Source organism: Oncorhynchus kisutch, linkage group LG26 (assembly GCF_002021735.2).
Source record: "Oncorhynchus kisutch isolate 150728-3 linkage group LG26, Okis_V2, whole genome shotgun sequence".
Lineage (NCBI taxonomy): Eukaryota > Metazoa > Chordata > Actinopteri > Salmoniformes > Salmonidae > Oncorhynchus > Oncorhynchus kisutch.
The window spans coordinates 25328171-25472349 of record NC_034199.2 but is presented as its reverse complement, the minus strand read 5'-3'; the positions used below and the strand labels follow the sequence as shown (position 1 = coordinate 25472349).

Below are 144179 nucleotides of genomic sequence, written 5' to 3'. Positions count from 1 at the left end.
TGGGTTCTCCACGGCAACGGCAGAGTACTCTGTCTCAGAGATGTGGGGCTGCTCTATGAGCCTGGTCAGGCCTGTACGTGTGGAGTACTTAAAGATAAAGGCCTTCATCAGGTCATAGCGGTAGTTCCTGTTGAGGAAGTTGTAGAGGATGGGGTTGAAGCAGCAGTGGAGCAGGGACAGACACTGGGTGAGGTGCAGCGCCACGTAGAGGGCGTTCTCCAGCCCACAGCTCAGAGGAACCAGGCCCAGCAGGGAGAGGGCATCGGCCAGGAGCACTCCGTGGTAGGGCCCCCAACAGCCCAGGAATACCACGGTATAGGCCAGGATCACCCTGCGGCTCACACGACGCTCCTGCTCCATCGCCGAGGAGGAACAGGAGGTGGAGGAGAGGGCTTGGGCCAGGAGGGCATAGGCCAGAGCGATGACAGGGAAGGGTAGGACGAAACCAAGCAGGATGAAGCTCAGCTGAACTCCCACCATCCACTCCCTGGAGTGTTCCTCAGGGTACACCGGCCTGCACAGCACTACCTCCCCGTGTGATGACCTCACCGCCTGCAGGAAGTAGGTATCGGGCAGGGAGGCCACCAGAGCCAGGAGCCACACCCCTACGCACACGCTGCGGCGAATCAGCTTCCGGCGTCGTCCCCCATCCTCACTGTCGGCGGGCCGTGTCACGCTCAGGTAGCGGTCGACACTCATACAGGCCAGGAAGAAGATGGAGCTGAAGAGGTTAACAGAGAAGAGCAGGTGGGTGAGCTTACACGCCACCTCGCCGAAGGGCCAGTGGCCATGCTGCGCCAGGGAACTCACCCACACGGGCAGCGTGACGCACACACACAGGTCAGCCGCCGCCAGGTGGGCGATGTAGAGGTGGGTCTCATGGCGAGGGGAGGAGCTGGAGGTGGTGCGCTGGGAGCGGACATTGACCCAGAGGACGAGGCCGTTGGCGGCCAAACCGACCACGAAGATGAAGATGTAAAGGATGCACATGGAGTGGAGCAAGGCGCTGCGGTCGAATGCTGTTGGACACCCAACCATCTCCACACGCGTCCCGTTCTCCAGGAGGCCCGTGAGGTTCAGGTCCTCCCAAGTGTCCAGCAGCTCAACCAAATCAAAGCTGCTCATCCTTCTGCTGGGAACGATCGCACACACCTCACGGACCTGGGATCTGTAGAGACAAGAAGGCAGCAGCCCATCATTCCTGAGATCAGTTTGTCTGTTTGGAACTAAACATCAACATAAAGTGCCTTCAGAATGTATTCATACCCCTTGAATTGTTCCACATTTTGTTGTGTTACAGCCTGAATTCAAAATGGATTAAATAGATTAAATTGTTTTCAACCATACACACACACACACACACACACACACACACACAAAACCCCAAAATGAAAAAGCAAAAACATGTTTTTAGAAATATTTGCAAATGCATTGAAAATAAAATACAGAAATATCTAATTTACATAGAGACCAGTCAAATGTTGACACACCTACTCATTTAAGTTATTTTTCTACATTGTAGAATAATAGTGAAGACATCAAAACTATGAAATAACACATATAGAATCATGTAGTAACCAAAGAAGTGTTAAACAAATCAAAATATATTTTATATTTGAAATTCTTCAAAGTAGCCACCCTTTGCCCCGATGACAGCTTTGCACACTCTTGGCATTCTCTCAACCAGATTCACCTGGAATGCTTTTCCAACAGTCTTGAAGGAGTTCCCACATATGCTGAGCACCTTTTGACTGCTTTTCCTTCACTCTGCAGTCCAACTCATCCCAAACCATCTCAATTGGGTTGAGTTTGAGTGATTGTGGAGGCCAGGTCATCTGATGAAGCACTCCATCATTCTCCTTCTTGGTCAAATAGCCCTTATACATCCTGGAGGTGTGTTGGGTCATTGTCCTGTTGAAAAGCAAATTATAGTCCCACTAAGCGCCAACCAAATGGGATGGCGTATCGTTGCAGAATGCTGTGGTAGCCATGCTGGTTAAGTGTAGTGGTTCTAACCGCCGTGTTTTTGTGCGACGCAGAGTAAGTTGACAGATGATCTCCGCATGTGTGGTTCCCACCATGAAGCATGAACGAGGAGGTGTGATGGTGTGGAGGTGCTTTGCTGGTTAACACTTAACCAGCATGGCTACTACAGCATTCTGTAGCAATACACAATCCCATCTGGTTTGCCATTAGTGGGACTATCATTTGTTTTTCAACAGGACAATGACCCAACACACCTCCAGGCTGTGTAAGGGCTATTTGACCAAGAAGGAGAGTGATGGAGTGCTGGATCAGATGACCTGGCCTCCACAATCACCTGACCTTAACCAAATTGAGATGGTCTGGGATGAGTCGTACTGCAGAGTGAAGGAAAAGCAGCCAACAAGTGCTCAGCATATGTGGGAACTAATTCAAGACTGTTGGAAAGCATTCCAGGTGAAGCTGCTTGAGAGAATCCAAAGAATGTGCAAAGCTGTCATCAAGGTAAAGGGTGGCTACTTTGAAGAATCTCAAATATAAAATATATTTTGATTTGTTTAACACTTTTTCTGTTACTACATGATTCCATATGTGTCATTTCACAGTTTTGATGTCTTCACTATTATTCTACCATGTAGAAAATAGTAAAGATAAAGAAAACCCTTGAATGTGTAGGTGTGTCCAAACTTTTTACTCGTACTGTAAGTATTCACACCCCAGAGGCAATACATGTTAGAATCACCTTTGGCAGCTATTACAGCTGTGAGTCTTTCTGTGTAAGTCTCTAAGAGCTTTGAACACCTGGATTGTAGAATATTTGCACATTATTCTTTAAAAAATTCTTCAAGCTCTGTCAAGTTGGCTGTTGATTATTGCTAGACAGCCATTTGCAAGTCTTACCATAGATTTGCAAGCCGATTTAAGACAAAACTGTAACTAGGCCACTCAGGAACATTCAATGACGTCTTGGTAAGCACTCCAGTATACAGTATATTTTTCCTTGTGTTTCAGGTTATTGTCCTGCTGAAAGGTGAATTTGTCTGGGTCTCTGTTGAAAAGCCGACTGAACAAGGTTTCCCTCTCGGATCTTGCCTGTGCTTAGCTCTATTCCGTTTCTTTTTATCCCGTCCACCCCAAAAGAAACCTTGTCTTTGCCGATGACAAGCATACCCATAACGTGATGCAGACACCAGCATGCTTGAAAATATGAAAAGTGATACTCAGTGATGTGTTGTGTTGGATTTGCCTCAAACATAACACTTTGTTATCAGGACATAAGGTACATTTATTTGCCACGTGTTTTGCAGTTTTACTATAGAGCATTCTTGCAAACAACAAAAATGTTTCCATTCTGTTATTTAGGTTAGTATTGTTGAGTAACTGCAATGTTGTTGATCCATTCTCAGTTTTCACCTATCACAGCCATTAGACTCTAACTGTTTTAAAATGTCACCATTGACCTCATGGTGAAATCCCTGAGTGGTTTCCTTCCTCTCCCGCAACTGAGTTAGGAAGGACACCTGTATCTTTGTAGTGACTGGAAGTATTGATACACCATCCAAAGTGTAATTAATAACTTCACCATGTTCAAAGTGATATTGAATGTCTGCTTTATGTTTTTTACCCATAGGTGTCCTTCTTTGCGAGGCATTGGAAAACCTCCCTGGTCTTTGTGGTTGAATCTGTGCTTTAAATAAACCCCTCAATTGAGGGACCTTACAGATAATTGTATGTGTGGGATACAGAGCAGTCATTCAAAAATCTTGTGCAATACTATTATTAAAAACAGAGTGAGTCCATGCAACTTATTACGTGACTTGTTAAAGATAATGTTTTACTCCTGAACTTAATTAGGCTTGCCACAACATAGGGGTTGAATACTTATTGACTCAAGACATTAAGGCTTTTCATTTTTCATTAATTTGTCAAAAATAACTTTGATATTATGGGGTATTGTGTGTAGGCCTGTGCCACGAAATCTTAATTTAATCCATTTCAAATTAAAGTTGTAACACTCCAAAATGTTGTGTGAATTGGGGTGTGAATACTTTCTGAAGGCACTGTACATCCCAGTTAGCACATAATGTTCTGGGAACCGTAGGTTTCTTAGAGCGTGGTTTGCCTTTATTTCTTTTGCATACGACCTTCCCACAACATTCTGGGAACGGTGCAGGATTGATACCCAGGGAGAACATAACATTCTGAGAACTATGCGTTTCTTAGGTTGGAATTTTCGTACTTCAGCATAACGTTTCCTACAGGCTTCCTCGTGGTTCTATTTAAATTAATGCTCTCAAGTGGTTCCAATAATGACAAAAAACAACATTCTCTGTGGGAATGTTTTCTACAAGTTTCCTCATGGTTCAAATTAATGTCAAGTTCTCAGAACATTCAGAGAACATTAAGAAACAACGTTCTTCTGTGGGAATTTCAGCACTTCAGCAAAAGGTTTCCCGCAGGTTTCCTCACGGTCAAGTCATGTTCTCAGAATATTAAGAAAACTTTCCAAAAAAGCCACAAGAAACCATTAGTAACATTCAAAGAATATTATTTAAAAACATATATATATATATATATAACAGAAGTTGTCATCACGGGTCACTTTAATAATGGAACATTAATCACTTTAATAATGTTTACATACTGCTTTACTCATCTCATATGTGTATACTGTATTTGATTCTACTGTATTTTAGTCAATGCCACTCCGACATTGCTCATCCTAATATTTCTGTATTTCTTAATTCCATTATTTTACTTTTAGATTTGTCTGTATTGTTGTGAATTGTTAGATACTACTGCACTGCTGGAGTTAGGAGCACAAGCATTTTGCTACACCCGCAATAACATCTGCTAAATATGTGTATGTGACCAATAAAATTTGATTTGAGATCATAGGTTTGAATCTCGCTGATGACGTTCCACAATAAATAAATAAATTGTGTGCATGATTAATGCCTAAACAAATGAATTTCCATGTGTACTATATGTGCTTGGAGTTCAAAACAGTTAACCTAAGCTATCAGTATGATTGAAATATTTAGTGAAAGTTAAGTTAGTTATTCAAAAACCTTATTTAATAACCTTCAAATAACTTGTAATTTCCTTTAAAAGAAAGTTAATAAAACCTCCCAGAAAAACCTTCAGGGAGCCATAGTAAAATGTTCTCAGAACCTCACTGCAACGTTAAATGCATGTTCCCAGAAAAGGCTATATTTTCTCTTCCGTTTAAAAAAACGTTATGTTTTACCAGGAAACGTACGGCTTCGTTCCCAGAACCAATGGGAAACCAAAAACGTGCGTTCCCACAACTTCAAAGGAAACAAAATGTGCTAGCTGGAATGTCTCTGAATCTGTCTGTTTGGAACCAGGCATCAACATACATACAACATCACAGTAAATGTTTGAATTATATTTAGTGAGTGCTGCCCCGGGTTCCCTTGGCTTTTCATTAATGAGACCTCAACCAATCAGTCTATTTCTGGGGCAGAGTAAGATCAGAAAATCAATTGACTTCTACACAGAGCACTGCATTCTATGGTATTTAATTCTACAGAGAGCACTGTATTCTATGGTATGTTATGAGATCCAATAAGCATCCAAATAAAATGTACAAAGAAAGCTTTTTATGATATGCCACCTGATCCCAAATCATCTAAATGTAGTTAACTCTTTAAAAACTGCTTTATGAGTTCATAAAGACTGTTGTTTTGGGATGATTGAGGAATGACTAAAAACTCTGTATCTTTTTACGTCCAGTCAGAGGGCAGCACCAGCTACAGTATGTTTACATTTGTCCCAAAACAGATTAAATGTGAGGCAATAGGATCTGGGACACAAACATTGTGTAATTCCAAAATGTTCAGAGATCCAGCGTCAGTCGGAATGGTAAACCTGATGTCGCTTTAAATAATGTTTTCCATTGATGTGCATGCAAGAAAACATTTTCCCGTGTTCCACTGCTCCTCCAGAAATAAAGTGAGGGAAGGAGAGAGAAGACAGATTTGTTATAACCACAACATCATCTGAAAACATCTGAGGCTAATCATATACAGTATACAAACACACGCAAAGGGATCCTGCACACTCATGCATGCACATCATGGACACATATGGACACACACTGCTCTCTGTTTTATGTATACCAGGGTCACAACACAACCTCTGACCTCTCTGTACAGTATGTCTGATTGGTCATTTTACGCTCTAGCTTGATGTCTCTCTTCCCATGACAGACACAACATGACGATTGAGAGGTGAGGGGTTAAAGGTGAGAGGTCAGACATGAGCTATCAGTGATTTAATCCTCCTGTTCCTTAAGATTGACATGCATGTCCACAGACTGTGAGACATCAGAGCGGGGTTACCAAGGGGTTTAACTACTTTAGGAACGGTCCAGCCACAGTCAAAGACAGGTCGGCGACCACTGGGCAATACAGCAGGTTAAAGCGCATTGAAACGTGACCCGCTTAAGCAGCTGTACGTGTGAGCTCAGTGAGTGTGTGACCGCATGGCCCACGCCAAACTGTCTGTGATTCCACAGGAGACCATGTTGACAGTGGAGAAGGGAGGGCCTATCCGTGGCTGAATGTGTTGTTGCACATGTCTGTAGCAGTGGCCCATAGGCGTGTGTGTGTTATGACTGCCTCTAGTTTCAGCAGATTCTATCAGTGATCAAGAAGCTATTCAATTGATTGCTCTTTTCATTTTTATTTGGCCCTTCATACCTTCACCTCTGGCTTCTGTTTTAGAGGGATGGTGTAGTCTAACTCAGGCCCTCATACATAAGTGTCCCTGTAATTCACCTCTATTATATGGTAAACAGAAACACCTGAGGTGCCAGCTCACGTCACATCTCTCTGATCCATTATCCCCTTCACACTCAGCCCATCTGATAACACACACACACACACACAAAGAAACACACATGCACACACGCACAGCAGCAGAACACTGCACTGATAAGCAGTCCCTCTCCCCCTTTCTGTCTGTCTCTCTCTCTCCTCATCTCCCTCACTCTCATTATCTGCCCCTCAAACTCTCATTACAAGTAACTGCGGAATACTCAGATCACAAACCTATAGTTTCACCATACTCCAAATACCCAATAAGGCCGAGCTGGTTGCAACATAGAACATGAGCATTATATGTTCCCCCTTACTAGCTCTGATTGTGCTGATTTACTGAGGGAAAACGTATTCTATGACTGTGAATGTGGTTGTCCCACCTAGCTTAAGATGAATGCACTAACTGTAAATCGGTGCAGAAAAATAATCCTGCAGCAACAGGAAATGTGAATTATTATGTGGATTATAATTCATTTTTGAAGCGGTTGATACATTTTTCGTAAGGGAAAATCACATCTGAAATTTCAATGTGGAAATTACAAACATTAGAAGCCTTTTCAGACCTCAATTACACTACAAATGTGCATTTCCTGCTGAGCAGGAAAATTCTCGGCAACAAAATAGTTATCCAATTCTGTATTTTATGATCCCTGGTGATTCCCTATCTGGTTAAACATTAGCCAAGCAGCATGCAGGGCAGATGATGCATGCATTCCAATACTGGACAAATAGGGAGCAATGTTTTCATGTGTTAATCCAAAACCAGAGAATGCTGCAGGTGTGACAATAAAAGATCGGAGCTCTCTCTTGCTGGAAGCGCTCTCTCCTGTTGGTTTAGGCTTTTGTCTTGCAAAAGAAAAGGACTCAATGGAGAGGGGTCAAGGGAAGGCCCACAAACGTCCCTATAGCTGCCAGAACCCTATATGAGATGAGGAAGATAAACGTTTTCGTTTTGGTTATATATTTGAATATGGGGAACCTTCGTACCCAAGGGCATTTATTTGCACTTTTCTAGCGCATTTGCACTTTTATATGGTATTACATTATCCATGCGTCACAATGCTTATATTTAAAATATACAATTGAAATATAAGAAAATATGTATATGATAGGGAACGGATGAATTTACATAAGTGAAAAACAGACACTTATGTAGAGTTACAAAACCGAGTTGTTCTTTATATCCGTACATTGCCATTACGCGCGAGAGAGCACTGAAATAATCTGACGTGAAGCTCTTGTAGCCTATCTGAGAACACATTCAATTCCGTAAACCATGTTTAAATCTTCCCTGAAAACAAACCACATTCCTTATCAAATGCCAGGGGACTCCGTGTGTAACCTGGCGACGTTTATTGAACAGGCACTACTAATCCGCGCGCCACGCTGCGAAAGCCGATGGCCCTTTCTATGGATAGAACGACTTGAGGACATCAGAGGCAAGTAGTCACATTAGGATAATGTTTTAGCCACAACTCAACACGCAACAATGCACCATTAGCTGAAACGTAAAATTGACTGTCGCCTGTCCACGAAACCGAAATGTTAGGAGTGCAGCTGTTTGGCCCGCAACCTCTTGTTATGGAGATGCTCCTGTCAACTGGTTTACTTAGAAACTAAAATTAATGTAAAATACAATGTCTTACTTGTAATTGAGAAGAAAATGCTTTATGCGTGAGCTCTTCGATGAAATTGCACCGCTTCTCCTGGGCGAAGGGATGTCCTGTTATGCTTTGTCCAAGATAGGGAGAGGTGGTGGTTGTGAGCTCTCCGCTATGTGATTCGAATGAGTGGGTGAGTACCCAGTGTCTCTCTCCTCCCTGCTATAGTGAACCTGGCCTCGTGCCTCCCACTGCACTTGTTAAATAGGCCTAACCTATTGCGTAGTGATACGCCTCCCAAGGCAGGTCCCAAAACACATTCATTGAAGTTTCTGCCAAGAGCGAAACAAAAGCGTCTGATTTTCACTTTGTCCCACAAACAATTGCCCAATAGTCGAAACACGTTTGTGCTTCATACAAACAGGTGGATCTATTGTGTGCAGACTGCCAAAAACAGATGATAATACATATTTACTTAGTAGACAGTCATTATCTGCGATAGGTCTAATCAATAAACTACTATTTTGCACATACAGTTGAAGTCGGAAGTTTACATACACCTTAGCCAAATACATTTAAACTCAGTTTTTTTTACCATTTCTGACATTTAATCCCAGTAAAAATTTATTTCAGCTTTTATTTCTTTCATCACATTCCCAGTGGGTCAGAAGTTTACATACACTCAATTAGTATTTGGTAGCATTGCCTTTAAATTGTTTAACTTGGGTCAAACGTTTCAGGTAGCCTTCCACAAGCTTCCCATAATAGGTTGGGTGAGTTTTGGCCCATTCCTCCTGACAGAGCTGGTGTAACTGAGTCAGGTTTGTAGGCCTCCTTGCTCGCACACCCTTTTTCAGTTCTGACCACAAATTTTCTATAGGATTGAGGTCAGGACTTTGTGATGGACACTCAAATACCTTGACTTTGTTAAGCCATTTTGACACAACTTTGGAAGTATGCTTGGGGTCATTGTCCATTTGGAAGACCCATTTGCGACAAAGCTTTAACTTCCTGACTGATGTCTTGAGATGTTGCTTCAATATATCCACATAATTGTCCTTCCTCACAATGCCATCTATTTTGTGAAGTGCACCAGTCCCTCCTGCAGCAAAGCACTCCCACAACATGATGCTGCCACCCCCGTGCTTCACGGTAGGATGGTGGTCTTCAGCTTGCAAGCCTTCCCCTTTCCTCCAAACATAACAATGGTCATTATGGCCAAACAGTTCTATTTTTGTTTCATCAGACCAGAGGACATTTTGCCAAAAAGTACGATCTTTGTCCCCATGTGTCACGCCCTGACCTTAGAGCCTTTTTATTTCTCTATTAGGTTAGGTCAGGGTGTGATTTGTGTGGGCATTCTAGTTTTTCTATTCCTTTGTTGGCCGGGTATGGTTCCCAATCAGAGGCAGCTGTCTATCGTGGTCTCTGATTGGGGATCATAGTTAGGCAGACTTTTTTCAACCTTTAGTTTGTGGGATCTTGATTTTGTATTGTTGCTTGTTAGCCCAACAAAGCTGTACGTTTAGTTTTGTTACTCTTTCTTTTTTTGTGCCGGTTATCATAAATATAAAATTATTAACCTACCCCATGCTGCATCTCGGTCCGACCATCCTTCCAACAACGATCGTGACAGAAGATCCCACCACAAACGGACCAAGCAGTGTGGCCCGGAGGAGCAGACATCCTGAACATGGGAGGATATCTTGGATGGTAAGGGATCCTGGACGCGGGAGGAGATCCAGGCCGAAAGGGAACGCCTTCCATGGGAGCAGACGGAGGCAGCGAGGGAGGAACAATGACGACACAGGGGTTCGCGACCACGAAGGAAGCACGAGAGCCAGCCCCCAAAAATGTTTTGGCGGAGCCAGGTTTCAGACCACAGCCAACTACCACACTCGCTTTAAAACCTCTTTAGGCTAGGGGGTAGTATTTTGATGTTTGGATGAAAAACGTGACCAAAGTAAACTGCCTATTTCTCAGACCCAGAAGCTAGAATATGCATATAATTGGCAGATTAGGATAGAAAACACTCTAAAGTATCCAAAACGGTCAAAATATTGTCTGCGAGTATAACATATCTGATATAATAATCCATCCAGGAAGTGCTGTTTTTCTGAAACTACTCTTTTCCATTGCAAGCCTATCCTCCATTTAAAGGGGATATCAACCAGATTCCTTTCCCTATGGCTTCCACAAGGTGTGAACATTCTTTAGACATAGTTTCAGGCTTTTATTCTGAAAAATAAGCGAGAATGATCACATCGCGTTAGTGGATAGCCAGATGTCCTCAGATTTGTGCATGCGCGCGTGCCTGGAGCGAGACCTTTTCTTTCTCTCTTCTATTGAAAAGGCTACCGTCCGGTTAAAATATGAATGATTATTTATTGTAAAAATAAACAACAAGGATTGATTATACATTTCTACGAACTTTACGGACACTATTTAGAATTTTCGCCTGCCCGTCGTGACCGCACGAGCCTGTGGATTTCTGAACAAATTGCGCCAACCAAATGGAGGTTTTTGGATATAAAGAGAATCTTTATCGAACAAAACAAACATTGTGTAACTGGGAGTCTCGTGAGTGCAAACATACGAAGATCATCAAAGGTAAGTGATTAATTTAATTGCTTTTCTGACTTTTGTGACCAATCTACTTTGCTGCTACCTGTTTGTAATGTTTTGTCTGCTGAGGAGCTGTCCTCACATAATCGCATGTAACTGGGAGTCTCATGAGTGCAAACATACGAAGATCATCAAAGGTAAGTGATTCATTTTATTGCTTTTCTGACTTTCGTGACCAATCTACTTTGCTGCTAGCTGTTTGTAATGTTTTGTCTGCTGACATAATCCTCACATAATCGCATGGTTTGCTTTCACCGTAAAGCCTTTTTGAAATCTGACACGCCAGGTGGATTGATCCATGGCATTCCAGAGCCTCCACCGACGGTCTTCAGTACAGAGTCTCCAGCGACGGTCGGCAGTCCAGAGCCTCCAGCGACGGTCTGCGGTCCAGAGCCTCCAGCGACGGTCGGCAGTCCAGAGCCTCCAGCGACGGTCTGCGGTCCAGAGCCTCCAGCGACGGTCTGCGGTCCAAAGCCTCTAGTGACGGTCTGCGGTCCAGAGCCTCCAGCGACTGTCTGCTGTCCAGAGCCTCCAGCGACTGTCTGCTGTCCAGAGCCTCCAGCGACGGTCTGCTGTCCAGAGCCTCCAGCGACAGTCTGCTGTCCAGAGCCTCCAGCGACGGTCTGCGGTCCAGAGCCTCCAGCGACGGTCTGCGGTCCAGAGCCTCCAGCGACGGTCTGTTGTCCAGAGCCTCCAGCGACGGTCTGCGGTCCAGAGCCTCCAGCGACGGTCTGTGGTCCAGAGCCTCCAGCGAGAGTCTGCGGTCCAGAGCCTCCAGCAACGGTCTGCGGTCCAGAGCCTTCAGCGTCAGTCTGCAGCCTAGAGCCTCCAGCGAGGGTTCCCAGTCCAGAGCCTCCTGCGAGGGTTCCCAGTCCAGAACCTCCTGCGAGGGTTCCCAGTCCGGAGCCTCCGGCGACGATCTACGGTCCGGAGCCTCCAGCGACAGTCTGCTGTACAGAGCCTCCAGCGACGGTCTGCTGTACAGAGCCTCCAGCGACGGTCTGCTGTCCGGAGCCTCCAGCGGCAGTCTACGGTCCACAGGTACACCTCCAATTGACTCAAATTATGTAAATTAGCCTATCAATTATGTCAATTAGCCTATCAAAAGCTTCTAAAGCCATTACATCATTTTCTGGATTTTTCCAAGCTGTTTAAAGGCACAGTCAATTTAGTGTATGTAAACTTCTGACCCACTGGAATAAGTGAAATAATCTGTCTGTAAACAATTGTTGGAAAAATTACTTGTGTCATGCACAAAGTAGATGTCCTAACCAAAACTATAAGCTACAGACAATGAACACAATTGCCTTTTATTGATGGCAATTTGAAAGCGCAGACATAACGTGACGAGATCCTGAGGTCCATTATCGTGCCATTCATCCACCGCCATCACCTCATGTTTCAGCATGATAATGCCCGACACCATGTCGCAAGGATCTGTACACAATTCCTGGAAGATGAAAATGTCCCAGTTCTTCCATGGCCTATATCCAGCAACTTCGCACAGCCATTGAAGAGGAGTGGGACAACATTCCACAGGCCACAATCAACAGCCTGATCAAGTCTGTGCGAAGGAGATGTGTCGCGCTGCATGAGGCAATTGGTGGTCAAACTAGATACTGACTGGTTTTCTGATCCACGCCCATACCTTTTCTTTTAAAGTATCGATGACCAACAGATGCATATCTGCATTCCCAGTCATGTGAAATCCATAGATTAGGGCCTAATAAATGTATTTAAATGAACTGATTTCCTTAATTGAACCTTAACTCAACTGAAATTGTTGCATGTTGCATTTATATTTTTGTTCAGTATAAATAATACAGTATTTATAAAGTCAGGTGCCGTGTTCTTTTTTTGTTGGAATTTATATTGTTGTTCACCAGCATTCAGTCTCATTCTGAGCACCAGCGTATCCTCTTGGAACCGGCACAAAGCATTGTGGGAGCCGAATGTGTGCTCACCTGCTCCTCTGTCCCCCATAGAGCAGCGCTATCTGTCTAAACAACCAATCACAAAGCATTTAGGCCCCAGTCCATTGTAATAGCCCAGTTTGAGACATTGACTGTGAAGGGAACTGTGTCTTGAAAGGATGTCATCGTTCATTAGACAAATAAGACTGTCGGATATATATATATATATATTGACCATCTGATCAAATATGAACTTCTGTCATGAATCTTACAAACAGGCTGAGAAGATAGATGTCTGTAAACAAAGCTTATTATGCAGTATAAGTCTATGAAACAAAGTACAAAGGAATACTATCATCCACATTGACCACATCATCAATAAACCATCCATAAACCAAGCAGACCTAGATATTTAACACATGCTCTCATTACGATACAATTAGTCACAGATTTCAGTTACTCTCAGTACATGACTAGACTAATGATACCAATAAATAGTCAAAGCTACAACAACAACATTCACTATGATAATACGCCCTCTATTCAATGATCTCTCCTCTGAAATATGACTATTAGGTCACATGGCCACTGATCTCTAATCAGGGAGTACTCTGACCTCATAAAGGACCAATAGAGTGGATGCAGTAGTATTGTTTCTGTGCGGGTTGAAAGGGAGTCCCCAGTGCTCACGCATATCCATTGTCCTCGGTATCAGGAGCATCAGGGGGGATATAGGAAGTGTATTAGATAAGCATCCGTGGTCCTTAAACCGCTGCCAACCTCTGTTCTGTTCTACAGCAACCCTCATACAGAGTGTGAGAGAGGGAGAGAGAGAGAGAGAGAGAGAGGGAGAGAGAGAGAGGGAGCGAGAGAGAGAGAGAGAGAGAGACAGAGAGAGCGACCAGCGGCTGCCAGGCTGGATGTGTTTGTGTTTGTGTGTGTGTGTATCTGCACACGTCTGTGTGTGTGTGCGTTTGTGTGTGTGTGTGCGCATCCGTGTCTGTGCGTGCAGCTGCAGAGCTAAAATAACAATTCCCACAGTACTGTGTATTCAAAACATTCCAAGCAACAGGTGTATTAATACCTAAAGTCTAATGGACTAAACCGACCTCTGATATTAGAAGGGGAGGCCTACCATACACAAACAGCAATCAGGGACACAGAGAGTTCCTTTTCTCCTTTAGAAGACAAAAGCCATACTAATTTGTCACTGATTATTGGTTAAAGGTTAAACACAGCATATACAGTTGTAGACCTGTTCCTGTAAGGTTTCTTTACCAGTCTTTAATCTAGTACAGGAGGTGACTGTTATGAGTCCTGTGGGGGGGCTAGATTACTGTAATACGTATTTAATTATGTATCCTGGGAAACCAAAGCTGCTCTTTCTGTAATAATAACTGTGTGTGTGTGTGTGTGTGTGTGTGTGTGTGTGTGTGTGTGTGTGTGTGTGTGTGTGTGTGTGTGTGTGTGTGTGTGTGAGAGAGAGTGAGAGAGAGAGAGAGAGACAATCAGAGACAGAATAGGAGACAGAGACAAAGAGAAATAGAGTGTGGTGTCTCAGTCTGAGACTGATTTATAAGACATTCTTTCTGTTTGAGTTTACTTATACACAGATTAAATAGGAGCTGTTCTGATCTGTGGTCTCGTAGTTTAGTTATGTTCAACCGTGGACAGGGTGGTCACTGTAAACAGTACTCATGTTGCACTGCTCAGGGTCAGCATGGACTGGCCTCACACAAAATGAAAACAAAGATTTAGAGATAGGGAGAGATGGAGGATAGAACGCAAGACCCAGAAACCAGAAAAAGAGACAGAAAGAGAGAGAAAAAGTGAAGAACCCTTCATATTAAGTCCTCTTCACTGTGTCATTGTCCTCTTACCCTGTACCCAATAGAAGGGTTGAGAGAGAGGTCCCTCTCTCCAACCCCAAGTACATTATTCACACTGACCCTCTCTTTCCCCTTCCTAAACCCCACTCCTCACACTCTTCACCCTGTCTCCACCCTCATTATGCAACTACCTCACCACAAAAAGCCTCACCCCCTCTCTACCTCCCCATTCTCCACATCTTCTCTCCCTCTCCAACTTCACTCATTCTCTTTCGTCCCTGAGATGAGAGACAACATAATTCCATGTTTTTGTGTGTTGAAGAGATGGGAGGTGCTATCCTAGAAATTCGATATCTGTAGGTGTGATGTTGTTGTTTGTGTTTCATAAGAAAATGTAACACTGTGTTAATGTTGTTGTTTAGCGTGTGTAAGAGGATATTCATTTGATTCTGTGTTCTGGGTCAGGCTCATGCAGGTGTGTGTGTTTGGCAGAGAGTGTTCCTATCAGGTAGCACAGTCATAAAGACATTCCACACTGAGTGTCCCTCACAGCAACCTTGAATGGACCGCAGCTGAAACCTGATAACTGACTAAATGTCAAACATGCCGGAAAACCCAGCGTTTACCCAGATGCTTTGTTGTAGATGTATACAGGTGTGAAATGCTTAATACTTACCTCTTCTCAGTTTACCTATCGCTCAAAATGTCTAAGTAGTTGCTGTCTCTCTTTCTCTCTCTCCTTCTTTCACCTTCTCCATCAGTCTGTCGACTATGTTTACTTGTTCAGTCACTCACAGCCCCTATGTACTGCTGTCCTAAAAACATCTCATCCAGCCTAGGGACCACTCTAGGGATATCTATCAGTCTACCATCCCAGTGAAATAACTGGAGAAAGCGGTTTCATTCATCTGAATATGACCTCTATGATTGAGGGTTCACCCAGGGTGTATTCATTACACCGATTCTGTCGCAAAAAAACGTTGTCTGTTGTAAAACGTTTTGAAACAGATTAAACGTTTTCCAACAGAACCGGAGTAATGAATACACCCCAGGCTGTGCCTACCACACACACGCACGCACTCATCCACGCACACACACCTTTATGCTCTGTAACTCCATATGATATATAGCCCATTAGGTCCATGTAGATGATAGGTAATAACTCTGAACAGGTGTTCCCTGAGGGCTCAGAGTGTGTCCACTACGGATCAGTGAGTGAGCTCTGACAGGCAGACTCTCTCAACAGAGGACAAGACAGGGTGTACACTTCAAAACCGTTCCCTATATGCTAACAGCGCTAATCCCGTAATCCTATCCCGGCATTCCTGACGTCTGCCCCGGAGAATGCCAGTTTTATACGCTGCAGACAGAGAGAGTTCACAGATAAGGTGGCTGACTTTTGGCTCTTTTGTGCTGTCAAACAGCGAATGAAAAATGAACCACCTCAGGACTCTGCTGGAATGTGCAGTCTTTTTAAACACCTCTTGACAGAGATGAGGGAAACAAAAAAAGCCTTGCTCACAGCCACAGGTACCTTGTCACCACAGCCTAGAGGGCTCAACGTTGTGTTACATTGCCTGGTTAAACTAACCAGCCACTGGTGAGTTATGAACATCTAAACAGGCATCTTAACAGACTGTCTATACTGTCAACAAAAAGACCATCCAATCTCTGCGATCTGAATCAACTACATTCCTTATTCAAAGTGAAAAAACAGAGTTTAGCAACAGCAGACATAAACATACATGGGGGAGTCAACACTCAGCTTAATAGGATACAAAGAATGACTCAAACAGCTTGATAGAATAAATGACATAAAGAAATGTATACACCCAGCTATGCGGACGGATCACACAGCTGGGACATAAAACCTGCACTATAATACTCAGAAGTATCTAGTCCCCTAGCTAACACATTTAGTTCCTTGGAAGTTGTGGGAACGTATGTTTTTGGTTTCATATTGGTATGTGCTAGCTGGGCCCTTACTCCAATGATAGAGTACAAAGGTTTTGAGTTGCCAGGGTAAAATCACGTGATGGAAAGTTACCTCTGGCTATTTCTCTCCATCCCAGGTGGTTCCCATTCATGGTTTTACCCTCCGATGGTCCACAAGGGTGAACACAGCGCTACGGGGCGATTACGGACAGGATGTGGCAACCCAACCGCCATCTGGAGTTGAGCCCTGTGCGCCTAGAGCTCCTAGTGAGGGATAGGAGTGCTAACACTCCCATTCATCCATCCTCCCTCTCTCTACTCTCTGTTCTCTCCATTCCTCCCTCAGGGCTTGTTTATGACCAAGTGCTTAACTTATGTTACATTGTAAATACAGTAATATCACTGTGTGCACCCATTACTCACAGACAAGGGATATGACGGATGATGTAGTGTTTTGTAGTTTTATACTGTGGTGATATACATCAGCAAAGCTACATGTGTAAGAGAGAGAGAGAGAGAGAGAAAGACAGGCACAGAGACAGAGAAAGCGAGAGAGTGACAGGGACATAGTGGGAGAGAGGGCGGGAGAGAGAGTGACAGAGACATAGAGGGAGAGAGAGACAGGCACAGAGACAGAGAAAGCGAGAGTGACAGGGACATAGAGGGAGAGAGGGCGGGAGAGAGAGTGACAGAGACATAGAGGGAGAGAGAGAGTGTACAGTTCTGCCTGTTTCTCCCATCAGTCCCCAGACTCTGCTGTAGATAGTGTGGTAGGGGGCTAACGAGATCTGCTTCTCATTACAGCATAGAGGGGGTTTAGAGAGGATTCTAATGGCTGACTCCAGTCTTAACCCTGTCACTCAACCACCAAGTCTGCACTGAGCCTCCCAGTCGCACTCACACTCTACCATTAAATATGAAACAGCCCGTCACTGTCTCATGTCAGCCTGTTAGTGCCTGGCACTCTATTCATCAGAGCCGGAATGGAGGACCACGCAGGCTGATGTGGAGGCATGTATTAGAGCCGGAATGGAGGCCTCACCATGTGAGTGTGCTCTGATCTGTATCGATCTTAATCCATGGTATAAAGGATCGGTCTGGGGTCTGTCCTGAGAATGTTTGAGTCCTTAGAGGATCAAATATAGTTCATTCCCTAAGGAATCCTGGGCCATTTAACCTTAAACACACTGTAATGACCAGAAGGTGTGTAGGAAGTCCCACTGTTTTCAGTGAAAATGGCTTCCTGTACGCTCCTACTACAGAGAGAGGATAGTGGAAGCAGAAGTAGAGGAAAAATAAAAGGATGAAAGACGTGGAGTTCAGTAAGTGGAGGAAAGAGAGGAAGGAAGGAGCTGGTGTTTGTTTGCTGTGATATTTTCTCCCTTAGGGTTATGCTTCCTCAATTCAAACCATTTCAAATAGAGCACTTTAGTGATTCGACACAGGTTATTTGTTGCAGTGTTCCTCTCCAGCTGGTGGTTGAGAATTCCTGATGGCTGAGTTAAATGCAACATTAACCTTAAGAGCTGAGGTCACAATGTGTGTATTTGCCCACCGCCTTACAGGATATTTCTGACTGTTCTCTGGGGCTAACACACACACACACACACACACACACACACACACACACACACACACACACACACACTCAATGTGCGACAGGAGGAAAATAAGTCGATAGGACCGTCTCTCTTAGAGCAGATGCCAGTAAATCTGGCAGGCTAAAATGTGTCTATGGCTGGCGGGAGGCGTGTGTCTGCATTCACCACAGTAGAGTGTGGGTCAGAGGTGGGACATAGCTAATGATTACAGTCACTTCCACAACTGATGAGAGGCATACTGTGTGTCCTCTCTGTCTGTATGTAGGTTTAGCTCTCCACATGCTGCGCTTTGATCAAAAGGTGCTGTGTTAGAATTGCTCTAAATAAAAAAGACTAAGGGTGGAAGTCAAAACTTGGTTAAGTCTATAAGTGCTTTAGGAGGGAGTACACTGCTATGTAGACTAATGGAGGAAGTGAAGTTGGGAGCTATGATTGGTCCATAAGGAGGGGGATTGGACTCCGACATCAGACTGACTGAATTCCTTGGTTCAGTAATGACAAGGCACCATACAAAGGACACACTGTTAGTTTTGAGGTGTGTGGAGGGGGAGGGGATATTCATGCTGTACCTCTCTCCTGTGTGGAGGGGGAAGTGGGGGGGGGGGGGGGGGGGGGGGGTTGTGGCAGGAGGGCAGGTAGTCATTGGTGGTTGATTACACACTTTTCCTGCCTGTCAATCTCAATCCAGCTGCTCTGTTCTGAACCCTGTCTCACTCTCCCCTAACACACTGTACACACATTGCAGGCACACACGTTGGACCCCCGTTTTCTTTCTCAGGAGGTAATTGATTGTTTTTTAATGTGTGTTCTGACAGCGTGAAAGGATAACACATGGATCATATAAATCTCCTTCAGTCTACACCTCTTCTCCATTTCTCACCCTCACTATCTCTCACTTTCTCTCCCTCGCTTTCTCTATACCCCTCCTCCTAAACGTTCTCCTTTTCCCAAACTCTCCCCCTCTCTCCCTTTCCACCCCATCCCACTGGGCACACGCTGGTTGAGTCAACGCTGTTTCCACGTCATTTCAATCAAATTACCTTGAATCAACGTGGAATAGACGTTGAATTGACATCTGTGCCCAGTGGGATCTTTCTCCCTCACTCTATTTTTCTCCATTTCTATCACCCTCTGTCTCTCTCCTCGTACCCTGCTGTGGGTCATCATTTTTAGTGACTGACCCATCGTTAACCCTGTCACGTCTGGCTCAAACAGAGACTCATTTACTGCCCCGTCAAGACACCCCGTGGCAAGAGGAAAACAGATCAGCCTCCAGTATTTATGCTGCAGTAGTTTATGTGTCGGGGGGCTGGGGTCAGTTTGTTATATCTGGAGTACTTCTCCTGTCCTATTCGGTGTCCTGTGTGAATCTAAGTGTGCGTTCTCTAATTCTCTCCTTCTCTCTTTCTTTCTCTCTCTCGGAGGACCTGAGCCCTAGGACCATGCCCCAGGACTACCTGACATGATGACTCCTTGCTGTCCCCAGTCCACCTGGCCATGCTGCTGTTCCAGTTTCAACTGACCTGAGCCCTAGGACCATGCCCCAGGACTACCTGACATGATGACTCCTTGCTGTCCCCAGTCTACCTGGCCATGCTGCTGCTCCAGTTTCAACTTCCACCTGACTGTGCTGCTGCTCTAGTTTCAACTGTTCTGCCTTATTATTATTCGACCATGCTGGTCATTTATGAACATTGAACATCTTGACCATGTTCTGTTATAATCTCCACCCGGCACAGCCAGAAGAGGACTGGCCACCCCACATAGCCTGGTTCCTCTCTAGGTTTCTTCCTAGGTATTGGCCTTTCTAGGGAGTTTTTCCTAGCCACCGTGCTTCTACACCTGCATTGCTTGCTGTTTGGGGTTTTAGGCTGGGTTTCTGTACAGCACTTTGAGATATCAGCTGATGTACGAAGGGCTATATAAATAAATTTGATTTGATTTGATCAATCACAGCACACTTCAATGGCTCACCGCTGCATTATCTAATAAACAGACATTCAAACCTCTCCCCTGATACCTAGGCAGCCTTTGGGATGTAAAAATTCAATGTCATATTAAGTCTTTCGAACTGGTAATATAATATAGTAACTGATCTTAGAAGTGTCATATCCATTTAATTCAGTGAATTGGCTTATTGTAAGTGGTCTAATGTCATTTTTGAGTCAGTTAAGGTGCCTACTTTTCCCCTTACATTATGCAAGTCTTAGTTACTCTTGGCTTATATCGGATATTTTTAACCAGTGCCTTTAAAAACATATGTTGGTTTGCGTGTGTGTTTCACACCTGTCTGTCCAGCTTCAAACTGTGCCAGAAAGGTTTTTCTCAATGGATGTGCGTATTTTGGCTCCCTGGGAGATCCAGATCTGCTCTTCCGGACAGCCGGGCTCTGGGCCTGGGAAGAGAGTGCCCACTTCCTCCCATTGATTGTGTGGAGAATGGCCTTCCTTAAAGTGTGGGAGAACCAAGGAGGACAATAGCAGAGCAGGGGTTTTGACTAGGTAGTATACGGGAACTTTTTCATAGCAGGTTAGGAGAACTAACATAGTAGGTTAGGAGCATTAGGTTAAGGTTAGGAAAATAGTTAAGGTTAGCTAAAATGCTCTCCTAACCTGCTACGGAAGTCACTTCCAGTCATAGCTCCACTCCATCTAGTCACAACCCAGAGCAGGGTGGGCACAGGACTGGAGACCAGGATTTCTCTACACAAACATACACTGACCCTTCAACTATTTCTGCTCTTGACTTGGCGAATGTTAGATGTCAGAAACCTCAATTAGTGGTTCAGGAAAAACTCTTGGCCCTACGTCATAACTATACTCTCCCTCACATAAACACTGTACCCCTTGACCCTTTAGCTGTGCGGTTTTGCTTCCTGTGTTCTGTAACAGCCGTCCCAGTGAACTCCAAGCATTCTAACCATGTTCCCAGTGTGCCTCTGTCGTGTGGTGAACCACAGAGGGGCGTGTGGCAAGGGGTGCGTTCAGCCAAAACAAGAGTGCTCCCACTGGCTCCAAACACCACATGGGAACCATCGAAGAGAGTCTTCTCACACAACAAGCAGCCACAGATACTAGGTCACTAAGGTTCGTTCAGGATCACTGAACAGTTTCAAATGGTTTTGATAGCTGCAAAAAGCCTGAACTGGAATGAACAGAAGCAGAGAAGTTTCATAACACAATGCAATAGCTTTTAGTGCTGATGTAAACAAAGCACCATGCAACCTGGTGAGATCTTGCCTGTAGAAAGCCTTCTCTTAGCTCCTATATGTCAGACTTCAGTCTACATCTGACTGCATGGATCCATTTCCTCTCTCAGTCTAGAGGCTGAAGGCTTGGAGTGGCAGGGTACAGGCCCCTTTTCCTGTCGACCCAAACAAAAGCCTATTCTCTAGGAGAGAGGGAGAAAGGTCTGAGGCCTCAAACTGCTGCACAGTGGGAAACTGCATAAAGTTCACCAGCATGTCTTTGTGGGGAGGGTATGAACTGACAGACTTGAACTCCTAAAGGCCAGATGGGATGATGTAGATTCAACAGAACTGAATGTAATGCGGCTGCTTTTGTGTCCATAGCAAATTAGTGAGCCTAAACCCAGGAGTTACCATTCAAGATGAGTAAACTAGGGGAGAGTGGGGTAAGTTTAGCATTTTTTTTATCTTCAAAAAGTACATAAATCCACCCTTTCCCTCCCAGCAACCAGAGAAAAACCCACCCCTTCCCTGTGGGCCTGAAAGAATAAAAATAGTGAACAGTTGGGAGTTGGGGACAATTTTGTCATAAAACTTTTCCTTGGTGTTAAACACAGTCTGTGAACAAACTTAAAATGTATAAATTGATGGTTCAAATTATGAGATTCCAAGGTCAAATTCTTTCATATTCTGTTCCAGTTAAAGTGTTGTTCAGATTCACTTAGATCAGTGGACCATACTTTTTTAATTGCAAGCTCAGAATAGCAGCTTTCCCAAAGTTGCTATACATAGAGATCAGTAATTTTGGGAGCCCAAATCATTTATTTATAAATTCCATCATTGGATGGTTTGGTAGTTGGGTTTCTCAAGGGATTCCATAGGCCAACATAGCTGACCTAAGTTGTAAATATAGAAAAAAGCAGTTGCCTGGTAATGAGTATGTGTCTTTTAAATCTTGGAATGTTCTCAAACCATTACTGTCCATAATATCGCTAAGGGTACGGATTCCACATTTGGACCATTGGGGTATGCAGAAGGCTGCCCTCCAGATCGCAAGGCGTTATTGTGAAATTTTGGAGTATGGGCATGCATTGTTTTTCAAGTTTGTGCCCAAACAGAAATTGTGTGAGCAATAATAGGACCAAAGTGTCATTTATATTGTTTAAGGAATATATCAGTAAAGACCACCTCTTCCAGGGCAATAGGAGACACCATATTTCTTTCCATACTCAGCCAGGGGGTGGAAGAATAATTTGTAAACCAATTTAGGATGGGACAAAATGCTTTTGCCTGGAAATACAATTGAAAGTTTGGCACGGATAGTCCTCCTATGTCCTTCCCCCTTTGCAAGTTTGGCACGGATAGTCCTCCTATGTCCTTCCCCCTTTGCAAGTTTGGCACGGATAGTCCTCCTATGTCCTTCCCCCTTTGCAAGTTTGGCACGGATAGTCCTCCTATGTCCTTCCCCCTTTGAAAGTTTGGCACGGATAGTCCTCCTATGTCCTTCCCCCTTTGCAAGTTTGGCACGGATAGTCCTCCTATGTCCTTCCCCCTTTGCAAGTTTGGCACGGATAGTCCTCCTATGTCCTTCCCCCTTTGCAAGTTTGGCACGGATAGTCCTCCTATGTCCTTCCCCCTTTGAAAGTTTGGCACGGATAGTCCTCCTATGTCCTTCCCCCTTTGCAAGTTTGGCACGGATAGTCCTCCTATGTCCTTCCCCCTTTGCAAGTTTGGCACGGATAGTCCTCCTATGTCCTTCCCCCTTTGCAAGTTTGGCACGGATAGTCCTCCTATGTCCTTCCCCCTTTGCAAGTTTGGCACGGATAGTCCTCCTATGTCCTTCCCCCTTTGCAAGTTTGGCACGGATAGTCCTCCTATGTCCTTCCCCCTTTGCAAGTTTGGCACGGATAGTCCTCCTATGTCCTTCCCCCTTTGCAAGTTTGGCACGGATAGTCCTCCTATGTCCTTCCCCCTTTGCAAGTTTGGCACGGATAGTCCTCCTATGTCCTTCCCCCTTTGCAAGTTTGGCACGGATAGTCCTCCTATGTCCTTCCCCCTTTGCAAGTTTGGCACGGATAGTCCTCCTATGTCCTTCCCCCTTTGCAAGTTTGGCACGGATAGTCCTCCTATGTCCTTCCCCCTTTGCTAGTTTGGCACGGATAGTCCTCCTATGTCCTTCCCCCTTTGCAAGTTTGGCACGGATAGTCCTCCTATGTCCTTCCCCCTTTGCAAGTTTGGCACGGATAGTCCTCCTATGTCCTTCCCCCTTTGCAAGTTTGGCACGGATAGTCCTCCTATGTCCTTCCCCCTTTGCAAGTTTGGCACGGATAGTCCTCCTATGTCCTTCCCCCTTTGCAAGTTTGGCACGGATAGTCCTCCTATGTCCTTCCCCCTTTGCAAGTTTGGCACGGATAGTCCTCCTATGTCCTTCCCCCTTTGCAAGTTTGGCACGGATAGTCCTCCTATGTCCTTCCCCCTTTGCAAGTTTGGCACGGATAGTCCTCCTATGTCCTTCCCCCTTTGCAAGTTTGGCACGGATAGTCCTCCTATGTCCTTCCCCCTTTGCAAGTTTGGCACGGATAGTCCTCCTATGTCCTTCCCCCTTTGCAAGTTTGGCACGGATAGTCCTCCTATGTCCTTCCCCCTTTGCAAGTTTGGCACGGATAGTCCTCCTATGTCCTTCCCCCTTTGCAAGTTTGGCACGGATAGTCCTCCTATGTCCTTCCCCCTTTGCAAGTTTGGCACGGATAGTCCTCCTATGTCCTTCCCCCTTTGCAAGTTTGGCACGGATAGTCCTCCTATGTCCTTCCCCCTTTGCAAGTTTGGTAATTGATAACATTTTCAGACCACACTATGGATTGTATCCCAACAGCCAGAAGGGGGAGACAAGGGAAGCATTGAACTACACAAATTCAGCCGTGGCAATATATTATTTTTTACGATAGATATTCTGTCGGTCAAAGTAACTGGGAAATTAGTCCATCCACTGAGGTCGGATTGAATTGATTTGGGCTGTTAAAGTTTCTGGCAATGGTTTTATCTCAGGAAACAGATATATATTCCCAAATATTTCAATTGGAAATGATTGTAGAGAGTAGAGATGGAGTCCTCCATCGGGGTCTTGAGAGGCAGTCAAGATGATTTGGTTTGATATATTTTATAACTTGAGATGGAGCTGAATTTGTTTACAATCTTTTGGGAGGGCTTGAGATACGTTGTCTAGATAAAGTAAGACATCGTCGGCATATAATGAGATGACATGAGCCGTAGAATTGAGATATTGGTGTCATTTCTTTCGATTGTCGAATTGCCTGGGGCAGGGGCCCCAAAGACAAAAATAGCACCTTTCTGGCTACTCTCTTGTTATAATGAACGGAACAGAGCAGGTATTGCCTGTTATTCCTATGGCTGAGGGGCATATGGTATTTTAACCATATGAAATTGGAGCAAAGGTCCCGTATGTTCAAAAACTGACCAAAGCTATGACCATTCTAATCTATCAAAAGCTTTTTTTGCATTGAGAAATAGAACTGTCTAAGAAGCTTTGGTTTCTGATTAAACATATAAGTAATACACGACAGAGGTTATCTGAGGATAATAGTTTATGAACAAACCCGCTTTTGTCCAGATGTATCAATTTAGGTAAGTAAGTTTCAAACGAGACAACAGAATTTCTGAAAGTAATTTAATATCTGTGTTTATCAAAATAGGGGGTGATAGTGACAGCACTGGGTGGTGTCCTTAGCTTTCTTAAATTAAAGCTACATTTGTGCTGTATTTACATCCCTTCCAAATAAACCTTTGTGAATGGCGGTGTTAATTGTCAAAGTAATTGACCTAATTGGTTCTAACATTTTAAATAGACCTCAGGAGGAAAATAGTATTCTAGCAAAGATATCTACATGTATTGTTGTGTGTCCCTGGAAATAAATCAGAATTCATGTAAACATTGCAGTTTTGAAAACACAGCTTGCTATTTTGGCACAACAACTTACTCTGGGGGTATGGGGTAAGTTGAGCCGCAGGACAGGGTAAGTTAAGCCGACCTACACATTTCTGTACTGAATTAAATATTACCACTACCTTTTTAAAACCATGTCCATCTTTATTTCCCAAACACAATTCAGCACAATCACTTTGTATGTTAATAATTGAAAGCATCTTTTAACACAGGCTAAAAGTTTATATTTTTGAAAAACTTAACATAGGAAAGGCCCTGCCCATTTGCTCATCTTTATTGGCTCAACCATTGACTCAACTTACCCCATGGCCATTGGCCCAAACATGGTCACTATATTAGCCCACACAGCTACAAGGATGCACTTGCATACTAGGTTTAGGACTTCTGTTTGAAGCTTACATAGACACCAACTGATGTATAGAACACTCTATCCTAGAAATAAGGGTGGCCCAACTTACCCATCCCTCCCCTCCACTACAGACCTGAATGAGTCAGAAACTATTATCGTGAAAGTTGAAATTACTCAAAGTGTCACATCCTGATCTGTTTCACATGTCCTTGTGCTTGTCTCCACCCCCCTCCAGGTGTCACCCATCTTCCCCATTATCCCCTGGGTATTTATACCTGTGTTTTCTGTCTGTCTGTGCCAGTTTGGTCAAGTCAACCAGCATGGTATGCTGGGCTCCTGCTTGATCCCGGTTTGCTGTTTTTTTGGGCTAGTCCTCCTGGTTTTGACACTTGATTCTGAACCCGCCTGCCTGACCATACTGCTTGGCCTCAAGCCTGCCTGTCACTCTGTACCTCCTGGACTCTGACCTTGTTATGATCTTTTGCCTGTCCATGACCATTCTCTTGCCTCCTAGTTGGATACTAATAAATATCAGAGACTTGAACCATCTGCCTTCCGTGTCTGCATCTGGGTCTCGCCCTGTTCCTTTATAGAAAGTTAACCAATTAAGCAACTTAAGTTCAATCAAATGTATTTATAATGCCCTTTTTACATCAAAACATGTCACCTAAAACAGCAAGCAATGCAGATGTAGAAGCACAGTGGCTAGGAAAAACTCCCTAGAAAGGCAGGAACCTAGAGGAACCAGGCTCTAAGGGGTGGAGATAAGAGTACATGGCCATTAAGGCCAGATGGTTCTTCAAGATGTTCATAGATGACCAGCAGATTCAAATAATAATCACAAAGGTTGTAGAGAGTCAGCACCCTCTACAGTTAAAGCCATATACTACCATAATTGTTGATAAAGTGAATAAACCACTGACTTGAAGATAACACCATTTTTGAGGAAACCAATAAGTTATATGTGATTAAGAGCATAAACAGCATGTGGATAGTTGCCATATGGCTAAAAAAGTTTATTCAAAAATTCAAGAAAGTTGCAATAAACTTAACTCAATGTTATATGGCCACCTTAAATCTTAAGAGAACGAATTTAATGAACCATGTAATGCTTAGTCCCTTGAACTTGTCCTCTAGTGTGACATGATTCTTGAATAGACATTTTATTCGTCACTTCTGTAACTAATATTCCAGGAAATAAATCTTGCATTTAAATTGAAAACATTTCCTTTAATGTGAACCAAGTGTCTTGCCACTAAGTTTTGGGTAAGAATGTTGTTTTTGTAAACCTAGAAAAAAAGCAATGCACTTACTTGTATACTATGTCACCTGCGTAACAATTTTTGCATTTTGTCCAAGACAACGCATGTTTTTCTTATCGGCATCACACATGACATTATCACCCCGATGGACAAAACACTTGCAATCATGCTTTCAGAACATTCTGACAAATGGAACAAAAAAAATGCTTCCAATTGTTACAAAATATCAGTAATGGATCCTCATAAGGATTTAAAGTTCACATTAAAGGGACCAGTGTTTTGTCACTACCTCCGAGTAGGGAGTGGAAATTGCAGGTGTTTTACAAGCTGACTACATTGCATGCATAAAATAAATGTACACACAGTACCAGTCAAAAGTTACCTACACATTCAAGGGTTTTTGTATTGTAGAAAAAGTTAAGGTGTGCATTGAGAGATACTGTACTGCTGGCACTAGGAACAAGCATTTCGCTACACCTGGTAAATGTGTATGCAACCCACACAATTTGAAGTCTAAAAGGTTCCTCATAGGTTAATGGCTTCTGGCTTCTGTCCCCTGGAGTGACAGCCATTTGCTTTGGTACATCATACCAATAAGTATTTAGATATCTCATTGTCCCTGTTGGAAATTTCGGGCTACATGGGAATTTAAAAAGTAATAGTTACCCCAAAGGACTAAGAAACTGACCCCTTTTATCACAATGAGAGTGCAATACTTTGATAAATATCTTTCTAATAAAGCGTCCCAGGCTGTGCACCAGCAATATCTTCTGTACGTCATTGCAAGAGAACCCTCCCCTGCGCAATAGTGCCCAAATGCTTGAGTAATTCAAACAGAAGTGTGTCACACCAAGTGGACATTACTTTAGTGAACAAAATCAACTATTTGGAAATATGAGTAGACGTGGGACTATTGTTCCTTGACATAAACTGTAAGAACTACAAGAGCAGGTGAAGGGAATTTTATTAATTAGGTGCCTTCACAACCTTAATGAGAACGGTCACGCCAGTGGACAGTTGTCATATCAGGTTCAACATTAAGACAATAGTAATTAGTAATATCACAAGCTACCCAATTTAAGTTATTAATTTGCCATCATGAAAAAGGTTGTTCCTTCAACGACCCAGGTGCAGAAGAGCAGGACATTATCCCAGAAGCCTTCACACCCCAGCTTTGATCTGGCTGTAGGTTCCAACAGTAAGGCCGAACTCTGTCTGCATGCTTCTCCTGGATATCCTCTTTAAGCTGAAAGCCCCACCCACCATCAAAGCTGTCTGACGGGGGTGAAGGAGAGCGGAGTTTCTCCCAGAAGCCCTTCCAGCCGTGTGCGCCATGCCTCCAGCATACTGCAGCAAGCCTCAGAGGGGATGTGGGTTGGAGCCCAGAAGATCTGAGGAGCCAGAACCTGGAAGCCACAGTAGTGCAGGTTGCCATTCTAGAGGGAAAGATAATTAACTGATTTAGTAAACATGCTCAAGGTGAATAAACATGAATTGTCCAATGAAGCAATCCTCCCATCATTGAAATGATCACTAGCCAATCTGGAATTGAAATGCTTGTAATAAAAGCAGACGTCAAGTGGGGATAACATTATGCTACAGCAGGCAACATGCTGGTAGTGTCAGCCAAGTCTAACATACCTGCAGTGGTCTCCATTGGCACTGAACATGGACTCATGGGATCCAGTGGTAAAAGACAGCATGGCTTTCTTGTCCTGGAGGAAGACAACCAGGTGAATGATCTGGAGGGACCAAAGAATAGGAGCAACTATTTGAAGTTTAACAGTGACTATGTGCGATCGTCTCCCTTACCTTGAAGATGCCCTGGCTGTACCGCTTCTGAGGTGTATGCAAACCCCAATGTGAGGACCCATCCAGCCCTTCATGATGGCAGGAACAGTGAACCAGTACATGGGGAACTGGGACAGAAAATGGCAGACACTAGTTAACCTGGAATGGGTGCATTTCAACCACCAGCCAAAAAGTAAAGCAGTCATTGTAAGAGCTGAAGGTTCTACACTATTAATAGGCCAAAGCCAAATTTTCTTAATACATTTAACAGTACTGCTGGAGAGCTTACCTGGAATATGACAACCGCCACATCAGAGGGTTTGCGGTGTTCCTCAGTGATGTCAGCAGAGAGTCAGCCCTCCTTCCATTTCAGCATGGTCTCCTCTCCATACTAGAAGTGTTCAGCATCCTTCACCTCCCTTGGGAAAGCGTGACAGAACCAGTCAAGGTTAAAAAAAATATTTAAAAAACACATGATCATTCACAACTGTAATTAAGAACCTTGAGTCAGACTTACCAGTGACATCTTCAGCAGTAGCAGAGGCTTTGAACTTCATGGCATAGAGGTCTGACACCTCCACCTTACAGCCCTGAGATGTCAGAACTTTCACAGCCGCGTCTTTGGCTGCAGTATTAAACGACCCAGCACTCGTGGGCGTACACAATCAGTATCTTCTCAGCTGCAGCACAAGACCACAGATAAGCCACACAAACACTTCAACAAGCAAAGTATTGTAGTTAAACAATGCTTTTCTTACTCAAAATAGAAAACTACAGTACTTTCTCTAGCATAAAGACAATGTCAAAATGGGACCCAGTCTGGAACACACAAAAACATTTAAGACTGTTAGCAAACTCTCACCGAGTGTTAATGCTGTCTGCTGCGCTAAGGGTAAAGCTGGTTTGGATGGAAACTATCACATACTGACAGAGGGCTGAGATGGCTGCTTTTGTACTGCTCTCCTGCACCAAACATATTAATCTCACATAGCTGCCTGTCAATCAGAAATCAAGCTAATCATTTGTCAGTCAGTCAATCAGTCTGTCGTCTCTCTCTCTCCTTCTCCCCGTCTCACACGTTCACACACTATTATATAGTCAACCTGCCAACTGCTTAGCCAATGTACTATTGTGATGAATACAAGTTAAACTAATCCCAGTTTTGGACAGTGTTTCTTATTGCCAGTGAAACATGCCAAGTAGTGTTGAAGCTATTCTGGACAATATTTGTATCCTGTGGTGCAGGCCAATGTGGGACCCCTGTCCGAGCCCAACCCAGCGTGTGTATGTGCATGTGTACGTGTACAGGTGTGTGTGAGCTTACATTACTTGCATGCTGGCATCAATGTGTGGTTGCGTATAACATGGCTATAGACACTATGCAGATGCGGTTGAGTAGCTCTGTGCTGTAGTTCTGTTAGACTTCCCCTCGCCAGGCAGTGGTGTCTCTGTTGTTGAACTGACTCACGGGTTGCGGTCTCATGAAAAGGAACCCTGTCCAAACAGGCATCAAAGCCAGCCTCGGAAACACACATGTACAAGTACACACACACACCAACCCGGTCCCCACAGGGGTACTAAGTAACAACTGCTACACATTATCACATGGGTATGCATGCATGCAAACATAGCATGCACCAGAACATGAGTGAGACACGTGTTCAGTTTGTCACCCCGTTCTCTCCTTCTCTCCCTATCTCTTGTTTGCATGACATCAGAATCAGAATCACCTTGATTCGCAAAGTACATTTACACATACCTGGAAGTTGCCTTAGTGAGAAGGTGCTGCCAGCAATAGATATACAAACCATCAAGCACTATGACGAAACTGGCTCTCCAAAATCTCCAATTTGGACTCATCAGACCAAAGGACAGATTTCCACCGGTCTAATGTCCATTGCTCGTGTTTCTTGGCCCAAGCAAGTCTCGTCTTATTATTGGTGTCCTTTAGTAGTGGCTTCTTGGCCTCAATTCGACCATGAAGGCCTGATTCACGCAGTCTCCTCTGAACAGTTGATGTTGAGATGGGTCTGTTGCTTGAACTCTGTGAAGCATTTATTTGGGCTGCAATTTCTGAGGCAGAGGTAACTCTGGGTCTTCCTTTCCTATGGCGGTCCTCGTGAGAGACAGTTTTATCATTGCACTTGAAGGTTTTTGCAACTGTACTTGAAGAAATGTTCAAAGTTCTTGAAATTTTCCGTATTAACTGACCTTCATGTCTTAAAGTAATGATGGACTGTAATTTCTCTTAACTTATTTGAGCTTTTCTTGACATAATATGGACTTGGTCTTTTACCAAATAGGGCTATATTCTGTATACCCCCCTACCTTGTCACAATACAACTGATTGGCTCAAACACATTTTTTCCCCTTCTCTTAAGAAGGAACAAGGCACGCCTGTTAATTGAAATGCATTCCAGGTGACTACATCATGAAGCTGGTTGAGAGAAAGCCAAGAGTGTGCAAAGCTGTCATCAAGGCAAAGGGTGGCTACTTTGAAGAATCTCAAATATAAAATGTGTTTTGATTTGTTTGACACTTTTTTGGTTACTACATGATTCCATATGTGTTATTTCATAGTTAATCTACTTTTGACTGGTACTGTACATGTCATTCAATAATTTAATCCAAAACTGCTCATGGGCGTCTGCATAGCCCATGATCTTTGACAGCCATGAGTTCACATTTATTCATGTTAAGATATAGACCAGATGCTTTGAAAAGGATTGTATCACATTGATCGATATGGGAATGTGGTTAGCGTCTTTCAGAAAAAGACTGTTCCTCATAATCTCATATGTGTTCCTCATAAAGCCAGACTGAGTTTCATCAATGATTGCATCCAGGACTTTTAAAATGATTTTTGCAAGTAGGAAGGCTAATATCTTATAGTCATTATTAAGAAGACAAATTGGATGCCAGTTATCGATGAGCAGCACTTCTCTTTTAGGCATAGGTGTCAGTGTTATTAACCCCTGACTCATTATAAGAGGAAGAACATTGTTTTTAATACTCTCTAAAAAAATAGTTCAAGTAGGAAGGGAGCAACTTGTTCAGAAAATAATTTGTACAATTCTGACGTAATTCCATCAAAACCTGGGGAAGTTTTGTTCTTTAGGTGTTTGATAGACTCTATAATCTCTTCAACTTTGATGGGTTCATCACACTGTTTAGATTCTGTATCACTGATAGAGTGAACATTATTCAGTGAGTCAAAAAACATATCTGTGGATTCCTGATGGAACGTAGATGTAATGGGTGCGTGTCGGTGGCAGGGAAGTCAGGTGCAGGAAAACGAACTTGATATAAACGGAGTCGTTTAATAAGTGCTCATAAAACTATATACAAAAAATAATATAAGTGGGTACAAAACCCGTCGCACACCGACACATGACTTGCACATAACATACAATAAAACAATCTCCGACAAAGACATGAGGTGAAACAGAGGGTTAAATACACAACATGTAATTGATGGGATTGGAACCAGGTGTGAAAAAAGACAAGACAAAACCAATGGAAAATGAAAAATGGATCAGTGATGGCTAGAAGGTGGGTGACGTTGACCGCCGAACACCGCCCGATCAAGGAGAGGGACCAGAAGTCGTGACAGTACCCCCCCGGCCTGAGGAGAGCCAGCCACCACCGGCCTGAGGAGAGACACATGGAACGAGGGGTTAATGCGGTAATTGGGGGGAAGCTGTAACCTGTAACATACCTTGTTCCCAGCTACCGACAGGGCAGGCGAAGGGGCAGGTTTCGGGTCGAGAGCGAACACCGGGGCCTCACTGCGGCGACGGTCTGTGCCAACTTTGTGGCGCAGTACGGTGCGCTGAAGATGGACATGGGCGGCGTCCCATGTTTCCTCCATGCGCTGGAACCAGTCGTCCACCACAGGAGCCTCAGTCTGACTGATGCCAAGGTGCCAGAACCGACTGATACCCCAATGCACACTGGAAGGGAGAAAGGTTAGTGGAGGAGTGGTGGAGCGAGTTCTAGGCCATCTCTGCCCAGGGCACGAACGCTGCCCACTCCCCCGGCCGGTCCTGACAATAAGACCTCAGAAACCTACCCATATCCTGGTTAACTCTCTCCACCTGCCCGTTACTCTCGGGGTGAATACCTGAGGTAAGGCTGACCGAGACCCCCAGACATTCCATGAACGCCCTCCAAACCCTCGACGTGAACTGGGGACCCCGATCAGACACTATATCCTCAGGCACCCAGTAGTGCCGGAAGACGTGTGTAAATAGAGTCTCCGCAGTCTGTAGGGTCGTAGGGAGACTGGGCAAAGGGAGGAAACGACAGGACTTACAAAAATGATCCACAATGACCAGGATCGTGGTGTTACCCTGTGAAGGAGGAAGATCAGTCAGGAAATCCACCGACAGGTGCGACCATGGCTGTTGTTGAACTGGTAAGGGTTGTAACTTACCTCTGGGCAGGTGCCTAGGAGCCTTACACTGAGCGCACACCGAGCAGGAGGAAACATAAACCCTCACATCCTTAGTTCAAGTGGGCCACCAGTACTTCCCACTAAGCCTGGTCTATAGGAAAGGGTAAATACAAAACGGGTTAAAAACATGGCCCACCTTGCCAGGCGAGGGTTCAGTCTCCTCGCCGCCCAGATGTACTCCAGATTCCGGTGGTCAGTCCAGATGAGAAAAGGGTGTTTAGCCCCCTCAAGCCAATGTCTCCACGACTTCAAGGCCTTGACGACAGCCAACAGCTCCCGGTCCCCCACATCACAGTTTCGCTCCACTGGGCTGAGCTTCTTCGAGAAGAAGGCACAGGGGCGGAGCTTCAGTGGCGTACCGGAGCACTGAGAGAGCACCGCTCCTATCCCAGCCTTGGACGCATCCACCTCCACTATGAACGCCAAATAGGGATCCCAATGGGCCAACACGGGAGGTAAACAGAGCCCTCAGGTGACTAAATGCCCTGTCTGCCTCAGCTGACCCCTGCAAGCGCACCAGGCCCCCGTTCAGCAGTGAGGTAATGGGAGCCGCCACCTGACCAAAACCCTGGATAAACCCCCGGTAGTAGTTGGCAAACCCTAAGAACCGCTGCACCTCCTTTACCGTGGTGTGAGTCAGCCAATTACACACGGCTGCAATGCGGTCACTCTCCATCTCCACCTCTGAAGTGGAAATGCGATACCCTAGGAAGGAGACGGACTGCTGGAAGAACAGGCATTTCTCAGCCTTGACGTACAGGTCATGCTCCAACAGGCGACCAAGCACTCTGCGCACCTGGAACACATGCTCAGCGCGTGTAGCGGAGTATATCAAAATGTCATCAATATACACCACTACACCCTGCCCGTGCAGGTCCCTGAAAATCTTGTCTACAAAGGTATGGAAGACTGATGGCGCATTCATCAACCTGTATGGCATGACGAGGTACTCATAGTGCCCAGAGGTGGTACTGAAAGCTGTCTTCCATTCGGATACGTACCAGGTTGTAAGCGCTCCTGAGATTCAGTTTGGTATAAGCGCGCCACGTGTTTCCATTGCCTCCGTCTCCGCCTGTGAGAGGGAATACACAGCGTCTACCAGGAGGTCTATCGAGGTGGTAATTGAGTCGCCTTCTTTTTGGAGAAGGCGAGAGCCAAATCGGCATATTTAGGGGGGAAGCGCACAGTGGAGACCTGGTCTGGACTCTCCACTGTTGTAGCACCAACGGAACCCCTAAACACCTACCTGAGCACTCTCGCAACCACCCCGTGAGAGCCGTCTGTGGCTAAGAAACAGTGGGGTGATGACAAGCTAACCAGGGTAGGCCCAGCACCACGGGAAACGCAGGAGAGTCATTCAGGAAAAGACTCATTCTCTCCGTATGACCCCCCTGTGTCACCATGCCCAAAGGAGCGGTGACCTCCCTACTCAACCCTGACCCTAATCCTCCCTAATCAACCGTGACCCTAATGGTCGACTATCTAAGGCGTGAACACGAAAGGCAAATCCACAGGAATGATGGGGATCCCTAAACTATAGGCTAAAGCTCTATCAATAAAATTCCCAGCCGCGCCTGAATCGACGAGCGCCTTGTGCTGAGAATGCGGTGAAAACTCAGGGTACGTGACAGACACAAAGATATGAACAACAGAAAGCTCTGGGTGAGAGTGGTGCCGGCTCACCTGGGGTGACGCCAGAGCGCCCTGCCTGCTGCCTCGCTTCCCAGAGGAACAAACCCGGAACCAACCGGCAGTGTGACCTCTGCGGCCAAAGATGGTACACGAGCGTGAACCCCCTCCGGTCTCTCTGCGCACCGCCCCTCCCAGCTCCATGGGTATCGGAGAGGGAGTGCGGGTGGATGGAACCACCAAACCCCGATTCGAGAATAGCCAGCAGGTTGTCCACCAGCTGGTCAAACATGAGGGTGGTGTCTCTGCAGGCCAGCTCCCGACGGACATCCTCACGCAGACTGCAGCGGTAATGGTTGATCAGGGGCCTGTTGTTCCATCCCGCGCCGGCAGCCAGGGTCCTAAACTCCAGGGCGAACTCCTGGGTGCTCCTTGTCTCCTGCCTCAGATGGTAGAGGCACTCATCCTCCGCTCTTCCCTTGGGCGGGTGGTCGAAGACTGCCTGGAAATGGCGGGTGAACACCTCAAACTGGTCCAACGCCGCATCTCCCTCTCTCCACACGGCGTTGGCCAGTGAGGCACGAGATGAAGGCTACACCCTCTCACGGTCTGATGGAGCCGGGTGGACGGTGGCCAGATAGAGGTCTAACTGCAAAAAAAAAACCTGGCTGTTCGCAGCCCTCCGGTCGTACTCCCGGGGCAAGGAGAGACGGATGGGTTCAGACGGGAAAGGGGCGCTCAGGAGCAGGATCCCTGTTGTGCTGGTGGAGGCGCTGGAAGAACTCCCTGTCTCTCCCAGCGGTCCACTGGTTGAGCATAACTGCATGCTTCTGGATGCGCTCCTCCACCTCAATGGTCGGGGTACCCTCTCCTGCTCCATAGTTTACTTCGACCTCCGAACACCGCCCGAACAAGGAGAGGGACCGACTTCGGCGGAAGTCTTAACAGAGAGCTATACAATTTCCTGTAAAAATTGCTACAGTATTTGGCGATACATTTCTGGTCATCTGTATTAACACCATCCATGTTTAACTTATGGATAGTGTTATTTGTAGAGTAAAATTTCTCAAGTCTAAAGAAATACGATGAATTCTCTTCTCCCTCAAGATAGTTTTCCTAGATCTGATAAAGGCTCCTTCTGCTTTTAATCTATATATATTATCCAGTTTATTTTGTAACTCAATCAGTTCCATCTTCTCCTCCCCCGAGAGACCGGCTGGGAACCTCTGAGAAAGGCAAGTTATCTTAATGATCACCTTTTCCTCCTCTCTTCTGGTCTTAGCAAGATTACTAGCATATTTTCTAAGGTATTTGGACACCTCAAATTCAAAGAGCTCCCAGTTCTTGCAATAAGATTTTTCTTCACAAGCCCTTTCCCAAAAGTGTGAGAGCAGAGCTTCTATCTCAAATGGAACTATATCATTATTTAATATCAAGCTATTTAGCTTCCAGTAGGATACTCTACCAAGGTTAGTATCAGGGGTAAATATTTTGATATCAATGTAAATTGCCCTATGGTCTGTGAGGAGAGTAGTACAAATATTTGTAGTAACACACTCGCTATCAATACATTTGGATATAAGCCAAAACTCTATTCTGGATATCGTTACCTTGTCCATACATGGCTATATCCTTTGTAGACGTAGTGCTTCCTGCTGAAAGATTAGTAATTTCCTGACATTCGATTGGTTACTGACAATTAAAGACCCTTTCCGGCAACCTGATTGGCTAAAAGTGCCGCGCAGCACTTCCTTGTTTGAAAATATCTCCCGCGAAGAATCAACGTAAAGAGAGACAAAATGAGAAAATCTCGAAGAATATACCTACAGTATGTGAATCAAATAGGCAATCTCAGTTAGCCAATGCGAGGAAAGCAGTGAATAAAATAAACTATTTGCCTGATCCGCCGACCGAGGCAGTGGCAGTGTCTACTAAACACTGGACTGAAAATCACCATAGACTTCACCAACCAGATAAAATGTGCAGACTGTAAAGGTGATCGTCATGCATTTAGGAGGAGTGTTTACACTTCATCCAGGCTGCATGAGTGCTCCAGGGGAGATGTGGCATTTGATATAAACGTGAGGATGGTTCTTCTAGCCCACGAACTTGGACTTGGTTATGCAGCTCTAAAGAAAATAAGCAAAGTCCTAGGGATTCATATCAGAGACATTACAGGAGAATGACAGGTAAATAAAAGGGAAGAGTGGCCCATTATTGCCAGGTGACTTGCTGTGTATAGATAATATTTATTTCAAATGTTTTCAAATTTAATAAAAAAGAGTGATAAGAAAACATAACTATACAATGAGACTGTCACATAGGCCTAGTGTCATAGGGCTGTAGCCTAATGTGATTAGTGAGAAATTAGCATTACATAAAATAAATGCTTATATGCTAATATTTTGTGAAAAAATGTTGGTACCCTTAACCAGATCTGTGCCTCGACACAGTTCCAATTCCTTCGACCTCATGTCTTGGTTTTTGTTCTGACATGCACTCTGAACTGTGGGACCTTATATAGACAGGTGGGTGCCTTTCCAAATCATGTCCAATCTATTGAATTTACCACAGGTGATCTCCAATCAAGTTGTAGAAACGTCTCACAGGTGATCAATGGAAACAGGATGCACCTGAGCTCAATTTTGAGTTTCATAGCAAAGGGTCTGAATACTTATTTAAATAAGGTTTTTCTATTTTAAATTTTTTATAGATGTGCAAAACATTTCTAAATGTTTTCACTCTGTCATTATGGGGTATTGTGTGTAGATTGATGAGGAAATCATTTTATTTAATCCATTTTATAATAAGGCTGTAACATAACAAAATGTGGAAAAAGTCAAAGGGTTTGAACACTTTCTGAATGCACTGTATATAAGCAGAAGGAGGGATGCTGCCGTGGCAAATATATACAGTGAGAAATCACTGTACATCAACACAGGCCTGCTTTTTGGGGAGTCTTGTCAATCTTTTGGTATTTGGTACGTATGGAATGTGTATGGACTTGTACAGGACATTACAAGATGTTAGCAGTCCAGTGTGAAGATGTACTGTATATTTTTTACCAATACTGGTATGTTTTCAGGCTGTTGCGTGATGGTGTATCATGTGTTGCTCACACTGGAATGTTTCACAGACCACTGTAAAGGCATACACTGAGTGTACAAAACATTAGGAACACCTTCCTAATATTGAGGTTGCACCCCCTTTTGCCCTCAGAACAGCCTCAATTCATCAGGACATGGGCTCTACAAGGTGTTGAAAGCATTCCACAGGGATGCTGGCCCAATGTTTCCCACAGTTGTGTCAAGTTGGCTGGATGTCCTTTGGGTAGTGGACCATTCTTGATACACATAGGAAACTGTTGAGCCTCAAAAACCCAGCAGCATTTCAGTTCTTGACACACTCAAACCGGTGCACCTGGTACTACCATACCCAGTTCAAAGGCAGTTCAATTTGTCTTGCCCATTCACCCTCTGAATGGCACAGATACACAATCCATGTCTCAATTGTCTCATGGCTTAAAAATCCTTCTTTATAACCTGTCTCATCCACCTCATCTGCACTGATTATTAACATAGATTTAACAAGTGGCATCCATAAGGGATCATAGCTTTTACCTGGATTCACCTGGTCAGTCTATGTCATGGAAAGAGCAGGTGTTCCTAATGTTTTGTACACTCAATGTATGTGTTATGCTCAATATGTTCTGAAGGTAAGGGATGACATATATTTTGCTTGGGGATATGTTTCTTGTGAGTCTTGCTTATATCATGTGTTGTACTGGAGTGGTATTTGTCTCACTCTGTTGTGAGGGTGTATCCTGTTGGGTACGGTTAGGTGTCAGACTGGGGCACACAAAGGAAACATCTGCAGCCCACCTTTAAACATCTTCAGGATTGGTGGGTCCCCCATGGGACGGTTGAGCTAACGTAGGCTAATGTGATTAGCACAAGGTTGTAAGTAAATAGAACATTTCCCAGGACATAGACAAATCTGATATTGGCAGAAAGCTTAAATTCTTGTTAATCTAACTGCACTGTCCAATTTACAGTAGCTATTACAGTGAAAGAATACCATGCTATTGTTTGAGGGGAGTGCACAGATATAAACTTTAAAGTTATTAATAAACCAATTAGGCATATTTGGGCAGTCTTGATACAACATTTTGAACAGAAATGCAATGGTTCATTGGATTAGTCTAAAACTTTGCACATACACTGCTGCCATCTAGCGGACAAAATCTAAATCGCGCCTGGGCTAGAATAATACATTATGGCTTTTCTCTTGCATTTCAAAGATTGTTTTTTACTTTGTATTTTTTCTTCTTCTAATGTGTTATATTCTCCTACATTCATATAACATTTCCACAAACTTGAAAGTGTTTCCTTTCAAATGGTATCAAGAATATGCATATCCTTGATTTAATGCCTACAGGTAGTTAGATTTGGGTGTGTCATTTTAGGTGAAAATTGAAAAACGGGCAGATCCTTAATTAAGAGGTCTCCTTGTATAATTAAGACCATGCAGTTTACAGAGTGAACAGACCACACGAACTCACATGAAAAAACTTTAAAGTATACACATATTCATTCTGATGACACCAATAATGCTCAAGAATGGTAATAGGGAGGTATTATCGCCATCTTGTGGTCATTGTATAGTGTTACAGTGCACTTTATGAAAATTAAATAAATGGGTTTATGTTTGATGAAGTGCAAATAAGTGGAACAAATTTAAAACAAGATAAAGACATCTAGATTGATGAGTATTTCAAGGTTCACTCTTTTAATTTAAAATCCATTTGCAGAAACAAAAATGCAGATAAACGGCTGCATTTAAACAAACAAACAAATTCTGATCTTTTGCCCACATATTGGCAAAAGAGCTGATCTGATCAAATCAAATCAAATCAAATTTATTTATATAGCCCTTCGTACATCAGCTGATATCTCAAAGTGCTGTACAGAAACCCAGCCTAAAACCCCAAACAGCAAGCAATGCAGGTGGAGAAGCACGGTGGCTAGGAAAAACTCCCTAGAAAGGCCAATACCTAGGAAGAAACCTAGAGAGGAACCAGGCTATGTGGGGTGGCCAGTCCTCTTCTGGCTGTGCCGGGTGGAGATTATAACAGAACATGGTCAAGATGTTCAATGTTCATAAATGACCAGCATGGTCGAATAATAATAAGGCAGAACAGTTGAAACTAGAGCAGCAGCACAGTCAGGTGGAAGTTGAAACTGGAGCAGCAGCATGGCCAGGTTTTGATCTGATAGGTCAAAAGAGGCCAGTTAATGAAACAAATAACATAATTGGGCTGCCTGTGTAAACATATTGGAGTATTTGTTGTAATCACTGATCTGACAGGACTGAATTGGTAAAAGCTAGTAGTGGAACCCTTGTTTTCAGCCATCGTACTTGTATAGTGTGTTATTTCAGTGATAACTTCAAGGAATAGAAGGAGTAATTATCTTTCAATGTGTTGGAACAGGGCGAATCAGTGTGTTCAAACAGTGCTGACAGGTGTGTGTAATAATCCAAGCTGGTAGGCAATTCACTAAATGAGAAACAGGGAGGAGTCATGGACAGGATCTTTGGCTGCGTTTACACAGGCAGCACTTTTTTCCACTAATTGGTCTGTTGTTTCTCTTTGCTTATTTGAGCTGCTTGCCATAACATGGACTTGGTCTTTTATCAAATAGGGCTATCTTCTCTGTACCACCCCTACCTTGTCACAACATAAATGATTGGCTCAAACACATTAAGGAAAGAAATTCCACAAATAAACTTTTAACAAGGCATACCTGTTTATTGAAATGCATTCCAGGTGACTACCTCATGAAGCTTGTTGAGAGAATGCCAAGCGTGTGCAAAGCTGTATCAAGGCAAAAAAAAAAAACATTTTACTAGACAAGTTAGTTAAGAACAAATTCTTATTTGCAATAACACCCTACCCCGGGCCAAACCCTAACAACACTGGGCCAATTGTGCGCCACCTTATGGGACTCCCAATCACAGTTGGTTGTGATACAGCCTGGACTCAAACCAGGGTCTGTAGTGACACCTCTAGCACTGAGATGCAGTGCCTTAGACCGCTGTGCCATTCAGGAGCCCAGAGGTTGCTACTTTGAAGAATCTAAAATATATTTTGTTTAACACTTTTTTGGCTACTACATGATTCCATATGTGTTATTTCATAATTGTAATGTGTTCACTATTATTACACAATGTAGAAAATAGTACAAATAAAGAAAACCCCTTGAATGATTGGGTGTGTCCGAAGTTTTGACTGGTACTGTGTATGTATGTGTGTGATGGTATTGGGCATGATCTGTGTGGTCATCCTGGTAACAGTCCTATACAGGAAACATTAGCCCACTACCTGCTCCGGTGGTTGACCCATAGAGGTAGAGGACTCATATTTGTATCTGTGCCATTATGCTGTCTCAGACAGCACGGAAGGTGCCATTGAAAGTAGTACATTTTCTTCTTCTTTTGTGTTTGAAAAAGGCGTAAAGTTAATATTGAGTCACTGAATACATTTTCAGATTGCCAGCATGATGCATGTCATAGCCAGTCTCTCTATTTCACCACTAGATGGAGACCAATGTTAGCCTCTCATACCACAGCCTCCTATGCCAGTCATGAGTGATTTGGGACTTTCATCTTAGAGTTTATGGTTTAATCATTGGGTTTCAGATTGTCTGCCATATCTCATTGAGGTTAAATCCAAAGTGAATAATGAGCATCCCAAATGGTGGAACATGAATTGTGGCTGTATTTTGGAAGGACACAGTGCCTCTAAGCCAGGGACGCAAACTCCAACCATAAACAGATTGTCACTGTTCTAATCACAGTAACGACCACAAGTAAACACTGTCAGGATTTACTGTTAAGTCTTTGGCACTGGCACAACATTGCTAATTGTGTGGCAGACAGATTAAAACGACCTACTGGTAAATGCATGTCTATAGGTGTGATGGGTATGTTTTTCACCATGTTTCTTTATATCATTCATTGATGACCCAAGACTGAACCATAGGCTACCTTCAGATGTAGAGGCCTTGCTTTTGAGTCCACAACTTAAAGAGAAAGTTATTTAGGTTGCCTTACTGTCAATCAGCTCTCTCACACAGCGGTGTATTCACTAGGAACCAAGCAGAATAAAACGGAACATAACGAGGAGGGACCTACCTGAATTCGTCCAATAGGATCTCTTGTCTTCGTTACAAAAAGTTTTCAGTTTGTAACTGTTTGAAGCTGTTGCCAAGGTGTGCATTCTGCACTAATGATTACACCCCTGTTGAACTGACTCCTGTGCTACAATTCTCAGCTGCACTGAGGTGTCATTTCACCATTTCACCACCAGGAGAAAGAATTCTGCATGCACTCAGAGCCCATGCTCAGACCACCCACCCCCAAAAACTAATATTACGGGAGCATCTGGGACCCAAGATAGATCATAGTAGGTCTATCTGATCCCAAATGCTTTATTAACATGGCTTGTGATGGTAGCAGGTGCAGCGTAGATTAATGTTAGCCAAATTGTTAATTTGTATTTTATAAGCATGTATGCTGTTCTGAGCCATCATCCATTGATCATTTGTAATTATTCTGATGCTGGCAATATGGCACTAAGGGATAATACTGTACACAATATAGGCCTGTGTATTGGGAACATACACAAGCTACATTATGAGATATGTTCGATGAAACAGATGGGACTTCCAATAGAGACGCTAAATGTTATATCTCGTTCCCTTGCAATGCTGTCAAACAGTGTTAAATTATCGGTTTTATTCGAGACAGATTCCAACATTATTTGCGCGGCTTTCAGGCTCCACATATAAATCCTTCTCGTTTCGCAAAACTGTCCAATAATATCGACCTGCTTGCAGACAACACGCCGTCCTGAAGGAAACATTGATGAGGGAAATATTATTGAAAAACTAATCAATGCAATATGAGGCCTATATCTGAGTAAGGCATTGTAAGGAACCATCGTTTTAGTTTTTCCTGTCCTAAACTGAACTTTAACTTTTACAAAAATAAAAGTTAAATCATTCAATCTGGTCAAAGACTTGATCGCACTGAACAAATTGTTTCACCACAGTGTGTGGGACTTCGCAATAAAAACGTCCTAAACAATCTTACTTTTCCATCTTTGTCTATAGCTGTGGGTTTATAAATGGCATGACTGGTTTTGGGGCAGGTTCGGGTCCGTCCACCCTCGAATGGAATGCTTCAGTTCTGACGCTAGAATCTATTAATTCCCGTTCTGTCACTCTTCATTCCCTGACCCCCGGTTGCATCCATTAGCACCGTATAATATTATAACAACAATCAGCCACGGCTAGGGATGGAGAGGAGTTGGGCAGATGGCGCGTAAATTGGCTCGCGGCGCAAGCCAGGGGAGTCTACGCTTGCGGGTCTCGAGGGAGAGAACGTTTCAAAAAGTGCAGGTGCATTGGGTGTTGATTTTAAAAAATGGCCCGAGGAAGTGTCCGAGATTTAAAACATCAAAACGATCCTCTTCTGAGGAGAAACTTCTCAAAAGCACTTTTACTAAATTAGAGAAGGCAGGGTGCACCTGGACTCTCCAATTACATCCATGGAGTCGAAACAACAGGGGGATTGGTTGGTTCCACTGCTTTATAGAGCCCCACAGTGGGGTTGTCATAATACCATAAAGCCTAGCAGTCAAACAGGGAAATGGTTCCAATCGTTTTTCCACCATTCATTTTTCTCATAGGGAAACACTTCAAATAAGGGCTGTGTTTCATTTAGGCTTACCCTGGCATGACTTTTTGATAACTACGTAAGTGTCTCTCGGACAAGGTGACTTTTATCAATATATTCGGCTCTATTTACTCTCGGATTTGAAAAGACTACAGATCCCTGCAGGCTCCTGCATGTCATCTCTAGCTGACACCTTTGCTAACAGGTATTGTGTCAATTTAAAACTGGCACAGGACAGTTCATAGAATGGTCCATTGCATTTTTATGTCTAATTTATTCATAACTACATTTAGCTAACATTTGATAGTTAATCCAGAAATTCTTACCTTTACCTCGAAATTAAGCTTTGAAAGTTGATCAACTTCTACCCCACTTTTGAGAAAATGTCCCTTGAATGTTTTGGTACACCAACTACAGAGCTCTTCTTTGTCTACATCTATTCAGCATCATTCACACCCTCTTAAGCCTTAGCCCCACCCATCTCTTTAAAGATTCACATGTGAGGCCATGTGCTAAACAGGGTGAGTAAGGTAGTGTAGTAAACAACCAAAGACATCAAGACTAAAAGTGGTGAAAGTAGTAGCCTACATTAAATTATGTCAAATCAAAAAAAAATATCACAGGCGTCGAATACAACAGAGAAATACTTACTTACAAGCCCTTAACCAACAATGCAGTTTTAAGAAAAAAAGTTTACAAAAAATTAAACTAAAATAAACTAAAGTAAAAAGTAAATAAAGAAAAAGAAAAATAACAAATAATTAAGGAGCAACAATAAAGGGCTATATACAGGGGGTACCAGTACAGAGTCAATGTGCTGGTTAGTCGAGGTAATTGAGGTAATATGTACATGTAGGTAGAGGTAAAGTGACTATGCATGGATAATAAACAGAGAGTAGCATTGGTCACATACACATGGTTAGCAGATGTTATTGCGAGTAGTGAGTTCCGACAGTGCAGAAATATCTAACAAGTAATATCTAACAATTCCACAACAAATACCTAATACACACAAATTTAAGTACGGAATGGAATAATAATATATAAGTATATGGAGGAGCAATGTTAGAGCAGAATAGGCTAAGATGCAATAGATAGTATTGAATACAGTATATACATATGAGATGAGTAATGCAAGATATGTAAACATTATTCAAGTGACGAGTGTTCCATTTATTAAAGTGACCAATGATTTCCAGTCTGTATGTAGGCATCAGCCTCTCTGTGCTAGTGATGGCTGTTTAACAGTCTGATGGTCTTGAGCTAGAAGCTGTTCTTCAGTCTCTCGGTCCCTGCTTTGATTCACCTGTGCTGACCTTGCCTTCTAGATGGTAGCGGGGTGAACAGGCAGTGGCTCGGGTGGTTGTTGTATTTGATCTTTTTGGCCTTCCTGTGACATTGGGTGCTGTAGGTGTCCTGGAGGGCAGGTAGTTTGCCCCCGGTGATGCGTTGTGCAGACCGCACCACCCTCTGGAGAGCCCTGCGGTTGTGGGCGGTGCAGTTACCGTACCAGGCGGTGATACAGCCCGACAGGATGCTCTCAATTGTGCATCTGTAAAAGTTTGTGAAGGTTTTAGGTGACAAGCCACACTGTCTGTGCCGGTGGACCATTTCAGTTTGTCAGTGATATGTACGCCGAGGAACTGAAAACTTTTCACCTTCTCCACTGCTGTCTCGTCTATGTGGATAGGGGGGTTGTCTCTCTGCTGTTTCCTGAAGTCCACGATCATCTCTTTTGTTTTGTTGACAAGGTGAGAGGTTATTTTCCTGACACCACACTCCCAGGGCCCTCACCTCCTCCCTGTAGGCTGTCTTGTTGTTGTTGGTAATCAAGCCTACTACTGTTGTGTTATCTGCAAACTTGATGATTGAGTTGGAGGTGTGCATGGCCACGTACTATGGTGTTGAATGCTGAGCTATAGTCAATGAACGACATTCTTACATAGGTATTCCTCTTGTCCAGATGGGATAGGGCAGTGTGCAGTGTGATGTCGATTGCATCGTCTGTTGACCTATTGGGCCAGTAAGCAAATTGAAGTGGGTCTAGGATGACAGGTAAGGTGGAGGTGATATGATCATTGACTAGTCTCTCAAAGCACTTTAAGATGACAGAATTGAGTGCTACGGGGCGATAGTTTGTTGGTGAAGCTCTCAAACTGCTCCACTACAGCCCCGTCGATGAGAATGGGGGCGTGCTCAGTCCTCCTTTTCCTATAGTCCACAATCATATCATTAAGGAAAGGTAAAAAATACACTTTATCTCGTCCTTGGCCTATACCCTAATCTGACTTTGGTGCAGGACATTACCGTCTCTGGTAAACACACACTAAATCAAATAAAATCAATGTTTATTTGTCACATGCTCAGGATACAGGTGTAAACGGTACAGTGAAATAGCTACTTGAATATTTTAATAGTAGCAATATCAAAAATAAGAAAGTGTCCAGATATTGTGTAAATATTTTATAATTATTAGATGATGCTTACCCAGACACACTTGCCTAAATTCATGGGTCATGTGAATTAAATGCTATAAACACCCCCCAGCCACATCTAGCGAAGTGGATGGGTCACTTTTGTCTAGACATACACATGTTCATGAATGTAGGCCATTATCTCAGCCAATCATGGCTCCCGGGAAGGTTCCTCCCTTTTTCTGTGGCTAAACCAACTAGGTTCATAATGTAACAATTTTATTCGTATTTACAGATGGCATACAAGTTTGTTATTAAGGCACATGAAAGTTCACAAGTTCCAGAAGGCATTTCTGGCAAAAAAACGCATTCAGATTTAAAAAACTAAGTAGAGACTTGCAACATGCAAGTCTTGAAATAGGTAACATTTGGAGTTCTTTATGATAGCCACATTAGCAGCTAATTAGCATTTCATTTTGGGGGGGTAAATACAGGTGAACACATTGATAAAAGTCACCTTGTCCTAGAGAGATTTACATGGTTATCAAAACATCATGCCATGGTAAGCCTACATGGAACACAGCCCTTATTATTTTTAAACGGGGAAAATGAATGGTGGAAAAACTATTGAAACCATTTCACTGTTTGACCGCTGGGATTTAGGTATTATGACTCATAATATGGTACTCTATAGTGTAGGCCTAAATGAATCTTTAGTAGGCCATACACATTTCCAAATCTCCAAAAATAGATGGATGTCACAGAATGACACTTTTAGGAGCTGTCTGATATTCAGCACCATGGACAGCTTTGTGGATTCCACAGCCGTGGTGCTGACTCTGCACTCAATTTTCGCCACTCTTTCACTAGCACCAATTACAGTGTGCTGTCCACGGTGCTGAATTATTTGGGGCTCCTGTGGGTTATTGAGACATAATAATCTTACTTGCGGCCTCTCCCCTACTAAATCAGCTTGTGGTAGGTCTGTGTGTGTAAATACACTGAGAAAAGGGATGAAAGAGGGCACGAAGCCCTGAACTGTCCCTGACTTCCTATGTGGGGGATGTCACTGGAGGTTGACTTCCATATTACCCCCAATGCACTCCTAAGCTTAATTAAATCATTGTTTCATCATCCCTCTAAAAGACAAACTTACTACACACATGGGGTGTGTCCTCATGGTACAAACACCTAACCATGCTAACAACATTACCATGGGCGCTAGGCTAAAGCATTTTGACAAATTGGTCTTTCTACCAATTACATCAGATGTTTTCACATTAGATCTTTTTCAGAGCTAATCTGATTGCTCAAAAGACCAGTTAGTGAAAAAAAGTCCAAATGTAATATGCAGATATACCTCATCAGTATGGTAGCTGGTCCAATTTACCTACAGAAATAGTCTGTATGAAATAGAGAAATGCAGCGGAAATTGCATATGGCACTGAGTTGTGCGGTAGAATTTTGCAAGGCCCTACTCCTATACGAGCCCCTCATCCTGCCTGTATCAGACTAATAAATTAGTCCCAGCTCCGCCATAACAGGAGAATAAGAGTCTGACTTAACCAACAGCTGTGGCCCAGGGTTACCTAGCAACAGGTTGGGCCCAGAAAATAGTGCATAGGGTAGGTAGAGAGATACCTCATGCATGTCTGAGAGAGATGGAGACAGAAGAGCGAGCGAGACACACATACAGAGGACAGATTATGTCTGAGTAGTTATGTGTAAGGGTCGGGTTCCCAGACACATACACTATATATACAAACGTATGTGGACACCCCTTCAAATTAGTGGATTCTGCTTTTTCAGCCACACCTGTTGCTGACAGGTGTATAAAATCGAGCACACAAATCAAATCAAATCAAATCAAATTTATTTATATAGCCCTTCGTACATCAGCTGATATCTCAAAGTGCTGTACAGAAACCCAGCCTAAAACCCCAAACAGCAAGCAATGCAGGTGGAGAAGCACGGTGGCTAGGAAAAACTCCCTAGAAAGGCCAATACCTAGGAAGAAACCTAGAGAGGAACCAGGCTATGTGGGGTGGCCAGTCCTCTTCTGGCTGTGCCGGGTGGAGATTATAACAGAACATGGTCAAGATGTTCAATGTTCATAAATGACCAGCATGGTCGAATAATAATAAGGCAGAACAGTTGAAACTAGAGCAGCAGCACAGTCAGGTGGAAGTTGAAACTGGAGCAGCAGCATGGCCAGGTAGACTGGGGACAGCAAGGAGTCATCATGTCAGGTAGTCCTGGGGCATGGTCCTAGGGCTCAGGTCAGTTGAAACTGGAACAGCAGCATGGCCAGGTGGACTGGGGACAGCAAGGAGTCATCATGTCAGGTAGTCCTGGGGCATGGTCCTAGGGCTCAGGTCCTCCGAGAGAGAGAAAGAAAGAGAGAAGGAGAGAATTAGAGAACGCACACTTAGATTCACACAGGACACCGAATAGGACAGGAGAAGTACTCCAGATATAACAAACTGACCCCAGCCCCCCGACACATAAACTATGAAACAGTCATGAAATCTACATAGACAAACATTGACAGTAGAATGGCCTTTCTGAAAAGCTCAGTAGCTTTCAACATGGCACCGTCATAGGATGCCACATTTCCAACAAGTCAGTTCGTCAAATTTCTGCCCTGCTAGAGATGCCCCAGTCAACTGTAAGTGCTGTTATTGTGAAGTAGAAAGGTCTTGGAGCAACAACCGCTCAGCCGTGAAGCGGTAGGCCACACAAGTACACTGAACGGGACCGCGCATAGCGTGTGAAAACATCGGTTGCAACACTCAGTACCGAGTTCCAAACTGCCTCTGGAAGCAACATCAGCACAATAACTGTTCGTCCGGAGCTTCATGAAATGGGTTTCCATGGCCGAGAAGCCACACACAAGCCTACGATCAGCATGCCAATGCCAAGCGTCGGCTGGAGCAGTGTAAAGCTTGCCGCCATTGGACTCTAGAGCAGTGGAAATGCGTTCTCTGGAGTGATGAATCACTCCTCACCATCTGGCAGTCCAACGGACAAATCTGGGTTTGGCGGATGCCAGGAGAAAGTTACCTTCCCTAATGCATAATGTAAACTGTAAAGTTTGGTGGAGGAGGAAAAATGCTGTGGGGTTGATTTTATGGTTCATGCTCCTTAGTTCCAGTGAAGGGAAATCTTAACGCTACAGCATACAATGACATTCTAGACAATTCTGTGCTTCCAACTTTGTGGCAACATTTTTGGGAATGCCCTTTCCTGTTTCAGCATGACAATGCCCCTGTGCACAAAGAAGTTCATGCAGAAATGCTTTGTCGAGATCGGTGTGGAAGAACTTGACCCGGCCTGCACAGAGCCCTGACCTCCACCTCATTGAACTCCTTTGGGATGAATTGGAACATTGACTGTGAGCCAGGCCTAATCACCCAACATCAGTGCCAGCCCTCACTAATGCTCTTGTCGCTGAATGGAAGAAAGTCCCCGCAGCAATGTTCCAACATCTTGTGAAAGCCTTTCCAGAAAAGTGGAGGCTGTTATAGCATCCAAGGGGGGACCAACTCCATGTTAATGCTCATGATTTTGGAATGAAATGTTCGATAAGCAGGTGTACACATACTTTTGTCATGCAGTGTATGAAGATAGTTCTGGACTAAAAAGCTCCATTAATGGGGAATCTCCATAGAGAATGCTTTTAGTCCTGAACTAGGCTTAATATGTGTATGCGAAATTGGATAGATCCCTTAGAGAGGGAGAGACATAACAGACTGTTATTAGACTGACTCTGGGCCTACAGGCAAACACACATCTGTGGAAGTGAGCAAACAAGCAAGATGAGGTTGTCTTATCACGCACACAGATGCATACACACACACACACACACACATTCTGCATGTCCTGGAGAAGCCAACATAAGTGATATCCAGCCTGTATAGATTGTACTGTGCTGGGTGAAGACCTTCAGAGCACAGTGTTTCACAGTCAGGCCTGAATATATATATATATATATATATATATATATATATATATATATATATATATATATATATATATATTAGACCCTGAGTATACTGCACGGTTATATAGTGGAAAGGTCACATTCTCCAAGGGTGTGTGTTATCTTTTTCTTCTCCTCTCCTTTTCTCTCCTCTCCTCTCTCTCTTCCCCTCCTCTCCTTCTGTCTTCTCCTCTCCCATTTTCTCTCCTCCTCCTCTCATCAGGGTCATTGGGCACCCATTTTGGGATATTTTTGTTTTCTTTACCTCTACTCCCTCAGGGCAAGCGGGCTGAAGTGATGTTCACTCATCCATAACAGAGAGAGCCCGACACATGTAGAGGGCGTGTACTGTATAATAGACGTTCTGTTGGAAGTCTCTTGCATGGGTCTGTACATTACTGCAGCATGTTACAGATCAATCATACACTAGTTCATTGAGCCTGACAGATATTGTTCAGAATCACTCCTTGGGACACCATGGGTCTATGGTAGGGTAGAGGTAAGTGGTAATCTCTCTTTCTTTCTCTCTGTCTGCCTTTCTCACTCTGTCTGTCTTTCTCTCTCCCCAATTCTGTACAGGTATTACTTGTTTTTTGTGAATTTTTCATAGGGACCCCTGTCACACTGACATACCCATCCAGTGCCCTCTCGGTCACTGTAAAGCAGAAACAGGTGTCCTGTCTGATGCTAATTTCAGTACATCACTAAGATTCTCATGGCATTTAGCTGCTTAGCGTGTGTCACTAATTGAAGTGGATGTTTTTTTATGTGGAAGCTAACTTTAGTGTTTCACCAACAGTCATACACACATGGGGATTCCCAGCAGTGATGCTCTCAGTCTCAGGTGTGTGCTCTGCCCACAGCGAATGCATCTCCTCTGATTTTCCATTCACGCTTCTCTGAACCAATTACACATTTGCTAAGAGTTTGTTTTTCTGCTGATTAGTTTTTTTCCCCTCTTGCTTGTATTTTAATTGCTGTTCAGTGTGGGAATTACAGTTGAAGTTGGAAGTTTACATACACTTAGGTTGGAGTCATTTAAACTCGTTTTTCAACCACTCCTCAAATTTCTGGTTAACAAACTATAGTTTTGGCAAGTCGGTTTTGTGCATCTGCTTTGTGCATGACACAAGTCATTTTTCCAAACAATTTCACTTATAATTCACAATTCCAGTGGGTCAGAGGTTTACATACATTAAGTTGATTGTGCCTTTAAGCAGCTTGGAAAATTCCAGAAAATTATATCATGGCTTTAGGAGCTTCTGATAGGAAAATTGACATAATTTGAGTCAATTGGAGGTGTACCTGTGGATATATATCAAGGCCTACCTTCAAACTCAGTGCCTCTTTGCTTGACATCTTCGGAAAATCAAAAGAAATCCACTAAGACCTCAGAAAAAAAATTGTAGACCTCCACAAGTCTGGTTCGTCCTTGGGAGCAATTTCCAAACAGCTAAAGGTACAACATCCATCTGTACAAACAATATTACGTAAGTATAAACACCATGGGACCAGGCAGCCGTCATACCGCTCAGGAAGGAGACGCGTTCTGTCTCCTAGAGATGAACGTACTTTGGTGCGAAAAGTGCAAATCAATCCCAGAACAACAGCAAAGGACCTTGTGAAGATGCTGGAGGAAACAGGTACAAAAGTATCCACAGTAAAACAAGTCCTATGTCGACATAACCTGAAAGGCCGCTCAGCAAGGAAGAAGCCACTGCTCCAAAACCACCATAAAAAAGCCAGACTACGGTTTGCAACTGCACATGGGGACAAAGATCGTACTCTTTGGAGAAATGTCCTCTGGTCTGATGAAACAAAAATAGAACTGTTTGGCCATAATGACAAGGGGGAAAAGGGGGAGGCTTGCAAGCCGAGGAACACCATCCCAACTGTGAAGCACCGGGATGGCAGCATCATGTTGTGGGGGTGCTTTGCTGCAGGAGGGACTGGTGCACTTCACAGAATAGATGGCATCATGAGGACGGAAAATTATGTGGATATATTGAAGCAGCATCTCAAGACATCAGTCAGGAAGTTAAAGCTTGGTCGCAAATGGGTCTTCCAAATGGACAATGACCCCAAGCATACTTCCAAAGTTGTGGCAAAATGGCTTAAGGACAACAAAGTCAAGGTGGTCAAGAGTGGCCATCACAAAGCCCTGACCTCAATCCTATAGAACATTTGTGGGCAGAACTGAAAAAGTGTGTGCGAGCAAGGTGGCCTACAAACCTGACTCACTTACACCAGCTCTGTCAGGAGGAATGGGCCAAAATTCTCCCAACTTATTGTGGGAAGCTTGTGGAGGGCTACCTGAAACATTTGACCCAAGTTAAACAATTTATGGGCAGTGCTACCAAATACTAATTGAGTGCATGTGAACTTCTGACCCACTGGGAATGTAATTAAATAAATAAAAGCTGAAATAAATCACTCTCTCTACTATTTTTCAGAGATTTCACATTCTTAAAATAAAGTGGTGATCCTAATTGACCTAAGACAGAGAATTTTTACTAGGATTAAATGTCAGGAATTGTGAAAAACTGAGTTTAAATGTATTCCAGGCGCAGGAGAAACAAGTTCCGAATGAAAAGGGCGTTCAGAAATGACAGGACACCGGACTACAGCAGTAGCCATGAAACCCTACTCAGACACAGTCCAGGGAAAAACCACCTGTAAAACATGAACTAACGAAAACGCAACCCAAACTGACAGTCAAACGAAAACAATCCCGCACAAAAACCCAAAGGAAATGTCGAGATAAATACCTCCCTAATTAACCAAAATGAAACCAGGTGAAACACAAAACAGACATAACCAAAAGAAAAAGAAAAGGGATCGGTGGCAGCTAGTAGACCGGCGACGACGACCCCTGAGCGCCGCCCGAACAGGGAGAGGAGCCACTTTCGGTGAAAGTCGTGACAGTATGTGGAAGCTTGGGTGAAAAATTGGAGTGGATTAAAAGCTAACTTGGAATGAATAGACTATTGTATTGTATTCTTCTATTTTCTATATTATATTATATTCCTGACAGTCTCATTAGAGAGGGTGGGAAATGTTGTTCCAGGGGAGAGGAGATGAATGAAGGGAAGTGTGTGGACACGCACACGCACGCACACACACACACACACACACAATATCTGTATGTCTCTTTGATCTAGCAGACAGACAGGTGGGCTAGTATTATTATTAAAATACCTCTGCCTGTAAAATAATATTCAGATCAATATCATATCAAATCAAATTTTATTTGTCACATGCCCCGAATACAACTGATGTAGACCTTGCAGTGAAATGCCCCCCCCCCCCCAAAAGTTAGATATAACAAAAACAAATAATTAAAGAGCAGCAGTAAATGACAATAGTGGGGCTATATACAGGGGTACCGGTACAGAGTCAATGTGTCAATGTGCACCGGTAATTGAGGTAATTATGTACATGCAGGTAAGGTTATTAAAGTAGCTATGCATAGATAATAACAGAGAGTATCAGCAGCATGGGGGGGTGAAAATATTCTGGGTACCCATTTTATTAGGTGTTCAGGAGTCTTATGGCTTGGAGGTAGAAGCTGTTTAGAAGCCTCTTGGACCTAGACTTGCCGCTCCGGTACCGCTTGCCGTGCGGTAGCAGAGAGAACAGTCTATGACTAGGGTGGCTGGAGTCTTCACTGGGGTCATGGAAGCTTGACCTCGGTGATGTACTGGGCTGTACGCACTACCCTCTGTAGTGCCTTGCGGTCAGACACCGAGCAGTTGCCATACCAGGCAGTGATGCAACCCATCAGGATGCCCTCGATGGTGCAGCTGTAAAACATTTTGAGGATCTGAGGACCTATGCCAATTTTTGTCTCCTGGAGGGGAATAGGTTTTGTCGTACCCTCTTCACGACTGTCTTGGTGTGCTTGGACCATGTTCGTTTGTTGGTGATGTGGACACCAAGGAACTTGAAGCTCTCAGCCTGCTCCACTACAGCCCCATCAATGAGAATGGGGGCATTCTCGGTCCTCCTTTTCCTGTAGTCCACAATCATTTCCTTTGTCTTGATCACTCTGAGGGAGAGGTTGTTGTCCTTGCACCACACTGTCAGGTGTCTGACCTCCTCCCTATAGGCAGTCTCATCGTTGTGATCAGGCCTACCACTGTTGTGTCATCAGCAATGGTGTTGGAATTGTGCCTGGCCATGCAGTCATGAGTGAACAGGGAGTACAGGAGGGGACTGAGCACGCACCCCTGAGGGGCCCCCGTGTTGAGGATCAGTGTGGCGGATGTGTTGTTTCCTACCCTTACCACCTGGGGGCGGCCCGTCAGGAAGTCCAGGATCCAGTTGCAGAGGGAGGTGTTTAGTCCCAGGGTAGCTTAGTGATGAGCTTTGAGGGTACTATGGTGTTGAACGCTGAACTGTAGTCAATGAATAGCATTCTTCCTTTTGTCCAGGTTTGAAAGGGCAGTGTGGAGGTCAATAGAGATTGCATCATCTGTGGATCTGTTGGCATGGACAACCTTGGAATAATTGTTAATGATTTCTTGGAATAATTTTTCTTGACTTCTGCAGACACTTTTCCTGAGCTCAGACTAATTAATTATTACCCCAATTATTTTCAGCGCAAATGCAGCACAGGGGAATTTTTTTACATTATGGGGAATGTGAGTGGTCCTGCAATTGAGTTCTCACTCACTCCATCCCTCCTTTTAGTTCCTTTATTCCCTCCCTTACTCCTCATCTCCTGTTGGTCCAGTAGCCATGGTTACAAAGCCTATCGATTAGATGCCATCTGATTCCAGACCAGCAAAAACAAAAGATGACAACAGATGGCAACCAGACGGAAAGAGAGAACAAATAAATGAACTGAGTTTCACTCTGCATGTTGGTCAATTACTGTGCTTCACAATCTACTGTGGAGAAGATTCACCATTAAAACAATTGAAGATACAGAGACAAGCAAACAGTCAGAACATGGGTGAGTGAGAGAAATGGGACAGCTTCAAAACCTTGGCAATTCAAACATGTGTGATATAAACCTTGGATAGAAAACACTGTAGGGAGGAAGAGACGAATGAGAGAGAGGGAATTGTGAAAGGAAGGAAAAAGAAAGCTTAATATAGAGAAGCAGACGTTCCTCAAATGCATCCTGGACTCAAGGGAGACAGGGAGTGCGCACACGCACTGACAGGCACAAACACACAGAATTACACATACATTTTATTGGAATCCACAATGGAACATTGAGCCTACAAAGGAAGGATCCATATTTTAAGGGGCCCAGATTGACTTGGTTTCACACACACAGAGACAGATGAGAGAGGTGGTGATGGTTAGAGGTTTGAGGCTCCCTCATTCCATTTACATGATGGAACAGATGGTGTCCAGGCTAGAGCAGACCAGGGGTACACCCAGGAGAGAGAGGGGGAGAATGAGAGAGGAGGTGATGGTTAGAGGTTTGAGGCTCCCTCATTCCGTTTACATGATGGAACAGATGGTGTCCAGGCTAGAGCAGACCAGGGGTACACCCAGGAGAGAGAGGGGGAGAATGAGAGAGGAGGTGATGGTTAGAGGTTTGAGGCTCCCTCATTCCGTTTACATGATGGAACCGATGGTGTCCAGGCTAGAGCAGACCAGGGGTACACCCAGGAGAGAGAGGGGGAGAATGAGAGTGCGAGGAGAGAAGGAAGAAGAGAAGGAGGAGAATCTTACTTTGATTCAGCCACACAGAAATGATCTTGACAACAAAGTTGACATATTATTTATCTTGTACTATACAATTAGCATGGGTGCTTCCCATAAGGGCCAGTTGTTTGGGTGGCTAGCTGGTTGGTATAGGCTACCCACTGGGCACAGATGTCAGTTCAACGTCTAGTTTTGATTTACATTTGGTTGAGTTGTCAATTAACGTGAATTCAACGTGAAATGATCACCATGTCATTGGATTTAGGTTAAAAGTTGGGTAAGAAAAATACGACCTGACGTTGATGGCTTTAAATCCAACTAGTTTTCCATGTTGATTCAACGCCATCCAAAAGATTTTTGAGGTTGAAATTACATGAAAACAATGTTGATTCAACCAGCTTTTGCCCAGTGGGTACGGTTATTCTGGACTGAGCACAGTTTTGTACAATTGATCTCCATTGATTCAGTGTTTAAGGTGAATTAAGCTCTTCCCAATTTGTCATCCTGTCAAAAGGAACCACAGAAAATCAATAGGTGTGATCTATCCTTCCCGTCTGGGTGATTGGCAACTGAATATACTGTTGCACAATTACAGCACCACACCATGAGGACAACATGGAACTGAGACACTTCCTTTTCATAGTACTCAAAATTACTTCCCACACAAATCTAGTGGGCTTTGTAATGCAGGCATTTTTCTTAATCTGCATAGTATTTATAAAATACTACAAAAGTAGAATCATTAACAAAAGTATATTACAAATGAACTTTCATGTGGTGCTGCTGCCTTATCATGTAGAGTAACAGGGAAAGTGTGTGTGTGTGTGTGTGTGTGTGTGTGTGTGTGTGTGTGTGTGTGTGTGTGTGTGTGTGTGTGTGTGTGTGTGTGTGTGTGTGTGTGTGTGTGTGTGTGTGTGTGTGTGTGTGTGTGTGTGTGTGTGTGTGTGTGTGTGTGTGTATGTGTGTGTGTGTGTGTGTGTGTGTGTGTGTGTGTGTGTGTGTGTGTGTGTGTGTGTGTGTGTGTGTGTGTGTGTGTGTGTGTGTGTGTGTGTGACCCAAGGTGAGGGGTACAGCAGTCTATGGACCAATTACTGTAGACAGGTGCTTTATTGTGGAACACACACTCAACACACACACACTGTCTATATTTTTTCTTACCTACACCCATGCACACACATACCCTTCCCCTGTGACAGCGTAACAGTGTGTGTTAGGTCTGACAGTATGGCGGCTGGCCCTATGGCCACCCTATTCCCATGACACCTCTACACAATCTGATTGGGATGGGGCCACAACATGGGTCCATATGTCCCTTTTTCAGCTATGCTGTTTCCTTCATTTATTAGTCTGTTCGTTTCTCTGTGTAAGAAGGGGCATATTTTACATGTAATATGGTAGCATTAGCTTAATATCATGATATTTGGGTAATTGGTCCAAGTAAAAGAGTATCCTCTATTGAGCTTGCTATTGATCTGTTTATGTCTCTCATTGGTTATACAGTATAACATGTGACTTCCAATATACCCTCCATCGCTTCTCTGCCTCACCCTCCCAACCTTGTAGAGTGGCTTTATTAGCTCCCCAGGCCAATTACAGTGACAGGGATAGCTAAGCAGGTGTTATGCTGTAGTTTTACAGTGATAAAGCCCTATATTCTCTCCCCTTTTACTGCTCCCAGATCGTCTATAAGCTTATTGAACTGTTAAACATCAATTTCTCATCACCATGACCAGGTCCACCAAGGTGCTGGGTTGCCTGGGAACAGTATACCTTGTTATTTACTCAATAATAAAGGTGCTTGTGAAGCAGGCTGCTGCTGCTGCTGCTGCTGCTGTGCTGCTCATCTTTGTGTGTGACTGGATGGTGGAACAAGATAGCATGTGTTTCAGTTAGATTCAGTGATGGAGGTTATTTGTGTTTTGGAGATGACATATCCATACAAAAACCATTACTGGAACAATTGGTAATCATTGCATCAATCAATTGATTAAGATATATGTTATGTGTGGTGTCACTGATGAACATCGTGATCATCTCACTAGCACCTTTACCCAATACGATATGTCACCATTAGTGTCTATACATTATCGCAGGGGAGAGGAGGAGGAGGAGGAGGAGGGAGGGTGAAAGAACAACGAGGCAGACAATACCATTCCTCATGTATTCCTCATGCTGCAGTCACTCCCCGCGAGGCTTTATTATGGGTTCGGCTCTTCTTATCTCTCACACAATCTGGCACGCACAAGAGAGTCAGCACGCGCGAAGGTGAGACACGAGCAGGCGGAAGGATTCCCTGTAATCGTTCCCCTCACAGAAGAATGGTCCCTGGCATGCAGTTTACTAAAGCGCATCATAATATCACGGAAAAACAAGGCGGACTACAGGAGTCACTCTCTCCACGAGCGCACCCTCTCCTCACAACAACCTCATTTGTTTTCTTCAGCGGAGGTCAAGAGACAACACTTAAGAAAATCTGTCCTCAAACAATCAAGTGATGCTCAAATGAAAAGAACGAAAGAACGACAACAGAAACACCTGTCGTCCGCTTATAATTAGTTAATGGACACGTAAAATAGTTTTGAATAGACTAACATCTAATTTGAAGTTGGTATCACCTATAATCAAATAAATGTTGATGAGAAGGGTTGGAGATGTGTGACCGTGGGTGACACCAACGAGAGTTTTTACAGTGGAAATAAGTTGAGCAAATTAAAATTGGTGAGTCGAAACATTCCTCAAAGTGAAACTAATAACGGATTTATGCTGGCTGGTTTTAAAGCATATCTTTTTCCTTTTTATAAGTGGCATTTATTTTATTATAGAAATAGTTACAGTGGTTTATGATCATTTACGTTATCCCCTCTAAACGTTACATGATGAGGCGGCAGGTAGTCTAGTGGTTAGAGCATTGGGCCAGTGCACAAAAGGTTGCCGGATCAAATCCCCGAACCGATATTTTAAAACAAAAATCTGTCCTTCTGCCCCTGAACAAGGCAGTTCAAGGCAGTCATTGTAAATAAGAATTTGTTTTTAACTGAATTGCCTAGTTAAATAAAGGTAAACTTATTTTAATGAATCATGGTTCCTTTATATGACCCAACATATAAAGGATATCCCGTTTGTGTCTCTGAGTATTTCAAACGCGCGTCATTCAACCATACAGCGGGTGAATCGTCTGCAAGACAGATGGCCAGCTGCTCACGTGAATCCAGAGCTCTCCCAATAATTAATTTCAATTAAGTCAGATGATGATTTAATGTCTGCTGTGTTCGGTGGTCTCTGTTCGCAGCTATAGGATTAAATTAAATGCAGCCTGTGGAAATTTGATTCGATAAAATGGGCAGATGAGACCGTTTTAAAAGGGTCAAGACTAGACAGAATTGCAAAACTTTATGAATAAGCTATTTTCGAAAGATCTTTTTAAGGGCTTTTTAATAATACAGATACTCCACATTGTATCAACAGGGAAATAAGCACTTACATCAGACCATAACAAGCATAGATGAAAGTGATTTGTTAGAATCAGCACAAAGGACAGCGCACAACAGGTTTGCGAACATGCGCATCTTGCAAAAATATTCTCTCCGTTTTTAAAAATCGAAAATCGAATTGTCCATAGAAACTTAACATATTCTCTCACATATACTTTGTTATAAGACTAAATCCTATTTTTCCCACAGGGGTTGAACCTTTGATCTGAAAACAGACCACAAAACAGACGGCCTGAAGATGATGCTGAGTCCTGACCAGCCAGACGTTGACCTGCCCTGGGGGCAGCCCGACACAGAGACCCTGCTGAACAGCATCAAGATGGAGTGCGCCCCCCTGCCCGCGGAGCCCGCAGAGGGCGAAGGCAAGGCGCGCTCTCTGTCCATTCCTTCCCTCAGCAGGGAGGAGAAGAGGAGGCGGAGGCGCGCTACAGCCAAGTACCGGTCCGCGCACGCAACAAGAGAGCGCATTCGCGTCGAGGCTTTCAACGTTGGGTTCGCCGAGCTGAGGAAGCTTCTCCCGACACTTCCGCCAGACAAGAAGCTGTCCAAGATTGAGATCCTCCGGCTCGCAATCTGCTACATCACCTACCTCAACCATGTGCTGGATGTGTAGGTCATCAGTCAAGGATGGACACCGTCAGTGAAGGAGAGAAGAAGACTGAAGATGGAGACTGGGTAGGGTGGACTGCATACGAATGCTTGATAGACATTGTTGACACATATCTGGCCTGAGAGCACTGCTGTGCCTGTAGTGTGTGCCCAAGTGCCCTGTGTGCTGCCACTCTAGGCCAGAGTCACACAGTAAAACAGGACCTAATGTCTTTCTCTTTCTCAGTGTTGTGAAGGAAAGAAACTGCTGCCCCACTGGACTTACCCACAGACTTACCCAATCGAATCCAAATTTGCAGTGTCAGAAAACGCAATAATGTCGGGTGATCCTACATCGTATAGGTTTATTAGCCTAGTATTGAAAAGCTGTCCTGTTAGCCAATACTTGCCATGGCGCAACTTCTCTCCGGACAGGGCTGATTTAAAGGATCTGTAGCTGTAGAGATTCGCTGAAATCAGTGATGAAGTTCAAAGTAGAATATAAGTGCCACTTATTTACAGATATGATATGTTGTATATTATATTCGTTATTTGTTTTTGTATTAGGCTTAGTAAGTTATGTATTTATCAATTAATGTTTACATTGTAATGTCTTATGTCTGGTGTTTGCACATACATATTTATTTGTAATATATATAACAATTATTTATACTCTGACAACAGAACGAATACTGTTGCTCTTTATTGCACTTTTTAATCGGATTTTATCTATAAAAAAATTCCCAAAATGTTTTTGAAATCCCTGTTAAATCCAGAGGTTGCAAGTGAGATTGCAGTGTTTCGTTTGGTAGGGTGAGACACAGTTTCAGCTTTACGCCTACAATTTCATTATTAGCTTTTTCGATTGTCCAGAAGTTTGTTGGTTTCATGTTCAGCATTTAAGGACAATAACATTTTTTTTCTGTGACAAACTCCATAGTTTACTTTAGCCAATACCTGCTTTCCAAAGATTGCTTAACATTTCAGGGTGTCCTTTTGTAGTATGCCATATATATAACACACCTAAACAGCTTTTGTTAATAAATTAATAAATTGTTAATACATTTTTTATCTTAAATGTTTGTTGTTGTATGGACATTCTGGCAAACGTTCAGGTGGAAATTCGACTAAAACATTTCCTAACTAAAGATATCTGTGACGCCAGGCTATTTCATCATTTCCCCTGATTGGAGAGGCGAGGTCTGTGCCAGTATCTGAGCTGGGGATTCGCTCTGCAGCGGGAGGACAGACGCTCTCCCCACGGAAGGGGCAGGTGTTCCTGCAGACGAGCAGAGACAACCGCATTACAGCCCATCCGTCTGACAAATCCCCCGGGACGGGAGCGGGCGCGGGCGCACACACACACACACACAAACACATACATTTAGGGAGAGGTGACATGGGAATAATGGACAAACGAAAAAAGCATCATATTGTCTGGACAAAGAGAGCTTATTCGATGGATAAATAATACGGACAATAATTGTAGGCTGTATGCCTAATATTATTTGGATAGCCCATTGATAAATAATGCAACATAAAGCAGCACAGCAAATGCTACATGAAAAACATTAAATATTTAGAAACAAACAAGATTTTCTACATGGAAATTCATGTCAGTTTTGTGAATACAGAAGAAGCATGTTGTGGGTCTAATTCGTAAAACAAAACAAAACCTATTGAAACAAACTAGGCTAATACTTTGTTCAAGCTAATTATTTACAATGAAATAATCTATAAAAAATTATACCTCAAGTAAATTTGGAGAGCTAAAAAGCTTGCATCAACTAAAGCCACAAAGCAAAATTATAAGAAGAAGAAAATGAAGGAAATGTCACATAGGGGAAAGTGGAGTAAGTTGTGCCAAAGGGTTGGTTGAGCCGTTACAAAGGTTATACATCAGTTTGAGTCTCTATAAGCTACAATATGAGGTCCTAAACCTATCAGAAAGTGCAGCCTTGTAGCTGTGTGGGCTAATATAGTCAAAATGGCGGCTTTGGTGTAAATTGTGAAATTTGTCCAGGTGCAAGTTGAGGAAATGGTTAATCAATGTACCCCATAATGACTACACTTTGTCAGTTTTATGCACAGTACTTTGAAGACACCACACATTTGTGTGCTTAGTCAAGTTCAAATGATGACAAATGCCTCCCTGGGTCTCCCGAGTGGCACAACGGTCTAAGGCACTCCAGCGCAGTGCTAGAGGTTTCACTACAGACCCAGGTTCGACCCCGGGCTGTAATCCAACCGACTGTGATCTGGAGTCCCATAGGCCGGCACACAATTGGCCCAGCATTGTCCAGGTTAGGGGAGGGTTTGGTTGGGGGGCTTTACTTGGGTCATCGTGGCGGGACTGGCAGTTGGGTTTGCCTCCCTCTAGGACAGAATTGAATGTGTTAAAAATGTGTCCCTATATGCCTACCCTGTCCCTATGTTCATCTACCCTAAACCTGGGGTAAATTGTGCCAAGAGACCACTTTCTTTTGGATAAGCTAAGTTTTCAAACTGTTATGTTTGCATGAATTCAGAATATTTCCAGGGATACACAACATCCTGAAATATATGTACAGTGCCTTCAGAAAGTATTCATACCCCATAACCCAACATTTTGTTGTGCTACAGCCTGAATTCAAAATGGATTAAACATATTTATTTCTCACCCATCTACACACAATACCCTATAATGATCAAGAGAAACATGTTTTTATACATTTTTGCAAATTTACAAATTTACACTGAGTCAATACATGTTAGAATCACCTTTGGCAGAGATTACAGCTGTGAGTTTTCTGTGTAAGTCTAAGAGTTTTGCACACCTGGATTGTACAATATTTGTCCATTACTCTTTTCAAAATTCTTCAAGCTTTGTCAAATTAGTTGTTGATCATTGCTAGACAACCATTTTCAGGTCTTGCCATAGATTATATACATATAACTCAGCCACTCAGGAACATTTACTGTCTTCTTGGTAAGAAACTCCAGTGAAGATTTGGCCTTGTGTTTTAGGTTATTGTTCTGCTGAAAGGCAAATGAATCTCCAAGTGTCTAGTGGAAAGCAGACTGAACCAGATTTTCTTCTTGGATTTTGCCTGTGCTTATCTCCCTTCCATTTGTTTTTTATCCTGAAAAACTCCCCAGTCTTTAACGACTACAAGCATACCCATAACATGATGCAGCCACCACCATTCTTGGTAATATGGAGAGTTGTACTCAGTAATGTATTTCATTACATTTGCCCAAACATAACATTTTGTATTCAGGACAAAAAGTTAATTGATTTGCCAAATAGTTTGCAGAATTACTTTTGTGACTTGTTGCGAACAGGATACATGTTTTGGAATATTTTTATTCTGTACATGCTTCCTTCTTTTCACTCTGTCAATTAGGTTAGTATTGTGGAGTAACTACAATGTTGTTATCCTTCTTCAGTTTTCTCCTATCACAGCCATTAACCTCTGTAACTGTTTTAAAGTCACCATTGGCCTCATGGTAAAATCCCTGAGCGGTTTCCTTCCTCTCCGTCAACTGGGTTAGGAAGGACACCTGTATCTCTGTAGTTACTGGGTGTATTGATATACCAACCAAAGTGCAATTAATAACTTCACCATGTTAAAAGGGATATTCAATGTCTGCTTTTTTAAAAATCCATCGACCAACAGGTGCCCTACTTTGCGAGGCATTGGAAACCCTTCCTGTATTTGAAGTTCCCTGCTCGACTGAGGGACCTTACAGATAATTGTATGTGTGAGGTACAGAGATGAGGTAGTCATTCAAAAATAATGTCTAACACTATTATCGCACACAGAGTGAGTCCATGCAACTTATTATATTACTTGTTAAGCACATTTTTACCCCTGAACTAACAAAGAGGTTGAATACTTATTGACTTAAGACATTTCAGGTTTTCATTTTTAATACATTTGTAATATTTTTTTTTTTAAATAAATAAATTAAGAACATTATTCCACTTTGACATTATTAGTATTGTGTGTGGCCACTCAGCCCTAGGGGGGGGTATTGTCTGTGGCCACTCAGCCCTAGGGGGGGGGTATTGTCTGTGGCCACTCAGCCCTAGGGGGGGGGGGTATTGTCTGTGGCAACTCAGCCCTAGGGGGGGGGGTATTGTGTGTAGGCCACTCAGCCCTAGGGGGGGGGGGTATTGTGTGTAGGCCACTCAGCCCTAGGGGGGGGGTATTGTGTGTGGCCACTCAGCCCTAGGGGGGGGTATTGTGTGTGGCCACTCAGCCCTAGGGGGGGGGGGGTATTGTGTGTGGCCACTCAGCCCTAAGGGGGGGGGTTTGTGTGTGGCCACTCAGCCCTAGGGGGGGGGTTTGTGTGTAGGCCACTCAGCCCTAGGGGGGGGGGGGTATTGTGTGTGGCCACTCAGCCCTAGGGGGGGGGGTATTGTGTGTAGGCCACTCAGCCCTAGGGGGGGGGGGGTATTGTCTGTGGCCACTCAGCCCTAGGGGGGGGGGGGTATTGTGTGTGGCCACTCAGCCCTAGGGGGGGGGTATTGTGTGTAGGCCACTCAGCCCTAGGGGGGGGGGGGGTATTGTGTGTAGGCCACTCAGCCCTAGGGGGGGGGGTATTGTGTGTGGCCACTCAGCCCTAGGGGGGGGGGGTATTGTGTGTAGGCCACTCAGCCCTAGGGGGGGGGGGGGTATTGTGTGTGGCCACTCAGCCCTAGGGGGGGGGGGGGTATTGTGTGTAGGCCACTCAGCCCTAGGGGGGGGGGGGGTATTGTCTGTGGCCACTCAGCCCTAGGGGGGGGGGGGTATTGTGTGTAGGCCACTCAGCCCTAGGGGGGGGGGGGTATTGTCTGTGGCCACTCAGCCCTAGGGGGGGGGGGGGGGGTATCGTCTGTGGCCACTCAGCCCTAGGGGGGGGTATTGTCTGTGGCCACTCAGCCCTAGGGGGGGGGGTATTGTCTGTGGCCACTCAGCCCTAGGGGGGGGGGTATTGTCTGTGGCCACTCAGCCCTAGGGGGGGGGGGGGGGTATTGTCTGTGGCCACTCAGCCCTAGGGGGGGGGGGGTATAGTCTGTGGCCACTCAGCCCTAGGGGGGGGGTATTGTCTGTGGCCACTCAGCCCTAGGGGGGGGGGGGGTATTGTCTGTGGCCACTCAGCCCTAGGGGGGGGGGGGGTATTGTCTGTGGCCACTCAGCCCTAGGGGGGGGTATTGTCTGTGGCCACTCAGCCCTAGGGGGGGGGGGGTATTGTCTGTGGCCACTCAGCCCTAGGGGGGGGGTATTGTCTGTGGCCACTCAGCCCTAGGGGGGGGGGGTATTGTCTGTGGCCACTCAGCCCTAGGGGGGGGGGGGGGTATTGTCTGTGGCCACTCAGCCCTAGGGGGGGGGGTATTGTCTGTGGCCACTCAGCCCTAGGGGGGGGGTATTGTCTGTGGCCACTCAGCCCTAGGGGGGGGTATTGTCTGTGGCCACTCAGCCCTAGGGGGGGGGGTATTGTCTGTGGCCACTCAGCCCTAGGGGGGGGGTATTGTCTGTGGCCACTCAGCCCTAGGGGGGGGGTATTGTCTGTGGCCACTCAGCCCTAGGGGGGGGTGGTATTGTCTGTGGCCACTCAGCCCTAGGGGGGGGTATTGTCTGTGGCCACTCAGCCCTGGGGGGGGGGGGGGTATTGTCTGTGGCCACTCAGCCCTAGGGGGGGGGGGGGGGGTATTGTCTGTGGCCACTCAGCCCTAGGGGGGGGGGTATTGTCTGTGGCCACTCAGCCCTAGGGGGGGGGGGGGTATTGTCTGTGGCCACTCAGCCCTAGGGGGGTGGGGTATTGTCTGTGGCCACTCAGCCCTAGGGGGGGGGGGGGTATTGTCTGTGGCCACTCAGCCCTAGGGGGGGGGTATTGTCTGTGGCCACTCAGCCCTAGGGGGGGGTATTGTCTGTGGCCACTCAGCCCTAGGGGGGGGGGGGTATTGTCTGTGGCCACTCAGCCCTAGGGGGGGGGGGTATTGTCTGTGGCCACTCAGCCCTAGGGGGGGGGTATTGTCTGTGGCCACTCAGCCCTAGGGGGGGGGGGGGGGTATTGTCTGTGGCCACTCAGCCCTAGGGGGGGGGGGTATTGTCTGTGGCCACTCAGCCCTAGGGGGGAGGGGTATTGTCTGTGGCCACTCAGCCCTAGGGGGGGGGGGGGGGTATTGTCTGTGGCCACTCAGCCCTAGGGGGGGGGGGGGGTATTGTCTGTGGCCACTCAGCCCTAGGGGGGGGGGGGTATTGTCTGTGGCCACTCCAGCAGCAGGGGCTTGGGCGAGAGCTGGGCCTGAGCTGGCCTATAGGCCCTTTGTCTCCACACACAGATGGGCCGTAAGCATCCCACAAGCTTCGAGGTGGGGGGACAGAGAGTGGAGAAAAAATTATTTTTGACTCTGGTATAGGATACAAAAACACACATAAATAGGTGGCCGAGTGGTTAAGGGTGTAATTGCTCCAGGGTCAATAATGGCTGATCCCTGGTTGTGACCCCACTCTCCAAGGGTTTCTCGGGGGAGTTGGCATATGAAAAAAACACATTTCCAATTCACATGCATATAATAAAAATGTGTACATGTGTGAAATAGGACAACAGTACCAACCTAAAAAATATAGAAACACACACACACACACACACACACACAGAATCAATGCCAATGGGTGTGAAATAATTATGTGGTGCAAGGCTGCCCTCTGTTGGTCTATAATACTATAGACTATTGAAGAAATAAGCATGTCAATGATCAGCAGCCCTTCAAATGTGAGTGCATTAAAAAGATGGGAACACACACAAACAAACTGAGGAAGGAGAGCCTGGCCATTCTCAATGTAGATATTTAGCCACTACTACCCATTTAATATTCACAGATCTGAAAGAATTGGACAGGTAAAAACAGGCTATCCTTTCACACTTACTGCAAACACAGTAAGGATTTAGTTTAATAAGACGAGTGGCTAGGGACAGTAATGACACAACGCTTCTGGGGGTTCTTATCTATTATACAGCAGAGTGTAGCCCAGACTACAGTGTCATGGGCTACACAGCTGACTGAATTTGACTTGTGTGTGTGTGTGTGTGCAGGCAAACACAACTGCAGGGGTTCCAGGATTATTTCCAGCAACATTGCAAACTGTTTAAGAGACTGACGGACAGAGTCTGGTAGTGCTCTAGTCCTCCCTGTCAGACTGACAGACAGAGTCTGGTAGTGCTCTAGTCCTCCCTGTCAGACTGACGGACAGAGTCAGGTAGTGCTCTAGTCCTCCCTGTCAGACTGAGGGACAGGGTCTGGTAGTGCTCTAGTCCTCCCTGTCAGACTGAGGGACAGAGTCTGATAGTGCTCTAGTCCTCCCTGTCAGACTGAGGTACAGGGTCTGGTAGTTCTCTCGTCCTCCCTGTCAGACTGAGGGACAGGGTCTGGTAGTGCTCCAGGTCTCCCTGTCAGACTGACGGACAGAGTCTGGTAGTGCTCTAGTCCTCCCTGTCAGACTGACGGACAGAGTCTGGTAGTGCTCTAGTCCTCCCTGTCAGACTGAGGGACAGAGTCTGGTAGTGCTCTAGTCCTCCCTGTCAGACTGAGGGACAGGGTATGGTAGTGCTCTAGTCCTCCCTGTCAGACTGACGGACAGAGTCTGGTAGTGCTCTAGTCCTCCCTGTCAGACTGACGTACAGGGTCTGGTAGTGCTCTAGTCCTCCCTGTCAGACTGAGGGACAGGGTCTGGTAGTGCTCTAGTCCTCCCTGTCAGACTGAGGGACAGGGTCTGGTAGTGCTCTAGTCCTCCCTGTCAGACTGAGGGACAGGGTCTGGTAGTGCTCTAGTCCTCCCTGTCAGACTGAGGGACAGGGTCTGGTAGTGCTCTAGTCCTCCCTGTCAGACTGAGGGACAGGGTCTGGTAGTGCTCTAGTCCTCCCTGTCAGACTGAGGGACAGGGTCTGGTAGTTCTCTAGCCCTCCCTGTCAGACTGAGGGACAGGGTCTGGTAGTGCTCTAGTCCTCCCTGTCAGACTGAGGGACAGGGTCTGGTAGTGCTCTAGTCCTCCCTGTCAGACTGAGGGACAGGGTCTGGTAGTGCTCTAGTCCTCCCTGTCAGACTGAGGGACAGGGTCTGGTAGTGCTCTAGTCCTCCCTGTCAGACTGAGGGACAGGGTCTGGTAGTGCTCTAGTCCTCCCTGTCAGACTGAGGGACAGGGTCTGGTAGTTCTCTAGCCCTCCCTGTCAGACTGAGGGACAGGGTCTGGTAGTGCTCTAGTCCTCCCTGTCAGACTGAGGGACAGGGTCTGGTAGTTCTCTAGCCCTCCCTGTCAGACTGAGGGACAGGGTCTGGTAGTGCTCCAGGTCTCCCTGTCAGAATAAGCAACAGAGGAATTGGAAACCATTTAAACTCCTGTAGAAGTGGCACTATGGTTATTGTGAGTATGTACGTTCCTTTTACTCCGCCTTCTAGTGAGTTTACACAAACTGCAATCTCCTACCATTCTGATAGATTGGAGACTGTCAGAAAACATGGTTGTAACGTTAATAATTTGGTTGTTATTCCATCGGTTACCACGAGGCAGATGCTCCATGGGCAGAGTGGCCCACACTCATTGAATATGGCACTTTTAAATGTTAGATCACAAATAAAACCTTTCTTGTGAATGACCTCATTACTGAGCTCAAAGTTGATTGCATGTTTCTCACTGAAACATGGGTGTCTTCAGACTGTAGTGTTGCTCTTTGGGTCTTTTGAGCATCATGCTATACTGTTTAAATGTCAGCCATCAGTGCTGGCCATAACCTTGTATAGGCCACCAAGGCACTGTCCCACTTTCTTTACTGATTTCTCAGAACTATTGTCTACTATCCTTGAGAACTATGATAAAATCATTGTGTTGGGCGAGTTTAATATTCATGTTGACAAAGAGACTTACTCCAAGGTCATTGAATGTATGAATCTGTTGAGCTCTATGGACTTTATCCAACATGTTAATGGGTGCACCCATAACCGCAGCTATACTCTGGACCTGGTTATTACCAAGGGACTTTCTATTGACATATCCTCCATTGTTGATGTTGCTTTATCTGATCACCACTGTGTGTTTTTTACTAGCTTGTAGCCCACAGCACATGGTAATACTGAACACGTTAATAAGAAATGTTATCTTACCTTGCTACAGATTGTATTGAGTGTATGAACAATACTCATTCACCTATTCTGCCTTCCTCTTGTGATGATTTAGTTGACAACTTTAATAGCAAATTAAGGACAACCATTGATACCATAGCTCCAGTAAGGTTGAAAAAAGCCACATCCAAACAGAGAGCCCCTTGGATGAGTGAGGAAACTAATCAATTCAAGAGAAATTGCAGAAAGGGAGTGTAGAAAGTCAAAGTTGCAGGTCCATTATGATATTCTGAGAGAGCAACTTGGCATATATAAGGCAATTAGAAATGCCAGATGGGCTCATTTTTCTAACTTAATCACTAATAATCAGAATCATTCGAGAGTGCTCTTCTCAGCCATTGATGGCCTGATAAATCCTAAATGTGAATTTTCCTCCACATCTAAATGTGACGAGTTTGCAGTAAATTTCAGAGATAAGATAATTAACATTAGGCTCAGTCAAGCAAGACCCGATGAGAAGTTTTATGATATGTGCCCTAGCCTAACACGCAAAGTCACTATGGATTTATTTTCCCTGGTTGACACAGCCATGCTCAGGAATGTGATATCACAAATTAAGCATTCTACCTTCCTTCTCGATCCTATACCCACCACCTCCTTCAAAACAGTTTTTAATTGCAGATCTGACGAAGTGCAAGCTATTGTTAATCCCTCCCTGTTCACAGGCACAGGGCCACAGTGTCTCCCGACCTGTCCTGTCTCAGCCTCCAGTATTTATGCTGCAATAGTTTATGTGTCGGGGGGCTAGTGTCAGTCTGTTATATCTGAAGTATTCCTCCTGTCTTATCCAGTGTCCTGTGTGAATTTAAGTATGCTCCCTCGAATTCTCTCTCTCTATCTCTCTCTTCTCTCAGAGGACCTGAGCCCTGGTACCATGCCTCAGGACTCAGGACTGATGACTCCTTGCTGTCCCCAGTCCACCTAGTCATGCTGCTGCTCCAGTTTCAACTGTTCTGCCTGTGGCTATGGAACCCTGACCTGTTCACTGGATGTGCTACCTTGTCCCGGACCTGCTGTTTTGGACTCTCTCTCTCTACAGCACCTGCTGTTTCTAACTATGAATGATCGGCTATGAAATGCCAACTGACATTTACTCCAGAGGTGCTGACCTTTTGCACCATCTACAACCACTGTGATTATTAGGGAGGGAGGTCAAAACTGTGGACATATTTAAAAGAGATCTTAAAACACACCTTAGTAGCTTTGCTTTTCCTTAGGGTGCTTTTTAGTCATTCAGTTTTTGTTATTGTTTAGTTTTTTTTATCCTGTTATGTTTGTTGTGTAGGAAATATTTCAGTTTTTATTTTTCAAGTTCTTTCCTGTGAAGCACATTGTGTTGCATATCCTGTCTGAAATGTGCTGTATAAATACAGCTCGATTTGATTTATAATTCTACAGAAAAAAATCAACCAATCATTTTGAATAGTAAAAATAAATCTCATCACTGCATCAATTGCTAATTAATGAATGAATTAGATTCTAAATATGGGGCATGCTGATAACTGCCTACACACTAATGCCCCCTATTACACACATCTCTCATTTCCTCTATCTCCCCCCAGAATCCATTCCCTATCTGTCCACCACTGAGCCAGCAGATCCAACCCACTTGCTTACAATTTCACTATGGTCAGACAGGCTTCCTGTGTAGATTAAGACACCACGGAGCCGGCGTGAGATATGGCTCTGAAAACGTACCTCAATCCAGGGATGATGTGCCCTCGACCACTAGTTTTTAAGTAAACTGCTGTTTTTGTCCTCATGCTAGCTAGCAGTAGCCAAAGCAGCCATTATGGAATGGCACGTCCACGTCGCGTTGAACAACAAAGGAGCTGATTGGCTGATGCTGCCATTCTAAAACGCTACCTAGCTTAAGGACACAGATTGTCCAATATATTGATTAGATACTCTAGTGGCCACTCTAACAATGAAAATAAATGTCTTCAAATATGGAAGGCAAGATCAGGTGGGACCATTCTTGCCAACAAAAATCCAGAAAATCACATTGTATGATTTTAAAGAAATTCATTTGCATTTTATTACATGACAAAATTATTTGATACATCAGAAAAGCAGAACTTAATATTTGGTACAGAAACCTTTGTTTGCAATTACAGAGATTATACGTTTCCTGTAGTTCTTGCACATTTATTTCTTAAAAATCATACAATGTGATTTTCTGGATTTTGTTTTTAGATTCCGTCTCTCACAGTTGAAGTGTACCTATGATAAAAAAATTACAGACCTCTACATGCTTTGTAAGTCGGAAAACCTGCAAATAAATCCCAGCCCCGTCCCCGCAGGAGGTTTTGCCTTTTGGTAGGCCATCATTGTAAATAAAAATGTGTTCTTAATTGACTTGCCGAGCTAAATAAAGGTTAAATAAAAAAAAATAAAAAAAATTAACTAAAACACTAGCAGTAGTTCCAACTTTTCAGTTTGGATAATGGAAAAACATTTATCATACCTCATTTAGGTACGTTTTCCGAGCAGTTACTCGCTCCAGCTCCGCCTTAATCTAAACAGGAAGCCTGTTGGACCTTAGTGCAGCTGAAAGCAAGCCCTTTGGACCCTAGTGTAGCTGTAAGCAAGCGGGTCGGATCTGCTAGCTATCTGCTGGAGAAGCAGCAACACCGCCTCTGGATCAGTTGGATTTGCAGCCTAGGTGTGCCCAGCTGTAAGCATAGCAGCTTGTATTTCACGCCAAAACGCAAGTGAAGGAATGTCGCCAACATAAAAAGGTGAGTTATTAGCGATGCATGTGCGCATTGTAGATGTCATGTTGCCAATTAATTTGTGCTTTGCAACGGAATTCAGCGGTATTCGGGGGCTCAACAACGGAAGTTCAGTACCGCTGCCGCGAGTTGAGTACACTTTACATTGACGCGGTTGTTATTTCTCACTGCTATGATAAATGGTTGTTTTTCATGTAACATGCTACAATGTAACGCCGTACATTCATGCATGCAGTTATTTGTCACAATGTAGGCCTGACTGCGTAACCTTTGAAATTCGCCGACTCCTCGGTGACATGGGGGCTGGCATGTAATTTATGAAACACTCGAAACCAGAGACAGTGCATGTGCCTGTCTGAAACTGTAGCCTACCCGGTGCAACAGATATTCGGCCCGTGTTATAGCTTTCCGTGGTCATTATATCTAAAGAGTCGTCTATTTTATTTGAACTCGTGGGTGGATCGATCGGATGCGGGTTCATTGGGTTAGATTTACCGTTCATCACTACTGACTATTGGTGGTGGTAGTAGTATTGTACAGATGGAAGAGCCTGCTATAGTCCCTTTTACACCAGGGTTCCTGGTATATTTACACCAGGGTTCCCCAACTGGCGGCCCGTGGTTTTATTTAGCCCCCCAAATTGTCTGAGGAACAATTGTTGTTATATTTTTATTGTTGGACATAAAATACTAAACACCAGGAAAGCCGATCCAAGTGATTTACATTTTGGATATCTGTATCAAATCAAGTATTCCCACGCATAATAGAGAGACCGGTGATCGTATTCAAACGTAAGCAAGGTTGGAAAATGATGAGGTTTTGTCAAATACCACATGTTTGGGCTTCTTGCGGTCAATTTGCAGTCTACAAATTATTTTATGTTCCGGCCCCCTGACCGATGCTCAAGAATAATCGTCCCGCGGGCTGAATCTAGTTCATGATCACGGTTTACACTGTTGTTGGCTAATGCTTATCCATCCTGTATAGCCATGCTGCATACTGAAGGGACCAGAGGAGGCTGCTGAGGAGAGATCGGTTCATACTAATGGCTGAAACGGAGTATTATGGCTGGAATGGAATGGTATCAAACACATGACTACGTGTTTGATACCATTGCATAAATGCCAGTCAAGCCATTATTATGAGCCTTCCTTCCCTCAGCAGCCTCTACTGGAAGGGACCTTCCCTTTCCTATCATTATTCTCACTGTGATAAACACACACGTTTATTGAATAAGGTTGCTGGAGACCTTATCTTGCCCATATATTTTTCTAGACCCTTATTGCCCACTGGCAATGCAGGAGAGTTTGTGGCTGCCTGTCACCTGCCATGCACTCATAATGGATGAGGTAGCCTACTACACTGTGTGTTCTTTTGGGAGGCATCACTGGGGCTGAGCTCCCTGCCATCCAGGACCTCTATATCAGCCAGTGTCAGAGGAAGGCACGATTTGATTTGAAAATTGCCAAAGACTGTTCTCTCTGCTACTGTCCAGCAAATGGTACCGGAGCATCCACTCTCGGACAACCAGGATCCGAGACAGCTTCTACCCCCAATCCATAATACTGCTAAATACCCAGATTGCTAAATAGTCAATTAATGGTACCTAAACTATATGCACTGACCTTAAAAACACTCACCTGACTATATATACACACCATATGCACACTCACACACTACATTAACACTCTCACACAAAACCCATACAGACAACACACACGCATACCGACACAACACAAACATGCATTCATACACTTTACAAACACACACACTCTCAATAATACACTTTTACACTCATCATTTGTTGCTGCTACTTTGTACTTTATTTTACTTTTATTATTATCTATCCTGATGCCTAGTCACTTTAACCTGCCTTCATGTGCATATCTACCTCAAATACTTAATATCTCTGCACATTGATCTAATACTGGTACTCCCTGGATATAGCTACATTCTTGCGTATTTTAAATGTTTTAACTGTTACTATATATATATATATATATATATATATATATTTTTTTTTTTTAAGCAAGTGTTTCATTGTAAAGTCTACACCAGTTGGGGAAAGAGAAGGGAAGGGGGATACCTAGGCATTTAACAAAAATCTATCTTCCGCATTTAACCCAACCCCTCTGAATCAGCTGCATTAAACGGGGAGCAGTTGTGTTGGGGGTCAAACTGCCGTTCTCAACGGCAGAACAGCGGTGAGCAAAGGCATGTCCTGAGCCTGTTACCTGTTAAGAAACATCCAATCAGCCATTCAACCAGACAAGTGTTAGTTCTCAAGCCTCACAAGCCTTCCTTCTCTCATCCTGAATCATGAGGCACTGTACTTGGGCTACTATTTCATTTCGCATGAAGGGGTTTGGAACCACGGACGTTGGATTGCGTACCAGAAAAGTGTGTCAGCTCGCTTCTCTCTCTTTACATTTGAGGTTTTGGGTGTTTGTGACCATTATCAACTCTCTCTTCTCGTGTGTGTGTGTGTACAGTTGAAGTCAGATGTTTACAAACAATTAGGTTTACATACAATTAGGAGTCATCTAAAACTAGTTTTTCAACCACTCCACGAATTTCTTGTTATCAAACTATAGTTTTGGCAAGTCGGTTAGGACATCTACTTTGTGCATGCCACAAGTACTTAACCCAACCATTGTTTACAGACAGATTATTTCACTTATAATGAACTGTATCACAATTCCAGTGGGTCAGAAGTTTACATACACTAAGTTGAATATGCCTTTCAACATGGCTTTAGAAGCTTCTGATAGGCTAATTGACATAATTTGAGTCAATTGGAGGTGTACCTGTGGATGTATATTAAGGCCTACCTTCAAACTCAGTTCCTCTTTGCTTGACATCATGGGTAAATCATAAGAAATCAGCCAAGAACTCAGAAAAAAATTTGTAGACCTCTACAAGTCTGGTTTATACCTAGGAGCAATTTCCAAACACCTGAAGGTACCAGGTTCATCTGTACAAACAATAGTACGCAAGTATAAATACCATGGGACCATGCAGCCATCATACCGCTCAGGAAGGAGAGGCATTCTGTCTCCTAGAGATGAACGTACTTTGGTGCGAAATGTGCAAATCAATCCTAGAACAACAGCAAAGGACCGTGTGAAGATTCTGGAGGAAACGGGTACAAAAGGATCTATATCCACAGTAAAACTAGTCCTATATCGACATAACCTGAAAGGCCACTCAGCAAGGAAGAAGCCACTGCTCCGAAATCACCATTTTAAAAAAAGCCAGACTACAATTTGCAACTGCACATGGGGACAAATATCGTACTTTTTGGAGAAATGTCCTCTGGTCTGATGAAACAAAAATAGAACTTTTAGCCATAATGACCATTGTTATGTTTGGAGGAAAAAGGGGGAGGCTTGCAAGCCGAAGGATACCATCCCAACTGTGAAGCACGGGGGTGGCAGCATCATGTTGTGGGGGTGCTTTGCTGCAGGAGGGACTGGTGCACTTCACAAAATAGATGGTGTCATGAGGCAGGAAAATTATGTGGATATATTGAAGCAACATCTCAAGACATCAGTCAGGAAGTTAAAGCTTGGTTGCAAATGGGTCTTCCGAATGGACAATGACCCCAAGCATACTTCCAAAGTTGTGGCAAAATGGCTTAAGGACAACAATGTCAAGGTATTGGAGTGGCCATCACAAAGCCCTGACCTCAATCCTGTAGAGAATTTGTGAGCAGAACTGAAAAAGCGTGTGTGAGGAAGGAGGCCTACAAACCTGCTCTGTCAGGAGGAATGGGCCAAAATTCACCCAGCTTATTGTGGGAAGCTTGTGGAGGGCTACCCAAAACAATTGACCCAGGTTAAACAATTTATGGGCAATGCTACCAAATACTAATTGAGTGTATATAAACTTCTGACCCACTGGGAATGTGATGAAAGAAATAAAAGCTGAAATAAATCATTCTCTCTACTATTATTCTGTCATTTCACATTCTTAAACGTAAGTGGTGATCCTAACTGACCTAAGAGAGGGGATTTTTACTAGGATTAAATGTCAGGAATTATGAAAAACTGAGTTTAAATGTATTTGGCTCAGGTGTATGTAAACTTCCGACTTCAACTGTATGTGTAGGACCTGTGTGTGTGTTTGTATGTCTTAGTCAAATGTTCTCCCTCCTGCTTTCTGACCTTTGGATGATCTCTCAAGTGAATGCAGGTTTTTTTGTTTGTTCTTGAACACCCCGGTAAGATTATTCATGTGGTATGGTATCTTAACCAGCTCAATGAAAATACTTACTGGATGAACACTAGTACGCACACACACACACACGCGTACACACGCGTGCACACACACACGCACACAAATTCAGCAAAAAAAGAATTGTCCCTTTTTCAGGACCCTGTCTTTCAAAGATAATTCATAAAAATCAAAATAACTTCACAGATATTCATTGTAAAGGGTTTAAACACTGTTTCCCATGCTTGTTAACTGAACCATAAACAATTAATGAACATGCACCTGTGGAACAGTCGTTAAGACACTAACAGCTTACAGACGGTAGGAAATTAAGGTCACAGTTAGCAAAACTTAGGACACTAAAGAGGCCTTTCTACTGACTGAAAAACAGAAAATTCCCAGGGTCCCTGCTCGTCTGCGTGAACGTGCCTTAGACATGCTACAAGGAGGCATGAGGACTGCAGATGTGGCCAGGGCAATACATTTCAATGTCCGTACTGTGAGACGCCTAAGACAGCGCTACAGTGAAACAGGACGGACAGCTGATCGTCCTCGCAGTGGCAGACCACGTGTAACAACACCTGCACAGGATCGGTACATCTGAACATCACACCTGTGGGACAGGTACAGGATGGCAACAACAACTGCCGAGTTAAACCAGGAACGCACAATTTTTACACATTGTCAGACTGTCCGAAATAGGCTGAGAAAGGCTGGACTGAGGGCTTGTAGACCTGTTGTAAGGCAGGTCCTCACCAGACATCACCGGCAACAGCGTTGCCTATGGGCACAAACCCACCATCACTGGACCAGACAGGACTGGCAAAAAGTGCTCTTCACTGACGAGTCGCGGTTTTGTCTCACCAGGGGTGATGATCGGATTCGCAATTATCATCGATGGAATGAGCGTTACACCGTGGCCTGTACTCTGGAGCGGGATCGATTTGGAGGTGGAGGGTCCGTCATGGTCTGGGGCGATTGTGTCACAGCATCATCGAACTGAGCTTGTTGTCATTGCAGGCAATCTCAATGCTGTGTGTTACAGGGAAGACATCCTCCTCCCTCATGAGGTACCCTTCCTGCAGGCACATCCTGACATGACCCTCCAGCATGACAATGCCACCAGCTATACTGCTCATTCTGTGCGTTATTTCCTGCAAGACAGTAATGTCAGTGTTCTGCCATGGCCAACAAAGAGCCCGGATCTCAATCCCATTTAGCACATCTGGGACCTGTTGGCTCGGAGGGTGAGGGCTAGGGCCATTCCCCCCCAGAAATATCTGGGAACTTGCAGGTGCCTTGGTGGAAGAGTGGGGTAACATCTCACAGCAAGAACGGGCAAATCTGGTGCAGTCCATGAGGAGGAGATGCACTGCAGTACTTAATGCACCTGGTGGCCACACCAGATACTGACTGTTACTTTTGACACCCCCCCCCCCCCCTTTGTTCAGAGACACATTATTCCATTTCTGTTAGCCACATGTCTGTGGAACTTGTTCAGTTTGTCTCAGTTGTTGAATCTTATATTCATACAAATCTTTACACATGTTAAGCTTGCTGAAAATAGTTGACATGCATTATATTTAACCATATGTATCCTGAGCTGTATGTGTTTTAAAGATTATGTTCTATGCTTCAGGCTTTATTTGACTCTCACTGGTAACCCACACTGTCAGACATGTCTGGCTTCATGGTGTGAACTCTTTCTCGGTCCCCACACTGCCCAAAGCCCCCCCCCCCCATGTGTGTTTGTACACTGCAGTATTGTTAGTCAACAGCTGTTATAGGCTTATCTATAGTCCATGGCCAGATTGCTTTCTCTATAAATAGCCCTGCAAAGATTCTCTGTCACCATTTACTTAATTTCCAACAGACTTAAACCTCATCACGTGCTTGTATGTATGTGTATGTCCTCCTGTGTTCCTATATCTACCTTGGAGTTTGTTATTTGTTTATTACTAAGTGTGTTTTTGTGTTTCTGTCTTCTTTCATTTACCTTGTTTGTTGTACATGTGAATACAGTACATATGTTTGTGTTTAGGATGGGGTGGTGGGTATAGGCATATGTTTGACTTCTAAACAAACAAACACACTAAATGCCTGGCACTTTGCCACCATCAGGGCAGGGCATTCAAAGGGGGAGGGGGGCTAATAGGGGTGGGGGAGGGAGGACACAGTGTGGATGCCATGGTAACCAATGATCCATGCAGGCTAGGTTAATGTGTGCCACACAAGATGATGCCATGCTGGATACAGCTGAATGTGTTGGCTTCTCTGATCACACTCCCTTCCCCTCTACCCTGTCTATGGGCCAAATGACTGTACAACTGGGGCAAATGAGTACAAAGATATATATATATATATATGTATATTATACACACACATACAAACACAAACATTTTTAAGTCCACACAGACACACACACACACCATATATCACATCATTCCCTGGCCTTGTAACTGATTACATAAGATGAGAGTCATCTGTAGGGAAAAGGTTAAAGAGTGACCTAACTATGGCTGTTACGGTGACTGTAATACCGCCACTCCGGCGGTCACAAGTTGTGACGGCAGTCAAATTCCACGTGACTGTTTTAGTCAGGGTAATTCGACTTCTCCAAGCTCTGATGCTGCTGATGGACATTATTAGCCTACCAAACTTGCTTAACTGTCTGGTACTCAGCATTCTTGTCACTCTGACATCAATGCAAATGTATTCAAAAATCAAATAAAAAATTGGAGCCTGTGGAGCCTCGATCACGTGACAGGCATTGGCTGATAAGAATTGAGCTATGTGAGTGAGAGGTGCTTCGGAGCACACAGCTGGGAGAGGGAATTATAATTATTATATTAGGATTACTTTTGTTAACGGCTTAACACAGAGTAGTTGCATGTGTGCACTCCCTCAGAAATATTTTGGAGAAAACATCCTCTTTTATTCAGTAATGTTCAATAATTATTGTACTCTTCATACTAAAATATAATGCCATGGAATTCTAAGAAAATCTTGTCTGCTAAATGAACTAATGTAGCCCACAGCCATATGGTATAGCCAGATCAGGGCCTAACATCAGGACAAGGAGTATGCTATTCTGTTCTTCTGAAATAGACTACATTTTCTTTATCATGTTTCTTTAGACCTGTCGAAAATACATAATGAATGTATTGTGAAGGTGTAGACTATGGAACGTCTACATTTAAAAAAAGTCTAATAAATCCAATAGTCTGCATCAGTGGCTTGTAGGCTATGTTTGGAAGCCAGGAGATGCTAAATGTGTTTATGATAATTAATGGTCAGTTACCGTGAGACTGTCAAGCAAATAACTGCCAATCACTGGCTGACAACATGTCATGACCGCCACAGTCCTAGACCTAACTGACCTTTTACACTGTAAATGTCTCTCTCATTTCTTAGGATCGGCACTTTTTTTCAAATGTTGCCTAAAATGACATACCCAAATCTAACTGCTTGTAGCTCAGGCCCTGATGCAAGGATATGCATATGCTAGGTACCATTTGAAAGGAAACACTTTGAAGCTTGTAGGAATGTAGGATAATATAACACATTAGATCTGGTAAAAGATAATACAAATAAAAAAAAACACTGTTCTTTTGTATATATTTTTTTTCTACCATCTTTTAAATGCAAGAGAAAGGCCATCATGTACGATTCCAGCCTAGGTGCAATATATATTTTGGCTGCGAGAATCCAGCAGTGCATGTGCAAAGTTGTAGACTGATACAATGAACCATTGCATTTCTGTTCAAAATGGCAGCAGTCAATGCCAACCTCAAAAGCAATATGGATGAATGGACACCTAAGTGGAATTGGTGATGTCGCAGTGAGAATGCCACCACCGCACACATCTCCTCTTCTTTTTCTAGGCTCGAATCCCTGAGCCAACTAGGTGAAAAATGTATAGATTTGCCCTTGAGCAAGGCAGTTAACTCTAATATTGTTCCTGTAAGTCGCTCTGGATAAGTGCGTCTGCTAGGCCCAAATGTGCCTAATTTGTTTATTAATAACTTCTCATGTTCAAAATTGTGCACTCTCAAACAATGGCATGGTATTATTTCACTGTAATAGCTACTGTAAATTGGACAGTGCAGTTAGATTAACAAGAATTTAAGCTTTCTGACAATATCAGATATGTCTATGTCCTGGGAAATGTTCTTGTTACTTACAACCTCATGCTATTCGCATTAGCATACATTAGCTCAACCGTCCCGCAGAGCACCCACCAATCCTGAAGAAGTTTTAAAGACGCATGCTATTACTGTTATTAGTATGGGTAAATGCATCTCTGAGGAAGCTATAAATATGCCTATACCCCTGACCTTGCTTCACTGGCTCCCTGACCCTGAGTCTCAGTGCAAATCCTAGATAAACAGCCGAATGAGTGTTTATATTACATTAATTTCACTTTCTGCTCTCATGAATATGTCTGCCCAGTCCACTGAACCATAACCACATACAGAAATGTAATTATAGCAAATACACTTGTATGTATTGTGTATGTGGACACCCCTACAAATGAGTAGATTTGGCTATTTCAGCCACACCCGTTGCTGACAGGTGTAAAAAATCAAGCACACAGCCATGCAATCTCCATAGTGAAACATTGACAGTAGAATGGCCTTTTGTTTAGTTTAATTTATTTAACCCTCATTTAACTAGGCAAGTCAGTTCAGAACAAATTCTTATTTACAATGACGGCCTACCCCGGCCAAACCCTAAACCGGACTGCGCTGGGCCAATTGTGTGCCGCCCTATGGGACTCCCAATCACGGCCGGTTGTGATACAGCCTGGAATCTAATCAGGGTTTGTAGTGACGTCTCTAGGACTGAGATGCAGTGCCTTAGACTGCTGTGCCACTCAGGAGCCCTGAAGCTCAGTGACTTTCAATGTTGCACCATCATAGGATGCTACCTTTTCAACAAGTCAGTTCGTCAAATTTCTGCCCTGATAGAACTGCCCTGGTCAACTGTAAGTGCTGTTACTGTGAAGTGGAAACGTCTAGGAGTAACAACGGCTCAGCCGTGAAGTGGTAGGCCACACAAGCTCACAGAACTGGACCACAGAGTGCTTAAGCGCATAGCACGTACAAATCTTCTGCCCTCTTCTGCAACACTCAGTACCGAGTTCCAAACTGCCTCTGGAAGCAACGTCAGCACAATCACTGTTCGTCGGGAGCTTCATGAAATGGGTTTCCACGGCCGAGCAGCCGCACAAAAACTTAAGATCATCATGCGCAATGCAAAGCGTTGGCTGGAGTGGTGTAAAGCTTTCCGCCATTGGACTCTGGAGCAGTGGAAGCACGTTCTCTGGAGTGATGAATCACGTCCGTCGGACGAATCTAGGTTTGGCGGATGCCAGGAGAACGCTACCTGACCCAATGTATAGTAGCAACTGTAAAGTTTGGTGGAGGAGAAATAATGGTCTGGGGCTGCTTTTCATGGTTTGGGCTAGGCCCCTTAGTTCCGGGACAGCTCAATGACATTCTAGACGCCTCAAAGTTAGAAGCACAGAATCAACAGTTTGGGGAAGGCTCTTTCTTGTTTCAGCCTGATAATGCCCCCATGCACAAAGAGGTCCATACAGAAATGGTTTGTCGAGATTGGTGAGGAAGAACTTGACTGGCCTGCATAAAGCCCTGACCTCAACCCCATCAAACACCTTTGGGATGAATTGGAACGCCGACTGTGAGCCAGGCCTAATCACACGACATCAGTGACCGACATGACTAATGCTCTTGTCGCTGAATCGAAGCAAGTCCCCGCAGCAATGTTCCAAAATCGAGGTATTTATACATTTTTTTTTAAATGTTTTTGACAAATTGAATGGTATGCTTCACCATTGTAGTAGATGGGGTTCAGTTAAATCGCGGTGAATCATGGGAATCAAAATAATAATTTGTGAATCGCAAACAGAAAAAGGGAAAATGTATCTGTAGCCTTCCTTCTGCTGCACAACTCATTTTGTAGGTACTTTAAGTTGATTTGGATTTAACTCAATATATGCTAGTAATCAACCTGAAGTACACGCCTGAAGTATATACATTTATAAAGCCTATCGGCTCTAAAAATCCTTGATGCTGAAACAACAGTCATTTTCAAAGTTTTTCCTCATAAACCTTCCCAATTAAATGTTGACTGCAAAGTAGGCCTACCTGGCCGAATGATATTATGATGATTTGTTTCACTTGGGTGCACGTGATGGCAGAGAATGCAAAACAAATGTGCAGTACAGAAACCTTACTGAAACACCACTAGCCTAACACAAATGTACTGTGACTATAACTTGGCTGGCACATGTTTTCAATGGCGCTCTCCAACACCTGGCACCAATATAATAGATTAGGGAGGTACTCTGACTGGGACTCAAATTCTGGTGACTGTAATTCCAAAACCATTATAATATCATAATCCTCGCTATATGAGCCAGGATGAGGGCGGCAGATAGCCTAGCAGTTAATAGTGTTGGCCCAGTAACCTAAAGTCGCTGGTTCGAATCCCTGAGCCGACTCGGTGACAAATCTATAGATTTGCCCTTGAGCAAGGCAGTTAACCCTAATATTGTTCCTGTAAGTCTCTCTGGATAAGTGCATCTGCTAGATGACCAAAATGTAATGATACTATTCCTACCAAGTGTGTTAATCCTATTTGCACAATGCATAGTGTGTTTGCCTTTCACGCCAGTGACCCAGTTTCACTTCCTTGTCCTGCCATTTGCTACATTGGTGTCAGAAGTGGGATAGGGGACATGCAGCCATTGGAGGGCACAGCTCTGATGTGTTAGGGAGATGATGGACAGGGACATGCCTTCAAGTACAGAGAGGGCGGTGTAAGCAAGCCTCGCTATATGAGAGACGTTACAATTCCCAAAAGGTGAGTTAACTCTATTGCAACAATGCGTAGGGTATTTGTCTTTCACACCAGCGAACCGAGTTGTATTCACTGCCCCACCGTTCACTACAATGGCAAAAGGCTCAAATCTCTAGGTGAGGTCGCTAGGTGTTGTACAAAGGTTGCTTAGTATTATTACAAGGAGTACAACTTTTTATATTGTTTTATTGTGATATTTAGATTTTTTTTTGCTGGATTTGTCTCCCTTAAAAAAAATATTAAAATAAGTTATACAGTTAATTTGTTTTCTAGTGATCATAATAGAGTACAATTCTACTCTAGGCTGTAAACGGCAGTGAAATGTCATTTGAATACTGGTGCAAAAGCCCCATTATTTGAATGTTTCATTCTATTTGGGTCAGTTGTGGGTCTACTCTCGACAGATTATAAGGTCTAGAAAGACACAGGACAGTTTGGCAGTATTTTTACTTCTGGTACTTATGTGCCGATCTGTTGCCAATCATCATTCTCCCAAGATGTCCTATATAGTGTAACCATATAGGCCTATGCTCCCAGCAGGCCCAATTATTCAGGAAAACTTAACGTGCATTCTGACAGTTTAAATATTTGTAATTTAACTTTTAATTGTATTACCTTATAAACACAACCAGTCACTATTAGGACTGTTGCGTGACTGTATTACCGCCACTCCGGAGGTCACGAGTCATGAAGGCAGTCAAATTCCACGTATAATTAAGCTTCTCCAAGCTCTGATGCTGCTGTTGGTCATTAGTTGCCTACACAACTTGCTACCTACCTGGTACTCGGCACGCTATTGTCCCTCTAATCACTTTGTCATCAATGCAAATGTAATCAAAAATCGAATCAAACACTTCATGAGGGCTCATGTTGCACAATATTTCTATAGGCTATGCAATAGGTGAAAATACAGTGATGGCCTCTACTAAAAAGAGGAGGCTATGCCTACTATATTTATTTCTCAACTTTCCTAATATTAATCATGTTTATCTTTAAAACAGGAGTATAGCTTACTTGGCTGGCATGAAAATGAACCACGGGAAACCTGTCCTCCATTCGCTATTTAAGTGCATAGATGATATGTATTTTTCCCATGATAATGGTCCATTCTAAATCAAAGCGAATTTCACACACATATATTATTTAGTATACAGTACCAGTCAAAAGTGAGTACACACCTACTCATTCCAGGGTTTTTCTTTATTTGTACTATTTTCTAGATTAATAGTGAAGACATCAAAACTATGGAATCATGTAATAACCAAAAAAGTGTTAAAGAAATTCTTCAAAGTTTGCCTTGATGACAGCTTTGCACACACTTGGCATTCCCTGAACCAGCTTCACATGGAAGGCTTTTCCAACAGTCTTGAAGGAGTTCCCACATGCTGAGCACTTGTTGGCTGCTGAACGCTCAAAACCTGGTTCAATCGGCTTTCCACCAGACACTGGGAGATGAATTCACCTTTCAGCAGGACAATAAGCTAAAACACAAGGCCAAATCTACACTGTAGTTTCTTACCAAGAAGACTGTGAATGTTCCTGAGTGGCCGAGTTACAGTTTTGACTTGAATCTTCTTGTAAATCTATGGCAAGACCTGAAAATTGTTGTCTAGGAATGATCAACAACCACTTTGACAGAGCTTAAATAATTTGGAAAAGAATAATGGGAAAATGTTGCATAATCCAGGTGTGGAATGCTCTTAGACTTGCCCAGAAAGACGGCTGTAATCGCTGCCAAAGGTGCTTCTACAAAGTATAAAGTATTGAGTCAGGGGTGTGAATACTTATGTAAATTAGATATCTGTATTTCATTTTCAATACATTTTCAAACATTTCTAAAAACATGTTTTGACTTTGTAATTATGGGGTATTGTGTGTAGATGGTTGAGAAGAAAATCGATTTTGAATTCCGTTCCTAACACAACAAAATGTCGAAATCGGCCATTCGATGAATGGAAAGAGACATCTGTTACAAAACACCAAAAAGGTAAATGACCTTCGGGAGATTGCCAAGCCTTTGATACTGAGTAGGGAGTGGATGTATTTTCTGTTTGTCGACATTGACATACTCTATTTGATTGTGATGTTGAAAGCTCTTGAAGTCGGTAATCGGTATGCGTTAATGCATTGCTTATTGGTTGTGTGTGGTGCATTGGCACATAAACCTGTTAGGGGGAAATAATGGCATGTATTTTATATAATTATAAATATGACATCAAAATGTGATTTCCCTAGGTGATCATTGTCTGCAACTGGCTCTGCTTGTGAGTGAGCTAGTCTGTTGTGGTCGGCGAACCCTCAACCTCCTGGCCCGTAGCCCTGTGTGGCACAAAACCATGCCCTGTGTGCCACAAAACCATGCTGAAGTGGTCAAGTCAACATCCACATTTCTACAGACAGGGTTGCTACAGTTATTGTTATTTGTGGTGGTTATCTTTTTTTATTCTATGAGGGGGAGGGTTTGCCTGATTTTATTATATATATTTTTTTTTTAACCGTATAAGGGGTGAAAAAAAATTGTTATGTTGGGTAGTGGGGTGAATTTGTTTTGACACCTCCAGTTAGACCAGTCCTCCCCCCGGCAGTTGTCTCACACATTGTTATTTCAGTAGGCTGTATTCGTGTTCAGTGTTTAATGTGTTGGTTTGTAACTGATAGTTTGTCTTGCCCATAGGCTGTGATTTTCCACATGACCTGGTTGGCTATGTCTCTATGTTTACAACTCGGATGACTGCTCCGATGGAGAGGGCTGCAGCACTCCAGGGGTTAAAGCCTCATATTTGTGGTATGTGTGTGTGTGTGTGTGTGTGTGAGAGAGAGAAAGGGGATGATGTGAGAATGATGAATATGAGAAGGTACTCTTAAGCCTATGATTCATTGCACTCAATGTGCCTTCCTCTGCTCTTTCTCTCTTTGCTTCGTGTGACGTTGTCAGAGGCAATATGGACGCAATCTATGTTGCTCCGTGTCACCCCCCAAATCTTGCCTGCAACCTAGTTGCATGTCATCGCACAAGATGGAATTCAACCCTATTTCAAGCAACTGACTGTTTTGTTTGGCAACAAAACTGACGCGTGCACAACTATAGATTTTAACTGCAACTATATTTAGTCGACCACATATATTTAATACATAAATCAAGTATATATTTTAGTTTTTTTGCTTTATTATTTATTTATATTTTTATGGTACTTTTTACTCCTTTTTCTCCCCAATTTTGTGATATCCAATTGGTAGTTATTCTTGTCCCATCGCTGCAACTCCCCTACGGACTCAGGAGAGGTGAAGGTCGAGAGCCATGCATCCTCTGAAACAGGACTCTGCCAAACCGCACTGCTTCTTGACCCTGCTCACTTAACCCGGAAGCTAGCCGCACCAATGTGTTGGAGGAAACTGGCGACCGAAGTCAGCTTGCAGGCGCATAGCCCAACAGAAGGAGTCGCTAGAGTGCGATGGGACAAGGAAATCCCGGCCGACCAAACCCTCCTCTAACCCGGACGACGCTGGGCTAATAGTGTGCCGCCTCATGGGTCTCCCGAGCACGGCTGGCTGTGACACAACCTAGGATTGAACCCGGGTCTGTATTAGTGTCTTAGATAGCTGCGCCACTCGTGACGCCATACATAGATATAAATAAAGGTGCACAATGAGTACTTGTCTCTCAAATACCTAGTTACAGTTGTTGGTTAGCTAGTTATTCATTAAAATCACCATTGAACCAACACCCATATTTTTGTAACTACCTGGACCTAAATCAAATCAAATGTATTTATATAGCCCTTCGTACATCAGCTGATATCTCAAAGTGCTGTACAGAAACCCAGCCTAAAACCCCAAACAGCAAGCAATGCAGGTGTAGAAGCACGGTGGCTAGGAAAAACTCCCTAGAAAGGCCAATACCTAGGAAGAAACCTAGAGAGGAACCAGGCTATGTGGGGTGGCCAGTCCTCTTCTGGCTGTGCCGGGTGGAGATTATAACAGAACATGGTCAAGATGTTCAAATGTTCATAAATGACCAGCATGGTCGAATAATAATAATAATAAGGCAGAACAGTTGAAACTGGAGCAGCAGCACAGTCAGGTGGAAGTTGAAACTGGAGCTGGACCTACCATTTGGTTTTGAAGTATTGAAACTCAACCACATGATTTTAATGAAAAGTATTTTAGTAAACAACATGAAAAGGTGACTGTAAGAAGCGCTCATCATTTCAAATAAACTACGTCAAATTAAACTGGGGCGGCAGCGTAGCCTAGTGGTTAGAGCGTTGGACTAGAAACCGGAAGGTTGCGAGTTCAAACCCCCGAGCTGACATGGTACAAATCTGTCGTTCTGCCCCTGAACAGGCAGTTAACCCACTGTTCCCAGGCCGTCATTGAAAATAAGAATGTGTTCTTAACTGACTTGCCTGGTTAAATAAAGGTAAAATAAAATAAAAAACAGCAAATAAACATTCTCTAAATAGGTCAGGAGCCAGAGATTGAACGAAAATTATTTATTTAGGCTATATTATTTACATTATTTCAAGGCTATAGCCAAAAAAGAAATACTGTAAATTGTGAAGCATTTGAAAGTGCGACACACTAGGCTGGCAGGAACATTAAGTGCTCAGCATTTTAAACAGCATTTTGTTATATTAAATCATTATGGTATAAGTTGCGCATATACATTTGAAGTCGGAAGTTGACATACACCTTAGCCAAATACATTTAAACTCAATTTTTCACAATTCCTGACATTTAATCAGAGTAAAAATTCCCTGTTTTAGGTCCGTTAGGATGTCAGAATAATAGTGTAGAGTGATTTTATGTCAGCTTTCATCACATTCCCAGTGGGTCAGAAGTTTACATACACTCAATTAGTATTTGGCAGCATTGCCTTTAAATTGTTTTACTTGGGTCAAACGTTTTGGATAGCCTTCCACAAGCTTCCCACAATAAGTTGGGTGAATTTTGGCCCATTCCTCCTGACAGAGCTGGTGTAACTGAGTCAGGTTTGTAGGCCTTCTTGCTCGCACATGCTTTTTCAGTTCTGCCCACAAATTTTCTATAGGATTGAGGTCAGGGCTTTGTGATGGCCACTCCAATACCTTGACACAAATTACTTGTGTCATGCACAAAGTAGATGTCCTAACCGACTTGCCAAAACTATAGTTTGTTAACAAGAAATTTGTGGAGTGGTTGAAAATTTGTTTTAATGACTCCAACCTAAGTGTATGTAAACTTCTGACTTCAACTGTAGGCTGTGACTTACTTAGAATTAAATAAACATGAAACAAAAAATGCCTTATTAGACTCAGTCTACAGTGCCTTTTTGAATTCACTTTTCGAGTTTGGCCAGAGTCTGTGGCTTCAGACTCATGCGATGGTGCCTGGAGAGCAGGCCAGCAGCGGAGAATTCAGTTCCCTCTCCGAGCTTGCAGCACTTCTGGGGATGCTAAACATCCTCCGGGACACTTTTGCCAGGCTGGGCAGGGATGCAGAGTTGTTTTTTTTCTATAGGTAGGACTAAAGGTTATTAGGCACAATAACCCTATCAAAACGGATATCTCCTTGAAATAGGTAATATGCCAGGCCTATTCGGCCAAAATCAATGATAGCCTATTGTATGAATAATATAACAAAAATTAACACATTTTAAGAGATCAGATGTTTTTGTTTAAAAATACTTTGCTACAATGACACACTTATTTAGCTACCAACCTTGTTCCTTTCTGTTAGCATGTGCATGTAGTACACCATCATGCTTTCGGGATACGTCTATGGATATGTCTTTTCAGACTCCACACAACATCACCGCGCTCCTTCTCTTGCTCCTCATCATCTTTGTAAGTCACCTTGATTTGGAGTGGACGAGAAGGCAGACACTCCAGCCTTTGGGAAACTCGCTCCGCGCTCCAGTCAAATTGGGCACGCTCCACTCACATACTCTGGTTTCAACTGGAAATGTCCAACATGAATCGCTAGCTTGATTAGCTTGCTAGCTAGCTAAATTGTACAGCCAGCATTATGTCTGTTACAATTACCAAACGTTTGGAAAAACAAATAATTTATGAAACCATGATGTGGTGTATGACAGGATTGAATGCTGCATGTAATGTCAATTGCATACAATGATTATTGCAACCACAGGGAGCCTTATGCTTCCATTGTTACCAAGGCAACAGTAGACACTTCCATTCTGGGTGCTCTCTCTCCTTCACACCGGGGTTAGAATTTGATACTGGATTAAAGTTAGCCCCAGAGGGGGTGTTTGTGTGCGTGTGAGTCGTCCCTCACCCTTTTGACTCATTCATGCATTTCCCAGAGAATTTCTGGTGTGCTTGTGTTTTTATTTAGAAAGTAGAAGCCCTCATTATTCTTAGCTTACAGTCAGCTACTGCAGATGCTTTCAGCTGCATTCACTGTATCATATATATGGAGTCCTTACATTCCTCAGCTAGCCACATGCTAAAAACATGGGTAACACTTCATTCTTCAAATGATTTATTGAGCTGGACAGTGGGCTTCGCATTGCATCCCATACAGTAGTCAGGATATCATATGCACTGTGTTACTCAAGGAACCGAGAACAGATATCCACACATAGGAATCACCATAAACACTGTGGGTTTGCATGCTAATTTGCTGAGTGTGCTATTTGGGTGATAATGTGTACCATTGGTCAGGGAGATAATTTATAAGCATAGTGATATTTCCATAATTCTGAGACGAGTGGAGGTGATTGGCACAGAGTTGTCGGGGCAGCTGCATGGGGACAGATAGTTCCAGTAGAGAAGAAGAGTCACACATGACGGGGTGTAAAGACTAAAGACCCCTGTCTGGAGCATGAATCACGCCAGAGCTGGGTAAAGGGGGTTGGAGGGTTATAGTAAGTGGCTGCTGCCTCCAGTTTTGAGGAGTGAGAAAGAAGGGGCAAGACATGCTCAGTGACTCACACTCATACACAGACAGTTACAGTATGTCTGCAGTATGCTGAGCCTGTTGACTCTTCTATATCCTGCCCACAACCATGTTCTAATGTGCTGTCTGTGTATTTGTTATATGTACACTACCGTTCAAAAGTTTGGTGGTCACTTAGAAATGTTCTTATTTTTGAATGAGTAGTACACAGCGTTGTATGAGATCTTCAGTTTCTTGGCAACTTCTCGCATGTAATAGCCTTCATTTCTCAGAACAAGAATAGACAGATGAGTTTCAGAAGAAAGTTCTTTGTTTCTGGCCATTTTGAGTCTGTAATCTTACCCACGGATGCTGATGCTCCAGATACTCAACTAGTCTAAAGAAGGCCAGTTTTATTGCTTCTTTAATCAGAACGACAGTTTTCAACTGATCCAACTTAATTGCAAATGGGTTTTCTAATGATCAAGCCTTTTAAAATGATAAACTTGGATGAACTAACACAACGTGCCTTTGGAACACAGTGATGGTTGCTGATAATGGATCTCTGTATGCCTATGTAGATATTCCATAAAAAAATCTGCCGTTTCCAGCTACAATAGTCATTTACAACATTAACAATGTCTACACTGCATTTCTGATCAATTTGATATTTTAATGGACAGAAAATGTGCTTTTCTTTAAAAAACAAGTACATTTCGAAGTGACTCCAAACTTTTGAACTCCAAGCAGGCTGTCATGTGCCTTTTACTGAGGAGTAGCTTCCGTCTGGCAACTCTACCATAAAGGCCTGATTGGTGGAGTGCTGCAGAGATGGTTGTCCTTCTGGAAGGTTCTCCCATCTCCACTCAGTCATAGTGACCATCAGGTTCCTGGTCACCTCCCCGAACAAGGTCCTTCTCCCCTGATTGCTCAGTTTGGCCGGGCGGCCAGCTCTAGAAAGAGTCTTGGCGGTTCCAAACTTCTTCCATTTAAGAATGATGGGGGCCACTGTGTTGTTAAATACCATCCCCAATGATGATGGAATTGGGTTACACATCATCCTGTCTGTCATCCTTTACCGTACTCCTCACATCACCTATTATAGCTTTAATAACAATGAAATGGAGAATACTTCTCTTAATATTCTGTCTCCCAGGCTGTCTATCACTGTAACACACTAGCCTCTAAGTTTCAACAGATACAGGCTGGCACTTAACTCCTACATTTGCCTTCCTTTAAGCTTTACCTGTGGTGAATTTTGTGAATAGGCCTCTGATAGCAAGCACAGAGCTGAGCTGTATTTTTTAAATTTATTGATGACAGACCTTTCTCCTCTCTCTCTCTGCTCTCTGCTCTACACCTCTTTCTCTCTGCTCTCTCTATCACAGGTCAATGTGTTGACTAAAGGACCTCTACAGGGTTGTTGTCAATGTAGGTCCCTGACGTCTTCAGTCTGCTGCCAGTCTGTTTAGTTAGTTAACCCATCTCTTCCTGCATCAGACCACCATCACCCTCCTGCATCACACCCAGGCACCCTCCTCAGACACCTGGCCAATCGCTTGTTCTGAACAGTGTTACCATGGACACAGAGTCCACCCACTCTGGCTACTCCAACAGATCCAACAGACATGGGTAAGAGCTCAGTTGACTTCCTCTCTGTCTTCTCTCTCTCCTCTCGCTCTCTCTCTCCGCTCTCACACGCCACACGCGCACACACACACACACACACCCACCCACCCAAGCGGATGTAAGGTCAAGTTGCCAATGAGTGTGTTCAGATGCAGGCCTGTCTGTACCATCAGAGGGATGCTTATGTCTATATCTGCCGCAGAGCTACTGAATGCTGTTTGTCTCCACTGTGTATTACTGTGTATTACTAGCCTCATGTCAGTTGTTGGGAAAAAGTTTTAAAAAGAGGGGGTGAGAGAGATGAGTGATGGGTAAAGCTCATGGAGTAGGGTTGTCACAGCTGACTGCCTTTAACCTATTTCACTGACTCACTCTGACTTGTTCTATAAATGAGATGGGCAGTGTGAGAGACTAATTAGGAGGGATTGGGCTTTCCTCTCCTCCCTCATCCACTTGTTCGTTGCCGTATTCTTACTGTCTCGTGTGTGTGTAGGGAGCAGAGTCGGCGTGAGCGGCGTAAGCTCAGCAGTAAGGACAGCAGCCGGTCAGAGCGGTCTGTAATCATCAACAGCCCCTACGGGCCCACTCAGGCCTCCCCCAACCACAACAGCGAGCCCCTGCTAGAAGTCCCCAGCTCTGTGGCTGGAGACGAGGCTCCAAGCCTCCAGGTAAGCTCCAACCTAACAAATCAAAACTCACACTAACCATGCCTGAGAGATTCAAAAATCCCTACATAACTATACTGTACAGTGCAGCACTTGCTTACAGGAACCCTGTACAGAAGCCATCTCCCAACCAATCTCCTTCTCGCAGAGTCAAGCAGGGAACCAGCTGAGTCGCGCACCATGCTGTTTTAAACTCAAACATCTGGGCCCATCATAATCACCATAGTGACAGGGTCATAGTCACCATGGTGACTAGGGGCCAAATAGGTCAGAGGATTTGCAAATTTCCCCTTGGCCTGTGCAAATTATATTTCCCATTCTTTGTTATTGTGTGTGTGTGTGTGTGTGGTAATGTGGTTCTATGTGTAATCATTCTGTATGTGGGTCAGAATGTGTCTTGATTTAAATCCACATATGGTTATCTCTGGAAGCAAGCCTATGATTTAGATGCTCTGACAATGGGGTTGAGATTTAGCTCTGGGCTATTGAAGCTAGGGTCAGAAGGCTAGAGACTGGCTATAGAGGTAGATGGATCAAGTGAAGGAGACTGCTGCAGAGAGAGGGGGAGGGAGAGAGATAGATAAAGAGCGAAATGGTGATAGTTATGTTAGGAGGAGTATACTCTGTCTCATGCCCTGGGCTCCATTCACATACTCTCTGACCTACTTGACTTTGTAAGTGGAAGGTCCTGCGTGGTGTGTGTGTGTGTGTGTGTGTGTGTGTGTGTGTGTGTGTGTGTGTGTGTGTGTGGATGCATAAAGCATTTATGAGCCTGCACGTGCGTGAATGGTCTATGCAGCAAGTAGTGCAGTACCAGCTACATCTCAGCTGCATTACCAAAGCACTGCTTACATTTATACAGCTACAAACAGTGTCTGTCTGTCTAGCCGTCTGTCTGTCTGTCTCATTCCATGTCTCTTTGTATTTGGATGTTTGACTCGGTCTAGCGTGCTGCAAACATTCCACATTGTGGTGTCATTGTAAGCTTGTGGCTTACAGACCCATTGTCTGCAATGTTGTTCAGCCACTGTCTACCAACTAGTGTAAAAGGTCATCTGTAATCATATCACATTACCATTACAGTGCAGTGCTTCCAAATGGCACCCACCCATCCCTGCCACTGCTTTAAGAGCACTGCTCTTTCAAATGGATACGGCTAATGCTAATATAATCGGGCACAGAGGAATTCACATACTGTAGGCTGAGATTAGCTAAAGCATGCAGCCAAACACCACTCTAAGGAAAGCTGATATGGATAATCCATGCATGCCTATGATCTAAGGATGTGTGTGTGCTTGTCTGTGAGTAGTGTGTACTGTCAGTGTCTGTGTGTGATTCATAGAGAGGTTGCCAACAGTGAATGTCTGTCAGGTGAAAAGAATGTCATGTCAGGCTGTGTTCTGTGTCATGGTACTGTTGTGTTGTGTCTGAAGGCTATGGGGTTGGCATTGGCCTCTAACAGGCCTGCTAATCTACTTCACCTGGCAGTGTGTCACATGATGCAGGGCTGAGGCTTTTGGAAGTAGTGGAAACAAATAGAATTGGGAATGTCTTTGCTCTTTTGTCCTTTTGGCCTCGCAAACATACACACACAAATACAGTACAAATGTCAGACAAACCTCTAGCTGTACCAGTGAGGTTCCTTTGTGTGCCACTGAATGTCATTGTTCTTTTTCCCAGTATACCAATGTTAAACACACACACACACACGTCAGAATAACCTCCAGTCATACCAGTAAAGCTCTTTTGTGTGTTGGGTTAGTAGGTTACTGTATGTGTCTGTGAGCGAAGCCTGTTAGTCAGTCAGTGTTAGTGTGTGTTGTTGTGTTTAGTGTCATATTATAGTGTGTAACAGGCCTTACCAGGGCTCTGAATACTATCTATATTCACTCTCCACCAGAGGACAGGGCTGCCAAGCAAGCATCAAACACCACCCATCTCTATTTTTTTTTCTCTTTCACTCTTTCTCTCCCTCTCTCTTTCTCTCCCTCTCCTTTCTTTCTCTGTGTGTCTGTTTCTCTAACTGTGTCTCTGTCCTTCTCTGCCCCCTCTTCTCTGCTTCTCTGCCTTTCGGTCTGTATAACATGGTACATTTTGATTAGTTTTGAGTTCATCTGTGGGATTAAGCCACAGAGTGTAAATGAAGAGCGTTTAGCCTGCATTTGCTCTACCATTGCTACAGAGAGGCTCATTAGTTATATGTACCACGCTTTAAGAGATGTTAGATAATATATAGGCCGTGTTCACTGATCTTTAACATGGAGAAGAGTGAGAGCACATTAAGATAATGTATGTAACAATGGGAGACATCAGACAGGACAGAGTTATATGATCTAATAGGTTGTAGGTGTGATTAACACTCAGCCCCAGAATTCCATAACTACTAGAATGGAAATGATGGTCATTCTGACCGTTGATATTTCAATTATATAAATATTCCTTAATAAATAATAAATTGCTAAATGAATGCATGTATTATGTTAAAATAGGTTCTAAGATTCCTCAGGACACCAAATGCAAATGAGAAAATGTATTGATTGATCCAGAAGCACATGGACTGTAAATACTAAAATAATAAGATAGTGTATTTTCTGACTGCAAAACAACAGTTGCTGGCCCGTTCAAACTACACCTAAACTGTATTGAAACTAATTTCACACATAATAATAATAATAATAATAATAGTAATAGATGTGGCCTAAAACAAAACTAAATTAACCATAAACAATGTGTAACCACACCAGCCCAGGACCACTACATCCGGCTTCTTCACCTGCGGGATCGTCTGAGACCAGCCACCGGGACAACTGAAGAATTTCTTCACAAACTGACAGAAACTATCTCAGGGAAGGTCATCTGCATGCTCTTCATCGGGATCTTGAACTGACTGCAGTTCAGCGTAGTTTGCTGTTGTCAACGTTGTGAACAGAGTGCCCCATGGTGGTGATGGGGATATGGTATGGGCAGGCATAAGCTACGGGCAACGAACACAATTGCATTTTATCAAAGGCAATTTGAATGCACAGAGATACCGTGATGAGATCCTGAGTTGTGTCATTCTTCCACCGCCATCACCTCATGTTTCAGCATGATGATGCACAGCACCATGTCTCAAGGGATCTGTACACAATTCCTGGAATCTGAAAATGTCCCAGTTCTTCCATGGCCTACATACTTACCAGACATGTCACCCCTTTGAGCATGTTTGGGATGCTCTGGATTGTCGTGTACGACAGCGTGTTCCAGTTCTCGCTAGTATCCAGCAACTTCGCACAGCCATTGAAGAGGAGTGGGACAACATTCCACAAGCCAAAATCAACCGCTTGATCAACTCTATGCGAAGGAGATGTTGCAATACATTTGAGTCATTTAGCAGAAGCTCTTATCCAGAGTGACTTACAGTAGTGAGTGCACACATTTTCATTCGTACTGGTCCCCCGTGAGAATCAAACCTACAAACCTGGCATTGCAAGTACAATGCTCTATCAACTGAGCCACATGGAACCACTTAAATTAGGCAAATGGTGGTCACCGACTAGACTAGATTACTGATCCACACCCCTACTTTAAAAAAAAAGTTCTGTGTACAACAGATGCATATCTGTATTCCCAGTCATGTGAAATCCATAGATTAGGACCTAATGAATTTATTTAAATGGACTGATTTATTTTATATGAACTGTAACTCAGTAAAATCTTTGAAATTGTTGCATGTTTATATTTTTGTTCAGATCAAATTTTATTTGTCACACTCGCCGAATACAACCGGTGTAGACCTTACAGTGAAATGCTTACTTACAAGCCCTTAACCAACAATGCAGTTAAAAAATATATAGGGGGGATACCAGTACAGAGTCAATGTGCGGGGGCACCGGTTAGTTGAGGTAATATGTACATGAAGTTAGAGTTATTAAAGTGACTATACATAGATCATAACAACCGAGAGTAGCAGCGGTGTAAAATAGTGGGGTGGGGGGAAATGCAAATAGTCTGGGTAGCCATTTGATTAGGTGTTCAGGAGTCTTATGGCTTGGGGGTAGAAGCTGTTTAGAAGCCTCTTGGTCCTAGACTTGGCGTTCCGGTACCTCTTGCCCTGCGGTAGCAGAGAAAACAGTCTATGACTAGGGTGGCTGGAGTCTTTGACAATTTTTAGGGCCTTCTTCTGACACCGCCTGGTATAGAGGTCCTGGATGGCAGGAAGCTTGGCCCCAGTGATATACTGGGCTGTTCGCACTACCCTCTGTAGTGCCTGCGGTAGGAGGCCAAGCAGTTGTCATACCAGGCAGTGATGCAACCATGCTCTCAAGGGTGCAGCAGTAGAACCTTTTGAGGATCTGAGGACCCATGCCGAATCTTTTCAGTCTCCCGAGGGAGAATAGGAGTTGTCGTGCTCTCTTCACGACTGTCTTGGTGTGCTTGGACCATGTTCGTTTGTTGGTAATGTGGACACCAAGGAACTTGAAGCTCTCAACCTGCTCCACTGCAGCACCATCGATGAGAATGGGGGCTGCTCAGTCCTCTTGTTCCTGTAGCCCACAATCATCTCCTTTGTCTTGATCATGTTGAGGGAGAGGTTGTTATCCTTGCACCACACGGCCAGGTCTCTTACCTCCTCCCTATAGGCTGTCTTGTCATTGTCGGTGATCATGCCTACCACTGTTGTGTCATCGGCAAACTTAATGTTTAACGCTCGCAGGCCTTTCTAATCGACCTGGCCGGGGTATCCTGGAAGGATATTGACCTCATCCCGTCAGTAGAGGATGCCTGGTTATTTTAAAATCCTCACCATCTTAAATAAGCATGCCCAATTCAAGAAATTTAGAACCAGACTGCCCTTAATCAACACAAAAATATCCTATGACCTTCTGCATTAGCATTGAACAGCCCCCGTGATATGCAACTTTTCAGGGAAGCTAGAAACCAATATAGAGTGGGGCAAAAAAGTATTTAGTCAGCCACCAATTGTGCAAGTTCTCCCACTTAAAAAGATGAGAAGCCTGTAATTTTCATCATAGGTACACTTCTACTATGACAGACAAAATGAGAAAAAAAATTCAGAAAATCACATTGTAGGATTTTTTATGAATTTATTTGCAAATTATGGTGGAAAATAAGTCTTTGGTCAATAACAAAAGTTTATCTCAATACTTTGTTATATACCCTTTGTTGGCAATGACAGAGGTCAAACGTTTTCTGTAAGTCTTCACAAGGTTTTCACACTGTTGCTGGTATTTTGGCCCATTCTGCTGAAATTGTTGCAACCCCTATTACTAGCCTTTTCAACCTCTCTTTCGTGTCGTCTGAGATTCCCAAAGATTGGAAAGCAGCTGCGGTCGTCCCCCTCTTCAAAGCGGGGGATTCTGGTGATTCACTGATCCACCTCTACGCAGACGACACCATTCTGTATACTTCTGTCCCTTCTTTGGACACTGTTAACAACCCTCCAGATGAGCTTCAATGCCATACAACTCTCCTTCTGTGGCCTCCAATTGCTCTTAATTACTAGTAAAACTAAATGCATGCTCTTCAACCGATTGCTGCCTGCACCTGCCCGCCCGTCCAACATCACTACTCTGGACGGCTCTAACTTAGAACATGTGGACAACTACAAATACCTTTGGCTATGCCGGATAAAGTGATATGACATGCTATTCTATAAAATCCTTTCTCTGTAATTAATATTACCTGATTGAGCTAATCATGTAATTAACTAGAGTCGGGGCACCACAAAATAATATTTATAGAGCTGTTATCTTCCAAATAAACTCTTAAAGACCTAGTAATATTTTACATCAATAGCAGTCAATATTAATCGTCACCATAATTCGGTCTCATCTGAAAGTTGTAAATTCTTGGTCTTCACGAACCCTGGCTAACAAGTTGAATCAGCAATACAAAATTGGGTTTAATTATTTATTTACTAAATACCTAACTAATCACACAATAAATCGTACATGGATTACAAATTACGTCATAAAGGAAAATGTCCCTAGCAGGCGGAACAGATATGACAGCTGGTTACACAAAAGAAAAGGGGCTGGGTTTGAGTGAAAGAGCGGGAAGACTGAGGGACAAAGGGAGAAGCTGTGCTATCGAAAATACAGTATCTTATGCGTTCTAAATTACCGCCAATTTGGAAAAGGAAAATGCAATAAATATTTTCTCTGAGCTGCGCTTCGGTAGGTTGGTGGTAGATGGAAGGCTATGTTGCCAAACCGAGTCCTTTGAAGAATGCCTCTGGTGGTCAATTGGATGCATTGTAGTAACGTCGTTGTGTCTCCACCTTAAAACAATCCTTGCTGCTTTATTCTGTGCATTCTGCAGCCTCCTAACTTCACTTGATGATGCATTTCCCCAGACCACCGAACAGTAGTTCACCTGAATCTCAATTAATGCTTGGGTTATTTGCTTAAGAATCTTCCTGGTACATATTTCGCTATCCTTCTGATTTATGCATGATGTTTTAATATATATATTTTTTTACATAGATTGGTTATTTGAGACGACCATGATAAGCAGTTGTCTAGCTGCACTCCCAGTAGTTTGGTTTCTGCCACTTCTTCAATTTGTACTCCTCCCTTACTTAATTGTATACCATGCTATTTTGGCCTTTTCCTAGTTGAACAGCCAACATAACTTTGGTTTTCTTGGTGTTTAAAACAAGTTTGTTTTGGCAAACCCACTTCCTGATATTCTCCAAATCTCCTTGTAAAGCCTGCTGTACCTGTTGAACCGATTGTCTTGCTGCATAAATTGTTGTATCATCTGCAAATATAGTAGATTGAGTTTCAACCAAGGCATAGGGAAGGTTGTTGGTATATATTAAATAAAGAAGTGGCCCAAGGCAGCTGCCCTGCGGTATTCCACAGTTTAACACATTAGGGGAAGAAAATGAACCATTGATATTGGTGGATGTTTCCTGTCAGTTAGATATGACTGTACCCAATTCAATGCTACCTCCTTAAAACCATAATGCATTAATTTGGTCAATTATTTCATGATCCACTAAATCAAATGCTGCACTGAAATCTAAAAATAGTACACCTACAAATTTGCCATTATTCATAGCATTGAGCCACTGGTCAGTCATGTCAACCAATGCAGTGGTAGTGGAATGGTTTTTGCGATAAGCATGCTGATCATTCTTTCCATGTACTCCCACATTTGTCTACTCACAATACCCTCCAATATCTTACTGAGTGTAGGGAGTAGACTAATTGGTCGACTATTGGCAGGAGTAATGGGTTCTTTGCTGCCTTTCGGAATAGGACACAGTTTCGCATGCTTCCATACATTTACAAACATCCCCTTTTCCAGTGACCAATTAAATATGTATCTCAGTGGAACTGCAATCTGGGGAGCAGCACAGCGAATAAGACCATAACCTGTAGATTTACCATCAGGTAATGACTTCAATAGGTTTGACACCTCCTCCACTGACACCTTTTGTAGACTAAAAGAGCAGATGTTATTGCTCATAATATGATCATCAATACATTGGACAATAGCTTGTTGCTCAGTAATTTAATTTTCTGTTTTAAAAAATCAGCAAAACGATTGGCAATATCAACTGGTTTTGTTATTATTCTCCCGTCAACCTCCACACGATGAGATAGATGTACCAAGTAAGCCCTTAACTGTGTTCCATACCTTTTTAGAAAAATTTTTACAATTTAATAAAAGCATTGTTGTAAATTAACTTTTTTTTCTTTCGATTCAATTTAACTGCATAATTACGTAATGTTCTATAATTCTGTTCATCAATTTCTAGTTCTGATTTGGCTGCTAAGACTTTTGCCATATTTCTTTGAGAAAAAGCCTCACCCAGTTCATCATCAATCCATGGAGATGGACGGGACCAACTGTACTCTTTCTTATAGGGGCATGATGGTCCATTACCTCAATGAGCAAATCAATAAAACATTCTGTAGCGTGATTTAAATCATCCTCTAGATAAATCAGCTCCCAGGGTACAGCAGCCAAATCATTTAGAAATGACTAAATGTTTAAATGTTTTAATATTTCTTTTGACCACAATCCTAGGGGGTTTCTTTGGAACCTTGGTGTTCATGGTTATGGTCACAATATTATGGTCTGTCCAGCCCACTGGCATTGATCTGGCTTTTAAGCATTGCAATGGTATATTACAGAAAATCTGATCAATGCATGTGTCTGAACGATGACCCAACTTAATTGGAGATCTAGTAGTATCATTAACCATTTGTTTCAAACCACAATTCTTAGCATATTTCAGCAATTTTGTTCTATTCGAATTATTGTGATCCTTCCAGTTTATATTAAAATCACCCAAGATAAATCAATCTTTGTTGCTGTCTGTGGCCTGGTCAAACCCAGTGCTTAAGTCATCCAGATAGGACACCTTAGAGCTAGGAGGTCTATACACACATCCTACCAATATATGGCTGCCTGGTGAGGCAGATGTACTTGAGCCCATAGTGCCTCTATTTGACCTACATTAAGGTCATCCCTCCTCTTAAAAGGTATATGATTCTGAAGATACAGTGCAACACCCCCACCATTCCTATTCCTGTCTCTTCTCAGTAGACTATATCCTTGAATGTTAATTTGCCCATCATTTACATGCGTTAAATGCGTTTCGGTCAAAGCCAAAATATGAATATTATTTATGTTGACCAAGTTAAAAACCTCATGCATTTTGTTAGGAAGGCTACATACATTAACCTGAGCTATATGCAACCCTTTCCTTATCAAGTGGAGATCAATAGAGCATGTATTCGTTATAGTTGAAGTTGTCATGATACACTACAACACACAAACTCAGTTTTAAACATTAAATTAAAATAACCAGGGAGTTACTCTAGAGTCCTGAAACAATTGCCCGTTGATATAAAGTTTATCCATCACCATGGAGACTCAGGCAATGCTTTTCCTTCATGATGGGATAGAGTTTTTTTTCTCCTTTCATTTATCTCGGTGGGGAAGTGATCATTCATTCCAAAATCTGTGTTCCTGAGTTCTCTCCCCATGTTCTTCGTCATTTCCTTTTGCTTAAATTTATCAAAACATGCAATAATATCCCTTGCATAGAATAGGCCTTGTCTATTCTATGGACTCTAAAGCTCTAAAGCTTTAACTTCCTGACTGATGTCTTGAGATGTTGCTTCAATATATCCACATACTTTTCCTGCCTAATGATGCCATCTATTTTGTGAAGTGCACCTATCGCTCCTGGAGCAAAGCACCCCCCACAACATGATGCTGCCACCCCTGTGCTTCACGGTTGGGATGGTGTTCTTCAGCTTGCAAGTCTCCCCCTTTTTCCTCCAAACATAACGATGGTCATTATGGCCAAACAGCTCTATTTTGTTTCATCATACCAGAGGACATTTCTCCAAAAAGTATGATATTTGTCCCCATTTGCAGTTGCAAACTGTAGTCTGGGTTTTTATGGTGGTTTTGGAGCAGTGGCTTCTTCCTTGCTGAGTGGCCTGTCAGGTTTTGTTGATATAGGACTTTCCTCCAGCATCTATACAAGTTCCTTTGCTGTTGTTCTGGGATTGATTTGCACTTTTTGCACCAAAGTACGTTCATCTCTAGGAGACAGAACGCATCTCCTTCCTGAGCGGTATGACAGCTGCGTGGTCCCATGGTGTTTATACTTGCGTACTATTGTTTGTACAGATGAACGTGGTACCTTCAGGCATTTGGAAATTGCTCCCAAGGATTAATGGAGGTCTAAAATTTCTGAGGTCTTGGCTGATTTCTTTTGATTTCCCAATGATGTCAATCAGAGGTACTGAGTTTGAAGGCTGGCCTTGAAATGCATCCATAGGTACACCTCCAATTGACTCAAATTATGTCAATTAGCCTATCAGAAGCTTCTGAAGCCTTGACATAATTTTCTGGAATATTCCAAGCTGTTTAAAGGCACAGTCAACTTAGTGTATGTAAACTTCTGACCCACTGGAATTGTGATACAGTGAAATGTAAGTGAAATAATCTGTCTGTAAACAGTTGTTGGAAAAATTACTTGTCATGCACAAAGATGTCCTACTCGGTTAACAAGATATTTGTGGAGTGGTTGAAAAACGAGTTTTAAATTACTCCAACCTAAGTGTATGTAAACTTCCGACTTCAATTGTACAAACACACATAAGAGAAGAGATTTGTTAATGGTCACAAACACCCAGAACCTCAAATGTAAAGAGAGAGAAGTGAGCTGACAAACTTTTCTATAAACTTCCGACTTCAACTGTACCTGCCCTTACCTCCCTGGGGGGCGGCCGGTCAGGAAGTCCAGGATCCAGTTGCAGAGGGAGATGTTTAGTCCCAGGGTCCTTAGCTTATTGATGAGCTTTGAGGGCATTATGGTGTTGAATCCTGAGCTGTAGTCAATGAATAACATTCTCACATAGGTGTTCCTTTTGTCCAGGTGGGAAAGGGCAGTGTGGAGTGCAATATAGATTATATCATCTGTGGATCTATTGGGGCAGTATTCAAATTGGAGTGGGTCTAGGGTTTCTGGGATAATGTTGATGATGTGAGCCTTGACCAGCCTTTCAAAGCACTTCATGGCTACAGGTGTGAGTGCTATGGGTCGGTCGTCATTTAGTCAGGTTACCTTCGGGTTCTTGTGCACCGGCACTACGGTGGTCTGCTTAAAACATGTTGGTATTACAGACTCGAACAGTGAGAGGTTGAAAATGTCAGTGAAGACATTTGCCAGTTGGTCAGTGTATGCTTGCAGTACACGTCCTGGCAATCCGTCTGTCCCTGTGGCCTTGTGAATGTTGACCTGTTTGATGGTCTCACATCAGCTGCTGAGAGAGTGATCACACAGTCTTCCGGAACAGCTGGTGCTCTCATGCATGTTTCAGTGTTATTTGCCTCCAAGTGAGCATAAAGTAATTTAGCTCATCTGGTAGGCTCGTGTCACTGGACAGCTCTCGGCTGTGCTTCCCTTTGTAGTCTATAATGGTTTGCAAGCCTTGCCACATTCAACGAGTGTCAGAGCCGGTGTAGTACGACTCGACCGTAGTCCTGTATTGACGCTTTGCCTGTTTGATGGTTCGTCGGAGGGCATAGCGAGATTTCTTATAAGCTTCCGGGTTATAACAATGTGACCAAAACATGTGTGCTGATTTTCACTATTCACAAGCACTGCTTGGCGCCTACTGATATTTTCTTCATTGACCGGGTGTCTGGCAGTTTGGGTATTTATTTGTTTTGTCGTTTATAAAAAATGATATTTTACTGTGTTACAATGCACATTCTTTTGTTTCATAGTTGTAACAAAGGCACTCCACCAATGAAATAGATGTTCCACTTTAAATTCAGTTTTTGGTGCTTTTTTTGTTTTTACGTAAAGCCTGCACAGTAACATGAACAAATGAAAATGTGTATGTTCTTTCAAATATGTACATTTTGGTATACTAATGTTACCATAAACACAACCAAAAAGGGGTCCAACGAGACCTGACTTTTCTAGTTGAATGGATTTATTAGACAGGTGGCTATTGGTGCTCCTCAAGGCCCAGCTATTCTCCTGTTAAATATGCATACGGTCAAATGACCATCATGGTGCTTTGAGGATAAAATGCTGAAAGTTTTTGTCTTTTTTTGTTATATTTGTCTGAAAGTACTGATCAAGTTTAAAATGCACACATTTAGGAAAAGTCGGGGACAGGTGGGTTCAAGGTTTTTAGTGAAATGAAGTTATTGAAATGACAAGATTTAAAATGGTCGGATTGACCATCTTGGCAGTTCTAGCGTTAAGATTATTTTAAAAGAGCTGACCCATCACTCTCTCAAATAGGGGTCACCAGGTTCATGTTTATCTCCATTCTCTGTCGCTCTCTCCATCGTTCTCCTCTTCTCTCTCTTTTCCTAACATTTTGTGTCTTTCTCACCCCCTCTCTTGTTCACCCCCCCCCACTCATCTCCTGTTTGGCAAAGTTGAATTAAAGGAAGGGGATGATGGTGTATAGGCAAAAACAGGCAAAAACAGTGAACCACAGAGGGTTATTAAGCAGCTGTTACTCAGGTCTTTAATCAGTCTCTCGCTGTGCTCCTTCCGCTTATGGCACATTTATGTTTAATCTCCATCCTGAGCAGGAAGAGGAGATTTGACTCTTAATTTGCAATGCTAGACCTGCATAACATCAGCCTTATTGTGATTGAGATGCGTGTGTGTGTGTGTGTGTGTGTGTGTGTGTGCGCATCTGTGTCATCCCTACCTGGTCATGATGAGCAGTCTGAATGTGTACTGTCTTCCTCTATGTGGATCAGTGGAGAGCTGAAAGCCTGTCACAACACAGAACCCCAGGAAAACCGAAGGCTTCTTTAAATAGAATGACGGATGGGATGTTTGCGGTAAACCTCAAGGGATTTAGTCAGTGTATCTCTAGTCTGTCTGTCTTTGTGTGTAGCAGAGACAGAGAATGGAATAAAACCAGCATTTATGTGTATCTATCAACTAGTGTGTATTTGTTACTTTGGTTTGTCTCTCACATCCCTCCACAGAGACTATTCCTTTCCTTTTCCATCTTCTGTTTTCACTCTCTTCCTCTCTCACTCTTCCTCCACCTCTCTTCTCTGGATGTGTCTGTGCTATCAACCATATGCTATGTTTTAATCTCTTTTCTCTGTCCTCTCCCTCTATCTCCCTCCCCTCTCTCTTTTAGGATGATAACTGGGGGGAAACCACCACGGCGGTGACTGGCACCTCAGAGCTTAGTCTATCCCAGGAGGAGGTGGTTGGTCTGGGGAAGAGGTCAGAGGACGGCCTGGGGCAGGGCTGTCGGCGTTACGCTCCCCTAGCTCTGGGCCTCTGTGTGGGGCTACTGGTCCTGGCCACCCCCCTGGCCTTCCTGGTCCTCCCGGCGGTGCTGTGGCCGGCCAGGCTGCAGGCCTGTGGCTCAGCCTGTGAGGGCCTCTTCCTCTCTGTGTCCTGTAAACTTCTCATCCTTCTGCTAGCTGTGTGGGCGATCTTCCTGCGCCAGGCCCGTGCCAGCCTGCCCAGGGTGTGTGTGTACCGAGCCCTCCTGGCCATGCTCACACTGCTGCTCACAATCTCCTACTGGCTGTTCTATGGGGTCCGCATCCTCGACTCACAGGTGTGTATGTTTCATAAACGTGCGTGTGTGTAAATCAAATGGTATTTGTCACATGCACCAAATACAACAGGTGTAGACGTACAGTGAAATGCTTACTTACAAGCCCTTAACCAACAATGCAATTTAAAGAAAAATAAGTGTTAATGTATTTACTAAAATAAACTGAAGTAAAAAATTTAATAAAAACAATAATAATAAGAAACTAGAAAAATAACAAATAGTTAAAGAGCAACAATCAAATAATGGTAGCGAAGCTATATACAGGGGATGTCGGTACAGAGTCGATAGGTAGTTGAGGTAATTGGAGTAATATGTAAATGTAGGTAGAGGTAAAAGTAAAGTGACTGTGCATAGACAAACAGAGTAGCAGCAGCGTAAAAATGGGGGGGGGGGGGGTCAATGCAAATAGTCCAGGTAGCCATTTGATTAGCTGTTCAGGAGTCTTATGGCATGGGGGTAGAAGCTGTTAATTAACCTTTTGGACCTAGACTTGGTGCTCCGGTACCGCTTGCCGTGCGGTAGCAGAGAGAACGGTCTATGACTAGGATGGCTGGAGTCTTTGGCAATTTTTAGGGCCTTCCTCTGACACCGCCTGGTATAGAGGTCCTGGTTGGCAGGAAGCTTAGCCCCAGTGATGTACTGGGCCGTTCACACTACCCTCTGTAGTGCCTTGCGGTCAGAGGCCATGCAGTTGCCATACCAGGCGGTGATGCAACCAGTTGAACCATGCTCTCGATGGTACAACTTTTGAGAATGCCAAATCTTTTCAGTCTCCTGAGGGGGAATATGCGTTGTTGTGCCCGCTTCACGACTGTCTTGGTATGTTTGGACCATGATAGTTCATTAGTCCACAATCATCTCCTTTGTCTTGATCACGTTGAGGGACAGGTTCTTGTCCTGGCACCACACTTCCAGGTCTCTGATGACCTCCGTATAGGCTGTCTCATTGTTGTCGGTGATCAGGCCTACCACTGTTGTCGTCTACAAACTTAATGATGGTGTTGGAATCGTGCCTGGCCATGCAGTCCTGGGTGAACAGGGAGTACAGGAGGGGACTGTGCATGCACACCTGAGGGGCCCCTGTGTTGAGAATCAGCGTGGCAGATGTTGTTACCTACCCTTACCACTTGGGGGCGGCCCTTCAGGAAGTCCAGGATCCAGTTGCAGAGGGAGGTGTTTAGTCCCAGGGTCCTTAGCTTATTGATGAGCTTTGAGGGCACTATGGTGTTGAACGCTGAGCTGTAGTCAATGAACGGAATTCTTACGTAGGTGTTCCTTTTGTCCAGGTGGGAAAGGGCAGTGTGGAGTGCAATAGAGATTGCGTCATCTGTGGATCTGTTGGGGCGGTATGCAAATTGGAGTGGGTCTAGGGTTTCTGGGATAGTGTTATTGATGTGAGCCATGACCTTTCAAAGCACATCATGGCTACAGACGTGAGTGCTACAGGTCAGTAGTAATTTAGACAGATTACCTTTGTGTACTTGGGCACAGGGACTATGGTGGTCTGCTTGAAACATGTTGGTATTACAGACTCAGTCAGGGACAGGTTGAAAATGTCAGTGAAGACACTTCAAATGCCATTTTATTTGGTCACATACACATGGTTAGCAGATGTTAACTTCTTATGGCTGGGGGCAGTATTGAGTAGCTTTGATGAATAAGGTGCCCAGAGTAAACTGCCTGCTACTCAGTCCCAGTTGCTAATATATGCAGATTATTAGTATATTTGGATAGAAAACACTCTGAAGTTTCTACAACTGTTTGAATAATGTCTGTGAGTATATAACAGAACTCATAAGGAAGTGGGAAATCTGAGGTTGGTTGTTTTTCAACTCATTCCCTATTGAAGATACAGTGGGATATTGGTAATGTTGCACTTCCTAAGGCTTCCACTAGATGTCAACAGTCTTCAGAACCCTGTTTGATGCTTCTACTGTAAAGGAGGGGCTCATAAGGGCCCTTTGAGTCAGTGGTCTGGCACTAGCTCGTGACGCTCGTTCACTTGAGAGTTAGCTTGCGTTCCATTGCTTTTCTACAGACGTTGTCATGTCGATCCCGTTAGCGGGATCTCAGCCCTAAGAAGTTTTTAATGTGAGTGTAGCGAAATGCTTGTGCTTCTAGTTCCGACAGTGCAGTAATATCTAACAAGTAATCTAACAATTCCACAACTACCTAATACACACAATCTAAAGGGATGGAATAAGAATATGTACATATATGGATGAGCGATGACCGAGTGGCATTGGCAAGATGCAATAGATGGTATAAAATACAATATATACATATGAGATGAGTAATGCAAGATATGTAAACATTATTAAAGTGCCATTATTAAAGTGACTAGAGATCCATTTTTTAAAGTGACCAATGATTTCAAGTCTGTATGTAGGCAGCAGCCTCTCTGTTTTAGTGATGGCTGTTTAACAGTCTGATGGCCTTGAGATTGAAAAACGGCTTCTGTCTCTCGGTCCCAGCTTTGAGGTCCCTGTACTGACCTCGCCTTCTGGATGGTAGCGGGGTGTCAAGCAGTGGCTTGGGTGAACTTTTTGGCCTCCTGTGACATCGGGTACTGTAGGTGTCCTGGAGGGCAGGTGGTTTGCCCCCGCACCACCCCCTGGAGAGCCCTGCGGTTGTGGGCGGTGCAGTTGCCGTACCAGGCGGTGATACAGCCCGACAGGATGCTCTCAATGCCAGTTGGTTAACGCATGCTCAGAGTACCCTTCCTGGTAATCTGTCTGGCCCTGCGGCCTTGTGAACTTAGACCTGTTTAAAGGTCTTATTCATATCGTCTATGGAGAGCGTGATCACACGCCTAGTTAAATAAAGGTTAAATAAATGAAATCACACAGTTGTCTGGAACAGCTGGTGCTTAAATGCATGCTTCAGTGTTGCTTGCCTTCAAGCGAACATAGAAGTCATTTAGCTCGTCTGGTAGGCTCGTGTCACTGGGCAGCTCACGGCTGTGCTTCCCTTTGTTGTCCGTAATAATTTGCAAGCCTTGCCACGTCCGATGAGCGTCAGAGCTGGAGTAGTACGATTCAATCTTAGTCCTGTATTGACGCTTTGCCTGTTTGATGGTTCATCTGAGGGCATAGAAGGATTTCTTATAAGCTTCCGGGTTAGAGTCCCGCTCCTTGAGAGCGGCAGCTCTACCCTTTAGCTCAGTGTGGATGTTGCCTGTAATCCATGGCTTCTGGTTGGGGTATGTATGTACGGTCACCGTGGGGACGATGTAATCAATGCACTTATTGATGAAGCCAGTGACCAATGTGGTGTACTCCTCAATGCCATCGGAGGAATCCCGGAACATATTCCAGTCTGTGCTAGCAAAACAGTCCTGTACCTTAGCATCTGCGTCATCTGACCACTTACATGTTGATCTAGTCACTGGTACTTCCTGCTTTAGTTTTTGCTTGTAAGCAGGAATCAGGAGGATAGAATTATGGTCAGATTTGTCAAATGGAGGGTGAGGGAGAGCTTTGTATGCATCTCTGTGTGTGGAGTTAAGGTGGTCTAGAGTTTTTATTTATTTATTTTTTTACCTCTGGTTACACATGTAACATGCTGGTAGAAATTAGGTCAAAAGGATTTAAGTTTCCCTGCATTAAAGTCCCCGGCCACCTCTGGATGAGCTTTTTCATGCAACTTGCAAACGTGTGTGTGTGTGTGTGTTAACTATGTGTTTCCAGGATGAGGACTACCAGGGTATCGTCCAGTTTGCTGTGTCTCTGGTGGACTCTCTGCTGTTTGTCCACTACCTGGCCATTGTTCTGCTGGAGCTCAGACAGATCCAGCCCTGCTACAGCCTGTGTGTTATACGCTCCACTGACGGAGAGACACGCTACTACAACCTGGGACAGCTCAGGTAATACACACACACTCACATCCACACACTCAAAACCAACTGAAATATGATGTTGAGAAATTCAATCATTTCATAAGCATCTTAACAAATCAAGCAAATCCATGCTGCTACAATCTCTTGCTAAAATGATGCAGCTGACTGTAGCAAAGTCATTGATCTTCCAGCAATATGAACTCTGTCTGTGTACAACAGTAGAGCCTCAGGGATCTGGCTGGTGTACTTATTGTGGCCCTGATGTTCTGAGTAACCCTGTTGTGTCCACTAGCTGACTGCCACTTAGCAGAAGGCAGTCAGCTGATCAATCAGCTAGCAGAAACATCTACGGATAATCAGACTATTAAAGAATGCCTTCAGAATGCCCCCCACCCATACACGTGTGTGTGTGTGTGTACACTGAGTAATTGGAGACTTATGTCCAAGGGGAAGAGTGGCAGTATTTTAGTTACTAAATCACCCAGAATGCTCCAGTCCTTTCACTCAGGGGGGCTGTTCTGGGAATTGGGGCAGGGGCCTGAGAAAAGGGGGCCGTTTTGATTGATTATGATGAATTCTCTCTCTAGTAACTGATCTAAGGCCAGCTTTTTTTAACAGTTAGGGTTTGTGGAAGACAAACTTATCCTAGATCTGTGCCTTAGGACAACTTCTACCCAGAGCTGTGCTGGATGATTCCTCAAACTAGAACAAAACATCATGATTTTTCTTAATGTTTTTATTATTTGTTCAATCAATACGCAGAATTAACAGCAGTGGACAAATGATAAATGCCTTGTCAGTGCAACCCAAAATAAAACCCACTCCATGGATTGTTGACATATTTGCAATTTGTATCTTAAAGCGTAATTGAGAGAATTGATTGAAGTTGGAGTATTTGTGACATTTAGGCCTTACCCAGGCCTCCTTTAAGTCTCCATAATGTTTAATCTGTAGGTGCACAATTTAATAGTTGGTGTCATATGAAGCCTTACGGCTTGTACTTTACAAGTAGTATTTTGATTTAAAACATTTTTTTGTAATGAATATTGAATGTCAACATGAATCTTGAAAATATATTTTATTATTACTGACATATCAACGTTCTAGAGTGGGATTTCTGCTAGTTTTAAAATCAACAGTGAAGAGGCGACTCCGGAATGCTGGCCTTCTAGGCAGATTTCCTCTGTCCAGTGTCTGTGTTCTTTTGCCCATCTTAATTTTTTATTGGCCAGTCTGAGAAATGGCTTTTTCTTTGCAACTGCCTAGAAGGCCAGCATCCCGGAGTCTCCTCTTCACTGTTGACGTTGAGACTGGTGTTTTGTGGGTGCTATTTAATAAAGCTGCCAGTTGAGGACTTGTGTGGCGTCTGTTTCTTAAACTAGACACTCTAATGTACTTGTCCTCTTGCTCAGTTGTTCACCGGGGCCTCCCACTCCTCTTTCTATTCTGATTAGAGCCAGTTTGTGCTGTTCTGTGAAGGGAGTAGTACAGTGTTGCACAAGATCTTCAGTTTCTTGGCAATTTCTCACATGGAATAGCCTTCAATTGTCAGAACAAGAATAGAGTTTCAGAAGCAAGTTCTGTTTCTAGCCATTTTGAGCCTGTAATCGAAGCCACAAATGCTGATGCTCCAGATACTCAACTAGTCTAAAGGCCAGTTTTGCTTCTTTAATCAGAACGACAGTTTTCAGCTGATCCAACTTAATTGCAAATGCGTTTTCTAACGATCAAGCCTTTTAAAATGATAAACTTGGATTAACTAACACAACGTGCCATTGGAACACAGTGATGGTTGCTGATAATGGACCTCTGTACACCTATGTAGAAATTCCATTAAATCTGCCGTTTCCAACTACAATAGTCATTTACAACATTAACAATGTCTACACTGCATTTCTGATCAATTTGATGTTATTTTAATGGACGACATTTCGAAGTGACCCCAAACTTTTGAACGGTAGTGTACGTTGGTTACATTGCCTAATATACCAATCACAGCCCTACTTTTAATTGTATCATTGCAAATCACAAAGGGCCACCATTTTGAATCCGTTTTCCCATTCACTCTGTTGGTAATGCTGACAAATTGGATCATAACTCTAAACGTAGCGGAGATCCCACTCTGGAACTTTCATATGCACTAAAGATTTATGTTCAATATAGACAACATTTTGCCAAATATATATTTTTTGTTCAAATTTATATTTGACAATGTTCATACATTTAATAAGAAAGTTACTGAAATCAAGATCCTACTCATATTACAGTGCAAGAAGCAAAGCTTTGTGGCACCAACAGAGGAACCATTAAAGGATTGGACCCTTCAAAAAAAAAAATCTCCTAAAATCACATACCCAAATCTAACTGCCTGTAGCTCAGGACGTGAAGCAAGGATATGCATATTCTTGATAGCATTTGAAAGGAAACATTTTGAAGTTTGTGGAAATGTGAAATGAATGTAGGGAGCACTGTATGACATAGCCCTGGTCTGCAGTCGTCTGGTCTGGGGGAGTAGTGTAGATATGAGGCATGCTATAATGGACTATCTACTTCTTTCCTGACCTTTTTTTTTTTATAATCCAGCTTCTCTCTACCCTCCTTATGCCTCTCTTCTCTCTCAAGGGGCTTTATTGGCATGGGAAACATGATAACATTGCCAAAGCAAGTGAAGTAGATAATAAACAATAAATGAACAGTAAACATTACTCACAGAAGTTCAAAAAAAAGACATTACAAATGTCAGTGTGTGTGTGTATATATATATATATATATACACAGTGTTGTAAATAAATATGGGTTGTAATTTACACTGGTTGACCTTTTCTTGTGGCAACAGGTCACAAATCTTGCTTCTGTTATGTCACACTGGTATTTCACCCAGTAGATATGGGAGTTTATCAAATTCGGGTTTGTTTTCAAATTCTTTGTGGTTCTGTGTAATCTGAGGGAAATACAGTTGAAGTCGGAAGTTTACATACACTTAGGTTGGAGTCATTAAAACTAGTTTTTCAACCACTCCACAAATGTCTTGTTAACAAACTATAGCTTTGGCAAGTTGGTTAGGACATCTACTTTGTGCATGACAAGTAATTTTTCCAACAATTGTTTACAGACAGATTATACCAGATTATTAGAATTCACCTTATCACAATTCCAGTGGGTCAGAAGTTTACATACACTAAGTTGACTGTGCCTTTAAACAGCTTGGAAAATTCCAGAAAATGTCATGGCGTCACAAGCTTCTGATAGGCTAATTGGAGGTGTACCTGTGGATGTATTTCAAGGCCTACCTTAAAACTCAGTGCATCTTTGCTTGACATCATGGGGAAATCAAAAGAAATCAGCCAAGACCGCAGATAAAAAAAAGTAGAACTCCACAAGTCTGGTTCATCCTTTTCAGCAATTTCCAAATGCCTGAATGGACCACATTCTGTACAAACAATAGTACGCAAGTATAAACACCATGGGACCACGCAGCCGTCATAGCGCTCAGGAAGGAGACGCGTTCTGTCTCCTAGAGATGAATGTACTTTGGTGCGAAAAGTGCAAATCAATCCCAGAAAAACAGCAAAGGACCTTGTGAAGATGCTGGAGGAAACCGGTACAAAAGTATCTATATCCATAGTAAAATGAGTCCTATATCGACATAACCTGAGATGCCGCTCAGCAAGGAAGAAGCAACTGCTCCAGAACCGCCATTAAAAAAGCCAGACTACGGTTTGAAATTGCACATGGGGACAAAGATTGTACTTTTTGGAGAAATGTCCTCTGGTCTGATGAAACAAAAAGAACTGTTTGGCCGTAATGACCATTGTTAATCTGTATTTTTGGACACCGATCATGGCCGATTACATTTCACTTCACGAGGAGACTGTGTGGCAGGCTGACTACCTGTTATGCGAGTGCAGCAAGGAGCCAAGGTAAGTTGCTAGCTAGCATTAAACGTATCTTATAAAAAACAATCAATCTTAACATGATCACTAGTTAACTACACATGGTTGATGATATTACTAGTTTATCTAGCTTGTCCTGCGTTGCATATTGTTACGAATCCCTTTTGGCCCGACAGTCTAGGGGGGGGGATGGTAATGAGACCCGTAACATAACTCATGCAAATTATAATAGTGACAAAGTAAAAGTGTGAATGAAATAACCAGGACAACTGAGGTTTATTTGTAAACACACAGTAATGGGGGTGGAGCAGGAAAAGGGGCTGAGCTGGACCCAAGGAAAGAAACAATAACTATTCAAAAAAAAAATAAGCTAGACTAGCCTAATTTAACAACAGCTAACTAACTAAAAATAGTGGGTGGTCCGCCCAGTTCTAACTAGTGTATTTAACAAAGTCTACCCTACGGGTAGTGTATGCCCATGGGCGACTTGTCTTGGTTTCCCCTTTTCCCACCAGCAAACACCATAACCAAAAACAATACTCACAGGTGGTGACAAAGTGCTATGGAGGTGCTCAAACAAAAGAGAGGTTAATACACAAAGAGAGAGTGAAACACAGACCTACAGACATGGCATTTACAGAGAGATTGCGCTCTAGAGCAAACAACTGATAGGGTTTTTAAACCAAGGGAAAGGAACTGTGATAGGGTAGGAAACAGGAGGAGGTGTGTCTTCTGATTGATGATTGGATTGGTGACTGATTGGGGAGTGATGATTTTCACCTGTGAGGGGAGAAGGAGCGAAAAGAACACAGGATACATACACATACACACACACACACACACACAGACACAGGATACCTGTATCCGTAACACATATAATCGATGTGATATCTGTTAATTTATCATTGAATCATAGCCTACTTTGCCAAACGGGTGATTTAAAAAGCGCATTCGTGAAAAAAGTATTTCTTAAAATCAATACACAAGTATATATTTTTAAACCTGCATATTTAGTTAATATTGCCTGCTAACATGAATTTCTTTTAACTAGGGAAATTGTTTCACTTCTCTTGCGTTCTGTGCAACAAAGTCAGGGTATGTGCAGCAGTTTGGGCCGCCTGGCTCATTGCGAACTGTGAAGACTATTTCTTCCTAACAAAGACAGCCAACTTCGCCAATCGGGGGATGATTTAACAAAAGCGCATTTGCGGAAAAAGCATAATCGTTGCACGAATGTACCTAACCATAAACATCAATGTCTTTCTTAAAATCAATACACAGAAGTGTATATATATTTAAACCTGCATATTTAGTTAAAAGAAATGTATGTTAGCAGGCAATCTTAAACTAGGGAAATTGTGTCACTTCTCTTGTGTTCATTGCACGCAGAGTCATGGTATATGCAACAGTTTGGGCTGCCTGGCTCGTTGCGAACTAATTTGCCAGAATTGTACGTAATTATGACATAACATTGAAGGTCGTGCAATGTAACGGGAATATTTAGACTTGTGAATGCCACCTGTTAGATAATATACGGAACGGTTCCGTATTTCGCTGAAAGAATAAATGTTTTATTTTCGAAATGATTGTTTCCAGATTCGACCATATTAATGACCTAAGGCTCGTATTTCTGTGTGTTATTATGTTATAATTAAGTCTATGATTTGATATTTGATAGAGCAGTCTGACTGAGCGGTGGTAGGCAGCAGCAGGCTCGTAAGCATTCATTCAGACAGCACTTTCGTGCGTTTGCCAGCAGCGCTGTGCTTCAAGCATTGAGCTGTTTATGACTTCAAGCCTATCAACTCCTGAGATTAGGCTGGTGTAACTGATGTGAAATGGCTAGCTAGTTAGCGGGGTGCACGCTAGTAGCGTTTCAAACGTCACACACTGAGACTTGGAGTAGTTGTTCCCCTTGCTCTGCAAGGGCCGCGGCTTTTGTGGAGCGATGTGTAAAGATGCTTCGAGGGTGGCTGTTGTCGATGTGTTCCTGGTAGCCCAGGTAGGGGTGAGGAGCGGGACGGAAGCTATACTGTTTCACTGGCAATACTGAAGTGCCTATAAGAACATCCAATATTCAAAGGTATATGAAATACAAATGGTATAGAGAGAAATAGTCCTATAATTCCTATAATAACTTCAACCTAAAACTTCTTACCTAGGAATATTGAAGACTCATGTTAAAAGGAACCACCAGCTTTCATATGTTCTCATGTTCTCATGTTCTGAGCATGAAACTTTAGCTTTTTTACATGGCACATATTGCACTTTTGCTTTCTTCTCCAACACTTTGTTTTTGCATTATTTAAACCAAATGTTTTTGGTGTTTCATTATGTTTCATGTTTCATTATTTATTTGAGGCAAAAAAAATGTAAATTGATATATTAAGTTAAAATAAAAGTGTTCATTCAGTATTTTTGTAATTGTCATTATTACAAATAAATAAAAATTGGCAGTTTTTTTATTTTTTAAAATGTATTTATTTGTTTAATTTAAAAAAAATATATATATATATTTATATATATTTTTTAATCGGTATCTGCTTTTTTTGGTCCTCCAATAATCGGTATCGGTGTTGAAAATCATAATTGGTCAACCTCTAGTTTACCCATACATCTCCATTTTGGATAGATAATTCTTTGTTGTTTGTTTAGTGGTTTCCAATTTTCCCAGAAGTGTTTAGAGTCTATGGACATACCCAGCGTGCGACAGAGCTGCAGGAGTTGTGACATGTTTTTGTTTGTTATGTTGTGATATTGCCTAGAGGGGCATATGGGGGAGGGAATGCTGTCACCTCCAGGCAGGTGTTTGTCCTCCTGTGTGCTGAGGGTGTCAGGTTCTTGTCCGGTTCTGGCATTTAGGTCGCCACAGACTAATACATGTCCCTGGGCCTGGAAATTATTGATTTCCCCCTCTAGGATGGAGAAGCTGTCTTCATTAATGTATGGGGATCTAGTGGGGGGGGATATAGGTAGCACACAGGACATTTTTCTCTGTTGAGAATTTATTTTTGAATTTCTAGACAAATGTCAAATGTTCCTGTTTTGATTAATTTAATGAAGTGAGTTAGGTCTGCTCTATACCAAATTAGCATACCCCCTGAGTCCCTTCCCTGTTTCACAACTGGTAGTTTGGTGGATGGGACTACCAGCTCTCTGTAACCTAGAGGGCAACCAGTGTGTCCGTCTCCTCTATACCAGGTTTCTTGTAGGATGACAATGTCTGTATTTCTGATTTCTTTGATGAAGTCCAGGTTTCTGCTCTTTTAGGGTCCGTCTCCTCGATGACCTCAGGCGTTAGATATTCTCGAATGAGATGGTGAAAGCTTTGTGTTCCATGAAGTGTCCAATGTTGTCGGTTGTGTGGTTTGGCCTCAGACATGCCATTGGCTTGTGCTAGTGTAAGAGTGGGGGTTGTTCCTGTTTGCCTGCTCATGGCCTGGACGTTTGTGTGACTTCCATGTTGAGGGGTGGGGTGCATGGGGTGGGCAGGAGGGGCATAGATCTGATCTGAGAGGGTCTAAATGGGGTGTGGGCATGGTTGACTTGGGGGGGGTGTTGATTGGTTGGGGTGGGGGTGTGTATGTGGCTGGTGGTGTTGTGGTCTGGATGTAGGTCCTGATCTGTTGCTCCTGTGTGTTGTGGCTGCGCTTGAGAGCGATGTCCTTTAGAGTCCAGGCGAAGGTGGGCACTGCTGCCTTGTATAGGTGGACCTGGTCATAGAGGCTGTTCAAGTCCAGGGTGGATTGGTGGGCCAGGAAAACATTTGGTTTTGAGGCACAGTCACGGGTAATACTTGCGTTTACCCACTGTATGGTAGCAGGGTGGAAGTCTTTTCATGGTACCAGGGTGGAGAAAACCACTTGTGCATCGGGGAAAGTAGAAAACTTTTTCAATCACTCCCTTCAGTGCTGTGGCCACCCTTTTCCTGCTGTGTTCTCAGGTAATTTGTGCCTGTGTGTATTATTATGTGGCTAGGTGAACCTAGTTGGTCCTCAGACAGAAGGTCTAGGGTGCGCTGGGTGTTTGGACACCAGAGTTTAGACACACTAGGTTTGGGGAAAAGTTTATTTTCTTATATATATTTCCCATTTGATTCCATAAGGAGTACAATCTGTGTTGTGGGTGTGGGGGGGTTGTCAGGAGGGCTATCAGGGTGGCTGACGGGGAGGTGCCCAGAGTGGGTGAGATCACCTGGGCTTGGGGTTCCTCATTTGTCTGTTCTGCTGTGATGTCGACGCTATGGTCAGGGTCTGGTGTGGACTGTTCTGCTGTGGTGTTGAGACTTGGCGGGAGCTGAGGTGGGCTGTTCTGCTGGCTTCTCTGCGGGGGTGGCCACCTCTCTAGTGGGTTGTTCTCTGTCACACGCCATCCCCCTTACCCTCTCCTCCAGCAGTCTGATCCTCTCCTCTAGTGCACTTTTCATCTCCTGCTCTTGCTTTTTATTTTGTTGAAGTTGTCTCACCACAGTCCAGAGTGCAGATACGTCTCTCTCCACCTCCAGCTCTCCGGGTCTGGTTAAGGGTATGTTGTTGTGCTGGACTGTTGTCTGGGTCTGTGCTGACTGGAGTGTAATCACCTGCTGTTCCAGCTCCACCCGGCTTACCTCCAGCTGGGTAAATTTATCCTTCATTTCAATGAGGGGGTAGTACTCTGTGCTGGGTGGTTGACTTTCCGCTTGGGGTTGCTCGTCTGTGGGGTTATATAATGAAGAGGTCTGGTCTGACCCGTTTGGGGTGGGGGGTATCTTTCTCAAGGGAGAGCTTCTCCTACTGGGCTAATTCTTTGATTAGGTGAAAGTATAGCTGAAACTATTTGGGGTTACCCTGTACAAATACTGTTCCAGACTTATAGAGATGTATATTAGCTGACTTTGAGTCCTCATTGTCTTGTATTCTGAGTTTCCACCCCTCGTTAACTTTTAATTGCCCCTGAACAGCAAGAGGCAGCTTCTAAGGCCTCTCCATTTGGTTGGAGTAGACTCCCCTGCCATTGTTGGGCTAAAGGGCTTTGACACCTCTCACTTGACACGTCAGTGCTAATTGAAGTTGTATCAAGCTTAGCAGCCTTCATTTAGCATTCAGTCTTTATAAAGTAATGTCATGTATTTTTCTTCTTGGCTTTTAGAAATAAAATATAGCTTCAGACTAAACATTACTCACCCAGTTCCAGGTTGGATGGTGTTTTCAGGTTTCTGTTGTTTTCCAGAGCATTTGCTGTATAGCGTTGGAATAATAATCTTTGGTAGTTGTAAAGCCTTCCAGGTGATTCCGTAATTCTCTCCAAAATCAGGTTGTAGGTTTTGAGTTTTTGATTTGGAGTGAAGGTTATGTTGTAGAGGGTAGCATCCTGTATATGTTCCTGGCAAAAAATCTAACTCTAAACATATATTTTTTTTAAAGAACATCAGCTCATCTGATCATGACCTCTGTCTCTCTCTGTCTCTCTGTCTCTCTCTGTCTCTCTGTCTGTCTGTCTGTGTGTCAGTATTCAGGGGGCAGCGCTGTCTCTGCTGGAGTTCTACTACAGGGACTTCCCTCTCCATAACCCTGCCCTTCTCTCCGCCTCCAAGCACCGTGCCGCCAAGCACCTGGCCGGCCTCAAGGTCTACACCGTGGACGGTTAGTACACCTACGGTTTTTCTATGGTTCCTCAATGCTTACATTTGGTTTGTGTCCCTGTGTCGTCTGACCTCCAATCATCTCTCGTTTCCTCTTTGTAACGGCATCTTCATGTGCAGCACTGTCTGTCTTTCATTCTTTGTCTCTCCATTCTCTCAGCTCTCTGTCTACCGTATTTGTTGCTTCGTTGTGACGCTCTCTCTTCATCTACTCTCCCATGCCACCCTAAGCAGCGTTTAAAGCTAAAGTGAGAGCTTACCTTTTGGACAATGACAGTAAGTAAAGATCTGTGTGCCCTCTCACTTTTCACTAGTGTACACTACTAACCTCACGCCTCACTTCCCTTCCCCCACCCCCAATGTTTACACTGCTTCTAAGCATGCACACACAGATACACACCAATCTAACCACCACTTTCATTCTCAAGATATGCTTTACACACACACACACACACATGCGCACAGACACCAACTTCCCAGCTCAGTGTGAGACAGCTTTTATGGTTCTTCTCTATGTTCTTTGTAGCAGAGTTTGATAGAGGAGTATGCTGGTACATTGTCCTCACAGACATTTGCATTTCAGCCTTTTAATAATTCATCACACTAGCTCCTTCTGCACATTCCTATGCTATCTCTTTGTCTTTGTCTCTCTCTCTCTCCTCTTTCTCTCTCTCATCTCTCTGTCTGTCCGTATTTCGTCCTCCTTTTCTCAGTGTGTTCTCCAGTTAAGTCAGCAGTGTTTCTGTAGGCTAGCAGAGTGGGTCTTTAGGTTTCTAGTGTTTTTAACCAGCCCAGATCTGCTCTAATGGAACTCACCCGTATTTATTTTGGGGGATTTAGAAAAAATAGGATTGCAATGAAATTTCATAAAACATTTATTTCTCAATCGGAAAAAGGCTGTGCTACCAAGCCTGTGCTTCGTTCAGCCTCACACACACACACACACACACACACATATACACACTCACACACCTTGGTGTTAATGATTCATCTCTCTTGGCCTGTATCTGCCAGGGTTACTGTACTGAACCCTCATACACACATATCCCTCATAAATATGGACCAGATTCCACTCCTCCATATTCATATCCCACAGGAACCCTAATTTATGCTTTTACTACTTCTGGGTTAGTTATTGATATTCATCATAGAGAGAGAGAAATGAATTCTATGATCAACTGGTATTATTGTGTTTGGAGATCGTTCTTGTTTTTTTAATTATATGAATATTTACTACCTGGTAGCCAGATGTGTTAGTTTCTGCTTTAGCCAACTCTGTTGTCATTTGGCAGTTGTCTAAACCATAATCGGGTCTGACTACGAGGCTAAATATTTAATCACTCTCACAGTGAAAGGATCTGAATTGTGAAACTGCCTAATGAGATATTTAGATGTTACACAGAATCCGCACTAAGATCTGTGTTTTCCCAGGGTTACTGTCAATATGCTGACTGGGCCACACAGTGATCTTCCCATCATGCCTCTGTGCTTCCTGTTTGTAGGCCCAGTGAACCCAGCGGGGCCAGCAGGGGGATCGGGGGGATCGCAGGTGGGGGGTCAGCCGCGGGCCATGATCTCTGCAGCAGCCAGGCGCAGAGACGCCACTCACAACGAACTATACTACGAAGAGGCCGACCATGACCGACGGGTCCGCAAACGCAGAGCCAGGTGAAAGAGAGGGGGAGGGAGAGGAGAGGGAGAGGGAGGAGAGGAGGAGAAGGAGGAGGGGGGACTGAGTGACTTAAAAACAAATAGGTGGTGTGAAAGGAAGGAAGATGGATGAAAGATACATAAGTATGCTGCTTAATGTAAGGATTAAAATATAGATGAGGGTTTCGATAGATGGACATAAGAATTGAGGGCTAAATGTTGGCCTGTGTTTTTATAACTTGTAGGGTGCAAGAACAGATGAGTGTACAGTATACTGAATGTTTTCTGTACATTGCTGTAACGTTAGGCTGGTGGTGGCTGTGGAGGAGGCCTTCATGCATGTGAGGCGGATGCAGCAGGAGGAGCAGAAAGCATCCCCTGGGGATGTGATGGACGTACGGGAAGCGGCCCTGGCCATCTTCCCCTCCATGGCCCGCGCCCTGCAGAAATACCTCCGAACCACCAGAAGGCAGCACTGCCACAGCATGGACAGCATCCAGAGACACTTGGCCTTCTGCCTCACACACAACATGAGCCCCAAGGTAGGCAAGCTTCAACTTCTTGGTTCCAGATTATCCCCTGGCCAGTATCACTACTAGACACCTCTTGGCCTTGGCCCAACATAACAATCTCTATAGCAATATGATTGTGTGTGTCTGCTTCTGTGTCTCTTCAGGCATTCCTGGAGGCCTACCTGTCCCCTGGTCCTACGCTACAGTATGGTCGAGAGCGCTGGATGGCCGGACAGTGGACTCTGGTCAGCGAGGCTGCGGTCACTGGCGGTCTAAAGGAGGACACAGTCTTCTCACTGAGGTGTCTAGACTTCAGCCTAGCGGTAACAGTCAAGTCCATCCCCTACATTCGAATGACCGAGGAGTACGTCGATCCAAAGTCACACAAGTTTACCCTGAGTCTCCAATCTGAAACATCAGTCTAACAGACGCATGTAGAAGAACTGTGGGAATTCTAGACTTGTCTTTTTTGTGTTCAGTTTCTTAAACCCTCTTTTACTTTCATGCTATTTTGCTTTTCTCTTCTATTTATATTACCAGTGTTTATAAAGATTATTTTGGCTACTTTGAGATTTGTTATTGTATGTAATTGATATGAACAGATGCATATTGGATATTGTAACAAGATGAAGTGTTAGCTGGTCATATAATAGTTAATAAATGGTAGGGATCCCCAGCCCTATGGCTCTTTTGGAGTGAAGATGACCGATGGAGAGCGTTAGGGAACATGCTCTGATTTCTATTGTCCTGAGGCACACTGGAACATTGAATTATGTCAGCGGGTTTTCAATACACTGTAGATGACCCTCCCGCATTTTGTTCTTCCTCTGTTTGCACGTGTGTGTGTGTGTGTGTGTGTGCGTATGTGGGGGGGGTATTTTCATATGGTCTGTCCTGCTAATATGAATGAAATACTACCTAATACTCACAAACAGTTCAGGTTCAGGTTTATCAAACTAAGAATTGCTTTTCTTTACAGTTAATGGATTGTACATGTGTGTTTTTATATACGGTTGAAGTCGGAAGTTTACATACACTTAGGTTGGAGTCATTAAAACTCATTTTTCAACCACTCCACAAATTTCTTCTTAACAAACTATAGTTTTGGCAAGTCGGTTAGGACATCTACTTTGTGCATGACACAAGTAATTTTTCCAACAATTGTTTACAGACAGATTATTTCACCTAGAATTCCCTGTATCACAATTCCAGTGGGTCAGAAGTTTACATACACTAAGTTGACTGTGCCTTTTAAACAGCTTGGAAAATTCCAGAAGATGTCATGGCTTTAGAAGCTTCTGATAGGCTAATTGTCATCATTTGAGTCAATTGGAGGTGTACCTGTGGATGTATTTCAAGGCCTACCTTCAAACTCAGTGCCTCTTTGCTTGACATCATGGGAAAATCTAAAGAAATCTGCCAAGACCTCCACAAAAATTATAGACCTCCACAAGTTTGGTTCATCCTTGGGAGCAATTTCCAAACGCCTGAAGGTACCATGTTCATCTGTACAAACAATAGTTTGCAAGTATAAACACTATGGGACCACGCAGCTGTCATACCGCTCAGGAAGAAGATGCGTTCTGTCTCCTAGAGATGAATGTACTTTGGTGCGAAAAGTGCAAATCAATACCAGAACAACAGCAAAGGACCTTGTATAGATGCTGGAGGAAACAGGTACAAAAGTATCTATATCCACAGGAAAACGAGTCCTATATCGACATAACCTTAGAGGCCGCTCAGCAAGGAAAAAGCCACAGCTCCAAAACCGCCATAAAAAAGCCAGACTACGTTTTGCAACTGCACATGGGGCCAAATATCGTACTCTTTGGAGAAATGTCCTCTGGTCTGATGAAATAAAAATATAACTGTTTGGCCATAATGACCATCGTTCGGTTTGGAGGGAAAATGGTGGAGGCTTGCAAGCCGAAGAACACCATCCCAACCGTGAAGCACAGGGGTGGCAGCATCATGTTGTGGGGGTGCTTTGCTACAGGAGGGACTGGTGCACTTCACAATGGCATCATGGGCCAGGAAAATTATATGGATCTATTGAAGCAACATCTCAAGACATCAGTCAGGAAGTTAAAGCTTGGTCGCAAATGGGTCTTCCAAATGGACAATGACCCCAAGCATACTCCCAAAGTTGTGGCAAAATGGCTTAAGGACAACAAAGTCAGGGTATTGGAGTGGCCATCACGAAGCCCTGACCTCAATCCTATAGAGAATTTGTGGGCAGAACTGAAAAAATGTGTGCAAGCAAGGAGGCCTACAAACCTGACTCAGTTACACCAGCTCTGTCAGGAGGAATGGAAGATTGTGGAACACTTCCTGAAATGTTTGACCCAAGATAAACAATTTAAAGGCAATGCTACCAAATACTAATTGAGTATATGTAAACTTCTGACCCACTGGGAATGTGATGAAAGAAATCAAAGCTTAAATAAATTATTCTCTCTACTAATATTCTGACATAAACTGGTGATCTAAAACATTTACTTTTACTACTTTTACTAGGACTAAATGTCAGGAATTGTGAAAAACTGAGTTTAAATGTATTTGGCTAAGGTGTATGTAAACTTCCGACTTCAACTGTATGTAATGTCTTGTGTTTTTATTTAAAAGTTATATTTGATTTGATTGATGCTTTTCTACCTGGCTGTACAGTTTGGCTGTATAGTTATGGAATTATATGGATGAAAAAGGTTCTGTTATTGTACTCCCCAGGATTCCTAGACATATCTGTAAGAGGTTGTCCGACTCTGTTGGGCTCAAACCCAAAGCGGACTATTGCGGAATACTACAGTTGAGCAAACAAAGAAGCTAGTAAGACCGGAAGAAATGTATTCATGCATTATATGTGTGTCTTATCTCCAGATGAAAGAAAGCTATTATTACATTTCTACAGAACCTAACCTTGTAAACTAAGAGAATCCGATTGAGGCTCAAGTTTTTTGTCTTCAGATATGAGAGAAGACAACAGATTAAAGAAGGATGTTACAATATTCTCTCTCTTCGTCCCTATTTTATGAGTGTTTGAGAAGTGTGGAGAATACACACAAAGAGAAGTGGTTCTCGTAATGCATTTTGTCCCAGACATGACTGACTGATCTGATACCGTAGCTTCTCCTCTACTGTCTCCAAGTCTGCATACACACATCTTCATGTACTGAAAGTGATTCAAATAGGCCAAAATGATACATTTCTCATGTCTTTTTTTTTACATTGTTTGATATGGTATGTTCCTCAGTATTGATGTTCAGAGTGCAGACAACAGTCTCGTTATAGTGAGGGAAGTCTACAGTCACAAAAGAGGCTGTACAACTGGCACAGATATGGGATTTTTATGCTTATCTCTGTGAACTCAATATTCAGTATTTGTTTGTTTTAATATTGTATTGTTTTAGCCAAATCTTCCCTATTACATGTGCATATTATTCAAGACTATATTAGAATGAAATTGTTTGTTATTGTAATTGTACAATCATTATTGTCACCAAAAGGTTACATGTTTTTGAGGATTTTATACGGATTAAATTATGGCTGTGAATATTTGCCTGTTCGAATTCACCCTTTTAGTTTTTATCTTGAGGTGACCACAGGTTATAAGTGTTGGATAGGTCAAAGCAAGGTTGCCAACCAATTGCTTTCCCTAATCTAACCAATTCCTATATGTGACTACTTCAAGGAAGGGAGAAAGGATGTATTTTTCAAGTATTCGACCAGGGCATTTGTCTCCTTGTATGTCTCCTTCATTACAAAGGTGCCTCTGTTTTAAAACACATATGATGTATGCTCAATGTGTTTGTTATTGTATGCAAGTATGTTCATCCAATAATGTATGGTGTGTGTGCGAGTGCACAATTGCCATCCTAAATGTTGTTCTGATCAATTCGGTCTCATGTTTTCACTGGTGTGTTTTTTAAAAAAGATTTACATATATGGAATTACAATAACTGTATAAAGATTCAAATTTGTAAAATAAATATTTGTATGAACATTTTCAACATTCTCATATTACTTTATTGTTGGTGTGTGTGGTGCTTTGTATTTGTCTGTGCACTAGAAAGTATGTAAGTGAGACTATTGGGTGAGAGTGTCTGTCTGCACTGTCCAGTTGAAGACGAGAGAGAGAGAGTGAGTTCATATCTGAAGCCCCCTTCACACTACTGCACCCTGGGGTTACAGAACACAGGGATCTCTCTCCTGCCACTTCACATATTCTCTCTTCTAATTGCCCACTGAGGGAGAGAGAGAACGAGGGATGAGTCAAGGAGGGAAAGAGACAGACAAAGAGAGAGTGAAACATGGAGTGAGAATACATGAGACAAAATGATCAGAAATACAGTGTAGACATTGTTAATGTTGTAAATGACTATTGAAGCACAACAGTTTTCAGCTGTGCTAACATAATTGCAAAAGGGTTTTCTAAGGATCAATTAGCCTTTTAAAAGGATAAATTAGCGAACTATGGATTAGCTAACACAACGTGTCATTGGAACACAGGAGTGATGGTTGCTGATAATGGACCTCTGTACGCCTATGTAGATATTCCATTTAAAAATCAGCCTTTTCCAGCTACAATAGTCATTTACAACATTAATGTCTACACTTTATTTCTGATCAATCTGATGTTATTTTAATGGAAGAAAAAAAATCTTTAAAAAAACAAGTGAATTTCAAAGTGACACCAAACTTTTGAACTGTAGTGTATATATTGAAATAAAAGAGTTGTGGACATTGAAAGGTGTGAATTTATTTATTTTACATTTAACTGATTTAGCACTCTTATCCAGAGCGTCTTACATTTTCACACAGCCCCCCCCGTAGGAAACAAACCCACAACCCTGTTATTCCAAACACCATGCTCTGCCAACTGAGCCACACGGGACCCAATAGTAATAACAAAGATATAGCCACTGTGGCATGGAGAGAAGGGACTGTGTGCACTGATATCCAAACCTAAAATGCAATTATCTACACACAAAGCATGCATTAGAGGGCATGGTTTGGAGTCAGCAAAATACACAAAGATACCACACTTTATTGAGGTTTAGGATAGTGTACAGCAGCAGTTCACAGATGTTTTTTTATTTAACTAGGCAAGTTAGTTAAGAACAAATTCTTATATACAATGACGGCCTAGGAATGCCGCCACATTGATCAAACAAAATTTTGATTTATGTCTTTGTCTTGGTCGCCAACCATTTTCATAAATTAGTAGAATTAAGGGAAGGATGGAAAGTACGGTTTGGGTTTTTCTCAAGCATCTTTGTTTGTCAGCACATTGTTAATTCTCTTTTTCAGATTGATTTCAGTTTATCAATAGATCTTTTTCCAGATTCATGAAAAACAAATGCTGTTAATGGGTTTTCTTATAATGCAGAGCGGTTGACTTAGGCCAGACACGTTGTACAAAATCTTCTATAAAAGCGTTTAGGTCTATTTCTCTCACCCTAAACTTTGATGATAGTACAGTAAAGAGACTATACAACAATGTTATTAATTCTAGATGACAAATTCACAGTTTTTGAATTATTCATCATCGTCGTCGTCGTCTTCTTCATCATCAGAGTCATCCGAATCATCAGAGTCATCATCAGAGTCGTCATCATCGTCGTCATCGTCCTCATCATCGTCGTCGTCCTCATCATCATCCTCTGTGTTGACCTTGCCCGACAGGACGTTCTCTATCCAGTCCGCCAGCTTCTGGGCTGTGAGCAGATCTTGTTCTTCCATCTCCAGCCAGATGCTGTCAGCCTGTCCAGAGGAAGAGAGAGAGGTCAGAGGCCAAAGGTCATGGACCATCATGAGTTAGATCTAAGTTTCACAATGTCTGACTGGTTTCCACCAATTCCTCATGCTGTATTGGAGCTGTTCGGGGACTCACGTCAGTAACGTTGACCACGCCGATCTGAGGTTTGAACAGGTCCACCTGGAAGGTCTTCTCCCAGTAGGGGATAAGCTGAGGAGATGGAGAGAGAACACACTGTGAGATCTGAAACTGTAGGGACTTGAGTTCACATAATCCTGTCCGTCCGTCTCTCCGTCTGTCTGTGTCTCACCAGTGGGAAGTCATCAGGGTCGATCCAGATTATGCTGAGACCAGGGTGGTGGGTGTTGTCTCTAGCCACCTCCTTCAGCAGCTCCAGGAACTCATAACCATCTGAACACCACCAAACAACACATTAAGAAGGTTAGTCTGTGTTTTATCATGCCGGGAGAAGTTTGTTTGATTTCCTGAAAGCTATGAACCATTTCAGTGATTCTCAGTTTCAGATAAGACTGATAGGAACCTATGTTGCAAAGCTGATGTTGGCCCTGATCAAAGCTGATGTTGGCCCTGATCAAAGCTGATGTTGGCCCTGATCAAAGCTGATGTTGGCCCTGATCAAAGCTGATGTTACTGTAATATGGATGTATGGATGTACCAGGGTCCTCCTCCTCTGCGAAGGCCACTATATGGCTCCCCTCCACAACGTCCTCCTGAAAATGAGACATCATGAGACGCTGTCCAAGGTTTGACAGAAATGAACACACTTACTGTTGTACTTGCCTTTCTTGCACTATCCCTTGAACTTGCATAAGGTAAATGAAATGACAAAAAAACTCACCCATGTCTCAAACATGTCCTCAGCACGCAGCTTTCGCAGTGTTGGCCTGAAAAACATTACGCAACGCTATCAGTCACAGACCACTGATCAGATCATCAGAATGAAGTGATCCTTTTCTGACAGCCGCAGTAGGGCTGCAGGTAGCCTAGCGAATAGAGTTTTGGACCAGTAACCGAAATGTCACTAGTTAGAATCCTGAGCAGACAAGGTAAAAATATGTTGATGTGCCCTTGAGCAAGGCACGTAACCCTAATTGCTCCAGGGTTGCCGCTGACCTGTCCATGACCTGACTCTCAGGGGGAAATGGGATATGCAGAAAACACAGGACAAATATAAGCACCCACCCCCAAAAAACTATTACACCATACCTTCTGTGTTCAGTGACGAAAGCCACGATCTCCTCCTCAGAGTTGGGTCTGTCAGGGAGGGTGACAGGCTCCTCCATGAAGGGCTCGTAGAAATCTACCTCGTTCATTTTCAGGGTCAGCTCCTTGGCCACCTTAAACACCACAGACACCAGAATCAGCACCCAACTTCTTGCATTGATAGGACCCCTTCTCACAGACCAAGGATATAAGATGTCTGCATACTCACAGCTTTCTCAAAGGTGGCAAAGAATTTGATGTAGGGTTGGAACTGCTCTGCAGCCTCCTTGAACGCACTGTAGTCTGGAGGAAAGGAGCAGTTTATGAAGAAGAGAAAGGAGTGGATGGGAGGAGGGAGGGAGGAGAGCAGAGGGCATTTGACTTCTTTTGAAGATGGTGTACTACTGTATAATCACTACTCTATATCTACACTATTTCTTATCCGTTGAACAGAGGTAGACCTTCAGCATTTAGAATAATTCCCCCTTCTGCTGCTATCATTTAGCATAGCTGTCAGTGAGCATCTACTAGCTTGTGTGTGCTAGCTAGACTAGGATTGGTCTTTAGGGAGATGCCATTGACACATACGTATACTGAAATAACTGAGCCCCGTTGACCCCTAGTTTTAGGCTACCACAGTCGGTCAGGGGTGAGACAGCCGCCTTGCTTATCATGAGCGTGATTCGGTGTCTTACGATAAATGGAAAAATATTTGGCCCTCGCAGCTGTGTGTGGAGGGAGGGTAAAATTGGACATGTAAATCCATGGGGATGGTGAGTTTAAAATTCCCCGGTTATTATCAAGGCCAGGGGATCAGCCAATAGCCATCCAACCCTGGCCATCACACTAGCATGACAGGGAGCACATTTAAACAACCTTAACACATACACACAGACAGATTGTCAGAAAGTCAGAAAGACAGACACACACACACACTCACGTTCTGAGTCTTCGTTCTTAAAATATCCAATGAGGCGGATGTCTTCCTCCATCCTGTCGAAGGCCCTCAGCTCCAGAGCATTTCCTATGACCTCCACAGGCTCCTCCAAAAGCTAGAGAGAAAATAACATAACAGTAAGCTGATCCTAGATCTGTGAGTAGTATCAATGAGGGCACCCCCAGTCCACTCACGTCTAGAAGGAACTCCACCAGGGTGTCGGCAGAGAGCATGCCGTCAAACTCAATCACACGGTCTGCCTTGAACACATACACACTGCCCTCTTCCACCAGGCCTGGGGTCAGAGGTCAGGGGTCAGAGGGTCAAGTACAGACCATTATTTACAACCATTCACTGAATGCTTCACAAAAAAACTTTTGGTGCTTCATGTAGTATGCTTCATAGTCATGTAGTATAATAATAATGATGAGCAACTATAATAATATGATGAGCAACTATAGTTCGCACTGAAGTGTTGATGTGTTTCCTTACCCAGCTTCTTGGCAACCTTGGTGTCTTTGTGGGAGTCTACCATTCCAAACCCAATTTCCTTTTCCTCCATAACCTGAGCAGCCAGCTGGAGATGTAGACAAAAGTCAGTTAGTGACATTCTTTCAACGTCATCATAACACTTAAATTGGAACAGTGTCCAATAGAGCCCTTGTTGTTCTACACTCAGGAACTATGATCCAGTTTGAAGCATGTTTGGCAGGGGGACAGACAAACAAACAGGGCTGAGATGAGGCTTAGTTGGAGTGACGTTATTGAGTAGATAATGGTCCAGAGAACAGAACAGCCCCAAGGCAATGCACGCACGCACGCACGCGCGCGCGCGCACACACACACACACACACACACACACACACACACACATATATATATATATATATACATACAGTGCCTTGCGAAAGTATTCGGCCCCCTTGAACTTTGCGACCTTTTGCCACATTTCAGGCTTCAAAGATAAATATATAAAACTGTATTTTTTTGTGAAGAATCAACAACAAGTGGGACACAATCATGAAGTGGAATGATATTTATTGGATATTTCAAACTTTTTTAACAAATCAGCTGAGGTGGGAGACTCTGTCCATAGGACAACAATCAGTCGTATATTGCACAAATCTGGCCTTTATGGAAGAGTGGCAAGAAGAAAGCCATTTCTTAAAGATATCCATAAAAAGTGTCGTTTAAAGTTTGCCACAAGCCACCTGGGAGACACACCAAACATGTGGAAGAAGGTGCTCTGGTCAGATGAAACCAAAATTGAACTTTTTGGCAACAATGCAAAACATTATGTTTGGCGTAAAAGCAACACAGCTCATCACCCTGAACACACCATCCCCACTGTCAAACATGGTGGTGGCAGCATCATCGTTTGGGCCTGCTTTTCTTCAGCAGGGACAGGGAAGATGGTTAAAATTGATGTGAAGATGGATGGAGCCAAATACAGGACCATTCTGGAAGAAAACCTGATGGAGTCTGCAAAAGACCTGAGACTGGGACGGAGATTTGTCTTCCAACAAGACAATGATCCAAAACATAAAGCTAAATCTACAATGGAATGGTTCAAAAATAAACATATCCAGGTGTTAGAATGGCCCTGTCAAAGTCCAGACCTGAATCCAATCGAGAATCTGTGGAAAGAACTGAAAACTGCTGTTCACAAATGCTCTCCATCCAACCTCACTGAGCTCGAGCTGTTTTGCAAGGAGGAATGGGGAAACATTTCAGTCTCTCGATGTGCAAAACTGATAGAGACATACCCCAAGCGACTTACAGCTGTAATCGCAGCAAAAGGTGGCGCTACAAAGTATTAACTTAAGGGGGCTGAATAATTTTGCACGCCCAATTTTTCAGTTTTTTATTTGTTAAAAAAGTTTGAAAGATCCAATAAATGTCGTTCCACTTCATGATTGTGTCCCACTTGTTGTTGATTCTTCACAAAAAAATACAGTTTTATATCTTTATGTTTGAAGCCTGAAATGTGGCAAAAGGTCGCAAAGTTCAAGGGGCCCGAATACTTTCGCAAGGCACTGTATATATATATATATATATATATATATATATGATGACTAGAAGTGCCATGCTCCATATCCATGCCAGAAACCTAACAGCCATTGTGGTCTCAATAGGTGAGGGTCTGCCAGCCAAGGCCTTGAGCTCTGACAGATACCAAGGCAAATTGAAGCTAAGAATACCCGACTGACCGAAATATCAGGAGGGGAACAGTGATTAGTCTGTCTTCATCCAGATAATACGTTGACAGGTGATCATTCAGGGCTTTGAACATCATGTTTGAAAAGCACTTTATGAATACAGTTATCGGTGTTAACATGTAGAAGCATGGACTCTCCATTGGTTGTAGACAAGAAGAAAGTCTTTGTCATACTTTTGACAACTCAGCAAAGCGGTACATTTTTCAACCTTTAGCAAACCCAAACAAAGAACACATAGGCCTAGACAGAATACAACACAACATACATTACCACATGCAACTTGGAACAAGTAGCCATTATTAAAGCATGAGATACTGTATGTTGATGAAACACTGACAGAGTGATGAAGAAAGGCCAGAAGTGGACTCTTCAAACAAACCTCACTCTGTTGGCTCCTTATAAAATAATGGAACATGGATGCAATCCTATACAGATAACCTGTAGCGAAGCAATAGAGCAAGTAATTATGTTAATTATGATGACCCAGGGCCCTAACCCTAGTCCAGTCCACCTGTGGTGAGTTAAATATCTGAGGCTATTAGGAGTGAGAGACTGTGCTCAGGTTATCTGCTGCACATCATACTCTAACTCAACACAAGCCATGAGGAGCACAGGACAGCTAGAGAGGGGAGATTAGGCCACAGTAGTCCACTGTCACAGCTCTGCTGAAGTGGGATAGTAACTGACACTTTACTTGAAGTAGCTTCAAATGAAGTACTCTTTACCTTATAAATGTATTCATAGCACATTATAATATAGATGCCGTCATAGAACATTAGCGAATGTTATAATCAGTTAGCCAACTTTCTAATTAATAAATATTCATGTCATTGACATAGTATTTTAAGACCGACTCAATCTAAGTGTAAAAGCAAAACAGGGAGAGAGACAGACCTACTGCAATGCCCTTCACATGTATAGCTCAATAACATAAAGGGCATGTGTGCCGGTCCTATTTGTGCCTGTGGCAGAGAGCAGGGGTGAATAATATACATTACTATGGGAAGTGCCGAATGAATTAACAGAAATATCCTTAACTGACAGCACTGGAGACGCACGCACGCACGCACGCACGCACGCACGCACGCACGCACGCACGCACGCACACACGCACACACGCACACACACACACACACACACACACACACACACACACACACACACACACACACACACACACACACACACACACACACACACACACACACACACACACGTATCTCAAAGTCATAAGAATCACTGATTGACTTGTGATGGGGTAGCTCAGTCTTGAGTATGTATTCAATCAGTTGATCATGTTCAATTGAATGACAGCCATTTTATGACAACGTTTTATTACAGTCTCTCATTCTAGCTCTCACTCTTAACCACTTCAGTAAATTGTGGGTTCTGTGCCCATTGGGACACTCTAATGTCTAGGTACTGTAATGATTTATGGAGTGGGTCTAGCTGACCCAGTGACCCCAGATTGTTAAATCACCTCAGTCCAGCCCAGGTGCTCCCCCTCCCTAGTGACTCTTCTCTTTCTTCTCTACCCACCATCTCTTTCTTCTCCTCCTTATCTCTCTCTCTGCCTTGTCCTCCTTCATCGTTTCTTCACCATCTCGTTCCTAGACTCACCATCTCCCTTTTTCTCGCTTCCTCCTCCTCAGGCTTACCTCCAGCACCATCTCAGTCATCAGGTGTTGTTTCTGCAGCTCCTTCCCATCAGGGATGGGTTTGTGGTACAGCAGACACATCATGGTGTACTTCTTCATGGCCTTCTGGTAGTTCTTGTTATTGATGTCGATGACTCTGTCTTTCCCGTCATAGCGAGGGAACTCCAGTCCCTTCTCGGTCTGAGCGAGCGGTGACAGAGACAGGCACGGGAGCAGGAGCAGCCACAGGGCAAGCATGGTTTAGGGACGTGTTATGAACGACCACACACCTCGAGAATCACAGAGTAACCTTTAATCACTAGATATGGCCTCCACAAGAGTACTTAGGCTGAGGAAGGTCAGCGTTGCCCTTAAATTATAGTATACATCTCCTTGAGTCTCCTTCCAAGCAGTCCTCTATAGTCCAATGCCCAAGGCTTGTTTAGGAACCAGCGATCCTCTCTCTCCCTGTTTCACTTCCTTGCTCCCTCTCTCCAGCCGAGACAAAGGGAAAGAACAGACCTGACAGACTTGGAGCGCTGGGGGGCTAGATACCGTACATAGCAGCGCCCCTCTCCCCCTGGCCACCACACACAGGCCCATTTTTAGGAGACCAGTTGTTTAGGTGCTAAAAATAAATAGGTGAGTGAGAGAGATAGAGAGAGAAAGAGCACGAGAGGAGAGAGGAGATAGTGGGTTTTAACAGGCCTCTGCTCTCTGCTCACACTCTCACACCATGGCGTTTCTACTTGGCATGTTGGGAGGAATGAGAGAGAGCTGTGCTGAGGAGATTTTGGGATGATAGCAATCTGGGGTCTGCATATCTAGAGTTCTAACAGTCACTACAGATTGGGTTTGTAACCATGAGCATAAAAAGAGACTCCTGAACAGTGCTCAGCACTGTGAAACGGGTGTTCCCAACAGGTTAGCATTATGCTAACAGTGTCCCACTCCACAACGTCTAGTGTATGTTGATAGATGCATGCAGTGACAGGCTAATGGACAGCGCCTGAATGCAACTAGAATATAATTGCGATAGCTTTATAGTGGCTACTTTAACACTAGCTGTCCCATTGCTGTGGTAGTTGGTGTAGTTGTCTGTTGGAGCATACTGTTGGAATCAGACTAGGGTAGGAGGAGGTGTTGGCTGGGGGTTACAGTTACAGTCAAAAGGAATAATCAGACAAGGAGACTCTGACATTGTGTGTGTGTGCGTGAGTGCATTCGTGTGCCTGTCGACAGCCTATGGAGGGAAGGTAAATGTACTCTCCTTTGAGAGGATAGGCTTAACTGGGAAATTAGGCAGGGTTGGGTAGGTTACTTTCTAAATGTAATCCATTACAGTTTCTAGTTACCTGTCCAAAATTGTAATTAACGACTTTCTCCATAAGAAGCATCGTTAGTGGTTTCTGACTTGTGGTTAGACTTCAATGCTGAATTTAATGCCATTGAGAAAACAGAAAGGTGTCATATAATGTATTTTTTCCCAAACATCCTTTCTGAATTTAAAAGTAATCCATAAGTAATCATCTAGTTTTTCAAAAGTGTGAAATGGTATTAAATACATCAAACACATGGTTTTCATGCATTATCATGAGCTGTCCTCCCTTCCTGTGGTATGCATGTGTGAGCATGTAGTTTACCCGTTGCCAATGACTATATGCAAAGCAAAACAAAGGCTTGATCTCAGCAAAATATAAAACGTGTGACCCAGGCACCATTTTCTTTGAGTACACTGCCTGTGTGACTATGTGTGTCTCTGGGTAGTCTAACTGATGAGGACAGTAACATGAGTCTTTTTTGTCAAGGTTTGTTTTCAGCCTTGCAGAGACAGTAACCCGATCTCTCTGCTTTCTCATTGTCACTGGGGCTAAAATGGAACAGCCTGGGCTTACAGTACATTGTATGGCTCAGAGTCTCTGATGAAGAAGTAACCTGCTAGCAGGCCATGCTTGGTGTTATCACAACTTCAATGTACTGTAAATGGATAGTGATTACTATTGCTAAGTTTTATACTGGCAAAAAAGGAAGGTTGTGTGTTTGTTCAGTTCACTTGCAGGAAATATCACAGAGTCAACTCCATACTTTACCATCCCTGCTGTAGGAAGAGGAGAATTGCAGCTTGTCTTCATACTTGTGCAACCTGGACTCGGGGGTAGATATAACATAGTTAAAGTCAATCTATGAGACTCAAATTAGTATGAAATGTTACGTTTGGTATGGTATGTGATTTGTGGATGTCCAGCATCCATTTCGTATGATATGTTATGAATTACAATTCGCATGGTATACAGTTGAAGTCGGACGTTTACATATACTTAGGTTGGAGTCCTTAAAACTAGTTTTTCAACCACTCCACAAATTTCTTCTTAACAAACTATAGCTTTGGCAAGTTGGTTAGGACATCTACTTTGTGCATGACACAAGTAATTTTTCCAACAATTGTTTACAGACAGATTATTTCACTTAGAATTCCCTGTATCACAATTCCAGTGGGTCAGAAGTTTACATGCACTAAGTTAACTGGGCCTTTAAATAGCTTGGATAATTCCAGAAAATGATGTCATGGCTTTAGAAGCTTCTGATAGGCTAATTGACATAATTTGAGTCAATTGGAGGTATACCTGTGGATGTATTTCAAGGCCTACCTTCAAACTCAGTGCCTCATTGCTTGACATCATGGGAAAATCAAAAGAAATCAGCCAAGACCTCAGAAAAAAAATTGTAGACCTCCACAAGTCCGGTTCATCCTTCTGAGCAATTTCCAAACGCCAGAAGGTACCACGTTCATCTGTACAACCAATATAACGCAAGTCTAAACACTATGGGACCACGCAGCCGTCATACCACTCAGGAAGGAGACGCATTCTGTCTCCTAGAAATGAACGTACTTTTGTGCGAAAAGTGCAAATCAATCCCTGAACAACAGCAAAGGACCCTGTGAAGATGCTGGAGGAAACAGGTACAAAAGTATCTATATCCACAGTAAAACACGTCCTATATCGACATAACCTGAGAGGCCACTCAGCAAGGAAGAAGCCACTGCTACAAAACCGCCATAAAAAAGCCAGACTACAGTTTGCAACTGCGCATTGGGACAAAGATTGTACTTTTTGGAGAAATGTCCTCTGGTCTGATGAAACAAAAATAAAACTGTTTGGCCATAATGACCATCCTTATGTTTGGAGGAAAAAGGGGGAGGCTTGCAAAGCCGAAGAACACCATCCCAACCGTGAAGCACGGGGGTGGCAGCATCATGTTGCGGGGGTGCTTTGCTGCAGGAGGGACTGGTGCACTTCACAAAATAGATGGCATCATGAGGAAAGGAAAATTAGGTGGATATACTGAAGCAACATCTCAAGACATCAGTTAAAAATTGGTCACAAATGGGTCTTTGAGAAATAAATAATTCTCTCTACTATTATTCTGACTTTTCACATTCTTAAAATAAAGTGGTGATCATAACTGACCTAAGACAGGGAATTTTTACTAAGACTACATTTCAGGAATTGTGAAAAACTGAGTTTAAATGTATTTGGCTAAGGTGTATGTAAACTTCTGACTTCAACTGTATTACGAATTGCAATTCAAATCAAATGACATTTTATTGGTCACAGACACACGTTTAGCAGATGTTATTGCACGTGTAGCGAAATGCTTGTGTTTCTAGCTCCAACAGTGCAGTAATATCTAACAAGTAATATCTAACCATTTCACAACAATACACACAAATCTATGTAAAGGAATGGAATTAAGAATATTTGGACGGGCAATCTCAGAGCGGCATAGACTAAGATACAGTAGAATAGAATACAGTGTTTACATATGAAATTGGTAAAGCAAAATATTTTAACATTATTAAAGTGACTAGTGTTCAATTATTAAAGCGGCCAGTGATTCCAAGTCTATGTATATAGGGCAGCAGCCTCGAATGTGCTAGTGATGGCTATTTAACAGTATGATGGCCTTGAGATAGATGCTGTTTTTCAGTCTCTCGGTCCCAGCTTTGATGCACCTGTACAGACCTTGCCTTCTGGATGATAGTGGGGTGAACAGGTAGTGGCTCGGGTGGTTGTTGTCCTTGATGATCTTTTTGGCCTTCATGTGACATCTGGTGCTGTAGGTTTACTGGAGGGCAGGTAGTCCCAGTGTTTAGGATCAGCGAAGTGGAGGTGTTGTTTCCTACCTTCACCACCTGGGGGCGGCATGTCAGGAAGTCCAAGACCCAGTTGCACAGGGCGGGGTTCAGACCCAGGGCCTCAAGCTTAATGATGAGCTGGGAGAGTACTATGGTGTTGAATGCTGAGCTATAGTCAATGAACAGCATTCTTACATAGGTATTCCTCTTGTCCAGATGGAAAGGAAAGGGATATGGCAGTGTGAGGGTGATGGCATCGTCTGTGGATCTATTGGGTAGGTAAGCAAATTGAAGTGGGTCTAGGGTGTCAGGTAAGGTAGAGGTGATATGATCCTTGACCAGTCTCTCAAAGCACTTCATGATGACAGAAGTGAGTGCTACGGGGCGATAGTCATTTAGTTCAGTTACCTTTGCTTTCTTGGGTACAGGAACAATGGTGGCCATCTTGAAGCATTTGAGGACAGCAGACTGGGATAGGGAGAGATTGAATATGGCCGTAAACACTCCAGCCAGTTGGTCTGCGCATGCTCTGAGGACGTGTCTAGGGATGCCGTCTGGGCCGGCAGCCTTGTGAGGGTTAACACGTATAAATGTCTTACTCATGTTGGCCACAGAGATGGAGGCCGAGTCGGGCTGCATTGTGTTATCCTCAAAGCAGGCGAAGATTTTTTGTATTTTTGTAAATATTTTTTTATTTCACCTTTATTTAACTAGGCAAGTCAGTTAATTATAAACAAATGATGGTCTTCCAGAAGGCAAAAGGCCTCCTGCGGTGACGTGGGCTGGGATTAAAAATAAAAATATAGGACAAAACAAACATCACAATAAGAGAGACACCACAACACTGTCAGCGACGTGGCTGGTTTTCCCTTTGTAGTCCGTAATTGTCTGTACACCCTGCCACATACGTCTTGTGTCTGAACCGTTGATTGCGACTCCCCTTTGTCTCTATACTAACGTTTTGCCTGCTTGATTGCCTTATGGAGGGAATAACTACACTGTTTGTATTCGGCCATATTCCCAGTCACCTTGCCATGGTTAAATGTGGTGGTTTGTGCTTTCAGTTTTGCGTGAATGCTGCCATCTTTCCACGGTTTCCGGTTAGGGTAGGTTTTAATAGTCAGAGTGGGTACAACATCTCCAATACACTTCCTGATAAACTCAGTCACCGTATCAGTGTATTAGTCAATGTTATTCTCAGAGACTTTCCAGAACATGTCCCAGTCTGCGTGATCAAAACAATCTTGAAGCGTGGATTCCAATTGGTCAGTCCAGCATTGAATAGCACTTAGCACGGGTACTTCCTGTTTGAGTTTCTGCTTATAGGAAGGGAGGAGCAAAATGGAGTCGTGATCAGATTTTCCGAAGGGAGGGCGGGGGAGGGCCTTGTAGGCATCCCGGAAGTTGGAGTAGCAGTGGTCAAGTGTTTTAACAGCGCAAATACTACAGTCAATGTGTTGATATAACTTCGGTAGGTTTTTCGTCAAATTTGCATTGTTAAAATCCCCAGCTACAATAAATGTGGCCTTAGTTTGCATAAAGTCCAGTGAAGTTCTTTGAGGGCAATCAAGGTATCGGCTTGAGGGGGAATAAACTTGGCTGTGACTAAACCGAAGAGAATTCTCCTGGTAATTTCGATTGGCATTTGATTGTGAGGTATTCTAGTTCGAGTGAACATAAAGGACCTGTATGTTATCACAATCACACTATGAGTAGTTAATCATGAAACATACACCCCTGCCCTTCTTCTTCCCGGACAGATATTAATTCCTGTCTGCGCGATGAACTAAGACCCCAACTGGCAGTATGGACTCAGAGAGTATATCCAGAGAGAGCTTTGTTTCCGTGAAACAGAGTATGTTACAATCCCTGATGTCTCTCGAGAAGGAAATCCTCACCCTGAGCTCATCAACTTTAGTATCCAGAGACTGAACATTAGCAAGTAACATACTGGAAGCAGTGGGTTGTGTGCGTGGGTCCACTCGGAATATCTCTTCTCCACCGGCTGTGTTATGGATCAGCCTCTGGAATCATTTAAATTACCTTGGGGGTACGAACAAAGGGTCCAATTCGGGAAAGTCATATTCCTGGTCATAATGCTGGTAATGCTGGTGAGTTACCGTCGCTCTGATATCCAAAAGTTCTTCCCGGCTGTATGTAATAACACAACAAAATTCTGGGCTAATAATGTTGCCTAGGGGCTAGAATCTAACCTATCTATCGGCACCATTTTCCTGTTTCGTACAATATGTTAGGAATTTGCAATACATATGATATGTTAAGAATTCCAATTTGTTGTGGCTAACGTTAGCTAGGTGACTAACGTTAGCTATGCTAGTGGTTAGGGTTATGGGTTAAGGTTATGGGTTAAGGTAAGGGTTAGGGTTATGGTTAAGGTTAGGGTTAAGGGTTAGCTAACATGCTTTGATTTTATTAGGATCTCTTTTGGTCGTCATTTGGACTAATTTTCCAAGAGTTCATGCTTAGTTGCTAAGTAGCTACAGTGCCTTCAGAATGTATTCACACCCTTTTGACTATACGGGTTGCATTAACTATGCTGTGATATGCTAAATTGCTAATACCTGCATCAGTATTCTGTAAGTAAAATCTCTCTCTCAAAACACACACATCCATGAGGGCAGTCAGAGCAGGCAGTGTTGTAGGGTAGCAGCTGCACCTCTATTTTATACTGCTCTTATTATTCCTCTCTACTCCTGTCTGTCACCCCTTTCCCGTCTCTCTCCAGTCTACCTCAGTCTCCCTCTCTCTTTGTTCTCAGTTTGTCTTTGTAAATATATTTTTGTTCAGTGTGTGTGTGTGTTGCTCTCTACTGGGCACTTGTGGTTTGACAGCCCTGTTACTTTTCACCTACTTCATTAGCGCAGACATAATCTTAGTCAGAGGCCAGATAACCACATCAGTATTGATAGATCCACTTTTTTAATACAATCCATGATTAACATATTAGTTATACATTGACTGCAACACATTTGTTACTAATGGATACCACAAGATTATTTAACTTTCGGGCCATAGAGCTCACCAGTTTTTAGTCCCAAAACCTGGAAATGAGTTCCTCTGGTTCGTTCAGACATTCCTATGGGGGAAATTAAGGGGAAAGAATTGAGTTTTGGTATAAATGCCGAAATAAAAGGTCTGAGGTTAACAGATTTAGGAAATGTTATATGTTTTGTTCTATGAGATCATATTGTTTTCCGTAAATGCTTCAAAATTCACAATTTCTTTTAGCTAATGACGATTATCTCAGAGAACAAAACCTATAAAATCTCCTAAACCTTATTTTTGGCATTTATCTAAAAACCCTACAAAAACGAAATGTATTTTCCCATAGGCTTTGTTCAATACAAAAATACAGTATTCATATTCCTCTCTATGTGCCTGTGTGTTTGTCAGTGGTCAAAGTGCTTAAGTAAATATACTATAAAGTACAACTTAAGTAGATTTTTTGGGTATCTGTACTTTACTATTGATATTTTTGACTACTTTTAGTTCACTGCATTCCTAAAGAAAATCATGTACTTTTTACTCCATACATTTTCCTTTTGAATGCTTAGCAGAACAGAAAAATTGTCAAATTCACACACTTAACCTCTGATCTGGCAGACTCACTAAACACACGTGCTTCATTTATCAATTATATCTGAGTGTTGGAGTGTGCCCCTGGCTATCTGTAAATAAAACAATTAAAAATGGTGCAGTCTTGTTTGTTAGTATAAGGAATTTGAAATGATTTATACTTTTACTTTTGATACTTAAGTATATTTTAGAAATTACATTTAGTTGTGATACTTAAGTATATTTAAAACCAAATACTTTTAGACTTTTACTCAAGTAGAATTTTACTGGGTGACTTTTACTTTTACTTGAGTCATTCTCTATTCAGATATCCTTACTTTTACTCAGGTATGACAATTGGGTACTTTTCCACCACTGGTGTTTGTATATGGCGTGTGAATATACATTGGGTTAGTTGGCCGTGGGGTTGTTGATGACGAAGCTCTGCTGTTGGAGCTGGGCGGTCCAGTCTTCCTCAATGTATTTATGGTAGGGGTCGTTAGAATGCTCACGCCGCTTCGACTTCACCGTGCTCACCAGGATCGCCACGACGATGAAGGCAAACATTCCGATCATCACTATCAGATACCATATGACGTTCCTGAAGTTCTCCTCTGCCAGAGTGTTGTCCAGAGCCTGTTCTGCCTTCGAGGAGTTCCGGCTCCAGTTGTCAAGATAATGGCCCAGGGCACGGGTCAGAGAGTCCTCCAGGTGGAGGGTCATGTTTGACCAATTAGGCAGCATGATCACCTGGTGGGCGGGGTAAAGAGAGTGAATTTGATCAGTGACAGGGGTGAAGACATTGACATTGTACTGTCTTCCTGTGATCTGTGCACTGAATCTGCATATAAGAATACACTACCAAGCACATACACAGACAATACAGTATATACAGAATCAGACAGTGAACCTTCATATTGCATTTACAGAATCAGACAGTGAACCTTCATACTGTACATACAGAATCAGCCAGTGAACCTTAATACTGTATTTACAGAATCAGACAGTGAACCTTCATACTGTATATACAGAATCAGACAGTGAACCTTCACACTGTACATACAGAATCAGACAGTGAACCTTCATACTGTACATACAGAATCAGACAGTGAACCTTCATACTGTACATACAGAATCAGACAGTGAACCTTCATACTGTACATACAGAATCAGACAGTGAACCTTCATACTGTACATACAGAATCAGACAGTGAACCTTCATACTGTACATACAGAATCAGACAGTGAACCTTCATACCGCCCAGTTGTGACTTAAACAAGAAAATATCTGACCTGTTCAGGGTTTCCTGTATCGCTCCAGGAAGGTTGAGAAGATGTTACAATCACAGGCGTTGAGAAAGAGGCAGGGTCCTGGAGGGGGGAAGTAGGATGAGAAAGAGACAAATACCACACAATCAACCAACTAACCAGCCAACCTCAGCCTAGGACAGACAGACCGGTACAAAAAGAAACACTGCTCATATTTGATCTACATTGTTTGCTTGTGTGTGTGTGTTTTCTTGTGTGTGTGTGTGTGTGTGTGTGTGCAAGTGTTTCTGATGACCTTGAGAAAAGCATCAAGCTCAGCTGATATGGAAAGGGGAGTAGAGTGTTGAGGGTCACTCTCACCCTGCCACACAAACACACACTGTAGCCTATATTGGATTCCTAAACAGTGGCACTACTATCAATTGTGAAATAAGTTGTAATACTTGAAGTCATGTACTCAAAAAGGATCTCAAACATGCTAGCATTCAAAACAATAGTGTTAAGTGTAATAGTCTTTGCAAACATGTTTAGGTAAAGTTTAGTAGTGGAGCTGTTCTATAGCCTTTTGCAATTCACCTAGTACTGACAATGTTCCTGCTTGTGAAATTCCATAGCAGTACCCACATTTTCCACTAGATGGCAGACAACTTCTCCTGGTGTACTGTCACCACGTGTACCTCAGGGATTAAATTGGGCATTCGGGGGGTTTAGGGTTGAGCCAGGGTTAAACATACATTAAGGTTGAACATAAGAGTTCATATTATGGCTAGGGTTGAATTGGGGAGTGGACATGAAGCTAGGGTTAGTGTTAATGTTAGGGTTGAATTGGGGTGTGAACATGAAGCTAGGGTTAGTGTTAGGGTTGAATTGGGGTGTGGACATGAAGCTAGGGTTAGTGTTAGGGTTGAATTGGGGTGTGGACATGAAGCTAGGGTTAGGGTTAGGACTTTTATCCTACTTTCTATCCTTTTGAGGTTCTGGAAGGTTCTGGAGCTTTGCTTCACCTATCTCTCTCTTTGACCCAAGGTGCAAAAGCCCAGAACCGGCTGTACCTCACCAGTTCCTCACAGATTTGTGTTAGGCCTTAAGCTGTTCACCTGAGGATGGTTATACTGTATTACTGTACATAACCAGACAGGACTCGGTGTTGTCCAGGGAAAAGAGTTGAGGAATGTTGCTGAACCTGTTCACACCCCTGCCACTCTTCTTGGGTGGAGGACATGGAACATGACAGGTACAGCACTAATACATCTGAGGTACTCTTTGATGTGGCTGAGAGCCAGCAAACGCACACACACTGTGAGTCACTCTGGTATGAGATTGAGGCCTTTTATGTGAACAATGACACAGGTTTACCATCAGCTTAGTCTATGCAATCAGGAGTGGGACCAGAGAGCACCACTGTATAGTAGCTCCACTACATGGAAGGGCTAGCCCTCTCACCCTGCAAAACCATCAGTATCTTTTATGTGCAAATTAAATATATCTACAGATATGCTAATGTTCAGTACAATACATGCATTCACAGTGTGCTCTATTCTCTCATCTCAAAGGGTCAGGTGTCTATCAGTGTGTCCAACAATCTGTTGGTGGGAATTGAGAGGTATAACAACACTGGAAGGTCATTTGATGTGTCTTACCCCAAGATGACTGGAGGGACAATTAAGAGGTTGACCGGAATAACAGAGAAGAGCTGGAGGAAGGACTATGTTATGAGAGCAGCAACCCAGGAACCAATGTGTCATGGACCTCCTATTAGAGACGCATGTTACATAATCAGATAAATGGATGCACCAACTCCACATGCCCACAAACACGCAGTTAACCATATGGTTGCCATAGTGATTATGCATAGTAGACCTTTTTAAATGTGCTTGGTTTGTGTATGGGTCTGTGCCCGCATGCATGTGAAAGGGCTCTATTCCATCTATATCGCTGAAGAGTTACAGATTGCGCGACAGAAACGTACATTTCCGATTTTGACAACTGAGCTGACATATGCAGCATTTACCGTGAATACAGTCTCCTCTAACGCAGGAACATTGCCTTTAAATTGCAATCACACTGTAACGCTGAACTTCAGCAATGCAGATTGAATAGAGCCCTAAGTATGGTGTTGCTATTATGCTATTATTGTGCTCGCATAAACAGTAAACAGCTTTGAGGGTTGAGTGTCTGAGTCAAATGTACCAATTATACAATCCCACATGGAATTATGCATGTCCTGTATCTGTGTACATATGTCTGTGTGTGTCTGTGTACGTGTTGAGACCTAACCTCTATTTATCAAACCCAATTTTTCCTGTGTCTCTGTCCCTTGTCCCTATTTCACAATGTCATTGCCTCACCACACACACACACCACAACCCCCACCAATGTTATGCACACAGGAGGAACTATGTACATTGTCAAAACATCATTGGCTGTGGAATCAAACAATACATGAAGAGGAAAATGACTAGCTAAGTGAGTTGAGCTTATGATAAACCTCAATGACTGTCCACTGATTCCTATGTCCCTAATAGACTGCTCATTCCAACACTGATTCCAAAGAGAGAGAATTTTTTCCTTTTGCCATTGAGGTCTTTTTTCTGTGGATTAATTTTAGGATCTGCGAATCCCAGACACACCGCCCATAGTTTGGTCAGGAGTGTGTGGTATGAGTGGAATGCGTTGGTTGTGTGTTTGCGGTATATTCCACAGCGTTAGTTAATGCTCGGACCACATTCCCGCCGTGGTTGATTCCGGACTGTCACCCCCATGAGTGGGAATACCTGGGAATTGTTTATGTTCTAATAACCATTGATCAATGAC

At 43.4% G+C, this 144179-nt stretch overlaps 5 protein-coding genes and 1 pseudogene across 5 annotated transcripts in view; 2 read left to right on the top strand and 4 right to left on the bottom strand.

Annotated features, from left to right (window-relative positions):
• LOC109871439 (atypical chemokine receptor 3) overlaps positions 1–8666 on the bottom strand; it is an 11336-nt gene extending 2670 nt beyond the window's left edge. The window contains exons 1-2 of the mRNA XM_020462337.2: positions 8477–8666; positions 1–1168 (exon numbers count right to left, since the gene is read on the bottom strand). The exon at positions 1–1168 is cut by the window's left edge and continues 2670 nt beyond it. Of these exons, the coding sequence (XP_020317926.1) occupies positions 1–1125 (1125 nt within the window). The 5' untranslated portion in view covers positions 1126–1168; positions 8477–8666. The remainder of the gene's footprint in view (positions 1169–8476) is intronic.
• A 19374-nt stretch (positions 8667–28040) lies between these two features.
• Positions 28041–35849, bottom strand: LOC109871203 (NAD(P)H dehydrogenase [quinone] 1-like; annotated as a pseudogene).
• Positions 35850–57978: 22129 nt separating this feature from the next.
• LOC109870940 (helix-loop-helix protein 2-like) lies at positions 57979–60999 on the top strand. Its single transcript, XM_031806050.1, has 2 exons — positions 57979–58486; positions 59449–60999. Exon 2 carries the CDS (start codon positions 59498–59500, stop codon positions 59870–59872), a length of 375 nt encoding a protein of 124 aa, XP_031661910.1. The 5' UTR covers positions 57979–58486; positions 59449–59497; the 3' UTR covers positions 59873–60999.
• Positions 61000–71521: 10522 nt separating this feature from the next.
• Positions 71522–121689, top strand: LOC109871283 (vang-like protein 1). Its single transcript, XM_020462103.2, has 9 exons — positions 71522–71733; positions 91095–91338; positions 91829–92003; positions 104666–105097; positions 108787–108962; positions 118316–118449; positions 119951–120116; positions 120406–120640; positions 120775–121689. Exons 2-9 carry the CDS (start codon positions 91286–91288, stop codon positions 121033–121035), a joined length of 1632 nt encoding a protein of 543 aa, XP_020317692.1. The 5' UTR covers positions 71522–71733; positions 91095–91285; the 3' UTR covers positions 121036–121689.
• Positions 121690–125634: 3945 nt separating this feature from the next.
• Positions 125635–132959, bottom strand: LOC109871057 (calsequestrin-2-like). The gene is made up of 11 exons (XM_020461845.2): positions 132404–132959; positions 129019–129103; positions 128721–128821; positions 128530–128641; positions 127819–127892; positions 127593–127723; positions 127225–127270; positions 127042–127096; positions 126676–126776; positions 126501–126575; positions 125635–126370 (listed from the first exon to the last, which is right to left on the bottom strand). The coding sequence occupies exons 1-11, from the start codon at positions 132638–132640 to the stop codon at positions 126146–126148; spliced, it is 1242 nt and encodes a 413-aa protein (XP_020317434.1). The 5' UTR covers positions 132641–132959; the 3' UTR covers positions 125635–126145.
• A 7418-nt stretch (positions 132960–140377) lies between these two features.
• On the bottom strand, positions 140378–141587 carry LOC109871376 (potassium voltage-gated channel subfamily E member 2). The gene is made up of 2 exons (XM_031806006.1): positions 141390–141587; positions 140378–140846 (listed from the first exon to the last, which is right to left on the bottom strand). Exon 2 carries the CDS (start codon positions 140838–140840, stop codon positions 140508–140510), a length of 333 nt encoding a protein of 110 aa, XP_031661866.1. The 5' UTR covers positions 140841–140846; positions 141390–141587; the 3' UTR covers positions 140378–140507.
• Between the last annotated feature and the right edge of the window lie 2592 nt (positions 141588–144179).

Excerpts from the sequence above, each read along its gene's own strand:
- LOC109870940 (XM_031806050.1), top strand. The coding sequence starts at position 59,498 with ATGATGCTGAGTCCTGACCAGCCAGACGTTGACCTGCCCTGGGGGCAG.
- LOC109871283 (XM_020462103.2), top strand. The coding sequence starts at position 91,286 with ATGGACACAGAGTCCACCCACTCTGGCTACTCCAACAGATCCAACAGA. Across the intron at positions 91,339-91,828 it reads AACAGATCCAACAGACATGG|GGAGCAGAGTCGGCGTGAGC; the intron begins GTAAGAGCTCAG and ends GTGTGTGTGTAG. Across the intron at positions 105,098-108,786 it reads TCCGCATCCTCGACTCACAG|GATGAGGACTACCAGGGTAT; the intron begins GTGTGTATGTTT and ends ATGTGTTTCCAG.
- LOC109871057 (XM_020461845.2), bottom strand. The coding sequence starts at position 132,640 with ATGCTTGCCCTGTGGCTGCTCCTGCTCCCGTGCCTGTCTCTGTCACCG. Across the intron at positions 129,104-132,403 it reads TGACTGAGATGGTGCTGGAG|CTGGCTGCTCAGGTTATGGA; the intron begins GTAAGCCTGAGG and ends CTACATCTCCAG. Across the intron at positions 127,724-127,818 it reads TTGCCACCTTTGAGAAAGCT|GTGGCCAAGGAGCTGACCCT; the intron begins GTGAGTATGCAG and ends GTGGTGTTTAAG.
- LOC109871376 (XM_031806006.1), bottom strand. The coding sequence starts at position 140,840 with ATGCTGCCTAATTGGTCAAACATGACCCTCCACCTGGAGGACTCTCTG.